The 144179-nt window shown below is 34.7% G+C and overlaps 10 protein-coding genes, 1 long non-coding RNA gene and 2 pseudogenes across 16 annotated transcripts; 4 read left to right on the top strand and 9 right to left on the bottom strand.

The window, feature by feature from the left end:
• Positions 1 to 6414: 6414 nt before the first annotated feature.
• On the top strand, positions 6415 to 9494 carry LOC131616612 (probable polygalacturonase). Its single transcript, XM_058887976.1, has 6 exons — positions 6415 to 6515; positions 6693 to 7028; positions 7867 to 7987; positions 8109 to 8283; positions 8416 to 8486; positions 8652 to 9494. Exons 1-6 carry the CDS (start codon positions 6483 to 6485, stop codon positions 9350 to 9352), a joined length of 1437 nt encoding a protein of 478 aa, XP_058743959.1. The 5' UTR covers positions 6415 to 6482; the 3' UTR covers positions 9353 to 9494.
• LOC131616613 (mitogen-activated protein kinase homolog MMK2) lies at positions 9483 to 12878 on the bottom strand. Its single transcript, XM_058887977.1, has 6 exons — positions 12503 to 12878; positions 11192 to 11321; positions 10940 to 11077; positions 10294 to 10626; positions 10019 to 10202; positions 9483 to 9838 (listed from the first exon to the last, which is right to left on the bottom strand). The coding sequence occupies exons 1-6, from the start codon at positions 12658 to 12660 to the stop codon at positions 9663 to 9665; spliced, it is 1119 nt and encodes a 372-aa protein (XP_058743960.1). The 5' UTR covers positions 12661 to 12878; the 3' UTR covers positions 9483 to 9662.
• A 1908-nt stretch (positions 12879 to 14786) lies between these two features.
• On the bottom strand, positions 14787 to 15484 carry LOC131620012 (uncharacterized; annotated as a pseudogene).
• A 2149-nt stretch (positions 15485 to 17633) lies between these two features.
• LOC131620011 (uncharacterized) lies at positions 17634 to 18116 on the bottom strand. Its single transcript, XM_058891039.1, has one exon. The coding sequence runs from the start codon at positions 18114 to 18116 to the stop codon at positions 17634 to 17636; it is 483 nt and encodes a 160-aa protein (XP_058747022.1).
• Positions 18117 to 28237: 10121 nt separating this feature from the next.
• Positions 28238 to 30858, bottom strand: LOC131616611 (protein BPS1, chloroplastic-like). The gene is made up of 2 exons (XM_058887975.1): positions 30704 to 30858; positions 28238 to 29512 (listed from the first exon to the last, which is right to left on the bottom strand). The coding sequence occupies exon 2, from the start codon at positions 29507 to 29509 to the stop codon at positions 28445 to 28447; it is 1065 nt and encodes a 354-aa protein (XP_058743958.1). The 5' UTR covers positions 29510 to 29512; positions 30704 to 30858; the 3' UTR covers positions 28238 to 28444.
• A 2654-nt stretch (positions 30859 to 33512) lies between these two features.
• Positions 33513 to 40612, bottom strand: LOC131620010 (uncharacterized). Its single transcript, XM_058891037.1, has 2 exons — positions 38791 to 40612; positions 33513 to 33577 (listed from the first exon to the last, which is right to left on the bottom strand). The coding sequence occupies exons 1-2, from the start codon at positions 40610 to 40612 to the stop codon at positions 33513 to 33515; spliced, it is 1887 nt and encodes a 628-aa protein (XP_058747020.1).
• Positions 40613 to 48380: 7768 nt separating this feature from the next.
• On the bottom strand, positions 48381 to 51204 carry LOC131616609 (probable serine/threonine-protein kinase At1g01540). Its single transcript, XM_058887974.1, has 7 exons — positions 50476 to 51204; positions 49923 to 50027; positions 49716 to 49838; positions 49434 to 49604; positions 49223 to 49352; positions 48903 to 49112; positions 48381 to 48787 (listed from the first exon to the last, which is right to left on the bottom strand). The coding sequence occupies exons 1-7, from the start codon at positions 51036 to 51038 to the stop codon at positions 48623 to 48625; spliced, it is 1467 nt and encodes a 488-aa protein (XP_058743957.1). The 5' UTR covers positions 51039 to 51204; the 3' UTR covers positions 48381 to 48622.
• Positions 51205 to 66512: 15308 nt separating this feature from the next.
• Positions 66513 to 81788, top strand: LOC131620009 (protein FAR-RED IMPAIRED RESPONSE 1-like; annotated as a pseudogene).
• Positions 81789 to 82094: 306 nt separating this feature from the next.
• On the bottom strand, positions 82095 to 87035 carry LOC131616608 (protein REVEILLE 5-like). The gene is made up of 8 exons (XM_058887973.1): positions 86646 to 87035; positions 86489 to 86546; positions 86291 to 86414; positions 86033 to 86209; positions 85749 to 85892; positions 83705 to 83814; positions 83483 to 83542; positions 82095 to 82862 (listed from the first exon to the last, which is right to left on the bottom strand). The coding sequence occupies exons 1-8, from the start codon at positions 86876 to 86878 to the stop codon at positions 82749 to 82751; spliced, it is 1020 nt and encodes a 339-aa protein (XP_058743956.1). The 5' UTR covers positions 86879 to 87035; the 3' UTR covers positions 82095 to 82748.
• A 14042-nt stretch (positions 87036 to 101077) lies between these two features.
• On the bottom strand, positions 101078 to 102785 carry LOC131620008 (uncharacterized). The gene is made up of 4 exons (XM_058891036.1): positions 102630 to 102785; positions 102415 to 102543; positions 101780 to 102319; positions 101078 to 101626 (listed from the first exon to the last, which is right to left on the bottom strand). Exons 1-4 carry the CDS (start codon positions 102783 to 102785, stop codon positions 101078 to 101080), a joined length of 1374 nt encoding a protein of 457 aa, XP_058747019.1.
• A 2732-nt stretch (positions 102786 to 105517) lies between these two features.
• Positions 105518 to 109150, top strand: LOC131616607 (uncharacterized). Of its 2 annotated transcripts, none has more exons than XM_058887971.1 (2): positions 105518 to 107045; positions 108738 to 109150. In XM_058887971.1, exon 1 carries the CDS (start codon positions 105569 to 105571, stop codon positions 107030 to 107032), a length of 1464 nt encoding a protein of 487 aa, XP_058743954.1. In that variant the 5' UTR covers positions 105518 to 105568; the 3' UTR covers positions 107033 to 107045; positions 108738 to 109150. The 2 variants fall into 2 exon arrangements, with proteins under 2 accessions (XP_058743954.1, XP_058743955.1); XM_058887972.1 differs by lacking the exon at positions 108738 to 109150 and adding an exon at positions 108692 to 108706.
• A 9057-nt stretch (positions 109151 to 118207) lies between these two features.
• LOC131616606 (uncharacterized) lies at positions 118208 to 121480 on the top strand. 5 transcript variants are annotated; one of them, XR_009288171.1, is made up of 8 exons: positions 118209 to 118645; positions 118741 to 118844; positions 118940 to 119013; positions 119092 to 119226; positions 119675 to 120175; positions 120338 to 120394; positions 120521 to 120675; positions 120792 to 121480. It is a non-coding gene; the product is annotated as an uncharacterized LOC131616606 (long non-coding RNA). The 5 variants fall into 5 exon arrangements; XR_009288168.1 differs by having other exon boundaries at positions 118210 to 118844; positions 119675 to 119947; positions 120095 to 120175; XR_009288170.1 differs by having other exon boundaries at positions 118208 to 118844; positions 120767 to 121480.
• An 855-nt stretch (positions 121481 to 122335) lies between these two features.
• LOC131616605 (uncharacterized protein At1g01500-like) lies at positions 122336 to 125274 on the bottom strand. Its single transcript, XM_058887970.1, has 2 exons — positions 124174 to 125274; positions 122336 to 123007 (listed from the first exon to the last, which is right to left on the bottom strand). The coding sequence occupies exons 1-2, from the start codon at positions 124858 to 124860 to the stop codon at positions 122768 to 122770; spliced, it is 927 nt and encodes a 308-aa protein (XP_058743953.1). The 5' UTR covers positions 124861 to 125274; the 3' UTR covers positions 122336 to 122767.
• Between the last annotated feature and the right edge of the window lie 18905 nt (positions 125275 to 144179).

Here is a 144179-nt window from a genome sequence, read left to right as displayed (position 1 = left end):
TATATATATATATATATATATATATATATATATATATATATATATATATATATATATATATATATATATATATATATATATATATATATATATATATATATATATATATATATATATATATATGAGGAGGGATCAAATTACACCCGAAGAGTTACACCACGAGTTACACTCATTCAATAACTACATCTCAAAATAATATTTTTTAAATTCAACCGTTGGATTGAAACATAATATCATATAGATCATACCTATAAAGTTTGAGCTTAATCTATAATGATTTACTATATCATCAAGATATCCAAAGATTAACGTCAAAATGAGCTTTCATATAACGTTAATTTTGATGTTATTCAATGACATAGTAAATCATTATAGATTAAGCTCAAACTTTATAGGAATGATCTATATGATATTATGTTTCAATCCAACGGTTGAATTTAAAAAATATTATTTCGAGATGTAGTTATTGAACGAGTGTAACTCGTGGTGTAACTCTTCGGGTGTAATTTGATCCCTCCTCTATATATATATATATATATATATATATATATATATATATATATATATATATATATATATATATATATATATATATATATATATATATATATAGATATATATATATATAGATAGAGAGAGAGAGAGAGAGAGAAGGGATCATTTGACACCGGTGTCAAAGTATTAATTTTGACACCAAATCCTATCCGTTTATTATTATTAATCTAAAGGTTAAGATATATTCACTTATAACTAACTCATGAGTTTTTTAAGTAAATATATCTTAACCTTTGAATTGTTAAGAATAAAGGGGTAGGATTTGGTGTCAAAATTAATACTTTGACACTGGTGTCAAATGATCCCCTCCCATATATATATTATAACAAGATGTGGTTAGCGAATCGTGCATGATCTTGGGGCTATAATTTGAGCTATGATTCATATAACTCCGTTCCATTTGGGAGTATGGTGAATGACTCACCCTTGAATATATAACATGATGTGGTGAGCTCGTGTGAATGTCATACACGTGTTCAAGCCGCCTAACATCATTTTAGTCCTTTATGTGCATATCATGTGATCATAAGTGAGTGCATTGAGGTTGCTGATATTATGTGGGCTTAGACTAGAATATACATGACAGTTCACAGTCCTTAAACATTAGTCGTGTAAAGGCGAAGTGGTTAAGAAAAGATATAATGGTCCAAAACCCCAAGCAAGATTCGTGTAAGGGATAATTGGTTAAGAAAAGACATAACATTGTATAATCCCTCAAGCACGAAGCCTGTAAGAGCGAAGTAGTTAAGACATAGTAGTCTACAACCCCACCCCGCACAAGCATGAGACATGTAAATGCAAAGTGATTATAGGTGATATACTTAAAGATAATGATATTGTTTGATTAGCGTTGGTCACTCGTTGTCATTTGATTAGAGGATATGGTTTATTTTTCTAATCAAGAGGTGTTTGTGTAAACCTTTGGGTTTCTCATTTAAAATGGCTATGATTAAGTTTCTCAGGCATGTATGTTTGATTTAGACTCTTAATTTACTGCATCCTTAGAGGTAGGACAAATGATGGCACGACTCAATCAAGATGAACACTAGGCTCGAGAGGATATAAGTTCCTTATAATTTATAAGACAAGCACATCTCATTCACATCGCTTGTTTTATATACTTACCAAACTTATGATCACTTTTTTTATACTTATGTTTCCTTCTTCAATCAAGTTCATCAAGCCCCTCGTAAAGTCCTTTAGTATGAATTTCTTTTTTCCATTTCGATACTCATTTTATATTAGTATTTAGAATATGATTTCCTTAGGGAGTGTGACATGAATGGTAATTTAGAATCGAAGACTCCTTAAGATAGATACGAAGTTTGGAATTGTATTTCCCCTTTTTGAGGATGATGTTCTAAAGACAATTAACACCCCCCAACTTCATCCTAACAACTAGGTCTTTTTAATGGGGTTTGAAATCCTTTGTGGCGCTTTGGGAATCACGCATACGATGGGATGATTCTTCTCTGTCTATGGGACGAAATGGGTTGACAAGAGAAATTGGATTTACATAAGCGCCCTTCCAAATAGAGTATTGTTTTTCCATATATTCCTCAAATTACAAGAACTAGAAAAAAAAACATGATTTTTATGAGTATGGGGCATTGTCAACTACCCCAAGGTTATTTTTTATGATGAGAAGGCTCACAGATTCCCCCTCCATTGGACAAGTAACCATGTGTTGATAACAAATTTCGACTATAACAAGCTTCGCAAGTTCGAGAAAGATGGGGTTGATTTCTAGGAACATATGTATACCTGGATGTTAGGGAGTTAATGCACGTGGATGGGAACCAAGTAGGACTTGATGCTTTCTTCTGTAAATTGTTTTATGCAATTATTTTCGTTATTTTTCATCTATTGTATTTCTAGGCTTATTGTTTTAAACTTATTTTATGCATAAAGGATGTCCCTTCTTTAGTTACCACAAAGAAAGGTGTATCTAAACAAGGCCAAGGCGCATAGGAGCGATATTTTAGTTGAGGGTTTTAGGACCTACTAGCACCTTGGAGATAAAATATACGGGGTTCTGATTGATGCCCACCACCCTGAAGAGGATATAAATTATTGCTTCGATGGAGATGACTCAATGGATGAACATAGTTTCCCCTCTCATGGACCTCGATAGGACTGGGGGTTTGGAGAGGGATAAACTTCTCACATTTTAGTGTCTTTCAAATAACACCACATTAGATAGCCATTATATGTACTTGAGTTTTTAAATGAAGTTTTCTTGTAGAAATCCCTTGACTGTATTTCTGGTAGTTTCTTTTTGACATCATCTCCTCCAGTAGAAATACTTGACAGAAGGGTCAATGTTCAATTGGTGACAAGAACGATGGGATTGATGTCAAACATCTCTCTCTGGGGGAATAATAAATATATCATCATTGGATTTTTGACATTTGATGAGTTCCTCCTCAATGGAAGTAGGAAGGCTAGCCCCAATCTTCATTATTCTTGTTGGGTTTTCGTTGAGTTGGATGACTATGAAATCACCATTAGGTACAAGCCTTAAAATCTTCATCCTATCATCATTAGGGAGATGTCTCTCATAGTTTTACTCATCCTCAAGCATGATTTCTCTAGATGTGCGTTGAATTTTGCAACATTGATGTCTAGGGTATGTTATATGGAAGAGATGGCTTATTCTTCCTTTTCCTTGTTCTAGACATAAGTCGTGTCCAGGTTCCTCTATATGGGTTTGTGAATGCGACAGACTCTTGTTAAGTATGCACACATAGTTATCAATCCATCATGAATGTTGTGGTACTTCATCTTCACATGGACAATGGAGCAAACTACATCAAGTGTTGCTACGAAATCCTTCCCAAGATGCAGTTGTAAACACTTTTACAAGAAACCACTAGAAATTAAACATCCATCGTCCCAAATTATCTTCGTTCGTCGAAGTTTACCATGAGCTCTATAAAACCCTAAGGGTGGGTAACTGAATTGTTTAATGCTTGTCAATCAGTGCATGTGTAAGGTGATAATTTCTCCATCTTTAAGCCTAACATCTCAAAAAATTTGGTACGGATAATGTTGCTTGAGCTTCCTTCGTCAATGAGGATTCTTGATGAAAAATTGCCCGTGATGGTTGTAATCACCAATGTAAATATCCGTATTGGTCAATCACATCCTTCAAATGGACAGACTCATCACTGTTGTTCTCATGGCTTTTGGGGAATCCGCATAATTTAGAATTTTTAATATGTGTTTACTCTTTCATGAAATGGGGGTACTTAACTTCTGCCACCATGAACTTGATGTTTGTGCACTCTTGTAGAATTCTTTATCTTGAAGTGTTCACTGAAATGTATTCAGAAAATCTAGCACGATGTCCATTGTTCATATCTCTATCTCCATCCTCACGACGCCTGTCATCCCCTTGCTTCTGAGGTTGACCATTTCCCTAGGTTTTGTTCCTTTCAACGTCTTTGGCTAGTAGCCTCTCATCGTAGTTGATGTACGGTTGGGATTGAGTAAGGAGATCATTCATACTCCCCGCGCCTTTGAAGCCCAATTTCTCCTAAAATATGCAGTTTGGCCTCAACCCTTTCTCAAAGAACCAAAACTTCAATCCATCACCGGCTCCTCCTACGTCAAAAGTCACATTTGTGAATCTATCGATGTACTTCCCTAAGTGTCTCCTTTTTATTCTAATGGATTTCACTAAATCCCACCACTGTCTTCAATTGACGTCTATGTGTTGTGAAATCTAATGTGAATTCGTCACACACACATTTCTCTAAGAACTAATGGAACTGTCCTCTAAGATATTGAACCCTTTCAAAATAACTCCATTGAGAATCAATACTGACTGTTTACATTTCACCCCAATCCTGGCTTGGTGATATTCAAGCATAGTGTATACGATGAATGGTATACCGAGTTTCCTTGAATTCATAACCTGGGATTGAAGATGATTACAAGAAGCACATTTAAGGAGGTTAACGGTGGTAGGACTTGGTGGCATAAACAATTATGGTGCATGGAACATATAACATAAGGGGGTTGTGACAGGGCAACAAAAGAAATTAATAAAATGTGATTGTAATTCTTGAGAATCAGAAGACGATTTCCACATACTGCCGAAAGAGAAAATGAGTCGTAGGTTGATGATGACCACCGTGGAAAGGTTTCTGGCGGTGGTAATTGTCTTCGATAATCATATAAGTTTTACTTTTCAATGCAAAAGTCAGTAAAGTGACAAAGGTGGAACTTGCAAATGTGTGAATGAATCATCCCTCAATGTGACTCAGAGTCATGCTATATAGGGCTAACGGGTGACAATTTAAACTATCATCGGTTAATCCGACACGAGAGGCGAGAGGCTGTTGAATGAATATCAACGGTTGAGATAAATATGATTTCTTACTTTAATACAGTAGTTTTGCATGAGTGTTCACCTATTCATCAATTCAATGATCATTTATAATTAAATTGAGTCAGTCATTGCACTATTGGCCAACATATTATTCAATCTAATTTTAAATGATGAAAAATTCTAAATACATTAAATACTTTTGTTTTTATTTTTCTATTCAAATAGAACCCTATAAATAGATATTCCAACTCTTCCATATTATGGAAAAACCATAAACATTTTTCCTTATATTTAAAATTTGTGCCATAGCACTTTCTTTAATTACATTTTGGCATTAGGGTACATCTGTGTAGAATAAGGTTAAGAAAATGACATTTGAAACAATTCGGTGATCACATGCAGTTAATAATAATTATTCACAGTAATGTGAGTCATGTGACTTCAGCTTTTTCATGTGTCCTCTCCTAAAAAATTATAGTTTTAACCAAAAATTGACTGTTGAGTATGTTGACATGTGACTATAAAGTATCAATGTTTGTCAAATATTCTAGTAAGTTATTAGAACTAGCACAGTTTTAAGTTTATTTTCTATGATTTTGTTGAGTATAAATTATGCACAAGCAATAGAAAATAAATAGTAGAAGCCATAAACTCCAATTCAAAACAACCAATCATGAATTTGAAGACAAAGTATAAAATAACTTATACTCAAAGTTGCAACTAAGATTTAAGCCTTGTAACTTGTAAGCATCAAATATACTTTCATTCTATCTTAATATGATGGCTCCTAGAGATAACCAAAACAATCTTGAATTTATTTTATTTTTTATACAAACATTTATATAGTTTTATATGTCCAAGAAAAATAAAGATATTTTTTCATCAAGGAGATTAATGGTTGATTTTTTTAAAGAAGAATGAGTAAAATGTCGCATATTCAAATCTGCGTCTCTTTCCTTTAATAACTATCGATTGAATTGATATAAAAGCTTAGAATTTTTTTTTTTAATATTTATGATATATTTTTCCCTAGCATTAAGTATTTGTCAATTTATTAAATATAACTTTTTGGGTGGGTTGGATAACTCAACTGATATGAATTAGTTGAGTTAAATAGATGTAAACGACTGATTAAGTTCAAATCTTGACTATATATATATATATATATATATATATATATATATATATATATATATATATATATATATATATATATATATATATGAGGAGGGATCAAATTACACCCGAAGAGTTACACCACGAGTTACACATATATATATATATATATATATATATATATATATATATATATATATATATATATATATATATATATATATATATTAAATCTTGACGACAACATTCATTTATATTTGTGCATTAATATATAAATAAATTATTGTTATTTATAAATTAACAACTTTTTAAAAAATAAATAAATTTTTTAGATTGCATATTTTATTAAAAAACACATAAACATTTAATTTTGAATTCATTAACCTATTAAACATAACAAACCTTCCCCTATAAATACTAGGCTTCACTCTCCACATATATACCTCAAACAAATACCAAAATACTTTTTCTTAGAATGGAACTCTTGTGGAAATCTCACATGATGAAAGTAAGACCTTCTTTCCTTCTTTGTGATTCTAGCTTTTCCAAGAAGCATTCTTGTCTTTTACTTTCAAATCTTTCATGCATGTTTAGAATTTCATAATAAATTTAACAAAATGCATTGTAGTCACATGTAAATTAAATTTCTACCATTTTTTGTTTTGTTTTTTTATTTATTTTGCAGGTAATTAAATTGGTTTATGTTCTTCTTTTGGTGACACTGATGAATTCTAAGGTATCTTTAAGCAAAAAAGACAAAATCATAAGCACTTCTTTTGAGTACAATGCTATAAATTGTAGAGCAAATAGTGTCTCCTTGAAGGATTTTGGTGGTGTTGGAGATGGAAAAACATCAAACACAAAAGCTTTTCAAGCTGCAATAAGTCATTTGAGTAAGTATGATTCTGAAGAAGGGTCTCAACTATATGTCCCTGCTGGAAAATGGCTTACTGGAAGCTTTAGTCTTATAAGTCATTTCACACTTTATTTGCACAAAGATGCTGTTCTTCTTGCTTCTCAGGTATTTGTTTCATTTATGTTCTTGTTTTATGACTAAGTAACCACAAATTAAAACTGTTGTTAAAGGGTAATTAAGTGATTGTTGTGTTTGAACTAATGTTTGTTGTTGCAATTAATTGGACTATTTTACCCTTTGTGGGAAATTTCCTTTTGGAAATTCTTGGTTTGGTACTATGGTAAAATAAAAGGTGACATGTGATTTGTTACTTGGTTTAGTACTCTAGCTAGAATTCATGGAAATGGAAGTGTTTTAAGGGACTCACTTGAATTACAATTGAGGAAAGAGGTTCAATGAACAATATGCAAATTTGTTACAAGGTTCATTGTTTTTATACTATTACTAAAAAAACTAAGCTTTTAAAACATTTGAAATTGATCTACTATTAAACTTTTTACATCACTTTTGCTCTATCTTGATTTAGAACCATGAGGAATGACCTATCGGTGAAAGTTTGGATTTTGAGAGTGTGTTTCTCTCAAAGTTTTATGTTCGAATCTTGTTAGCTGCTAACAATCTCAGTATTAAGGAAGTTCATACAAATCTTTATTCTGACTTTAAACGATGGGATACACATCTATGGTGTGTGATCAAATATTAGAATGATAACCGCTGCTGAAATGTGTGACTGCACATAATCGTATTCAAAATAAACATTAATCACTTTTTTTCGAAACTCTATATTATTCAAAAACATGTTTGACAAAACTTCACCAAACCACACACCAACATTGTGAGTGGTAGCATAATGTGGTCCAATAAGCTAGCTTTATTGTTAAAAGCATGTGACACATTTTTGGCACTTTCATGTGTGACACTATTTTCTTGTATAATGGTTTAGGATGTCAAAGAATGGCCTGTAATCAAACCACTCCCATCCTATGGTAGAGGAAGAGATGCAGCAGCTGGAAGGTACACCAGTCTCATTTTTGGAGCAAACCTCACTGATGTTATTGTCACAGGTATGGAAAAATGGTCCATCAAACAATGGAGTTGGTGTAACATTTTCAACAAACATGTGCTAATAGTTGTGAATTTAGCTTTAGACAAATGAAATTATGACATTGTGGAAATTGGTTACAGGGGACAATGGCACTATAGATGGTCAAGGTTCATTTTGGTGGCAACAGTTTCATAACAAAAAGTTGAAGTACACTCGTCCTTACTTGATTGAGTTAATGTTCTCAGACAACATTCAAATCTCTAATTTAACACTGCTTAATTCTCCATCATGGAATATTCATCCTGTTTATAGCAGGTAATCATGCTCTTATCACATCCCATATTTGACATTTTTGCCACTAGATTGTAATTATTACATTGCACATTTGAAATTCTATTACAATTTTAAGGTTTATAACAAAACTTTGAACACTATGATATGATGCAGTAATATTATAATTAAAGGTGTAACCATCATTGCTCCTGTAAGGTCTCCAAACACCGATGGCATCAACCCAGGTCAGTATCTGAAGATTTATGTTCAGAGTCGTCTTAAGTATTTAAAGATCAAGTATTTTGACATAATGTACTATAACACATCTTGCACATTCTCAAAGACAACCATTATATATTGGTACTGAGAGGATCACAATTTGATCTCTTTTTTTTGTGTTTTGGCATTAGATTCATGTACAAATACAAAAATTGAAGACTGCTATATAGTTTCTGGAGACGACTGTGTGGCGGTGAAGAGTGGATGGGATGAGTATGGCATAAAATTCGGGTGGCCAACAAAGCAACTGGTGATCAGAAGGTTAACATGCATTTCACCATACAGCGCCACCATTGCGTTGGGAAGTGAAATGTCGGGTGGGATACAAGATGTCAGAGCGGAAGACATCACAGCCGTCCACACCGAATCAGGAATCAGAATCAAGACGGCAGTAGGGAGAGGAGGGTATGTGAAAGACATATATGTCAAGGGAATGACCATGCATACAATGAAATGGGCATTTTGGATAACAGGTAACTATGGTTCACATGCTGATAAAAACTATGACCACAATGCTTTACCTGAGATCAAAAACATCAACTACAGAGACATGGTAGCTGAAGAAGTTGCCATGGCTGCTAATTTGGAAGGAATTTCTAATGACCCTTTTACTGGAATATGCATTTCCAATGTGACAATTAGTATGGCTGCTAAGGCTAAGAAACAGCCATGGACCTGTAATGATATTGAAGGAATCACGAGTCGTGTTACTCCTAAGCCTTGTGGTTTGTTACCTGATCAAGGGACAGAGAAAATTACAGATTGTGATTTTCCCTCAGATTATCTACCTATCGATACGTTGGTGCTTAAGAAATGCAGCTACAGCATTTAAACAACATGCTGTGTTTATTTACCTAAATTAAGAACATGTATCATTTATCTATTTATTTACTTTTTAAGTATTTTATCATGTTGTGTACAAATCATTGCTCAAGTTGAAGATTATAAATTATGATTAATGCTTATTATAAGAATCAGAGATGAGATTAAAATGAAAAAACACATTACAACAATCTCAGTATTTCCAATATGTTACAATATCTTGTGGAAAGCTGCAATTTTTGAATACTAACAGAACTCATCAATTAGCCATCAAATACTTTGCTAATCATATGCAAAGAGTAAATACAAATACAAAAATCTCAGTGATTTGGTGGATCAGGATTGAACCTCACAGACTCTTTATAGATGAGTTCCTTGATATCTTCTTCGGTGAACATCGGTTCCTCGAAGTCAAAACTGAATGGTCTGACACACACAGGTTCCTCGTTGATATCGTGCAGAGGTGCCATGTATGGATGGCACAACGCCTCGTCAACTGCAAAGCATCATAATGTCAAAATAAGATAATGAATCCTATTTAACCGATTGAACCATAACCCGGATGAATCACGGGTTCGATCTCCAGTCTAGTTTTTAAAACATGGCTTTATAACATACGGTAACGTTATTATACAATGGTCTAAATGGTGAAGGGTAAAAGTTTAAGCTATTTTACCTCGAATGCGCTTGCTCGGATCAAAGACAAGCATCTTCTCGAGCAAATCAACAGCACCGGGAGACATGTTGGGAAACCTAGTAGCAAAATCTTGTTTTGGATATTGTGGAAGTTGTCTTACGTATCTACGAGCATTTTCGCTGCGTAGGAATCCAAGGCTGGCATCATCAGGTGAACCTATCAGCTTTTAGACAGAAAGAACAATTTGTCACAGCCGAGTCAAATTTGGATTGTAAAAGGGAAAGCAAGAAAAGGATCAAAGAATGAGAAAATACCTCTGTGACCAACCTCAGCTGATGAACATAATCTCGTCCAGGGAAGAGGGGCTGTCTTGTTACGATTTCACCAAGGATGCAACCGACAGACCATATATCAATGGCCGCTGTATATTCTGAACAATTAAGAAGCAGTTCGGGAGCTCGGTACCACCGAGTAACCACGTACTCAGTCATGAAATCGGTTTCTGATGTAGTCCTAGCGAGACCAAAATCTCCAATCTTAAGGTCACAATTGGCATTCAGTAGCAAATTGCTAGGCTTAAGGTCCCGGTGCAACACATTAGCTGAGTGTACGTATTTGAGCCCTCGTAGCAGCTGATACACAAAATACTGGAAAAATAGATCCTATTAATTGCTGTAAGACATAAATTATAAGAATTAAGCTACAGTGTTTTTCAACACACTCTTGATAACATTGTTTATGATTGATTCATATTTTGAAAAGTCAATTTTGTTGCTCCATAAATTGATCATATTTGAAAAAACGTGTTGAGCTTTGATGCCTAATGCCATAGCTTTTGCTTCTATCTCAAGTTTGTGTAACAATAAAACCAAAGGAAAATACATTAATCATGGCATTAACCATAAGGCTCAACAAGGTATACTAAAGTCCATAGCCTAAATAAATAGTTAAAGTTCTAACCCGACAATGGTCATCTGTCATTGGTTGATTGGAACGTATTATTTGATGCAAATCGGTGTCCATTAACTCAGAAACAATGTACACATCATTGAAGTTCTCCTTCTGTGGAGGTCGTATAATATCCTTAATAGACATCACCTGCATCAGAGAAATATTTGATACGTAAACACTAAAAGCCAACATTTTTGCAAATTGTACACCAACAAAGAAATTGGAATCAAAATCCAAGCCCGGAATTTTATCAAAAATTACATTTTCATGATCCATATGGCGAAGAAGTTTTATTTCCCGTAAGGTCCTTTTAGCATCTATTCTGTTGTCAAATGCATTGCCAATCTTCTTAATGGCGACTTCCTCACGTGTCTCAGCATTTACAGCAGCACTGAAGAAAATAAAAAAAATAATACCGCCCGTCAAATTGTTGACATAAGAAATCTATGTCACGCATCAAATGGACGATGTGAAAATTGAACTTCTTTTCAAACTCTAAATAATTAGAAAACATCGAAAACACACGCATAGTATTCAGTTTAATGAGTCTAAAAATACAAAGAGATATCTAAAGTATCAAAGTATCAATATCACTAATCACACAAATATACCAGAAGATTGACTCATTGTTGACTCGAGAAGAATCATAGCATCGCCACTTCCAATTGGATAATAACAACAAAAATTGAACTAGATACAAAAAAGTATGTGTACTGGGATAATTTTATCAAGCCATAAAAGGTAAAACGCGAACTAAGTGTAGCAAGGCTGGGCTTGGTCGCCCGATTCGATAGACATGATCTATTTTACTTATAAAACGTCGACTACGAGATGTCCTGGAGCATTAGTCAAAGGAAGACCTTCTCCCCCACAATTATAGGGAGAATGAGTCTTCCACTACTCCCATTTTTCTGATCATTGAATGAGGGAGGAAACCACCCTTTGGCTTTCTAGCTCAGGCCTAAAGGGTCTTCTATAAATACCTCAATCCCATAATTGAGAAAGGATCTCCAATTTTCCCCAAAAAGATACATACAGAACTTCTCACCACTCTACGTGAGCTAGCCCTATGTATTGTCCAAATATCCTAAACACCTAAAGCAATCCAACAAACACAGGGCTATCGGTATTGCTATCGTGTGTAAGCCACTTAGCTAATAACTTGTGGCTATTTAAAAGACAAAATTAGTGAAAAATTAGCCAAAAATAACCTAGTTTGTTAAAGCTCTCCAAATTATAGCTTCTGTCACTCAAAATCACATAGTGATTTTACCAAACTCAGTGTCATTCCAAACACATGCTCAGACAATCCAAAACCACCCAAAGCTGAAAAAATTTGGGCTTATACTAGATAAATCCAAACAAGCCCTAAATGAAACAGAAACCCCACTTCACAATTAAATCCAAATTAACAAAAAGACCAAATCTGTAACAAAAACTACTAGTATACTACAACTTGCTTACTTTGAAATTCAGATAATCCAAAAGTACAAGAAATTGAAAAGAAGTACAAAAATCACAAACCCTCAAAAACAAAAAGGAAAAAGGGAATTTTTTTTTTTTTTTGCTTACCAAACAATACCATAGGCACCTCTACCGACAGGACGAATAGGAGGAACATACTTTCTTGAAACCTCAAAGAGGTTACCATAGATATTGTACTGCAAATAGCGTCCACCATGAGTTGGTATGCCTCTGATGTTATTCTCAGCTGATTCAGCAACAGACATGGCGATACGAGGGTTGGTTGTTGAATGAGAGAAAGGAGGGTGACCCAATATAGAAATGGTGATTTAGAGATGGAAATGAGGTAACTTTACGGTTAGAGAGAGAGATTGAAGAAGTGGGGTATATCTATATGGGTTATATTATTGACTTGACTGTGAAAGAGGGTTTGTGTGTTTGGTATGGTGTTGAAGAAATGGACATGCTCTTGTCAACTCGTGAACAAATTTACTTTTCTCTTCAATGGTCTTCTTAAAAATCAACCTTGGTGTGCTGTCTTTCAATTTCTTCTTCCTATGCCTTTTACTACTATTTTCTTTCAAATTCATTTTGATCTCTCTATGATCTTTAGTTCCTTTCAATTAGGTAATTAAAATTTTAAACAATTTAAATGATTCAATTTGAATTCAATTCTTCAAAAAATTGTTTCGATAGAGTATTATGATACAAACAACAACTAATAAGTGTTATCTCATTAAGTGGAGTCGCCTATCTGAATTAACTTTTGTCATAATGTTCTATCAAAGATCATACTTCTATCTAAATCATTAATATCGAGATCTTTCTTAATAATTTTTCTTATAGTCTTTCTAGGTCTTCATCTTCCTCTAGTTGGTTGTCTTCTCATTATTTGGTTTACACTCTTTACCACATAATCTGCATGTCTTCTCTTTATATGCTTAAACCACTTAAGTCTATTTTCCACCATCTTCTCTAATATAGGTGTTACCCTTACATTCTCTCTAATATTTTCATTTCTAATTTTATAATGTCGAGTCTTACCACACATCCATTGTAATATCTTTATCTCTACTACACTTTATTCTCGTATTGATTCTTAAATGTCCAATATTTCATCCCGTACAAAATCGCAAGTCTTACTGACGTTCGATAAAAATTTCCCTTCAGCCTGAGTGGTACTTTTGTGTCACATAAAACAGTTGATACCCTTCTCCATTTCAACCACTCAACTTGAATTTGATGGTTTACATCACCTTCTATTTCTCCATCGTTATGAATTACGAATGCAAGATATTTAAACCGTGTGACTTAAGGGATAATATGGTCTTCAACTTTCACCTCTAGGTTAGAAACACTTCTACTTTTGTTGAACTTACATTCTATATACTTCGTATTGCTTCTGCTTAGACAAAAATCATGTGTTTTTAAAGCTCGTCTCAAAGTTCTCAACCTCTCATTCAAATCCTCCTTCGACTATTCAAGAAGTATTATATCATCTGCAAAAAAAAAATATGTATCTCGGTGCTAGATCTTGGATGTATTTCGTAAGTACATCGAGAATGAAGGTAAAACGATAAGGACTTAGGGTTAAACTTTGATGCAAACCAATTGTAATGGAAAAATCATTTGTCTCTCCGCCCTGTGCCTGCACGCTAGTCAATATCCCTTCATACATATCTTGGATAGCCTGAATATATACAATCCTTACCTTTTTCTTATCTAAGGTTTTTCATAAAATATCTTTAGGCACTCTATCATACGCATTCTCCAAGTCAATAGAATGTAAGTGCAGGTCTTGTTGGTCCATCTGATATTGCTCCATCACACGCCTTAATAGATAAATCACTTACATGGTCGACCTTCCAAGCATAAACCAAATTGATTCTCATTTACTTGAGTATCTTTTCTTAACCTTTGTTCAATCACTCTTTCCCATAACTTCATGGTATGACACATAAGTTTAATCCTAATATAATTTGCACAATTTTGTTTATCACCCTTGTTCTTATAGATTGGAACTAAAGTGTTTCTTCTCCATTCATCCGGCATGCGCTTTGACCTCATAACATCCTTAAAGAGTTTTATGAGCCACTTAATACCTCTATCTCCAAGAATTTTACACACTTCAATAGATATGCAGCCTCCTTATAGTTATTGTTTCTTTTCAACGCTTCATTTACCTTCTCTTTATGAATCTGACGGTAGTAATTATAGTTTTGGTCGTCTTCTCTAATGCTGAGTATGCTAAAGTCCAGTAAGATATCATATCCTTCATTAAATAAATTGTATAAATGTATCTTTCAACAATCCTTTATATCTTTTTCCTGAACCAAGATTTTCCTTCTACATCTTTAACACATTTCACATGATATAAATCTCTAGTCTTTCTTTATCTTCCCTTAGCAAGCCTATATATAGATTTTTCTCCCTCCTTGGTTCCTAGAGATTTTTCTCTCTCCATGCTACCTACATGTCCATTAAGATCCCCTCCTAGGAAAAGCTTCTCTCCTTGAGGTATATCATGAAGTAAACCTTCTAAATACTCCTACAATTTTACCTTAAGGTGTTCTACTAACCCAACCTGAGATGTGTAAGCACTAATAACAATAAAGGTGTCTTGTTCCACTAAAAATTTCAAGGTTATGATTCGTTCTCCTACTCTTTTCACATCCACAATATCCTTCTTCCACTCCTTGTCCACAATAATCTCCACCCCATTTTTCGATCTAACATTTCTGATGTACCAAAGCTTAAATCTCGAGTTGTCTAAATCTTTTGATTTTTCACTTGTTCCCTTAATTTCTTGTAGGCACATAAAATTATTCTTCCTCCTAACTATAATGTCCATTATTCCCATAGATTTTCTAGTAAGTGTGCCTATATTCCATGATCCAAAATGAATCCTCCTCTTATGATCTAAATTCTTTATCCACACTCAATCATAAAAATGTGGGAGCCCTTGCTTGTTTTCACTACATCCAGGCGGTGATGAAACGACCCTTGCTCTTTTGACCTTGTACTCGAGGCATATGACGTGTTGCTTATATGCAATGACCTAACATTGACATTATTCCATAGTTGGTCCATGATATAGAGATTCAACAAAGTTTTATGTTGGTTGTCAGCATGATTAATTTCCATCAAAGTGAACCCTTCAATATTCGTCGAAGTGAACCTGTCTTTTTGGAATTTCCACATTTATCTCCCAACTATTTTTTCTTCTAGAGAGCGTCGAATTTGTAGCTAACACCATGTTGACAGGCCTCCTCCTCCTATGTTTCTATGCCTCCGATCCTGAATGTCCCTCGAACTGATCAATTGACTTTTCTTTTATTTCACCAATAAAACCACCCGCATATCTTACTTGACCCACATTTTCCCTATCATCAACTTTTTCTCCTGCCAACTCTGAAAACACCACTAAAGTCGTTTAATCATTATTTCTCATACCTGCTCTACTAACCTTAGTGCCATCTAGGTCATCATCATCTTCATCCTCTATGTCATTTACCTCGTTTTCCTCCCTCATCCATTCGCCAGAGCTTGTATCTGACTTTGATGAACCTAGGTTGTTTGATATTCCCGAGGGAAAACATATCCTAAATGTTCCATGAACGTCTTTCACCACTTTGAAGCTAAAAAAGTTTCCATTTATTTTTACATTGAAAACCTCATTTAGAACCATGGAACATTTGGTTCTAACTAGTATCCTTGCAACATTCATATTTGATTATTCTCTTGTTGCATCATCAGAGCACATGTAAACACTCACTGGTTTTGTTATAAACTCAAAGAATTTAAGATTCCATGCCTGACATGGAACATCATAAATCCTCAGCCAGGTAACTCTTTCCCTGTCCACATACCTATGATCCCATCTTATAATCTTCTTAAACAACTGTTTTAGCCCATTTCTCCCGAACTCTGCGAAGTCTAACAATTATCCCTCCTCCATTTCTTCAAGCGGAAAAATATTTGGCCCAATGGAATTGCTTTAATGGAAAAATATATCTTTGTATTGAAGATTTCATGAATGTTTTATATCATACTTGGGCATCCAGTTACACTCATGTATGCTCTATTAAACTTATTCCAATCTTCTTCGTCAATTACATTGAACTTCAAATACGCGTATATTAACTTGTTTGTCCGGCGATTACCTTTCCTTTCATCAAAGTTGTAAGTAGGTCTTGCTTGGAAAGTGTTGTTCTTTGACTTATTGGAAATGTTTTTGAGAACATTTGCACACGATCTTGTGTTTCTAGTTCCACCAAGCTCCCCATCTTATGAAAAATTGCTTCACTGATTACCCCTATTACGAGAGGTTCCTCCTAGATCTTCCTTCTCACCCCTTCTTGACCCCTGATTCCTCCAATTATCCAAATCTGGTCTTCTTTAAAACCTTGGGAGATTCACAAAGATCTTCTGTTTGCCAGCGAATATGTTGTCTAATTTGACCGCGAGCATTATTGCTTCCTTGACCCCTAAAAATATCACAAAGTCGTACATTCTTTTTTAAATACCCGTTTTATATGGAATGATTGTCACATCTTCATAGCTCTTTAAACTTTCATTACTTTTTTTATTTGCCATTATCATGTATCTAAGTAAAAAAAAGAAGGTTTTAGTAATAGTTGGATTACTCCTAAAATTCCTCGAACCCTTGTTGTCTCAATGGTTGTTTCTTCTCCACTCTCTTCTTTTAATGTGAAAAGAACCTCTACTACTCTTGAATCTCTACTACTACTCTTTCTAATATATTTTATATAAGAGGAGAAAAACAATGCATAATTTAATATATGAAGAGAGGTTAATGTAATATGAACATCATTCTAAAAGGAGAATGTAATTTACTCTAAATTCTATTAGTGTTAAAATAGGGTTGCAATTCAGAGGTTTCAAATTTTAACCACTTTCATTGAAGATAAATAAGTACAAATATTTTTGTTAGTGCTTTTTAAATACTAAAATTTTCTTTGATATCATTCTCCAACCATAAATTTTATCATAAAAAAGAAAATGGTAATGCTAACTTGTGTCCTTGGGGCACAAGTTAAGAGTTAGATATAAAAAAAAATTACTTGAAAATTGTGTATTTTTTTTGTTGAAGCAAATAGAATATATTACTATCAAAAAAACTGTTTGTACACAAGGTGATCCGAAGATCCAACCCTCAAACATCCAAAAAAACCTATAACATTAAAAGTGATATATGGTTCCTAAATTTCCTTTGTGGTCATCCTCTATAAACTATACAATCTAGGATGTTATTCACTATATCAGTATGAGTATTATGTCCGAAAACCACATCATTTCTTCTGAGCCAAATTCCATACAGAGTCTCAGTGAAGGCCAATTTAAGAAGGCTAGCTTTCCAACCTTTTTTTGCAACATACTCCTTTATCCGGTTTATCTCTTCAATCCACGGCAGAGGCATATGGATCACATTAATCCAATCAAGGATTTGCTTCCATATCTCATTTGTGTACCTGCAAGCAAAGAATAGGTGTGTTATACTTTCCTCCTCAGCCAGACAAAAACTGCATTTGCTGTCTCTAATCATGTTGAACTTCTTCAATCTATCTTTTGTAGCTAGCCTACCGTGACACACTAGCCAAGTTGTGAAGGAAGCTCTGGGTCTTACAACATTCCTACGAAAGATAGCTCTCCAATCCACAGGATGATCCCTACCAGTCAGAACATCATACACAACACTCATCTTAAATTTCTTTTGAGCAAGCATACTATCCCACAGTACTTGGAAATCATGCACCTGATCCCGCAGCTCAAGAATTCTCTACAGTCCAATAGCTATTTTGGGTGATTTGTGCTGACATTACATCTTGGCCTTTCAAATATATCATGTGAATCCATTTGACCCACATATTGTCAGATTTGCTGCAGAGGTTCCAAAGACATTTAAACATGGTGATCTTGTTCCAAAGGGCCAGGTTAACAATACCTTGTCCTCCTTGACTTCTTGGACTGCATACAGTGTTCCATGCCACTGGGCTTTTCCTACTGTCAATAATGTTGCCAGTCCACACAAATGTCCTACACATCTTATCAATCTTATCAATAACAAACTGGGGGAGAGACAAACATTGCATCCAATATTGAGTGATAGGCAGTATTATGCTCTTGACCAAGAGGATCCTGCCAGCATAACTTAAAAGCTTGGAAGTCCAATGTTTCAACCTCTGTGTGATCTTGTCAATCAAGGGCAGATAGTGGTGAATATTGAGTCTCCTACTTGTGATAGGTACTCCTAAATATTTCATAGGCAGTTGGCCTTCTTCAAACTCTGTGATCCTGTTCATCATATTCTGGGTGTCCCTATCAAGTCCTCCACAAAATACTTTGCACTTCCTTGGATTAATCACAAGCCCAGTGGAATCCGAGAATTTCTTCACAGTGCTCAACATCATCTGTACAGACTTTACATCCCCTCGACAGAAAAGAAGAATGTCATAAGCAAAAGTTAGGTTTGTTAGGCCAACTTTCTTGCATTTGGCATGAAATTTAAAATTAGAGTTGCTATGCATTTTCACCAGAATCCTGTTAAAATACTCCATCATGATAACAAACATCAAGGGGGATATGGGATCCCCTTGCCTCAGCCCTCTCCTAGCCTGCATATTCTTTGTAATTCTCCCATTGATATTAAACTCATATGTAACATTAGAAACAACCACCTTAATCCACTTAGTAAAGAGATTAGGCATATCAATTTCATGAAGCACATGTTCCATTGCATACCAGTCCATCATATCATACGCCTTTTGAAGATCCAGTTGAAGCATGCATCTAGGGGTACCTCCCTTCCTATTGTAGCCTCTTAATAATTCAAAAGCTAACATAATATGATTATGTATAACTTGTCCAGGAATGATTGAAGACTGGTTAACATTGATGATACTAGGCAAGACTTTATCCAACCTTTTAGTCATAACTTTAGATATCAGCTTGTAAACTGTTGTGCACCCTGCTATAGGTCTATAGTCTCTAGCTTGTTTAGCATCAGCATGTTTAGGAATCAAGGTCACAATAGTTCTGTTGAAGTCCATAAGGATTTCTCCATGGGTAAAGAATTCTCTTACAGCAGCACCTACATCATTTTTAACAATTGGCCAGCAAGATTTGAAGAACTTGGCTCCATAACCATCTACACCAGGAGATTTCTGGTCCCCTATGCCCTTGAGTGCCTCTTCAATTTCTGCAGTAGCACTCTGCTCATTGTTTATTTGTTTCCCATTTCTCATAGCCTCAATATCAATATGGGTTATACTACTATTGGCCTTTCCCATGAGGTTTCTATACAGCATTAAGAATTCATCCTCAATTTGATCCTGATCAGTCAGAACTGTCCCATCAGCTTTATGCAGAAATTGTATGTGTTTGGCACTCCCTCTAGCTTTGAGGTATGCATGAAAAAAAACATTGTTTTCATTGTGTATTTTTTCATTAAAATCTCATAATTAATATTTTTGATTATTTTTTTCAATACAAACTTTTTATTTATGAGTTTTTAAGTTATGCCCTTAAGGAGGGCACAAGTTAGTACAATATTACCCAAAAGAAAATAGTTAGTAATAATTAGAACTATTCAATATTTATTAATACAATTATTTGATTAAGAACAAAAACTTTAAATTAGGCCTCTATAATTGAAGTGTCTTCATCCTAGGAAGACATTTGAGGTGTTTGTCTATTGTAAATAATATCATGGGTCCAAAACTTTCATGTAAAAATCAGATAACTTTTTTTTATTAAGTAGAAATCTTAAATGACCAGAAATATGTGACAATATAAAATAAGAATTACTCCATATAGTAAGAGATGACACAAATTGTGATTCTTAGTCAATGGGTTTTGCAGTCAATATTCATTTTTCATCTCGAAGTTTGTTTTACTTATGTTTCTTAGTCAATCTTTATTTCTTTCTCCATCTTATATTTCTATTCATTCTTTTCATCCAAGACCATAAAATTGGTGAATTTTTTTAAATAAAAAAGATAAGTCAACAAACTTAATTAGAATTTCAATTATGGTCCACAAGAAACAAAGTTGAATCAACTTTTAACGAAATTTCCAAGATAATTCTATAATTTAATGTACGACCGTGTGCAATGTGTTAATTCTAATTTCTAATACTCCTCCATATGCCTGTAATTATAAAACAATTAATTTTAATGTATGTTGACTCTGACTATAAGAATTTCTACAAACTTTCATCATATATTAGTAATTTTTGTAATAATACCTATATTTAATTTATATTTAAAATAAACAAATTTGTTTTCTCTCTTTAAATACATCACTGAAATGTAAGAATAATTAACCAAAAAATATTTGGGTGAAGTAATGAAGAAAATCTCTTCCGACTTAATTAAACAGGGTAGTGTGCGGAACAAATCTAATTTTAAAAAAGAAATAAATATTTTAAAGTTTTAGTTTTGTTTATCTTTAAGATTTTGAGGTTTAAAATTGAAAAATATTTCAATTGTTTTTTGAAGAAAACTGTTTTCATTAAACTATAGAAAAAAAAATTCTTAAAATTTTCTTTGACAGCCTAAAAAAATTATATTAATATAAAAAAAACTGAACATATTTTAAATTTTCTTAAATATTTTAAAGAAGAATTTAATTGGAATACACTGACAGTCTAGTAAATGACAACGGTTAATTCGTTGAAAGTGTTTAACTTTTATTTTATTTTTAAAAAAAATAATATAATTGAGTGATTGTGATGTATTAATCGTGTAAAATATTTTGCATTGACAATACATAACAATTAAACTCGTTAAAAAATATCTAAATAATATATATTTTTTAAACCTATTTATATCATTATTAAATATGTTAATTTTTTAAAACTATTTATATCATTATTAATATGTTAACATACTAATTTTTTAAAATTGATATAAGAATTTTTTTTAAACTCTTAATTGAGACCTTTTCATCTACTTCTTCAAGGATTTTGGTTTTAAAGATAATTTTTTTTAATTTGATAAATTCTATTCTTAACTAATCTCAGAACAAATTGAAGAGACACTTTCATTGTGTCTAAATATAACTCGAAAATATATTTTTGTATGCATAAAAAGTGCATATTGAAAATGCATTTTAGGCATAAAAAGTATTTTCGAATTAAATTTGGACACAATGAAGATGTCTCTTCAATTTGTTCTGAGAAATGGCATAAAAAGGTATGTCTAGAGATATATCTCTGAACATTTAGAACATTATTGACTTTTTTTATGATGGTGGGGGAGAACGGTAGAAAGAACAAATCCTCTTTTATATTGCATTAAAGAGAAATTGCTTAGTATAGATTTATTTAAAGCCGTTTGTTTTAACTTTTTTTAGAAATAATTTTTAATAGTGCTACATACTTTTGCTTAAAATAATTTTTTTTAATTAAAATTTAAAAAAAATTAATTTAAATAGTTATTCTTAAAATTTTATTTTAAATATTTCTTTATTTTGTTATAATTTTTTTCTAATATCAAATTTTCAAAAATATTTTAAATAGTTTTTTATAAAAATTATTTTTGAACTACATTTTAAAAAAAAATTGAGATTTTAACTATATTATAATCTTTAATATTATATGTTTTCACATTTACAGGGAAGGTAACACTTGTATTGATTTATTGGCGAATTTCACGTTCGACACATGTACTACTGTTATTTTTTATTTCAATAAAGATTCGGAATGATTTTGTAAAGAACTAATGGGATACCCGTGCATTCACATGGGTACTGGTATGGTCTATGCATTTCTTCCCAAAATATAATAATAATAAAAAGAAAGAAAAATTAAATTGTTTAACCAAAAAATATTTTAATTGATAAATATAATTTTTTTCGCATAAAAAAAGATTTTGATCAACCATAATTTTTTTTCCCGTATATCAAAAATATTTTTACTTTGATAAATTCAATTTTGTTCTACCTATGTCAATACAGAGACCATGGTTAGAGCATATTTTATATCTTGTTATAAAATTAATTAAATAAAAACTAATTAAAAGATATATGACATATTAGTATAGTTCAAAGTTAAATACATGATGTTCTTTGAAATATTAGATTTTTCAAAAATACTAGATGCTAAAGTTTCTAACAAAATACTTTTTTATCAATCAGTCATATCTAAAAGCTTGTAACAAAAACCCTAAAAACAAATTGGAAAAACTTGAAGTTTTGGAAAAGAAAACGATTTAAAACCATAAGCTTCCCAACAACGCATCATATTTAAGTGTAGATCCAGAAAACGATTTCTATCCAAGCCCAGGTAGGATTTGCTTTTGAGACAGAATAGATGAAGTGGGAGAAGGCAAGTGAGAAGTGATAGGAGAAAAAGATTGGTTCTGCTTGGAGCAGAAAGTAGAAGTGATATGAACAAAAGAAACACTATTGGGACAGAGGAATAGTCTGCAGCATTGATACTGATGAAAAAGAGAACCGCTTGGTTACATAACAATGCAGTCAAATTGGATGCAATATAGTTAGCCAATAGTAACACAAAGAGACCAAACTATTAGTTTCAATGTAGCCAATTTCTAAATTTAGTCACGAAAAATACTTTTTAGACACATTTTAACCCCAAAACAATGAGGTGTAATTATTTTAGCAAAGGGCAAATTTACCCGATAAATTTGCTTTCTTATTTTAACCAACATCCTTGATTTTTTTTTTTTGGGGGAAGACCAACATCCTTGGTTTTACTACTAGCAGGCTCACTTTTAATTATTTTTGTTTCTCTTGTTTTAAAGTAAACCAAAATGCATTTATATGCAATCTATATCGGATAAAATCAAAGCTAAGTTATCTTTTTGGAAGGGTCGCCTCCTCTCCATAATGAATAGAAGTTAGCTTGTGCAATCAATAATTCAAGGCATGCTTACAATTTTAAAATATATCTTTGGCCTAGGAAGTTTATCAAGCAAGTTTACTCATGTATAAGGAAGTTATCAAGACATGCTTATTTACTAATTTTACTGATGAAAATCTCATAAAAATGAGGTTCTTCATGGTGTCATGGTGTAGCTATTTCATTAATTTTTTGGAAGAGACTCGCCATCTTTTTTCAAATGCTCTTTTACTTTGCCCATTTAAAATCAGTTTTCACTTATTATAGAGTTCACTACGATGCATAATCTTCTTTTTATAACTAATAGAAAATGGAACTCGCAACTTAAGGATTTAATATTGTCAATAATTACTAATATTATTTGGATTTTCAATAATAAGCCTTGATTTGACGATGGTCAAATTGAACTTGCTATTGTGTTGAACAAAATTAAACAAGATGTTTTCTTATCTACAAACTTGTCTAGATGATATATGCATTATTGTATTCAAGAATTTGATATTATATATGAATAAAAAGTGCTACTTGTCATGCTCTAGAGGATCCTAAAATTACTTGTGTTAATTCGATTTATCAGCAACAATAATAAAATAAAATTAACATCAAAATAAATATAACATAAATAATAGTTGACATTAACATTTCATTTCATTAAAAAAGGTGTTTCAAGACGTTACAACATTATTAAAATATCTTCCATTGATCTTTCAATCATTTTATTCATTGTGGTCGAACCTTTTGTCGAGTAACGCTAAAATGTACTCCACATAATCTTTAAATTCTCGTCCATCTTCAGCTCAAGAAGAGTAAATTCTATTTTCTCTTCGTTCTAAATCGAGGATGGGCAATACTCGAACATGACAACTCTTTGATTTTTTGGATATCACGGAAAGAGTATTCAATTTGGATTTCAGATTGACGAGAAATATATCCTCGCAGACCCTAAACTGAAGTGGGGAATTTGCACCATTGAAATACACAAATGTAAGATAAGAATATGTATTATTTCTGGTTTTCATTAAAAAAAATGGAATGAGAGACTCTACTTATAGAAGCTATAGATCAATATAGACCTTACAAACTCTATCATATATCAAGACTCATTCTGGAGTTGCATATCCGAATACGCCTTTTTTTTCTTAAAAAAATAAGGTGTTTATGGAGATGCAGATTTGTATGGCCCCCTATTTTATTTTTTATAGTTAAAAGGTGTAACCATACAGTTTAAACGAACACTGGCATTTTCTCGATCTAGTATAATTTCTTTTCAAATTTATAATCCATGGTTGGTATGTGTCACTTCTTTTGCATCTTATTTTTACAAATGCTTGTCTTCTAACTGAACTATTATCGAACCTTCCGATTATAATGTCAAATCTCAATTTCCCTGCGTCCATGGAAACTCATTGTAACATATGTTTACGAGCAATAAACTCTTATTTATTTGTAAAGAGTAATGCTAACATGTGCGCTAAGGGCACATGTTAAGAGCTAAATGTAGAAATGTTTTATTGGAAATTGTGTAATATTTTTATTAATAAATTTATAATTAATATTTTCATTGTATTTTTCAAGACAAACTTTCTATTAATGTATTTCTTAACATATAAGGGCACATGTTAGCATTACCCATTTGTAAATTATACACAAACATCTACCTCGACAACAACCGATCAGTGCCTAATTTAACATCATCATTCACTTTTTTCAGTTTTACACCATGCTTCACTTTGATCAGATTAACATCCACACTCACAATCACTTTAGGAAACATATACGAGTGCACCATATCTAATACCACCAATAACAAAAAAAATAGTGTTAAAACTCAACTATCAGAATAATCCGGAGATGCATATTCGGACCACACCAAACTTCGTCCAGAGATGCATATCCATAGTCAATGTTCATTTTTCATCCAAAGATACATCTCCGAAGTAATTTTATGGGTGTGTTCGGAGATACATCTCTGAACTATATTTGCTTCTAGAACTCAACCAAATCAGCATGAATGAAAACATGACAGCAAAATCAAAAACATACTAACACCAACATTTTATTAAATAAAAACATCCATTACATAGATAGTCAAGAAATAAAATTCAACATTAAATAACCATTTCATCGGGATGTTGCAACATAATGATTATATCCTTAACGGATCTTTGAATCTTCGCATCCACTTCAATCAAACCATTTGATTCATAACAGAGAAAAATACCCCACATAAACTTTAGATCTTCACCCGTCTTCAGTTCAAGGTTGATGAAATGGACATTCCCTTCGTTGTCAAATGAGGGTGAGTGATACTATAGCTTGACAACTCTGTGATTTTCTGGAAAGCGCGACAAAGTCTTCAATTTGGATATCAGATATGCGAGGGATGTTTCTTCGGTGACCCTAAATGAAAGCGGTGGTTTCTGACCATTGAAATACACAAATACAAGGTGGGGATATGAAATCATTCTCTCTGGTTTTAGTGTTTTTGTGCAGCAAATAAAGGTTGAGACACACCTTATTTATACAAGTATTGGGTAACATTGGACCACAAAATTCTTATCATGTACTAGGTAAAAATTCAAAAATGCATATCCGAATAAATAAGACATTTTATTACATAAAGGGTGAGTTTGGAGTTACATGTCCAAATAAACGACACATTTCATTATAAAATGGGTCTTCAGAGTCACATTTCCGAAAACTTCACTAAACTAGAAAAAAAAAACAGAATCTTTGTAAGCATGCACATGCGTTGTAAACTAAAAGCAAACCATAAAATTAATATGTATTAAATCATATCAAAATTAAAACATACAAAAAAATGTATTGATTACAATCTAAAATGCATCAAAAGATCTAGTACCACATAAATCTATAGTTGGTTCCGCCTTCGATGCTTCATTATTTTATTCTCTTTCAAGCTTCATCAACTTGGTGAACTCTATCATCCTCTCTGTAAATTGATCCGACCAAGTTTTCGCCTCAATGATTGAATGTGTTGTCCACTCAATCGATGTAGCTGAAATTGGACACCCAGGTTTCAAATAAACCTGAATAAAACGTAGACCCTTTGAAAGAAACCCTATGCACATGATGCGTTTGGCACCATTTTTAGGTGGACCACTGCGTAATAGAAAAAATGTCTCTGATAACCCATGTCTTGTAAGATCGATACACACTTGCTATCAGGTGGCTAATTTTCGGAAGCGCATCCATTTTGAAAATGGTGTCTTACCACTACGACAAGGAACAAGTGCATTTTGAGACGCATACAACTGGGTGATCCTCCTTCAAAAATGAGACGCATACAAGTGAATGATCCTCCTTTAATTTACCAAGCAATCCGGATACAGCCTGGTAACCACAATTACCATCATCCACAACATTCACAATCCGCTCAATGTGTTTATACATTAAAAGCGGCATTTCATCAACGAATTCAATCCCGGGCATTAGTGGTGGAGGTAGAGGAGGTGGTTTGCTAATGCGAGCACCGTTTTGAACACTTTTTTGAGAATTTGGAGTTAGAGAATCCGTGAAATATAAATCAACATGTTCAAAGTACGATGGAGACCGCTTTGTTGAATTGTCATCTTGGGTCGTTTTTACCTTTTTTAGAGCATCTTTGATTTTAAGCGGTTGTGAAGGAGATTTCAAATTTGTGATTTTCGGATATGCAATCTTCCTCAACTGCTCTTTGATGCAGCTTTATGGTATCATGTGCCTTCGCAAATCTATCTTAGATTATTTCCCACTCAACCTGGATGCTTATACCAACTTTAGTATCCTTCATCACACCCTCATCATCAAACCAGAGTTTTTCTAGTGACTATACACTTCATCCATACGTATCAGAGAATTAATCTTTAATTTTCTTGCAATGATACAAGCACATGGAAGACCATAAGTCTTCCTAACTGTGCATCCACACTTCGTTGAATCTGTACCTGTCTGTTCAGCTCGCTTCGCTTCGTGAAAGATGAAATTCAATGCCAGATACGCATCCAACCAATTGTGAATAGAGAATGTTGTCTTTGAATCTATGTTCTTGCACCGTTATGCTTCGACCAAATATGATTTGTATTTTTTTTGAATCTATACCTGCTGGACATTTTCGGAAACACATCTCTGAAATGTTTACTAAGTGATAAAAAAATTAAATTTAACAAATGTGACTACGGACAAGCATCTCCAAATTTACTCTTAAGTTTATTCAAAGATGTATCTCAGAACTAAATTTTATTAAAAAATAGTGTTTGGTGCGTTCGGAGATGCATCTCCAAATTCACCCAGAAATATATTTTTAATTTTCAGAGGTGTGCCCTATTTAACAAGGGTGGGATGAAAAATTACCTATGTCAATTGTGTGTGAATTATGAAAATAAAAGAGTTATGGCCATTGTGTGTGGATTATAAAAATAAGAGTTATATCAATTGTGTGTGGAGTATGAAAAGCACTCATCTTCCTTCCTTCACGCTAACACTTATATTAGTAAGAAATAGGTAGCACTTCGTTTTTAGTCCTTTTATGTGATGACACAATTAATAGTTGATTAGGAGAACATTCTTAGTAAATTTATCTTTTGTAATCCAATTCAATCAACTATTTAAGTAGCTTAATCATTAATAAGTTCATGTTTAAAAACACTCAACTTGCTCCATTTTCATTTCTAAATTCAAACTTAATCTTATCAAATCACATTTATTTTAACAAATCCAGCTATCCAATTTGGACTAAGCTATAGAAAGCATGATAGTGGTCTACTCCATTTTTGCAATGCATTTGATAGTTTAAGCAAACCAATTGAACAAGTCAATAAAACATGTGTTAAGATGTTTACGTTTATTTTCTAGAATTTGCTCAACTGTATGTTTATTTTGTTAAGAATTTCTCAATTCACTCATAAAAATCGTATGCTGATGAAAATCGTATGATCATAATTAATTAACAAGGCTCCTTAGGCATAATAAAACTTTCATATATTTTATATTGTTCGATATCACATAGAACACACTCACACATATACATTTACGCTCAACCATGCTAAAACCAGAAAATCTACCACCCAACCTACCCTTAAAACATAACAAACCAAATACTATGAATACAAACAGAAAACCCCACAACACATCAACATCTACCATATAGTTAGACTATTGTATAATCAGTAGACTACTTGCTGACCTATGTTACGGCCACCAACGACCCGATCATTTACAGTTTTGTCAAACCTCAGAGATGATAGCAAAGTATCACGGCTAGTCAAAACTGCTTGGAAGAAACCATCAACTCCCTTTGCAAGAAGATCCATTCCTTGGGAAAGCTTCTCTGCAGCCGCGCCTAGTTCCTCAACAGTCTTCAGATGTGATTCTTGCTCAACTTTGCCTTCAGTATTTACACCGCCTTGGATGGATGGATATAACTCCTGCACAACAGCATCAACCGCTTCCATCTCGTTCAACACAGAAAATTTCCCACTGGAAAACCTAACTCTAATTTCCTCATTTACAAGATTCTGCAAACTTTTGAAAGCCGGAGCCCATGAATGCATGTCGGGCACATCCAAGTCTAACAACTTCTTTGAAGAGCCAGAGAATGCAGCCGAAAATACGCTGCAAACAAATACAGTCTCCACCTTGACTCCATACATAGCTTGCATCAAGACCTTACCTTTGGCAGAGTTTTTAACCTTAGGAAGATCAAGTGATCCCACAAGACCATCTAAAATGGTGCTACATTTCTGAATTCTAGGGTTCTTAGCATTAATGTGATTCCTCCAATCATCGAGCAAAGAACATGCCCGAGGAAACGACTTTGCTGAGGCTGGTTCTAAAATGTGCAGGGCACACTTAAGCGGGAGATTGCCTTGATTCAGACGTGAAAGCTCGGAACTAAATGCGTTGCAAATGTCTAGTAACTTTGTACTTATGTCAAAGTAGACATCAACCCATTTGTCATCCCAAACACTCACAGGCAGGTCAAGTTCTATTATAAGGGTACGTATGTCATTATGGGATTCACAAAGTGAATTCATAGCCGAAGTCATCCAAGACAAGCTGAGGATTTCATCCTTGCTTTTGGGCATAAGTTTCCTTAGCCTCTCGGCTAATGTTGCCTCAAAACCTTGTAGTACTTCATGTAACTTAGGAGATGTGAGAGAACCTTTATGCGACTTCATCCGGAAAGGATTTCCAAACAGGGAGAAAGGTCGGGAACGTGGATAACTCATTTACTGCATCAGCAAAATTGGAAGGTAAGATATCTTTAAATTGCAACATTCATAAAACCCACATATTATAGTAAATCATCACAAAATGCAGTTTCCAATGAAATCTAAGTGCAACAAACTCAAATTATAACTACAAATCAACATATCAAAACCAAACTTATAGAACATAGTTATTTAACCCGGTTTCATTAAAATCCAAATAAAAAAGAAAATCTACCCAAACCAAATTGATAGTTGTTGAAAATCAATTCTAATATCATGTTTGGTTTGTCATTGATAACCCAATAACCAGTGCACTGGAGCATAGAGACACATGATTGGTTTGTACATGCTAATTTCCATTTCTAAACTAAAAATCCAATCTAAGATTGGTTATTTATGAAACACGGACACGACACTGCCATGTTGACACCAGTAACAATTTTAATAAATAAATAAATAAATTAATAACTCTATTCCTCTCCTTTGTTTGGTTTTACATTAAATATATGTGTAATAGATTATTCATACAATTAGTATAAAAAATAGTCAAATAGGGGTTATCCCGCTATCCCATTTTCGGGGTCGGCCGCTCTGCTCTGCTATCTGGGATTGATAACTCTGATTGTCATAAGATTAAAACAAGTTAGGTGCGGTTTTCGATACCATATTCTCTGCAGTTTATTTCAATTCAGTTCGGTTATTCTTAAAATATGAAACTCAAAACCCTAATGAAAATCCACAAGTCAAAATCATAAATCAGCCACTTCAGGAACCATAGACAAGCGTCTAACAACAAAAACAAAATACAGATCTATAAAAAAATAACCGTTGACCTTCAATTTCATCATAAGCATATTCAGATCTAAAACAAAAACTTCAAAACTTCAAACAACACCACTCAAATTCAAGCATAGAATCATAAAATCAAAATAAACAAATAAAAAAACAACAAAAAAAAACCTCAACCAAACAAAACAAAAAATTAAAAAAAAAAAAAAAAAAAAAAGCCAAATCATCTTCAATCTCATAAAATACAATTAGATCGTCGAATAATAAACCGATTAAACCGGACAAATTCAACAATCATCAAATTAACTCACAAAATTTCAAAACAAAAAAATAAATAAATAATTTCAGATATTTTCCATCAACAAAAAGAACAAGTTAATTTATTTGCAGAAAACATAAAATCAAAGAGTAGAAGATTTTCACCTGAGATGAGAAAATCGAAAGAGAAAACGGAAAAGTTTGGAGAGATTCGGTAGCAAAGAACTTTTCGTCTCTATGAAGCGTTTAGATTATTATGTGGTGGGTGAAGTTCTTGGTTTGTTGTAGATAGAATGGGAAAGGGGGTTTTGATATATCTACCGTGGTTGTTGGATTTTTAGGGTACGGGAGGACACGTGGAGATATGTGATTTGGCTGTTGTGAAATTATGTGCCTTTATTGTATTTCTATTTTTTTTCTACTCGTTTTTTATATGACGCCGGTATCCGAGAAGGTTCATTTTTTTAATTATCTTTTTCTTTTTCAAACGACTTGTTATTTTACGCGGGCCGTTGATTAATTATTAATGATTAGAATAGAATAAAAATTTATTTTTTCTTTTGGAAAATAAAGTAGGCCTAAGCCAAACAAAAACAAATATGGCACTAACTAGGATGGCGTACATGGGTTATGGGTTGGGTGAAACCAACAACCCAAGAAAATGGGTTGGATTATTGGAAGCATATGGTTTTCAAATAAAAAATTATCAAGGTTTAAAAACACTTGTAGTCTTCTATTTAGGTGATTTTAATATTTTGGTCATTTGTTTGGGTGATTTTAACATTGTGATCTTCCATTTTAAAATTTAATTTTTTTTTAGTTCTTATACTTTTTTTTTAGATTTTTTTTTATCCCTCTCGACTTTTGCATATGTGGTCTTCTCATTTATAAGGTGGCAGTTCAATCAAGACCGGCCCTGGGCCAAGGCAAGCAGGCCCATAGCCCAGGGCCTCAAATAAGTAGGGGCCTCAATTAAGGGAGGTGTATCCAAGAAATTATAGACTGAAATAATAATAAATATATTTATTAGGGAAATACTTTATACTCCCTCCGTCCCAAATTATAAGAGATATTCAATGAATCAAAAAAGAGAATTTCTCTTATAATTTGGGATAGAGGGAGTATTAATTAGTGGTTATAGCCCAGCGGTTTGGGCCTTTCTTGGATAGCTTGTGCTCCCGGTTCGAATCCTTTGTGCTACAGAATTTTCAATTTTTTTTACACCACTTTAGCAGAGTAATATCAATTTATTCTGTTTTTGTCTTAGCAAATCTTTTTTTTTCTCAAATTTCTATGATAATTAGTATCTTTTAAATTTTATTTATAAAATAATTTTAAAATTTGTATATAATTATTGTAATCTTTATAATTTTATTTTAAATTGTTTTTGTATAAATTGTAGAGACTATTTATATGTTCTAATTAAATATTTAAAAGTTTGTCATACAATTAACTCATTTATTATCAAATTTTTATGATGAAATCAAATTTATTATAATTAGTGCTTTGATTTATTATTTTTCTTATATAAAAATAAATTTTTTACGAATAAGGTAAACCTGCGTATTAGGGTCAGAATATGATTTACGCCTGCTCCTACATTTTCTAGCCAAATGATTTGATTTCCCGCAATTAAAACAAGATAAAACGTCACTTTCATTTTTTTTAGATGGTGTATGTTGTCTCGAAATTGGAGCAATGAAGACACCTAAAAGATTTTGATTCTTAATTCAGTCATTCATATTTCGATTTTGAATTTTTTAATGATTTGTAGATGACTACTTATCAGTTTTTTATTGTTAGAAACAATCAAGACTTTATCTTTTTTATCTTGTCTCTGAGATTTTTCTTTATTTTGGAGAAAATAGTAAAACGTCTATATTTTGTAAGGGGCCCATTTATTTATTTGCCCTGGGCCTCTAAAAAGTCGGGACCGGCCCTGAGTTCAATAGTGGCGTTATGTTAGCATTTATGACTTGTTCATTTCTATCCCATTGAGAATTGCAATAAAGTTTTACTTGACTTGTTCATTGTTATTCCATTGAGAACTTCTTTTCGTCATCTTCACAACAAATGAACGAATTGAAACTTAAAAAGGAGTGTGTGGTTTCAGCTTGAATGAGAGAACAACTTGATAATGTATGGTTTCGATTGAGCGAACAATTAAGAATTATGCTTCGATTGGTTTGATTGAAGGAGAATTGAGAAGTTAGGACTATGGTTCAGTTACGGAAACTGAGGGAAAAAGAAGATTGTCCGTGTTCTGCACATGAATTGAAAATAAGAGTCTTCATTTATTTCATATATCAATTGAAAATTCACTTTTTAACATTTATTTATTAACTTTGTAGTAAATAAATAGGTTGTAATTAGAAAATAAATTATTTCCTTTAAAAAAATTTGACTTGTGAATTACCACGTCATAAATGAGAAGGCCACAAATGCAAAAGTCAAAGAGGACCAAAAAAATCACATAAAAAGTGAACTATAGAAACCAAAAAGTTGGGTTTTGAAACAGGGGACCAAAATGTTAAAATCACCAAAATATATGGATCAAAAGTGCATTTAATTCAATTATCAATTAGATTTTGGATAAATTCATACTCAATTTATTAAACTCATGATTTATTAGGTGACTATAATTTTTGTTTTTTGTTGTGTAATTTGATTAGTGATAACTTTGACGTATTTTGGCCAAACACAATCCAAATGACTGACATACATACATCCCTAAGTAATAATACAAGAGAAATAAATCTCCTAACACTCAACAAAAACAAAAAAATTTAAAAAACTAGCTTCAATTAAGTAGGAAAATGCTATTAAATTCATAAGTAGATTTAATAAAGTTTGATTCATTTTTACACATAGGGTTGACAAACCAGCATGTCCGCCTCATTTATTCCTGCTCAGTGCTCTGCAAAAACCCATAAAAATTATATCAGAGTGGAACAGACGTAGTAGAAGGTGCTGACTAAAACCATGGTTTGTCTTGAAAAAAAGGGTGGGGCGGGTCTAAAGGCCCTGCACCCCTAAAACCTACAATTTGTAAAATTCATGTTAATGTTTGCATTGCAAAAGTCAGCAAAAATAAGAATGGTGAATATAATAGTGGGTGTTAACCTAAAACTTGGATCCGCCCTTGAATCTGCCCTGTGGAAAAAATACAGTCAAAACGAGCTTGCTTAGCTGGCCTGGACCATTTTGTCACCCCAAGTCACGTTTATTATGGGTTAAAGCACACACATTTTCTTCAAGATAAACATTAGAAATTTTATTTCTCACTTGAACCCTATCAATTTTCTAATTTGATGAACAAGTATGAAATCAACAAAACTGACTGGCTGCTCAAGGATTAAACTAGTAACCATGACCTTTGAATTTATGTGGACTTTCTTGTATCCTTTAGGTTGCGCCAAATGTGATCCTTCAAGCACCTCGTAATTTTGCAACATGTGCATTACAACTATACAATAACTTTGAGTATCCACAAAGCAACTAAACCCACTAATCAGACCATATGTATTTTAAAAAAACAATGTTTTCATTGATGGATTTTAAAAAAACAATGTTTTCATTGATGGATATTTTCTTTTTAACATGAAAAGATTCATGTTTTCTTCAATATATAAAATTCATTTTAAATAAATATTTAATTATCATATATTATTTGGATAAATAATTTATACAACAATAGTTTCGGGTCGACCAAAGGATCAATACAATCGAAATAATACAGAGATCCAATCCAACCCAAGTGTTAATTAGGCGGCGAGAAAATGTACATTCACTTTGGGATGTCAGATAAGAGTACGCCTCTCTTTCTCATATTCGTTGTCGATCTACATCTAACGGTTGCTTGCAATTAATATTCAATCAATTATGAGTGGTTATAATTGTATCTATTTCATAAGAGTGATCCCGAGTCACTCAAGTGTTACTCTCATTCACACTTTCTTAGTTCCATCTCTCTCAAATATTGACTTGGCAGTAGAGCGTTAACCTTGCAGGTACCTCATCTCTAGGGGTGGCGAAATGGGCTCATCCCATAGGGTATGCTTGTTTTGTCCGCCCTATAGTGCAAGACGGATCAGGGTTTTAGGCCATCATCCTTTAATGTGCCTTCCTCACCCGCCCTTTTTTTACGTGTTTTTGCGTGTGCAGGCATTAATATAATTTTTTGTATTTTTAGGCTTTAAATTTTTAGTGTATGTGGTCCTGCCTATCTCGCCCACCTTTTTACAGCGGTACGGAACAAGGTTTTAAGTTCGCACCTCTACCATGTTCGCCCTCCCCGCCGTATTTTTTGCATACTTTTGAGGGGCGGACCTAAACGGCACGGACATGCCCGTTTGTCACCCCTACTTATCTCTAATCATCATAGATTTCTACCAACGTATTATAAGTCCTTCTACGATGGTTATCTTAAACCTACCATTAATTACCTATTGTAGTACAAAATAATGGCACTGTCTATGATAATCTTTTACTGACTCTCACGAATTTCTCAATATATTTTTCTAATCTTCTTTGTTGCACCATCGCAAGTGCTTTTATTAACTGCTTTGGTCATTAGTTCTGATTTTTAACCTTCTTGCAAACATTTTATGATATCGTATGCAATGGCCGAGTCCAAGGCAATTCGATTTATGACTCACTGCAACATAGTTCTTGTGTTTGATGTTCGATCAATGTTCCACATGTTTCATGATACCACATTATTAATTCTCATTCTCACAACTAAAGAACCTCCTCTACACCAAGACGTACATGCTCTGATATTGATTACTTTGTCGATTACGATGTCACGTTAGGTTCCAAATTCTCAACCAATTGCTCAAAAATATATTTAAATTTCTCCATTCCATCAATAATTTCCACTCCAACCTTTATAATATCAACATTAGTCTTTTCCTTCATAATTGTTTGAATCCTTCAAACCAGAGTTATCACATAACCTTCACTAACTCCAAACCATGTTAGGACTTTTCAATGATAATAAACTCATGATGAACATCTACAACCTAGTGTGATAGCATAACACAGGCTTCCTCACTAAGAGACTCATATGCATCAAAGAGAATTAGTAGAAATTTCATTCTCACATTGCAACTCACCTAGAGGTTATGCAACATTGTCACTCTGGAATTCGTTCTGAGGGGCACTTATGTCAACATTGAATCACAACCAAAAAGAGTGAAAGAGTTTCTAGAGAGACGTTAGCATAATCCCCATAGGTATAATTCTCTTCCTCATGACCCTAGAGACAAGGATAACATCCATACACCATTCGAGGATTGTCATCTCAAGAGATATTCTTAACACCATTTTCATAGAGATGGTGGGTATAATACAACCTTTAATTCCTTCATCCAACATAGAAAAAAGTTAATTAATTCCTTCGCAAAGAGCAGAAGGATTTTCATTTATAATTTAATAATAATACATTATATTATTATTATTATTAAATTAAAGAAAAATGAAATAAATTAATTAATTTCTAAAACTAATTTATAATTTATTAACAGACCAACTAATTATTATTAAATCATAAAATAATAAGATTTTATTAGGATGGTGGTCAACAATAGTCATTTTTAATTTAAATTAACTTTTCAAATAAGTTATTTATATTTTATTTAATGAATTTATTTATTTTTAAAATATTTACCATACAAAATATATTGATTAAAATATACTCTTTAAAAAATATTTAATATTTAATATACAAAAGGATTAGATGAATATCAGTCCACTAAAAATATATTAATAAATTGATCGAATGGTTATTATGCTTAATGACTACATTTGATTGATTTTACTTCTTTTTTTTTTTAAAATTAATAGATTTTTTATTTATCTAATCCATTTATTTTGTCATTCATATATTTAGTACATTTATCTTATATAAAATCATAAACCATATTAAAAAGAGGAATATTTTGTAAAGGTTTATGCAAATATTTAGCATTTTTATAATATCGAATTTAGAGTGAATGAAGCAATGCATGTACAAGGTGAGAGAGAACAACTAATCTTTTCAATTATTTTAAAATGGGAAAAGATATTTGTACACCACTTTGTACAACTACACCGTATAAGTATGGCAAAAATATACTACTTTTATATTTTTATTAATTTATATTATCTTGAAATTTGTGCAACCAACCCATTGCCTTGTTATTTCTAATGGTGTATATACGGTGTAATAAAAGACCGGTGTAAAAATAGCAGAACTCTTTTAAAATAGAGTTTATATAATATAGTAATTGTGATATTTCATTTGAAACAAAAGTCATATTTGGTGTGATGGGATATATATTCGGAAAATAAATCTAAATAACCATGTTTAATAATTTATTTACACCAAAAACCATCTTTTCGGAGAAATTACCTGTATGACCAGGTTTCAGAGGTGGTCTCCACATAGGAGCCACCTCAGGTGGCGCCAAAGAGTAATCTCTCCTAACCTATGCGCCACCCAGGGTGACATCAATGTACATTTTTTCCTTTTTAGCCACCTAGGGTGGCGCCTATGCACATTTCTTTTCTTTTTTTGTTTTTTTTTTTTGTTTTTTTTTAATGTTTATATACTATTTTTTTTTATAATTTTTTTTATTTATTAATAAAATTGTTTTAAACATAAATAAATAAATTATATTTTGTTTTTTTTATTTATTAATAAAATTGTTTTTATTTTAAAGTATTAAAAAATATATATATTAAATTGCAACAGATAAGATCAGTGAATCAGCTAACTCGAGCGTCCACGGAAAAGAGTAGTTCATTCATTAATTAAAAGGTACATAGAAAATAACCAACAAAAAAAGATAAAGTAAAACATCTAAGAAATTACCACGGTTAAAACAATGTCATTAGGTCCATGCATCATTTGAATGGCATCAATGTCGTATTCCACGTTATCCCAGAAAGTTATCGTTGCTCCAGTCACATCATCAGCCCTTGTTTTAAGCCTCTTGATGCTTCTTATCTGTTCGCCGGCCTCGTACTCCCCCTCTAAAAATCTCAGGAGAGTCCTCTTGAGTTGCTCGACGGAAGAGATATTCCAAAACATAACCGGCATGGGAGGTTTGACGGCGGAGAATATGACATGTCTGTTCCTTCTGCGATACTCCGGTTCAGGTTCGGCACGCCATGTTGATCTCCGGGGCGGCAACTCTGTTGTCCGGTGACATCCATCTGGCCTAATGGTTGTCCGGCGAGGCATGGTTGTGTTTGTGTGATTGTTTGGTATTTGGAGTTTGTGTATCTGTGTGTAAACTCAACCATAGGAGCCCCTAATTTATAATAGTAGTGGGTAGAAAAAATTAATGATGTTGCGTACTGTTTACAAGCACGCCTAACATGTATGATAAATGTAGACACACTGATCAATGACTGACTTGATGGAGCTGGACGAAAGCATGCGTATTTGACTGTCCAAAATAAAGAGTGGCAGTATGGGCCATGAAGACAAATTCACAACGAGACAAAGACATAACTAGTTGATTTAATAAAGGATAATACAAATACATAACCAATAGAAATAGAAATACAAATACAAATACAAATACAAATACAAATACAAATACAAATACAAATACAAATACAAATACTAATACTAATACAAATACAAAAACATTATCAATAAAAATACAGATACAAAATACAAATGACATACAACTAATTGTTGGTGGAATTTGATCCACGGTTAGGACATGTATTTTTATTGTGCCCGACTTCACGACATATGCTACACTTTCGTACCATTTTCTCATGATCCATCTCGGTTGTGATCCGGGTGCTGTTCGGACGACCTCTTTTCTTTCTCTGCATGTTATCATTATGCCAAACCACGTCCCCTTCATACGCAGGCCAATAATCCTCCTTTGCCATCACTTGAAATGAGTTGTTGTACACCCCGAGCAAGGTATCCGCCTTGTAAATGGGAGATAAAAGTGCTAACGGATCTTGATGCGCATACGAACATGCTGCAATTACATGAGAGCATGGCATCCGAAAGGCTTGAAACTTTCCACAATCGCACCACCCTTCATCTATAAGAACCCTGTATTGTTGTCTCGGAAGGCCCTCGTTATGGTCAATCGTTTCTTTAACACTGAAGGTCCGGTTGAATCAATCGAAAGATGTCACAATGTGGCTGTTGGCTTTGGCAGATTGCTCTTTCATGAATTTGACGCATGTTTCGCTCCATAATTGTCCGGATTCTATAACTGCATTCCAACGCTCACCTCTTCTTGCGAAAAGAGAAGCCATCCTATAGTATGTTGCTTCCACCAAGGCAGTAATCGGAAGGTGTTTGATGCCCTTAAACACCCCGTTCATAGACTCCACAAGATTCGTAGTCATGTGCCCCCATTGCTTCCCATTGTCGTATGATCTGGTCCATTTCTCTCTAGCAAGATTGTCTACCCATCTGCCTGCATCTGGATTTGCCGCTACAATTTCATGTCGATAATATTGGAACGTCGGTTGAGTCAACGCATATCCGGCATTGACAAGAGTCTTCCGAAGAGCCCTGTCCTTTATCTCCCGCATGAAAATTTGTGCGATGTGTCGAATACAGTAAACATGCGTTGATGTAGGGTTTTGCCACCCGTTTGCTAGATTGTTGTACGCACTCTCGATGGCAGCATGTCTGTCTGAAATCAAGCAAAGTCCAGGTTGGGGGGCAACGTGTGTCCGAAGATTTATGAGAAAGAAACCCCAACCTCCAGCAGTTTCTCCTTCCACAAGAGCGAAAGCAACAGGAAAGATGTTACTATTTCCGTCTTGAGCCACAACCATCAACATGGTGCCTTTATATTTTCCGTACAACCAAGTTCCATCTATTTGAAGAATTGGTTTGCAATATGAAAATCCTTGTACACATGGGCGGAAAGCCCAGAAGAGCCTGTGGAATATCACATTTCCTTGAAGTGATGTTCCGTCTGGAGATTGCGCCGGAAGGGTCTCTAAAATAGTAACAGTTCCAGGAGCATAAATTTGAAGCGCATATAAGAAATGTGGGAGTCGTTTATACGAATCCTCCCAATTTCCATACACAACTTCGATCGCCTTGGTCTTCGCCAGCCACGCCTTTCTATAAGACGGAGTGTAGTTGTACGTTGCAACGATATGAGAGATTATCGTTTTCACCTTTAACGATGGATCTTTTTCAACTAAAGGCAAGATTTCTTGACAAATGATGTCATAACTTAGCTTACGGTGATCTTGTGAAACATTTGTGTTAACACATGTGTGATCTTGGGAAATATATCCTATAACCCATGAGTCACTTCTTTTCCTGTATGATGCATGCAACCTGAATCCACAATCAGTGTTTCTACAGTAAATTTTGTACCTTTCGACATTGGCGCGATCAACTCTAAAATCAACATTGTTTGCCATATGAAATCTTTTTATGGCCATGATACATGACTCCTTAGAACGAAATTTGTCTCCTACTTTTAACCGTTGATTTGTTTGGGTGTATGGATCATAGAAAATATCAGTCGATGGTTCGTCATCCCCATCAAAATTCAGGTTCCTCATGTGCACTGGAGGCATATGCACTTGATCTCGTGGTACAACAACTTCCGGTTCATCTTCACTTTCCTCGTTTACCAGGTTATCAACTTCTATTTCCGGTGCTTCTTCTTCTTCATCTACAACGTCGACCTCTGCTTGCTCGTCTCCAAGTGCATCAATGACTTGTGACTGAACCATTTGCGGGGGTTGAACTTCTGGTAGAGTAACATACAGTTCTATGCATTTGTAACCAGAATACTCATGATTGGCAAACATATTCTGCATGTCTTCATCGTCTTTGATCTCAACTTGGATAAACTTGACCGGGTTGTCTCCACGAAGAAATCGATATTGGTAAAAAATCTGGGATACACCACCCATTGCAAGCTTCGTCTCTAATCCCCCTTTGAAGTAACTGAAATTTGCTTTTCTGCTTAAACAAAATCGTTTGACCTCAGTGTTTCTAAACAGAAAACCAACTTCTTCGTTGTCATAGGTCTCGCCAAAAACATGAGCGTTGATAATGTATTGTGGAGGGGCCATTGTTGAGTGGGTAGAGAGTTTTATTTCAGATGTGTAATCAGATGTGTAATGTGTTGTGTTATTTTACACGTTATAGGCTTCCTTTATGTAGACGAACATTGAGTGGTGACAATTATGAAGGCGAATACTATACAATCACATGCGTACTGAGTTGATTTGATGAATGCATGACACTGCTGCACACCAGACTGTTTCACAATTGATTTGAGGTATGCATGACACTGCTGAACTGCTGCACAGTCGACTTGACCAGACACAACCATACTGTACAATCACATGGGAATAAAGTTAATGGAAAATGAATGCCTGAATCGTCACAAATGTACTGAGTTGATTTGAGGTGTGCTTGACACTGGTGAACTGCAGCACAGTCGACTTGATCAGACTCCATCACACTGTACAATCACATGCGAAGACTGTATGCTAATTATTTTCGGTGAAACAACGGCTAGAAAACCCTAAACCCTAAAAATACTAAAATTAACCAAGAAAACCCTAACCCTAATTTTTTTTTTAAAAAAAATATGGTTGCATGTAGGCGCCACCTGGGGTGGCGCATTAGTTCATTTTTTCCCAGCATGGCGCCACCTGGGGTGGCGCATTAGTTCAATTTTTTTTTGCCCTAATTTTGTCTAGTGGTCCCCACTGCCAAAACCCTAATCTGATCCGCCAGCATGTGATCTACCTGCATCGAAATACTGTATGCATGCATGCCTAGACAATTCAGCACCGAACACGGGATGCAGGCCTAGTCTATTCTGCCAGAAACAATTAATGCATGCATGCTTAGACAAAGTCAGCACAAAACACGGGAATGCATGGTCATTTCAACACAGAATGCATGTGAACCCATCTTTATCACTTTGATATCTGTATCACATGCATGCTCACCACTTGGCCCTCATGCACTTAACATCAGCAACCACCAACCCTCTATAAATACTCTCATAGACTTGCTTTCTTTTCACCAACATATATTCTTCTTCTTCAAAAAACCACTTTGCATTTTCAAATCCGCATAAAACTTAAAGAGTTCTTGAAAATGGCTCAACAACTTCTTACCATGGGTGAAACACACAGAGGAACTAGAGCGAATTTGGCGACCTATGTAAGTTTATACTTATTTATTTCTAAACACCTATGCGTATATGATATCCAGTTTAATCGATTTATTTGTGGTTCTTAGGCTGTTGACCGATTCCGTACATGTTCTCACGCTTATGTTGAACCCGACGAGAGGATTATTCCGAATCTCCAAGCATGTGGCTTCGGACATATCATAAAAGTCAACAACAACACCATAGACAGAAAATTCATCCTTGCCTTACAAGAGCGATGGAGGCCTGAAACCCACATGTTTCATCTTCCAATAGGTGAGTGTACTGTTACTCTAGAGGATGTTTATATGTTACTTGGTCTGCCCATTGATGGCAAGGCTGTTAATGGATCTGTTCAACATGCTAATTCAATGTGTGAGAGAGTGTTGGGAAGAGATCTAGTTGTGCCTACTCAAGGTTCAAGAGGCCAGGGTATCAGTCTGGTCTCCCTTAGAGCTTACTATGATGAACTCGTCTTTATGGACAACTCTACCGAGGAGCATGTTTGGTTAATGACTAAGGTCTATATAATGCTGATGTTTGGTAAACTTTTATTCCCGGAGTCGACAGGTAACACTGTCAACTTTTTCTATTTAAGTAAATTTGATAGTATTAGCAAGATTAGGAAATATAGTTGGGGGTCCGCCGTTTTGGCGATGTTATACCAGTCTCTTTGTAAGAATGCGGTTGCCGAGAAGTGCACCTTCTATGGATGTGCGTTCCTCCTACAAGTATGGGGTTGGTGGAGAATGCCGACGCTATCCCCTGTAGGCAGGAACAACTACACGTTCCCTTATGCAACAAGGTACACCTTTTTCTCTTTTTCAACGCTATTCCTTGAACGCTAACTCTCTTTTACATAAAAATCTGAAATAACATTTTTGCTCTTTTTTCTTAGGTTCTGTGGTCCTAAATTGGATTACAGTAAGAATCCAAGGGGGAGTGTTGTTTTGTATCGGGACCTAATTGATCACCTCCGAGCTGAAGATGTATTACCCCTAAACTTTTATATGATCATATAGATGTATTACAATTCATTATGTTTTTTAATAATATGTTATTTTTTCTCCTACGCAGTTTAATTGGAGACCATACTTGTTGTTGGACCATGAGCCAAACGAGAGTGACCGGGAAGTTTGGACTGCAGTAGTACCGATAATAAGGTTCAACATCGTGGAGATGCACCAATCTGACCGTGTGAGACTGCAGTTTGGCATGCATCAACCGATCCCGGATCCCCCCACTGATTTGGGTCGCTGGCATATTAAAAGAGTTAACAATCAATGGGACCACGCAGATTATCGTACATTCGCACCTGAATTTTGTGAGATGTGGAAGCAGCGTCGCAGCCGTCTGCTACAATTCCCTGTTGCCCAACTCCCCATGTTTCCAACCGCAGGATACCTTGCTTGGTATAGAACAGTCACAACCCCCGATATGTATGTGTCCGACCCCTACTACCTACACGACCCCTGCCAACAACAATACGCACAACAACCACCCCAACAACCACCCCAACAACGCCAACAACGCCAACAACGCCGACAACGCCAAACATCCGAACAACCTGACCATGAGGAATATCAAACAACACCAACAACGCCCTACCAAAGTCAACCCATCCAACAACAATCACGGGGCTTCACCCAACAACTCCGTGACGCCGACCCCTCCACTAGGCTACCCGTCCAACAACAATCGTGGGGAAGTACCCAACAACACTACGACGCTGGCCCCTCCTCCTCCACTAGGCAACCCATCCAGCAACAATCATGGGCCTTCACCCAACAACACGGCGACGCCGGCCCCTCCAGCTACAATAGGCAACCCAGCCCTGACATGGGTCTAGATGACGATTACGACCCAAACGAGCAAATGACCACTCAATCGTCACAGTACCAACAACATGGATACCCCACACCCCAATTTCCACAACACCAACAATATGGGTACACCACACCCCAACAAACAATGCCATTTTTTCAAGGTCAATCAAGCGCTGGGTTTTACCGACCATGTGACGCAACTCCACCGCCAAGACAAATCTTTGAGGGCATGGGGACCCGACTATTTGACAGCAACATACAAGAATACATGTCCAACGAGCGCATGGAGGGGCTAACACGAGGCCCACCTACCCAGACACAACAAGAACAACCAAGGAATAGGGGGGTCGTGGAGAAGTGGGTCTTCGAGATCCTTCAAATCGGATTCGAACAGTTCCAGAATGCGGAACTGGCGGTCGGAGGGGTCATGGTCCGGGTCGGAGGGGTCGTGGTCCGAGGGGTCATGAATAGCATAATATCCATGTTTTAAAAATATTCACTTTTTTTTTCGTATTTGTGATGTTTGTCCCGTACTTTCCGTATTTGTAATGTTGTTTTTGCATTTCTCGTATTTGTACTGTTTCTTCCCTAAATATATTATTAAACACTACGTGTCTAATTATTTATTTAATTGTTTTTTTTCATTATGTTAAAATAATTTTAAATAAATCAAAAACAAAATATAATTAATATATTTAATATATAATTATAATATATAGAAAAAAAAAACAAAAAAAAAATTTAAAAAAAAAAATTAAAAAAAAAACAAAAAAAAAACAAAAAAAAAGGGAAAGCACCTAGGCGCCACCCTAGGTGGCTAAAAAGGAAAAAAAATGTACATTGATGCCACCCTGAGTGGCGCATATGTTATGGACAAATGGGCATTGACGCCACCTGAGGTGGCTCCTATGTGGAGACCACCTCTGAAACTTGGTCATATGCGTAATTTTGTCAAAAACATGGTTTTTGGTGTAATTTATTTATTAAACATGGTTATTTGGATTTTTTTTCATATATTCAATCAACTACAATATTGGTTCAATATTTTAATATTTTATTAACTTATGCCCATAGTTTGTGCATCTTAAAGTGTATAAACAACAATTTCTTCAAGGTAGCAATTCTATGGACTAAACAATTACAATAATTAAAAGATGCTTATCACTTAATTCAATTAATGGGAGATTTTGGGGGATGGAACTTGAAAGGTTATTAAAATGACAATGTTATAAAAATGGGAACATTAAAAACAAATATAGAATAGTTTATTCAAAGAGGGACCACCGTTGATAAAAAGTTAAAGGGTCTTCCTAACGAGTGCCTTCAAGGGCAATGGTCAAGCATTCTAAAAAAAAAAAGTTTATAAAAAATTTAATATTTTAATTTTTGAGGTATTAAATATGCATGTTACTAAGATAAATTTACTATTTTTAAAGTCTTAACTATTATCCTGAGCTTGAGAACACTGATTAGCATTTCTCAAAGTTAAAAATAAAAACTTACACTTGTTTTGAAAAAGTTTTCTTGCTTTAAATTGGACAAGGATTCTTTACTTTTATGGAGGGAAAGGTAGAGTAACTTTAGGCAAAAAAATGAATAAGACAAATGAGATATGATATTAATTTTGGAGGGAAAAAGATGTGAGAGAAAGTAAATCAGGAGAGATAGAGAGAAAGTTAGAGAAAGGTAGAGAGTTGAAAGTTAGAGAATCCAATCCCCTTTAAATTATAACTGACCAAGAAAGTTTTGTGGTCCATACATAGTACAGAGAATTATTTTTACATATGAATGAAGAGAAATGCTAAGTGTACACCAAAAAGCTATACCTACACCTTATTTATATACCATTATACATACTCTTGTTTTTTTTAATAATTTTTTTTTGTATTTTGATTTTGTGTAACACTAAAATGATTTGAAATATCTACGGTGTAAGCATGGTGTAAGTATTTTGAGTGTAAGCATAGCAATGCTCATGAATGAATGGCAGTGAAGAGAAGCATAATCAAGTCTCAACAAACTAATCAACCATTACCACTGATGAATGAAGCAAGAGACAGAAAAAGGGGTCCCCAAGCTACATACATTACACATTTAGCTGTACAAGGATAAGTATGTACTGGCAACTCTGATATTAGAATAAAAAATGGAGGAAAGTACACTCATCTTCTAAAACATAGTTTAAAATAACAATGATAGAGACTATACTTTAAAAATAAACACTAACATTCTTTAAAATTGTATCAAATAGATAAATATTTATGTTCCTCATTAACATACTAAAAACAAATCACAATATCATTTATATCTACTATATTTTGGAAACTTAATGAAGATTAATATATATATATATATATATATATATATATATATATATATATATATATATATATATATATATATATATATATATATATATATATTTTAAAATTAAATAGAATTTCTTTATCAGTTTAAGAAATGTTAGGTGAGTGAGTGTAATTTCCCCAAAATAATTTTAAAGTATTTCACCTCTTAAGTTCACCATAATATAGTAAAAGAGGATACTTGAAAAAATATATATTGTGTAACTATACTAATTGTGAAATTATTAAAGTTTAACTATTTCTAATTTATGAAATTATTAAAGTTTAACTATTTCTAATTTATGAAGGGAATTGCTTATCCGACCTTAAGTGCTGAAAAATCACTCTATGAAAATCAGAAAAGATTTCTCTGATTTTGAAAATGCATTTTCAAGCGTACTATGAGTATCACCAAATTACGCCTAACTTGAGACTTATTTCATATATTTTTTTAAAATGTATTTCGAACATGTATTTCTGGAACTATTGTACATCCTCATGCTTTTTTTTATTGAAACACCTTTTTTTTTACATAAATTTACTTGGAGATGTATCTTCATATTCACAATACTACAGTAGACAAAATTTAGAGATACATTTTCGTATTCACATAGACAAGAGATGCATTGATGAAATTAATGATGTATTGTAACTATGCTATCATATTCTATTTTATATAAATTAAATCATATACTTTCGAAATAATATGAAGTACACAATGAAGTCAAAATAAAATACAACTGATATTAGTGTTCCTAATACAAATAATATATACTACTGCATATGACGGATTAAAGCTCCTTGTTACCACGCTCCCTCCTATATTGCAGTGTCTCTTATGCCTCTTTCGTGATGGCAACTAGAACGTCCCTCACCTTAGAACCATTCAGAAAGATTCCTCTATATACCCGTCCGCCCACGCTCTATGATAAGGTGACATATAGGCAATACATCAACAAAATTACCTGTTCATCCTCTAGTATTTCCTGATGAGTTGTCCTAGGTGGATCTCTTGAAGCATTCAGTGTCGTATAGGGATGTGACACTCTGAAATACCACTAAATGTAGCGGGAGGAGCAAACTCGGAAGGGTCTCTGAGGATACATCAGACATAAACTGCAACCCAACCATCTAAAGTAGAAGGCAATGTCGTCTAAGGGATGCGTCACACGGTGATCAACATACGCATAAAAATGTATATCTTTTGCTACCATGCAGTCAAGATACACTTTGTAAGGCTCCGCAGCCTAATTCCCTCTGAGCGAGATGAATGCAGAAACACATGGTATATCCTCAATGTAGGTCGGAGAACATGACCAACCAGATATGCATGGGGAGGTGGGAGGATCCAAGCCTGAAAAGGGCACATATGAATCATTAGTAATATCATTGCAAAAGTGTTATGAAAATGACACACAAGCACTAAAAGATGTAGAAATATTATCATCAACAACGTGATACTTCCTGTCATATGTTTGGTCTTTCACATACAACCTTCAAATAACTTGGAGTACAGGTAGTGACCCTTAGTTATACTCATGGGTCTGCTCCAAGTCAGCGAGATAGACCACATGCACATAAGTGGCACTCTTGTCCACAAAAATGGGTGTGTCAACCAAGTATAACAGGTATGCTCTCAATGTGTATGCTAATCATCACTGGAAGTCTGCTTTGCATCATGCAGCTGGTACGTATACAACCTATATAGGAATTGAAACCTAGCATGAGCCCCTTGAGTGACTTCTAACTTCTGTAGGGAATCCCATGGGACAACTCAGATAGTCTATCATCATCTCTATTAATCATGTCGTGGTCTAACAGTCTCCCCTGATCGAAAGATGCAGCAGGAATGAGACATTGTACAGTGTAATAGACATCTCACCATGTAAAAGATGAAAAGATGAAGACTTTGAGTGACATCTCTCTACTAACGCAGACAACATACCATGGTTAACTGTAATATAAATGATCATACATAAGTCTCTCATCCCAAATAGTTGTATCACATCCTGAATCGCCCATCGCAATTCATTTTTTCGATGCAATTTTATTCCTTTTTTTTAAAAGATGAAAGTGAATACAAAAATACTTACAAATTACTCATAAACAAAACCTTTACATAAGAGTATATCAGCCTCACACATAAATTTTTATTTATATCAAACGCATTTTGTGATAGTGACATGAGGGAGCATCATTAAAGAATGGCTCACATTCTTACCCTTCCCAGTTCCCACCCTTACCCACTAGAACAGCATTCATTGGTGCACTACTTGCTTTTTCATTTGTGAAATCCAAGCATACTCACGGGAGATTGTTGATAAAGTTGATCTTGATTAGCCGGCAAGCTGGTCCATTTCAAACAAGCAATCCAAACAACAAAGTTGGCAATAATGATAATTCAATGAAATTGTTCCAATCAACATAGCTGGAGTACCATATAAAAGGGCCACCAACCAATTACCCTCCTTAACTGTCAAGTACTTCAATCCAAATTCTTATGGGACCAAAATGCAATGCCAATATAGGATAGAAAATTGAATTCATCATTATAATGCTTATACTATTTTTTTACTTATAAACTTTGAGATCAATAATTATGTTTTTTTTTTATTATAATGAACCATAGAGTATAGTACAAGATTACAAATGAGGGAGGAAAAAATGATTGAATGTTTCCTCAATAAGGTATAATAAATATTGGGAAACTATTTCAAGAATAAAAAAGAATACACTTGGCTATCATCTTCTCCACCTAGTAGGCTCATGGTGACTTCTACTACTACTATCATCTTCACTTTGATCAGTGATCTCTCCACCTATCTGATTTTTATCTATACTCAAACCATTGTGGTCTCGTTGATAGTTACGTTGAGAACGAGAAGATTCTCCGGCGTTCCTTCGATCCTGCAGTCAGGAACGAGAAAGAATTGAGTGAGAAGTTTATTTCGGGTTTGAAAATGATGCAATACCGATGCTAGTTAAAGTACGTTTTAAAGTTTGAAAAGGAAAAGAGACATACCTCGCGAAATAGGACGTCGTCAGCTTCAAGCATGTGGATCACATGTCCCATTTTAGGCCTTTTTGAGGAATCAGGATCAACACATCGAAGAGCAATCAACAAAGCTCGTTTGAGAGCCTTTAAAGACGGCTTCTCGGAAAGCTTAGGATCAACTACTTCCTCGGATCTTCGACTGCCAACCATATCTTTTAACCATTCAATTAAGTTAACCTGTAATAATTCAAACTAACACGGTAAGGGGCAAAGGGAGAGAATTTCATTGGCGAGTGTAGAATGAACAATCTCAAAACTGTTTGGTGTTGTTGGTAATGGTCTCTAACCTCTTCTTTTGGTCTGCTATAATCAACGGGATTTCTCCCGCTGATTATTTCCATGATGAGTATCCCAAAGCTATACACGTCACTCCTCTCATTCAGCATTCCGGTGCAAGCGTACTCGGGTGCAACATAACTGCAGAAAGAGAATCATCGTCAATAGACCTCAAATATTATAGAGCAAAGATAGGACAACGCTTTGTTAAATCATACTAACCCAAACGTCCCCATGACTCGAGTCGTGACAAAACTGTGGTCAGAATCCAGAAGCTTAGCAAGACCGAAATCAGAAACCTTGGCGTTCCATTGGCGGTCGATGAGTATGTTGCTTGATTTCACATCTCGGTGAACAACTTTTGGTTCAAGACCCTCGTGAAGATAAGCCAGTCTAAAAAGATACACAAAATTTTTTATGATCAAAGCATTTCAAGCATCAATTTTTCTCAATAAAGATATTGAAAGTTACAAAATTATGCAGATTAGATCATGAAAACGTTACCCTTTTGCTGTGCCTAGTAAAATTTTCATCCGGATATCCCAAGTCATAGGACTCACAGGTCCAACATCCCCGTGCAGCCATTGGTCTAGATTGCCGTTGTCAACATATTCATACACAAGCATCCTATAACAAGAATCCACAATTCAAATCATAAATCTCTTCAATCTATCAAACAATTTTATTTCTAATGAGAAAAAAAAAAACTACCTGTGTGCCCCCTCAACACAGTATCCAAGCAACCTAACAAGATTCTTGTGCCGCACACGACCGATTATTTCTACCTCAACTCTAAATTCTCTCTCAGCTTGGCCTCTGAAAACAAGTTAAACACAAAATGCTTACTTCTTAGAGAAACACAAATACATCAAAACATAACCTTCATTATGCAGTACTAAAGCAACAGTAACTAATAAAATAATGAAAAATCAAAACAATGTATGAATATGACATCTCAAAACTCCTAAAAAGTGACAGCATTGTTAATTCAGTTGCAAGAAAACAAAAGAAAAATGATTCCTTTCTTCACACAAGTGAGATAACAAGTTGTTACCAAATATTTCTACACAAATTGACATAGACATAGACCCAACATCAGAATGTAACAATAGATCACAGAAAAACTCAATTTTTATATATATTTCTTCAAAGAACTGAACCTCCAATAAACAAAATTAAGCTGGAAAAAAAACGTGTCTTGTGATGACGTATCTGACGTGTCAGTGTCGTGTGTGTATGTGATTCATAGGTTAGAGTAACATACTTGTTATTCAAGAGATTCTTAACAGCAATTCTGGTACCATCAGTTAGAACACCTTTGTAAACAATCCCATAACCACCTTCCCCAATAACACTCTCTTCACACAAACCATTAGTAGCAGCTTCAAGTTCTCTAAGCGTATACCATCTCCCCCACCCAAGATGCGAAACTTCCGGTCCCATACTTCCACGCGAAGACGACACTGTTTCACACACACTACCAGAAGTTCCTCTACTCTCTCCACTGGTCGACACATGTCGGTGAATTTCCAGTTTCACCATGTCAATGGCCTGGATCTCAGGCTTCGGAGGGGTTTGTCTGATCTCTTGAATTTCCTTGGAGACGATAGGAGTGAGGGTGTTGAGGTTGAGGTTGAGGTTGGTTTTGTGGTGGTGGTGGTGGTGGTTTTTGCGGCGGCGGGAGGTGAGACAGAGGGAGATGAGGAAGAGGGTTATGACGATGAAGGAACCGACGAGGATTCCGATGATGACCCAGAGGTGGAGACCGAAGATTGAGGTTTGTTTGGAGAGTTGAGTGTTGAAGAAAGATGGGTCGTAGAATGACATGGTGGTGTTGTTTTTCTGGGTTTTGGGTTTTAGGAAATGGGTGGCATTGGATTTGGTGTGGAAGTTGAGGAAGAAAGAGAGAGTGAGAGAAAAATGGAGGAGTGAGAGAGTAAAGTGAGTGAAGAAGAGGTTAGAGAGAGAGAAAAGATAGAGTTTAAGGAAGGAAGGTTGATGTGTTATTTTTATGTTGTTGTTGGTGAAAAGTTTGTTTTTTTAGGGGACAACTTCTCTACCCATCAAAAAAAGATGGGTAGTGTACATTCCACCAATCAGATGACACCATTTAATTTTTATGTATTTAATTATTTATCATATAGAACAATTGTTTAATGTTTTCAATGTATTTTACACTAAAGGTAACCTTACCCACCTTTTTAAGATGGGTAAATAAGAATTCACCTTTTTTTTATTGATATGAAAAAAATAAATACTTAAAAAAATGAAAAAATAAATTTAAAAATGGAAAATTGTGTGGTGGGTGAATAAATTATTATGGGAGTGAAGTAATGTGTGACAGTGAGTTAGTACATTGGATTGGGATCTATTTAAGATTATGTCTTAAATAAGGTGAACATTAAGGTTATGTATAATCTAGATACACTCCTAAATTTAGGAGCATTGAGTTAGAAACTTAGTATCATCCTTGAAATAGTCATTTTTCTTGAAATGCTAAAATTATTTCAAAACAGAATTTATATGTAGACGTAGAAATAAATTAATAGATGGGTAAACGACTGACTAATTGCTCCTAGTACCTCTTTTTTGAATTTTTTTTAATAAGTCTTAATTAAAATAATAAATTCAAATGACCTACTTTTAGCCATCTCTTACATTCATTGGATAAGGATTGTTTTTTTTCGTAGACTCGTTGTTCAACACATGATTCATCCTTCTTTTTTTTTTGTTTCAAGTATTATTTAATGTTTAATTAAATATTTTAATTAAAATAATACTTAATAAAATAAATGTTTTAATATTAAAAAAATTTATGTTATTGACTATTTTTGTAAACTATACTTTAAAAAATAAAATGATTTAGGTCCCTTATTTACATTTTATTTTATTGAGAAAATAGAGATTAAAAATTTTTAATACCTCTATTTCACTATATTCACAAAAATAATTCTTTTATTTTAAATTTAAATAGTTTTGATTTTTTTCATATTTTTGTAATAAATTTTTTTATGTGTTCGTAATACCTTTTGATCCATTTTTCACATTTTGTATTTAAAATTAATGATTTGTAATTTAACTTTTTACCTTTAATGCCTTACAAAAAAAAAATTATAAGATGATTTATCATGTCTTACAAATGACATGTTATTTAAAAACTGACAAACAATCAATTTTAAAAATAAAAAATGTAAAATAGAAAAAAATGATGACTAATTTTTTAAATGGAGTAAAATAGAAAAAACTAAAAAATGTGTAATAATTAAGCCAACAAAAAAACATTAACTAAAATATAAAATGATTATTTAAAAATCTAGTTCTAAAAAAATATAGAGAAAAACATATATTTATAAAATGATCTAAATGTGATAAGAAGAACTAAAATGGATATAAAAAAAGTAACAAAATAAAAATAGATTTAGCAACAACAAAAGAATATTTTCTTTTAGTAATTTATAGCTATTATTTTAGTATATTTAAATATTATATATGAATAAAAAACAAATGTTATTTATTTTATATAATTTAATATTCATAGTTTCTGGATAGGTAAAAGAAATTTTCTTTTATTTTTATTCCTAAATTAATTTTTATAATATACTAAATTGAAAACTTTCTTCTTCTTCATTGGACAATAATTTAAAATTCAATCAAATTATATTATACCTACAGAGTCAAAATGCATTCAAAATATACTATAACTATTTATGAGAAAAGGAAAAACAATAATAATTCATATTAATAAAGTTTAATATAGTCAAATATATATATATATATATATATATATATATATATATATATATATATATATATGTAAAATTCGTATTAAACTTTAATTATTATGAAAAATATAAAGCTAAGGAATGTCACATAATATAATTTACAATGAATAATTCAATTGTGTTAAGTAATTTTTGGTCTTTATAAATATCTCAAATTTTATTTTTAAGTTGATTGAAAAATATATATTTTAATTTTTATAAAAAATTTATGCATGCAGTTTTAGACCCTGTTATTTTTTAAAATTTTAAAAATTGTTTAATTATCCTTAAATTTTAGTTTTAGAATAATTTTTTTCATACTTGTTTAAAATACTGATCTTACCGAGCAGATCAGGTGGCCAGCAACAATGAAGGCTTGAAGTTCGGGATGACGAATATGGAGAAAAATGTGGTGTACCTGCAAGGCACTCTGATACCAAAGTAAGTATGTATTCCACAAGGTACAACAAAGTAATGGGGTTTAAGTGGTAAGAAAAAGATTACCTTGCCCTCTGTGTATAGAGGACTATTTATAAGATGTTTTAGAACGGATTGGGCGCCTCCTTTTAGGGCGAATATTTAGGAGACGCGTGGATTAGTTGTTTACCGAGCACGAGGGGTCCTCGTGGTCGGTTACTTGTCATGTATGCCCAATCTGGTCGGCTGGAAACCATCACGTGCGTCCTGAAGCGTGTTGGGCCGAAGGCGGGAATGGCCCAATTGATTGGATTGGGCCGGTCCAGAACAGGAGCCCCCCAAGTCGTTACTTCCGGGCACAGGAGTGACGACTTACAAGAAGTTGACCCGAAGGCCCGTGCCCTGTCTTTTCGAGGGAGGTAGGCCGTTTATCTTTGAGGAGAGGAAGAGTCAGGTCGGTAGTGAGGAAGCGTGTAGTTTATGAAAAGTTGGTGATTGGGAATGTTGCATTAAATGCGAAATGATAGGAAATTAATTACCTAGGCAGTAGGGTTAATGATGACCATCCCTCTGCATAGTCTGGCACGTGCGGCACGTGAGGGGATTTAGGCGCCTATAAATAGAGAACAACCCTCATTTTTCCAAACTTTTCAAATTTCAGTTGCTTCGTTCTCCCTTCGCCAGCCTTTCTTCTTGCAGTGGTGTTCGTTACACATTCTCCAGTCTTTCCTCAAAATCGTACCTGTAAGTTACCTTTTAACCCTTTCGTTTTATATTTGTATGCTTTGATCACTGTATAGAATCTGATTGCATGCGGTTAGGGTAGGTTTTTAGGGAGATTTTGATGAGGATAGAAGATGAGTGTGGTGGAGTATGGCGGAGATATGGGGTTTCTCCGTCATCCATGGCAACGTTTTGAGTTTATCTTTAGATTCCAGCTTTTTGTGCCGTCGAAAGATGTTTGATTATGCTTTTGGTGTTTTCTGCGTCATAGTTAGATGTTCTGCGTTTTTGCCCTTTTCCCGGGCGCGAACTTTGTCTGGCTCGAACTTTTGTGTTTACAAGGACGTGGTTCATCTCGTCTATGGGCCGTTGACGTGCCCTTTCACTCTGGTCGATGGTGGAAGGGTGGATTTGATTTGATTGTCGAATTCACTGTTCTCTCATGTGTTTCAGGTGAAAATGGCCGATGAAACTCGTCCGATGGCGTCGAACTCGTCGTCTTCTACCCATCCTGCCCGGTAAGAGGCGCCTCAGCGGGTCTGGGTGCATCAGGAGGCACAGGAGATAGAGAGTTGCTTTTTGGAGGATGATATTGATATTTTTACTGAGGTAGGGAAGGGTGGTCGGTTCTTATTCCGGCCGAAGACGACTGAATCTGTGATGTGTACACCCCCGATTTAATTCCTATGTACGAGGTGGTATTCCGGAAGATGGGTTTTTGTGTCCCTTTTACTGAATTCCAAGTGGCGGTGTTCAACCATTTGGAGGTGGCCCCTAGACAGCTTCACCCTAATTCAATTGCTTTTATTCGAGCTTTTGAATTGGTTTGTGCCCATTTGAAGATAGCGGTGACGCTTTCTTTGTTTTTCTATATATTTTGCGTTCAGCGCATGGTGAAGGACGACCGCTATGGGTGGGTGTCCCTGAAGCAGTCCAGAAAAGTTTTCAAGTCCTATTCTGACTCTTTGAAGGGCTATAAGTCTCGCTTCTTCCTCATCCGCCCCCACTCTCGGGAAGCTCGGGAAAGTGTCTTTGATCGCGTGCCGACTTTGGATGTTAACAGTCGCCCGGTACTTAATGATATTGGGGAGCCCGTCACCTTTCGTCGGTACAAGTTCAGGTTTTTCTGGTCTCGGGATCACTTTAGGTATGGGACCGACCAGTACATCACCCGTCTTTCGGACTTAGATGATGATGCTCGAAGGGATTATGCTGCTCTTCAGCAGTTTGTGCAGGGTCTTCCTGTTGTTGCTAAGGTGGACCGCTTGGGGGTACCAGTCCTTGGCGATGACGGGGAGCCGATCAGAGAGCCAGGGGTGATTAGTATTAAGGAGCTTCTAGCCAGGGGTACCGACGAGGGAGTGTTTGCTTATTTGGGTACCAATTTTAAGTTGTTTTGTTTTTTTTAGCTCTTCGTTGTTTTAGTAGCTTCTCTCCTTACTGGTTTTATGAGGGGCAAAATTCTCATGTTTTCTCTTTTCTTTTCGCAAAGTCAATGGATCAAGCCCGTCATGACCGGATGCTGACGCAGGCTAGCAAATTGAAGGGAATAGTTAAGAAAAGTGTCGGTCCTCAGTTGGCATCTGTTCAACGGTCCTCGGTTGTTGGGTCGGGTGCTTCTTCCTCCTCTGCGGGCGTTCCTTGTTCCCCTTCCAGGACTCCAGATCAGGGTGAATCTTTGAGGCCAGTCACGGTCCTTCCTTCTCCTCTGCGCCCAGATCCTGATCCGGATGCCTTGGTCTACCGCAAGCGCCAGAGAACTGAAGCCGTGGATCTTACTCAGGATGAGGCTGCTGACATTTTCACCCTTCCTTCTTGCTTTCTTCAGCCCAGGTTTTTCGAAGGTGGTCCTTCGTTGACTATCCCGTGCGCTGAATCTTTGCATATTGAGGGTTTGGATCCTTCTGTTCGTCAAAGGTTCCTTGTGCAAGATGCTTCGGCCGTGGTTCGTCTTCTGGAAATGGCCACTCTCTATGCTCGCTCGGCGCCTTTGTCAGCGGAAGCGGCGAAGTTGCTTCAGGAGCAGGTCAAAATGGGTGCGTCTACCTTGGAGGAGAAGGACCGATTGCTGAGGGAACAAGGCGAGGAATTGGACGTGGTGAAGGCTCGGCTGGCCCAAAAGGAGGCTGCTCTGATGGATGTGCAAGGTCAGTACACCTTGCTCTCCAAGACCTTGTATGGAACAATGTTGTCTTCTTCGGTTAAGGAGGCATATCTTGGCCGTTTTCAGACACCTGCTGAGGATGAGTCGGAAGAGGAGAGGGCTCTTTTAACCCTGGCAGAATTGATTCAATATATCAGAGTCTTGGAGAGCGATTGTGTGGCGGCTGCCGAAGATACCTACAACTCTACTGTGGCCCAACTTAAATTGAAGAATCCGGGGGTAGAGTTGGTGGTCGAAGGTACCGGGCCTTACCACCGTGTGGAGGACGACCAGATTGTCCTCCAGCCTTTGGGGAGGGGCCCATGATCTAGGGAGCCGAGAATGCCCAAGTTGAGGAAGGTGTTTGAAGTTATTTTGTCTAAGTGTGGGGCCTACGTGCCCGTTATTTTGTAATGTTATTTCTCTGGGGGGTATGCCCCCCGTTTTAATCCTGTATGTACAATATACCAGCTCGGTCTATATGGCCGTAGTTGGGCATATTTTCGGGTTGTTTGCCCGCTTTTATTTTAAATGTACTTAGTTTTTAACGCTTTTGTGATTTTCTTTGGGACTTGTGCGCGTGCGTTATGAGTTTTTGGGAGATGCGTTATCGTTTTCCAATGTCTTCATTCCTTAACGGCACATTTGTTTCCCAAGATTATTGTTCCCCTTCTCCCCTTATAAAAGGAGGTCTTATGGACCTCTTCTTTCTTCATTTCTTCGCAGGGATGGGTGGAGCTAACAAGAAAAAGGTATCCTCAACCTCATGTTCCCGTGGGGTGAAGAAGGTGAACGAGAAGAAGCAGGCTTCGATTGGCTCTACTTCTCGCTCTCGTGTCTCTTTGAGTTCAGATGCTCGTGCTCGGGAGACTGGTGTGAGAGTCGTCGTTAACGCGGATGGTTCCGAGACTGAGTGGGATGAAGATTGGTATCAGTAAATTCACTCGGAGGAGTTTGCCAATCGGGAGGAATAAAGTGCTTTCTTCTTAATTGTTTGTTTTGTAATTTCTCGTTAATGATGAATAAAATACTGTTGTTATTCCTTTATATATTTATGTTGCATTTTATGAAGATTTGCTTGACGTATAACGTGTTTGATCGCCCAGTGTGTGGAACTGTGGTCGATTACCGAGGACATGTGCCTGGCATATGGTGAGTCTCAGATTTCGTTGTATAGAGCTCTGGGGCTCATGGCGTGAACGGTCCCCTTGCGAGTGGGGCGTTCTGCCATCATGGTACTTGTTTACGACGGGGATGCTCGGTGTTCGGGCCCCCCCGAAGGACAAGAAGTCTGTCCAATTAATAGAGCAGGCTTCTGTCGTATTGTAATATTGATAGGTGCTCGGCACGTACCATGCCGCACATGTGTTTCTAACTGTAATATTGTTTAAGCTTTTCAGCGTTCCAAGGTCGAGCGAGTTCTTCTCCTTGCAAATTCTCCAAGTAATATGCCCCATTTTCTATCTTTGCCCGGACACGGTAGGGGCCTTCCCAATTCGCGGCCAATTTGCCTTCTCGGGAATCCTTGTGGTTTCTTTTTAGCACTAGGCTGTCTATTTTGAATTCCCGTTTAATGACCTTAGCATCATGTCTTAGGGCAATTTTTTGTTTAAGTGAAGTTTCCCGTAGAGTGGCCCCGGTGCGAATTTCCTCGACCAGGTCGAGCTCTTCCCTGATTGCCTCGGTGTTGCCCTCTGACTCGAGTGGCTCTTCGACGCGTCTTGAGGGCACATGTATTTCGACGGGGATGACGGCCTCTGTTCCATACGTCAGTCGGAAGGAGGTCTCCCCGGTAGTGGAATGTGGGGTGCTGCGATAGGCCCATAGGACGCTGTGCAGCTCTTCCACCCATCCCCTTTTTATTTCGTCTAGTCTTCTTTTGAGGCCCCTCAAATTACTCTGTTGGCGGCCTCTGCTTGCCCGTTCGTTTGTGGGTGCTCGACTGACGCGAAATGCTGCTTCGTACCTAATTTCGTGACGAATTCTTGGAAGCGCCCGTCTGTGAACTGGGTGCCATTATCGGTGATGATAGCTAATGGTACCCCGAACCGGGCGAGGATGTTTCTTTTGTAGAAGCGGAGTACAGATAAGGATGTGATTTTGGCTAGTGGCTCGGCCTCGATCCATTTGGTAAAATAGTCGACCGCAACTATGAGAGACTTGTTCTGATTGCTTCCGGTCACAAACGGACCGAGGAGATCCATCCCCCACCACGCGAACGGCCAGGGAGATGATAATGATTTGAGTTCGTTGGGGGGCGCGATGTGCATGTCCCCGAAACGTTGGCATTTGTCGCATTTCTTAACATACTCTTTGGCGTCGTCCTGCATTGTTGGCCAATAGTAGCCTGCTCAGAGGGCCTTCCGAGCGAGTGATCTTCCTCCTAGATGTTAGGAATTGATTCCTTCGTGTATTTTTCGGAGTATGTGGGGGACTGTGCCCTCGTCTACACATTTGAGGAGAGGTATGAAAAATCGTCGTCGGTAGAGGCGATTTTCGACTAAGACGTATGAGCAAGCTCGTCGTCGGATAGTGGAAGCCTCTTTAGAATCGGTGGGCAAGAGGTCACTTGTTAAGTAATTGTATACGGGGGTCATCCAGCAGGACGCGTCCCCAATTGCGCTTACGAGAGAGAGGGAAGACGAGTTCTCGGTACTGGGTTTTGGTAATATCTCTTGGATTACGGATTTGTTACCTCCCTTCTTTCTTGTGCTCGCTAGTTTTGATAGGACGTCTGCTCGAGTGTTGTGTTCCCTTGGAATGTGTTTTACTTTGGCGCTCCTGAATCGGGCCAGTCTTTCTTTCACGAGGGCTAGGTGTTCGGCGAGGGCTTCGCTTTTAACTTGATATTCGCCCGAGATGTGGGACGCGACCAGTTGGGAATCAGTGAATACCTCAATGTCTTCGGCTTCTAATTCGTTTGCGAGGCACAACCCGGCTAGCAGGGCCTTGTATTCTGCTTGGTTGCTCGAACACCTTTTTGAGGTGAGCGGCGTGATCGGTTTCTCGTTGGGATTTAACGATCATATCGTCCATATATACTTCGAGCATATAGCCTATCTCTGCTTGAAAGACTTTGTTCATCATGCGCTGGTATGTCGCACCGGCGTTTTTCAGTCTGATAGGCATTACGTTGTAGTAATAGTTGCCTGATTCGGTCATGAAGGCTGTATATTTCTTATCAGTTTTAGCCATAGGTATTTGGTTATACCCGGAATATGCGTCCATGAATGAAATTAATTTAAAACCCACGGAATTATCGACTAATTTATCTATGTTAGGGAGAGGATAAGCATCTTTTAGGCAAGCCCTATTAAGATCAGTGTAGTCAGTGCACATGTGCCATTTTCCATTTGATTTTTTAACAAGTACAACATTGGAGAGCCAAGTAGTGTACTTGGCCTCAGAATAAACTTGGCCTCTAGGAGGTCTTTTACAGCTAGTTCGGCCGCAACCGTTTTTTCTGGTGACTGTTTTCTTCTTCTCTAGGCGACAGCCTTGCAGGTCGGATCAATGGTCAAGTGATGGCAAGCCCCTTATGGGTTAAGTCCGGGCATTTCTGCGGCGCTTCAGGCGAATAGGTCGGCATTCTCACGGAGGCAAGCTTTGAGTTGCCTTTTGGCCAGATCTGGCAGGTCTTATCCGATCTTGACTCCTTTGGTCGGATCCTCTTCAAGGGCAACGAGCTCAAAGTCTTCGTCCGAAATTGGGCGGAGTATTCCTCCTGATGCGTCCGCGTTGATGCTCTGCTCGGGTTCTCCCAAAAAACGATTATCGAGGTCGACAGTGTCGATGCGGGGCATAGACTTGTTGGTTTCTAAAGTAGCGCAGGTTGCTGTCTTCTCTTGGGCTGGTGTTTTTATCGCGCCCAGGCCCTTGGCGGAGGCTTCGAAACACCTCTTGGCTGCCTCGATGTCACCGTTGAGTGTTGCTACTTGTCCTTTGGCTGTATAATATTTGAGCTTGAGGTGTGTGGTTGAAGGAACCGAGATTAATTCGGCCAGAGTGGGGCGTCCGAGGATGCACTGGTATATTGATGGATAGTCGATGACCAAAAATTGAACTTTCACTACCCTGGTGGTTTCTGCCGATCCGATAGAAACTATGAGTTCCACGAATCCCCACGACTTGGTTATTGTGCCATTGAATCCTTGTAAGTCAGATCCTACGTATGGTGTAAGGTGACTGTCGTTCAGCTGCAACATTTTGAACAATTGGGAGTACATGATGTCCACTGAACTTCCCTGGTCGACCAATATGTGTCGCACGTCAAAATTAGCCATCCGAGCTCGGATGAGGAGAGGGATGGTTGCTGTGGACCTCCGTTTTTTAATCCGGGCCATACCTCTGTTCGGGAGAGATACGTGAACTGACTCTTTTTTATCGCTTAATGCTTTCGCATTTTGAAAATTCACAGAGTCGCCACCGACCTTTTATTTTATCCAATTAAGGAAAGGTTTATAAAAGAAACAGAAAAAAGACCTTTAAGAAATTCTGGGTAAGGGGGTAGGTTATACAAAGGGAAGGTGTTAGCACCCTTTGTATCCATGGTTATCCATGGGCTCTTAAGTTTGCTTAGCTCACTTGTTTTTCGATCACTTTTCAATTGCTTTAGAATGCTCATATGTGGTTTCAAATACTTTTGTAAATTGAATTTTGTAATGATCCGTGTGTGGATGTATACAAAATGCTTGTTTATCTTTCGAAAGATGTTTTGAAAAGAACGTTAACTTTGTAATAATCCGTGTTTGGATGTATACAAAGTATTGTCTTTTTTGGAAGTTTTGTTTTGAAAAACAACAGTGTATGAGAATTTTGTTTGTTTTGATTTGAGCAAGCAAACTAGGAGGTCTACCCTGAGTTGTAAGGTCTTTATCCTATTTCCTTTAAAAATCTATCCTTTCACCGGATATAAACGCAAGGTTCGATTTTGTACTCGTAACAGTGGAATTTTGACTTTGATTTTGAAAAGAATGAGAAAGGGATTACCTTAAAAGGTGCAAGTGTGATTGTGTTTGGATTCAGATATTTTATCTTTGAAGTTAGTGATCTAACGGTTCAATTTTATCTTTGACATACACGCAGTTTATATTTGCTGGAAATTAAAATGCGGAAATGTAAAGTGCGGAAAGTAAATCTACGCTATTACATCGATTGTGCAGGAAATGTAAACTAGCCTATTTACATGAATTTGACATCCTATACATTTATCTAGGAATTTAAATTGCAAGAAAAATAAAAGGCATGTTTTTGGATTTTTTATGATTGATTTTAATTATAATTAATGCATGATTAATTAAATTAAAATGAAGAAAAAAGATGAAAATAGATTTAAACCTAGAAATTAAGTTTAAAATATGTACAAAATATTTGTCAATTAATTTTAAAACAAAACTAATTTTTTTGGAATTTTTGAAATTGATTTGAAATTGATTAAGTTAATTAAAACATAATTATGCAAATAATTATACAAATAATTAAAACTTAAAGAGAAAATTATTCAAAATATGTACAAAAATAGTTTATAATATATAAACAATATTTAACATAAAGAACAATTTTTTTTATGATTTTTTGATTGGTTAAGATAATTAAAAAAGCAAATATATAAATATATACTAATTAATTATGCAAAATAATAAAATTTTGAAGAAAAATAAAATATTTTTATTTCAGAAAATAATATATTATTTTAGAAGTCTAAAAATATTTTTTGTATATTTTTTTGATTTTTTAAACTATTTTTAATTAATTTTGCAAAGAAATTAAAATAGAAATAAAAAATAAAAGGATACTGATCAGATGTGGAAATTGAATGGAGGAACATGATGCAGCTGCATGATCTGGCGCGTTGGATTGGATGAATAGTGGATCAGATGGTTCAGATTTTGAGGCGCATGACACTCAGTGTACCTGCAAAACACTTGATTAGTGGGAAATTTAAAAAAACTGCGCGCGCGTGCCAGCCAATAGGAGGAGGACACGCATCATCTTCAACCTCCAGACGCCACTTTCCACAGCGATTTTATGCAAAAGCGCTATAATTGATGAACCCTAATTCTGCAAAATAACGAATAGGGGTAAACAGGCATAGAAATTTGGCGCGATGGTACCATTCAACTCGTCTTGTTCCACTGAATGTAACCATGTCCTTAATTTGCTTTAATTTTGGCCCTAATGAAGAACCCTAATTTTGAGCTAAGAAAACCCTAAAATGGTATATGCTACAAACAGCCATTAAAATCCAATTGAAGCTCCAGAAACGACCAGAGCTTCAAACCAAACACAATTATGCATCTACATCTTGTTAAATATGTGTGTGTTATGAGATATAAGTTGGTTTTAGTTTGAACAAACCGTGGCCTGTATAGCTCGATTCAATGAGGTTTAAGACTTGGAAATGATTGGAATTGTTTCAGTGAAGCTCAGAGATGATGTTTGAATGTTTATTTTGTATTGAAATTGACTGAAACTTAAAATTCGAATTTCAAGTTTCTTTGAAAATTACAAGTTGTTACAAGAGTGCTATGTGCTTATGAATGCTACTGAATTCGTCCTCTCTATGTTACTGAAGCATGCTAGCCTATTTATAAGCATTGAAGTGCTTAGAATTGAAGCTAAGAAGCATCTAGTTGCCTTTGTGGAATTCTTGAATTTTTTATATTAAAAAGCTTTGAATTATTGACCAAGTCTTCTTGTCTTCAATGCATTTGCCTTGCTCTTCAATTCTCTGCAGAAAGATGAAGATTCCTTGGGTGAGTCATGCTTGGAAATTAAGCTACCCATTATCCATCCATTTTCCTTTTAATTTAATCTTAAAATAAGATAAAAATATGCCAAAAAATGGATAAAAATGATATGGGCCTTGTCTTGGTCGTGGGAGGCCCATTATATTATGGAAATGATGTTTGAACCATGAAAACTTGGCCCCATTTGGAAAAAATGCATTTTTGAGCAATGTTGGTTTCATGCATTTTCCCAAAATTTAGCCAACTTCAACAAGGTGTAAATCCCTCAATTTTTGTCATATGAAGGAGATCTTGCACTTTTTGGAAACCTCAAAGAGTCCTCTGACCAATGTCTTTGGTCTCATGTCAAAATGATTTTTGATGCTCCTTGTGTGTCCTTTTGAAAAAAGTGTCTTTTTGTTGACTTTGAAAATGACCTGTAATGTCTTTGATCATATTTTTCAAATGGTGAATGCAATGACCATGGGATCAATTGCATTTAAAGGATAATTGAATTTCCTTCAAAATGAGCTTTGGTTTGAATTTTTTGGATGAAGGATGAGAGAGTTATGACCAGTCAAAGTTGAGTTGACTTTTCAGGCAAAAACCCTAATTTTGAATCTTAGGGTTTTGTGGATTTTTTATCTTTCCTTGATGAATTATGATCATCCAATGATCAAATGATGAATCCTTTGACAAAATATGGACTTTGACAAAAAATTTCATTTTTGACTGTCTGTTGACTTTTTTGGTCAAACGGGTCGTCTGTTGACTGTTTGAGCTGCTGACGGTGCGTCTGAGTGATTTGAAGTTTGAAAATTTGTATGATGGTACTTTGAGATATATGGATGTGTATGAAATCCATTTGAGCTCTCAAAAACTTGTTTCTCCTGTAAAAACAAGAAAACCCTAGTCAGGGACTGTTTATGTAGGAGACAGTTAAACGTACCTGATTTTTGTGCAGTGTTGAGTCTCTGCTAATCGCGTGATATTCAGAAGACTTCTAGAACAAAAATCTTGGAATTTTGGATTGTGAAAGATTGATTTGATTGATGGTACAAAACACTGAGAATTGTACTGCCAACAGTTTGGCTGTCAACTGACTGTCCAGGTATTGATGTAGCAGTTAGAGTGAAAAATCAACAGTCAAAGTTAATTTTCTTTTTTGTTGTTTTTTTTGTTTTATATGAAAGATGAAAGTTAGGATTTGATTTTTTGAAAAAGAGATTTGAAAAGATTTTTGAAAATAATGGAATATAGTACAAAAATTAGTGGGAAACAAAAGATAATAATAATCTACTTGTTACCAGTACAGTCTGAGTTTCCTGATTCTGCGCCTGCAAAAAAGATTTAACTCTGTACCAATTGTGTCAGTACTATTTATCTGTAAATAAATAAATAGCATGTGTGAAGTAATAAACAGTATTTGGCGTTTGCGTAAGAATAAATTCAACTGCAAGCCAAATTACTGTATAAGAAAAATTCTAAAAACTAAGTATTTCATATGTCAGGATATCTGCTGAAATAAAAATTCATGATTATATGAGACTCTTAATTTTCAGATTGGAGTTTTTCTTGAAAAAAGATGTGGGCAAATTTTGGGGTATAACAATCGCTTTAGGTGCTCCTCCGGGCAACTCTTCTTTATAGAAAGAGATTGAGGAGGGACTGCCTTTGGCGTGGTCGAAGGTCGAGGTTACGTTTGCGCTGGCCGAGATTAGCTCGTTGAACTTGCATTTCACGGATCCGACGGTCAATTTGCTGAAAACCCCGCCCGATATAACCATTGTGGTCGGGAACCTTTCCCATGTTCTATGGGAGGAATAGGTGGTTACTGTGTTGGCCCAGTCAGGGAGGTAAAATCTTCCGGCCTGGTAATGCTCATGGCTACTTGCATGGCGGGCGTATCTTCCGCCGGTTTTTCCTCTGAGACTGGTTTAGCTTCTCTAGTAGCCTCCTGCTTCTTCGCATACTGTTTCAGATGTCCCTCCCTTATTAATATCTCTATGGCATTCTTAAGATGGATGCAATCCTCAGTGTTGTGCCTGTGGCCTTTGTGGAATCTGCAGAATTTTGATTTATCAACGTTTGGCCGGGTGGGCATGCTCTTAGGGAATTGAACCTTGCCCGTCTGAAACTCAGCGTTCGCGCATTCGTTCAAGATGCACTCCCTTGAGGCGTTCAGCGGGGTGTACTCTCGGAATTTCCCCGCAGGGGCTTTTAAGTCCTTAAGGTCTCGAGTTTTATCATCTTTCTTTTTATCGGTTCCCCGGCGAGACTCATCTTGGCGCGCGTTTTTACCGCTCTCTTCGTGCCTGGAATTGCGGACGGCGTGGGCAACTTCTCTCTCCTTATATTGAATGTAGGCTTGGGCTTTGAGGAAGAATCCGTCAAGAGTGGTTGGAGTTTCAATGCTGACGGCTTTAGCGAAGTCTGAACGTGGTCGGAGGCCGCGCTCGAGTAAGAATTTCTTCATATGGGCAGTGGTGGATACTTGTACGGCTTCTTTATTGAATCTTTCTATGTACGCCCGTAAAGACTCGTCCTTTCCTTGGATAATGCCTTCCAAGGAGGCTTCTGACTTTGGGTGTCTTCGGGAAGCCGTGAAATGTCTGGAAAAAAGTTTTTCGAGCACCTTCCATGATGTGATGGATTCGTCTTGCAAACTTTTATACCAAGTCATGGTTCCTTTTCGTAGGGTGGTCGGGAACAAACGACATTTAATGGCGTCGGGCACTCCTCTGTAGTCGAGAAGGGCGTCGATGTTCTCAATGTGTTCGTTTGGATCTGTAGTCCCGTCGTACGTCCCTAACGGAGGGGGTTTTTCGAGACCGGTCGGTAGGGTAGCCTCTAGAATTGCCAGGGAAAGAGGACTGCGGCGTTCTTCCTCGTCGTCGCTGGCGGAGGGAGAGATAGATCGACTTTGGCTGCGCCTGCGTCGCCTCCGGGTGTCGTCGTGTTTACCCGGGGGTGACCTAGATCTCCTTCTTGGTCGGGGGGACTGCGAGGGATGACGGGAATGTTGACTGCTCTGTCGTTTCTTGGAAGATGAGTCCTCATTCTTCTTGGGGGAAGGGGACCGTGGACGCTTCTTGGTGACCCCTTCGCGTCGATAACGGGTTTTGTGATCAGGGGGAGTCCTTGAACGGCGCTTCTGTACGAGGGCCCCGATTCGACTACTTTGTTGTTGCAAGAGTGCATTGGTCTGGGCAAGAGCGGCTAGGACAACGTTTAGGGTCTGGTCCGGGGGAGTCTCCCCCTTTGAGAGGAAAGGGTTGCCCAGAATTTCTTCGTGGTTGTCCCTCCCGCTTGTATCTTCGAAGCAATGAGAATGATCATCTTGGTTATCTTTAGGGGAGGGAGATGCTGTGACACCGTCTCGGGGAACGGTGTTTCTGGATGGAGGAACGGTGGAGATGTCGTTTTTCTTGAGAATTGCAGCGTCTAATGACGAGGGATCTTCGTTATTGCCGGCCATGAGTATGATTTGGTTAAAGCTTTGGTTCCTGGGTTCTTGCACGTTGCAAAAATGGATCAAGAAGGTGCAAGAAAGAGGAACGGGGGAGCAAGATTTCCCACAGACGGCGCCACTGATCTTATCGAGCAGATCAGGTGGCCAGCAACAATGAAGGCTTGAAGTTCGAGATGACGAATATGGAGAAAAATGTGTTGTACCTGCAAGGCACTCCGATGCCAAAGTAAGTATGTATTCCACAAGGTACAACAAAGTAATGGGGTTTAAGTGGTAAGAAAAAGATTACCTTGCCCTCTGTGTATAGAGGACTATTTATAGGATGTTTTAGAACGGATTGGACGCCTCCTTTTAGGGCGAATATTTAGGAGACGCGTAGAATAGTTGTTTACTGAGCACGAGGGGTCCTCGTGGTCGGTTACTTGTCATGTATGCCTAATCAAGTCGGCTAGAAACCATCACGTGCGTCCTGAAGCGTGTTGGGCCGAAGGCGGGAATGACCCAATTGATTGAATTGGGCCGGTCCAGAACAAATACTATAAAATATTTTTTTACCACATTATAGACTTTTTTAAAATGAGAAGAATTAAATAGATATTGATAAAAGTAAGACAAATCTTGACTTAGAAATCAACTTTTGAGTTTTTTTCTAAGGAAATTTTTATAATGTTCTAGACATGTATCTAAAATAATCATTCAAAAATATATATCGATTTAACACCAGAAACTAAAACTACGTGCATAATTATTTTATGGGGACCAAAATATGTCATTTTTAATAAGGGCCAAAAACAAAATTTGGTAATTTTATAAGGACCAAAAACTTAGTAAAATCCTTAAATTAATTGTCATAATAAATTGAATTACAACAAATCAAAAATGTTACAAAAACATCAAAGCACAAATAAAAAGTGTGAGAATTACATTATTATCGACGTCGCAACATTTATATCAACTTTTAAAATGCAAACCATCAGATATAGAAGATTAAACCATTGAAAAATATGACCCTCTAAGAACTGGATCATCCTTCAGAAATGAAGCCTCCTTAGAAAGACTATTTTTATGATTCAACCAACATTTATGGTGGAAGCCCTATAGAATATAATGGGTGGATTGGGGCCATTCAAGAAGAACTCAACCAATTTTAAAGAAATGAACTTTAGGACTTTATACCACAATCACAAGAAAACCATTTAATTGGAACTAAAAGAGTTTTTAGAAATATGTTGAACGGATAAAGTCACGTGGTAACAAACAAAGCTACACTAATAGTTCAGGGCTATAGTCAACATGAAATTATAGTTTACACTGAAATTTTTGCACTTGTTGTCAGGTTATTGTTATCATCTTTTTTAGTTAATCATGATAACATGTTATATCAAATAGATGTCAAAGTTCATTTTAAATGGATATATGAGTAAGGAAGTGTGTTTAAATTAACCTCCTCGATTTGCATATATCAAATACTCAAAAACACATATTTAAGTTGAAAAGATCAAATATATGATCTTAAACAAGTTCATAGAGCTTGGTATGATAGACTAAGTAAATTTCTTTTTAAAAATAATTTTTCAATAAGATGTGTTGAAACAATATTATTCAGTAAGATAACCAAAAATAAAATTTTAATTATACAAATATATGTCAATGATATCATTTTTTGTTCAACTAATGTCACTTATGTTGAGAATTTGTTGAGAATATGGATGTTGAATTGAAATGAACTTTGATAGGAGAACTGAAGCTCTTATGAATTTAAATCAACCAAACATAGATGGAATAAACATTTATCAACCAAATATATAAATGAGAATCTAAAGAAATTCCATATAATGGAATGTAAAACTATGGCGACTCCAATGCATCCTACTTGTACCTGAACAAATATGAAAACAACACTAAGATTGATAAAAAGGTATACACATGTATGATAAGATATCTTCTATATATTATAGGCTTTAGACATAATATTCTATTTCGTGTTTGATTAAGTGCTTGCTTCCATCGTGATCCTAGAAAATCTCATCTAACTGCAATTGATATTGTTGGACTTGAAATTTCACACATAAGAGGTGGGTGAATTGTGTGGTTTAAAAAAAATATATAGTTTTGAAAACTTTTCAAGATTAAAATCAGAGTTAGAAAAATATTTTTCTATATCTAAGTAGCGAAAAAATACTGAAATAAAATGCATAATTTAAAGAGTTTAAGGAAAGAAGAAAATTACCGAAAATTATAGAGGTTCATTCAAATCTAAAGGACTTACTTCTCTCCCAAGGATTGATCTTGAGAGTTTTCATTAGTTATTTGAGAGCTTTTAGTAGGTGAAGCTCACGAACCCCCTTATGCAAGGAAATGGTGGTTGTCCTACAACCATGATAATACAAGACAAAAGATATGATCGTTTGCATCTTCTACATTGAAATATTGAGACTGAAGTGGTCAAGCTTCCTTCCCAACGGTAGATTGAAGCGATAACTCTTCTCTCCATAAAATATCTGAGCTCAATTTTGTTTAACAGGATAACTAATAATCTCTTGAGATTTTAACAAGTTGATCTTCTAACCTATGGTTTTAAACGGGCTAACCATGAACCTAATGGTAAATTCATCAATATTGAAAAACTTCATCCTTAAAATGAACAATGCTTTATATAACCTTAAGGGAAGTTCAACAATATAAACGATCTTTAACCCTAACTAAATATTAGGAACTGATCACGCACCTCACTCACAAAAGATCTTCCCTCACAAAAGCATTTTACTATAAGAACTAGTTAGCGAAAGTGAAAATAAAAATTTAGAGAGAGAGAGAGAGAGAGAGAGAGAGAGAGAGAGAGAGAGAAGAGAGAGAGAGAGAGAGAGAGAGAGAGAGAGAGAGAGAGAGAGAGAGAGAGAGAGAGAGAGAGAGAGAGAGAGAGAGAGAGAGAGAGATTGTGTATGTTAATACACAAATCTAGTTCTAGATGAAATGAAATGAGAAATGAGAAATGAGACATCATTTATAGGCTTTAAATTCTCCAAAAGAGAAAACCTCATTAAATAAAAAATGACGGTTACTAATCGATTAAGCCAATTGATTAGATCATTTAAATTTAACGATTATGAGTTTCAAAATAGGTAAGAAGTGATATGTATCAATTGATAATCAATTGAATACATTCAAATTTCCTTTTTCCTCAAAAACGGGCCAATCTAGTCGATTAGATCTGGTCAAAAAAATATTTTCTGACTTTTTGAATGCTCTTATCTATTTATATGCCACTTCTATATATACTTCTCAAGGCATTATTATTTTAAAAACACTTTATAAAAAGGTTTTAAGTGTGTGTATGTGTGTTTATAGCCAACTACTTCTATAAAGAAACACTTTTGCGCTTACAAAAGTTTCACTCACTTACTAATTTGGAAAATTGATTCCATTAAGCCTTGTCTGATTTAGTTTTTTGTGTTGACACTTGCTTTGAGATTTCTTTTTAGACTTTAGATGTAATCTGTTTGTTTATCTTTTTATGGAACTTTGTTGATGTCTGAAGCTTTATCTAAAATTTTGACAATCCTTTATCAAACTCATGACTTGCATCTTTAACCGCTTAACTTCATTTGTTGACTTTCACAATTGTTGCATCTTTATCATGTTGAATACCATATATTTTAATCTTCCACCGTTGTTATCATATTTATCCTTTTTTTTCTGATGTTATATCTTTGTCATGCTAAATATGTTTTTCTGCATGTTCTTCATAGTTCTCATCATCAAAACAAAGACCTATTACCTGCAAAATATGATAAGATTATGTCTATTTAAGATTATGTCTTAAATAAGCTGAACATTAAGGTTATGTATAATCTAGAAACACTCCTAAATTTAGGAGCATTGAGTTATAAACTTAGTATCATCCTTGAAATGGCCATTTTTCTTGAAATGCTAAAATTATTTCAAAACAGAATTTTTATGTAGACGTATACATAAATTAATAGATGGATAAACGAATGATTAATTGCTTCTACCCCTTTTCGGAATTTTTTTTAATAAGTCTTAATTTAAAATAAATAAATTTAAATGACCTACTTTTAGCCATCTCTTATATTCATTGGATAAGAATTGTTTTTGTCAGTAGACCTGTCGCTCAACACATGATTCATCCTTTTAAGAATTGTTTTTGTTTCAAGTATTATTTAATGTTTAAAATTAATTATTTTTATTGAAATAATAATAAAATAAATATTTTAATATTAAAAAAAATTATGTTATTGAATATTTTTGTAAAATGTATTTTAAAAAATAAAATGATTTAGGTCACTTATTTACATTTTATTTAATTGAGAAAATAAAGATTAAAAATATTTAATTAAAATTTTAATACCTCTATTTTACTATATTCACAAAAATAATTCTTTTATTTCAAATTTAAATAGTTTTGATTTTTTCTCATATTTTTGTAAAGAAAATTTTTTATGTGTTCGTAATACCTTTTGATCCATTTTTCACATTTTGTATTTAAAACTATTGACTTGTTACCTTTTACTTTTAATGTCATACAAAAAAAATTATAAGATGATTTATCAGGTCTTACAAATGACATGTTTTTTAAAAACTGACAAACAATCAATTTTAAAAATAAAAAATGTAAAATAGAAAAAATGATGACTAATTTTTTAAATAGAGTAAAATAGAAAAACTAAAAATGTAGTAATTAAGCCAAAAAAAATTAACTAAAATATAAAATGATTATTTAAAAATCTAGTTCTAAAAAAATATAGAGAAAAACATGTATTTATAAAATGATCTAAATGTGATAAGAACAACTAAAATGAATATATAAAAAGTAACAAAATAAAAATAGATTTAGCAACAACAAAAGAATATATTCTTTTTAGTAATTTATAGCTATTATTTTAATCTATTTAAATATTATATATGAATAAAAAACGAATGTTATTTATTTTATATAATTTAATATTCATAGTTTCTGGATAGGTAAAATAAATTTTCTTCTTCTTTATTGGACAATAATTTAAAATTTAATCAAATTATATTATACCTACAGAGTCAAATGCAATCAAAATATACTATAACTATTTATGAGAAAAGGAAAAACAATAATAATTCATATTATATATATATATATATATATATATATATATATATATATATATAAAATTCGTATTAAACTTTGATTATTATGAAAAATATAATGCTAAGGAATGTCACATGATATAATTTACAATGAATAATTCAATTGAATTAAATATTTTTTGGTCCCTATAAATATCTCAAATTTTATTTTTAATTTTATTGAAAAAAATATATTTTAGTCCTTACAAAATTTTTATGCATGCAGTTTTAGACCCTGTTATTTTTTAAAATTTTAAAAATTATTTAATTATTCTTAAATTTTTAAATTTTAGAATAATTTATTTCATACTTGTTTAAAATACTATAAAACATTTTTTTACCAAATTATAGATTTTTTTAAAATGAGAAGAATTAAATATGAATTTCTTAAATTTCAATAGATATTGATAAAAGTAAGACAAATCTTGACTTAGAAATCAACTTTTGAGTTTTTTTTTTTAAGGAAATTTTTATAATGTTCTATCTGTAAAATAATCATACATTGATTTAACAGCAGAGACTAAAAGTCTAAAACTACGTGCATAATTATTTTATGACGACCAAAATATGTCATTTTTAATAGGGGACAAAAACAAAATTTGATAATTTTGTAGGGAACAAAAACTTATTAAATCCTTAATTTATTGTCACAATAAATTAAATTACAACAAATCAAAAATGTTACAAAAACATCAAAGCACAAATAAAAAAGTGTGAGAATAACATTATTATCGAAGTCGCAATTTCAATTGTCTCATATGATGAGGAAGCAACACTTATATCAATTTTAAAAATGCAAACCATCAGATATAGAAGATCAAACCATTGAAAAATATGACCCTCTAAGAACCGAATCATCCTTCATAAATGAAGCCTCCCTAGAAGGACTCATTTTTATGATTCAACCAACATTTATGGTGGAAGCCCTAGAATATAATTGATGGATTGTGGCCATGCAAGAAGAACAACCAATTTTAAAGTAATGAACTTTGGGACTTTATAGCACAACCACAAGAAAAGCACGCTATTGGAACTAAAAGAGTTTTTATAAATAAGTTGGACGGATAAAGTCACGTGGTAACAAACAAAGCTAGACTAATAGTTCAGGACTATAGTCAGCATGAAATTATAGCTTACACTGAAATTTTTGCACTTGTTGTCAGCTTAGAAACTATTACATTGTTATCATCTTTTTTAAGTTAATCATGTTAACATGTTATATCAAATAGATGTTCAAAGTTCATTTTAAATGGATATATTAGTAAGGAAGTGTGTTTAAATTAACCTCCTCGATTTGCATATATCAAATACTCAAAAACAAATATTTAAGTTGAAAAGATCAAATATATGATCTTAAACAAGCTCATAGAGCTTGTTATGATAGACTAAGTAAATTTCTCTTTAAAAATAATTTTTCAATAGGGTGTGTTGAAAAAATATTACTCAGTAAGATAACTAAAAATAAAATTTTAATTATACAAATATATGTCAATGATATATTTTTTGTTCAACTAATGTCACTTATGTTGAGAATTTGTTGAGAATATGCATGTTGAATTGAAATGAGCTTTGATAGGAGAACTAAAGTTCTTATGAATTTGAATCACCCAAGCATATATGGAATAAACATTCATCAACCAAATATATAAATGAGCATCTAAAGAAATTCCATATAATGGAATGTAAAACTATGGCGACTCTAATGCATCCTACTAATACCCTGAACAAATATGAAAACAACACTAAGATTGATAAAAAGGTATACAGATGTATGATAGGATATCTTGTATATATTATAGGCTTTAGACATGATATTCTATTTTGTGTTTGATTATGTGCTTGCTTCCATCCTGATCCTAGAAAATCTCATCTAACTGCAATTGATATTGTTGGACTTGAAATTTCACACATAAGAGGTGGGTGAATTGTGTGGTTTGGAAAAATATAGTTTTGAAAACTTTTCGAGATTAAAATCAGAGTTTGAAAAATATTTTTTTATATCTAAGCAGCGGAAAAAACTGAAATAAAATGCAGAATTTAAAGAGTTTAAGGAAAGAAGAAAATTACCGAAAATTATAGAGGTTCATTCAAATCTAAAGGACTTACTTCTCTCCCCAAGGATTGATCTTGAGAGTTTTCATTAATTATTTGAGACCTTTTAGTAGGTGAAGCTCACGAACCCCCTTATGCAAGGAAATGATGGTTGTCCTACAACCATGATAATACAAGACAGAAGATATGATCGTTTGCATCTTTTACATTGAAATATTGAGACTGAAGTGACCAAGCTTCCTTCCAAACGGTAGATTGAAGCGATAAATCTTCTCTCCACAAAATATCTGAGCTCAATTTTGTTTAATAGGATAACCAATAATCTCTTGATATTTTAACAAGCTGGTCTTCTAAACTATGGTTTTAAACGGGCTAACCATGAACCTAATGGTAAAGTCATCTATATTGGAAAAATTCATCCTTAAAATGAACAAGGTTTTACAACAACCTTAAGGAAAGTTCAACAATATTAACGATCTGTAACCTAACTAAATATTAGGAACTGATCACACAATCCCCAACCAAAGCTTTTTAACAGGTTTAGCTTCCAACCATATATTTTTATTCCTAAATGGGTTGTGTTCATCCAAGATGCATAAACAACATTCTTGAAGAACTTATACAATGTTACCCATTCAAAGTTACAAATAAACCTCACTCACAAAAGATCTTCCCTCACAAAAGCATTTTGCTATAAGAATTAGTGAGAGAAAGTGAAAATAAAACCTCAGAGAGAAAGAGAGAGAGAGTGTGTGTGTGTACGTGTGTGGGTGTGTGTGTGTGTACGTGTGTGGGTGTGTGTCAATACACGTATCTAATTCTGGATGAAATGAAATGAGAAATGATACCTCTATTTATAGGCTTGAAATCCTCCAAAAGAGGAAACCTCGTTAAATAAAAAATGTCAGTTCCTAATCGATTAAGCCAAATTATTGGATCATTTAAATGTAATGGGTATGAGTTCTAAAATAGGTAAGAAGTGATATGAATCAATTGCTAATCGATTGAGTACATTCAAATTTCCTTTTTTCTCAAAAACGCGTCAATCTAATCAATTGACACAATCGATTAGATCCAGTCAAAAAATATTTTTTAGATTTTTGAATGCTCTCATCTCTTTATATGCAACTTCTATATATACTTATAAAGGCTTTATTATTTTCAAAACATTTTATAAAATTTTTTTGTGTGTGTTTATAGCCACCTACTTCTATAAAGAAAAACTTGTGCGCTTACAAAAGTTTCACTCACTAATTTGGGAAATTGACTCCATTAAGTCTTGTATGATTGATTCTTTTATGTTGACACTTGCTTTGAGATTTTTTTTAGGCTTTAGATTTAATTTGTTTGTTTGTATTTGTCTGGAACTTTGTTGATGTCTGAAGCTTTATCTGAAACTTTGTCAAGCCTTTATCAAACTCATGACTTGCATCTTTAACCGTTTAATTGCATTAATTGACTTTCACAATTGTTATATCCTTATCATGTTAAATATCATATGTTATGATCTTTTACCGTTGTTATCATATTTATCTTTCCTTTTTTATGTTGTATCTTTGTCATGCTAAATATTTGTTTTTTTCTTCATGTTCTTCATAGTTGTCATAATCAAAACAAAGATCTATTACTAGCAAAATAAGGTTCCACATTCTCCCTCTTTTTGATGATGACAACACATCTCTTAGGGGAGATGGTAAAAGAAACAAAGAAATATATTTTGGAATGATAATACTCCCTCTGAGTTAGATATAGTGTATACCCTTTTCCTAAAAATTTACTTATCCCCCTTTGTCGGAATCAAAAAGGCAGGTAAAAGATGCAAATATGCATTTCTGTTCTATCAATCCATAGCGCAAAATATCATGCCAAATCAATGTAGTAATATATGTTATACAACATTTTATCAAACATCACAATAAGGATAAATCATATGACATGCTTACAAACAATAATATCATAAGTGTTGAAATATGTAAGAGCAAGTAGTGATGAGATACATTTATGTATGGCAAAGATCATTTCACATAACAAAGCATGTATAGAAAAAATAAAAGATGTTTAATATAGAACTTCCTAAAGGGTGTTTAAACATGGCATAATAATTTTCAAATGCAATAATCGAAGAGAAATAGCAATACAAGACGCAGCGGAAATCAATTTTTTTTCCCTTTACTGGTCCTTACAAATGAGCATGATCAATGATAGAAACAGTTACCTCTTGTGGAGATTAAAACCTTTAACGATGAATTGAAGTAGTGATCACGAGTGTTGAATGAAGAACAACGCCTCTACTGAGTCCACACGAACATATGCCTTCAGTCTCAGTGCTAACTGATACAAATGAAGGCTTTGAGTCAGAGAGAAGGAAAATACGACTAAAATTTCACATACCAAATTTTCATCAAGTAAGAATGCTTCTGCACAAGGATTCTATTTATAGAACCACTTGTGTGGACTTCAAGCTAAAAAGTCGACTTAAGTACAAGGGCACCATACCTTATGATGTACTGTATATCACTTAAGCGCATGGTATCTTACCATATTTCATATTCTACTTAAGTGCATCATACCTTACAGTGTTCTACAATTCACTTAAGTGCACCGTACCTTATGGTGTTCCTTATTTACTTTATCTTTCATCAATCTGTCGTTGTGTGTGACCATATAAGTTCTCGCGACGTTGGCAATTATATTAAAGGGTTAATAGTCATTCACCCCCTGCCATATAGGCGAGTTTTGATTTTCCCCCCTTTAAAAAAAAAATTGGATTACCCCCCTATAATTTTAAAATTTTTAAAACTCTAAGTCTTTTTCCCGTAAGAGGTAAAATTACCCCCCTGTAGAATATATATTTTTGATTTACCCCCCTGGTTTTTACACGCTTAGGGGGTGCCCGAAAATTACAGGGGGGTAATCCAAAAATTTTTTTTAAAAGGGGGGAAAATCAAAACTCGCCTATATGACAGGGGGTGAATGACTATTAACCCTATATTAAATCAAGCATTTAACATAATTAACAGTGAGTGATATCTAGGAACATATCACTGTTATCCAAGTCACGAAAATGTCATGTAATCTGACAAAATCTTTTTCGTGACAATACTTGTGTATGCAATTACCCTTTTATCCTTTTTTCTATATTGAACACAAGACATAGACCATGTCATTCTTGTTTAATTCAATATTGGACCCGTAGACATTTATCTTGTTTCACAGGATGAAAAATTCCATCTAGGTCACTCATGTCCCTCAGCATGCTTTGTGGAGTAACCATTAACTGTCTTTATGATCATCCAGTTACGGACAATGTTTGATTAGCAATAAAATACTCGACTCTACATTTAGGGTCCATAGCAGTTTTTGATCGAAGGATAGTATACACCACTATCTCCATGAAAATAACTTATGACACTTTGCATAACATTCTATGTAGTGCTCTCATAGCGAGTTAATCCAGTATAAATATTACTCATAATATTCATACATATGTTAAGACTTGATAACTCCTTATCCATGATCCATGAGATGTGATCATCAGTCTATCTACATAATAGTACCAATACTTTAATGTCATCCCACTTCATAATAAAGTTCGACTATGAATAGTCAAATACTTTAAGAATAGTGTTCTTATGTTTAATGGATCTCATTATTAAGTTACACTTAACATTTCACTAAACGAAGTAGCTATTCAAGAGACTTTATTATTTTAGAAAAATAAACATAATAAAGAAATGTCCTTTATTATTAATAAATAATTCAATATAAGTACCAAAAATATTGATCTCTAGGGCTTACACAAACAATTATGAGCATACATAAAATGTAATCATTTTTCAAAACTACTGTAGTAATAGCATGTCATAATGCATAGAAAATATTTAGCAAACATATCATAAAAAATATCATGGTATATTATCACGAAGCATGTATATGTCACAAAGAGTGTCTCAACATGATTCCTATATGTGAAGCAAGTTTTCCTAAAGTATTATTTTTAGACATGACATGCATGTAGGCAAGAAAACATATGAAGCTTTTTAGCACAAACATCATGGTATAAAATAGAATATGTCATACTTGAGAGAGACGTCATATTTTATTTAAAGTGTTCACAAACAAAGTTCCTTAAGATATATATTTAGACATGTCATGATATGGGACAATTCTACTGGTATCATGGCATAGTAAAGAGTAATATTACATAGAAAATATAACACTCTTATCCTAAAAAGAGTTTCCTAATCTTTGCATGTCATTATTGCATAAGATAATTTTTATGGCAAGATAAAGTATGTATATGGAGTAGGAAATATTATTCTAGATGATGCACATAAAGTACTTTGAAATATGTATATCTTAAGGTATGCCTAACAAAAATATTCAAATCATGGCCTAGAAAGTGTGACACTTTTTGGGAGATAATATTTTTGCTTTTGAATGTGAGAAAAAAATTTCAAAATATCTAATGAGATTCAAGGCAAAACAAAGTTGTAGGCATACTCTTTAGACAATCAAGATTATTTATTTAAACAAAAAAGACATTTATGAAGAAAAAACATAATCATACTACTTGAAATGTAGAAGGGGAAAACATGCTTTTATTATGGAAATATAATTACAGTAGTGCTATTCATCACGAATAAAAAGTTCGTGAGTTTCACGAGCGTACTTCTTAAATGTTATTTATTTAATAAATTAATAAAATAACATTTTTGTTCTCTTTTTATCTTGTATTAAAAAAATATTGCTATGTACCGTCATAATTACAGTCTGTAACCGTTTGCCGCTATATTTATCCCCACTAAACCTAAAAATGTGTTTTCCCACGTTAAAACTCATACTCACCTTAAAAATCTGTGCCGCCACTAAACTAACTAAATACTCCTATTTCATTCTCAAAACTTTGGTATTTGCTTTTACAGGAAAAATTCAACTTGTTATTCAATTTCACAACATATATAACAAGTTTTCATTGTGCCACTCATTGAATTTTTTACTAATATTTGGTTGGATCTACATCAACATTCTAATCATCTCAAGTAAGTATTAAGTATTTATTTTATCTCTTCCATAAAATTTTAGTTAGTTATTTTTTTATTTGATTAATTTATATATTATGAAATTATTGTTATAGTGGAAGAAATACACGTGTCTTCTGACAAGGAAGAAGATAATGAAAGAAGTGATCAATGTGACTATGGTTTAGAAGAAAATATTTCTAATGATAATGTAAAACTTCATGTTGGAATGAGATTTAACTCTAAAGATGAAGTTATTGAGTACTACAAGAATTATGCTCGATGTATGGGTTTTGGAATTACTAAAATTAGTACAAAAAATGCAGATGATGGAAAAATATATTTTACGCTAGCATGTAGTAGGGGAAAAAATATGTGAGCAATTCAAAGAATCTTTTGAAACCAAATCCCATCACAAAAACTCAATGTAAGGCTAGATTGAATGCATGTATTTGTTTAGATGGCGCAGTTACAATTTCAAGAGTTGTTCTTGACCATAACCATGAACTTAGCCCAACCAAGACACGGTATTTTAGATGCAATAAAAATTTGGAACCACATATAAAAAAGAGGTTGGAACTCAATGATAGAGCTGGAATTAATGTAAGCAGAAATTTTCAATCTATGGTTGTTGAAGCAAATGGGTATGAGAATCTTACATTTGGCGAAAAAGATTGTAGAAATTATATTGACAAAGTAAGGAGGTTGCGACTTGGCGTAGGAGATGCTGAAGCAATTCAAAACTATTTTGTTAAAAAGCAAAAGCAAAATAGTGAATTTTATTATGATGGATGTGGATGATCAAAGTCGTTTACAAAATGTATTTTGGGCAGATGCAAGATGTAGGGCAGCTTATGAATATTTTGGTGAAGTCATTACTTTTGACACAACATACTTAACAAATAAATATGACATGCCTTTTGCTCCATTTGTTGGAGTGAATCATCATGGTCAATCTATATTGTTGGGTTGTGCTTTATTGTCAAATGAGGACACTAAAACTTTTACTTGGTTGTTCACAACATGGTTGGAATGTATGCATGGCCGTGCTCCAAATGCCATAATTACTGATCAAGACAAAGCAATGAAAAAAGCTATTGAGGATGTTTTTCCAAAAGCTCGTCATCGATGGTGCTTATGGCATATAATGAAAAAAATTCCGGAAAAATTGGGAAGACGTTTTGAGTACGAATCTATCAAAACAATTTTGCATGGAGTTGTATATGATTCTTTAAGTAAAAATAATTTTATGGAGGTGTGGGAAAAAATGATTGATGACTATGCACTTCAAGATAATGATTGGTTGAAAGGAATTTTCGATGAGCGACATCGTTGGGTTCCTATATATGTGAAAGACACTTTTTGGGCTGAAATGTCAACAATACAACGGAGTGAAAGTATGAACTCTTTTTTTGATGGATATGTAAACTCAAAAACGACGCTGAAACAATTTGTTGAACAATATGACAATGCATTGAGAGATAAAATTGAAAAGGAAAACAAGGCAAACTTTAGTTCATTTAATACAACAATAGCTGGTATAAGTCATTTTGGCTTTGAAACTCAATTTCAGAAAGCATTCACCAACGGAAAATTTAAGGAGTTTCAAGTGGAGGTTGCTTCGATGATGTATTGTAACACTCTCTTTGAGAGATTGAATGACTTCAGTTCAATATTTTCAATTACTGAAAGTAAGAAAGTATTTGGAAAACTTAATGACACAATTCAAGGTGTCCTTCAATGAAAAAGATGAAAAAGACTTAGAATTACGATGTACATGTTGCTTATTTGAGTTTAAAGGAATTTTATGTAGACACATTCTTTGTGTACTTAAGCTCATAGGTAAAACTGAGTCAGTGCAACCTTGTTATATTTTCGACCAGTGGAGGAAGGATATAAAGCGAAGATATACACTTATTAAATGTGGATTTGATCACTTGGAAGGAAATGTTAATTGCAAAGAGTTGATAAAGCTTGTGGTGCCTTTTATGAAGTGGCTTCTAATATTATAAGTACCGAAAATGATTTATTGAAAGTGATGAATTGGATCAAGGATTTAAAATTTGAGTTTACCTCTAAAGAAACATCTTCTAGCATGTTGGAAGAAGATAGTTTTGATCAAGGTCAAGTGAATAAAGTTCTTGACCCTATAGTAACTCGAAGTAAAGGGCGTCCTCCTTTTAAAAGAAAGTCTTATAAAGTGGATAAAATTGTGAAGAAGAAAATTGCAGCAAAAAGAAAGCAAAAAGATAATAATTATCAAAGTCAAAACAAGGTAATCTTAATTATTTTCAAATTCACATTTTCAAGTACAATATGTATGTACGAGTCTAAATTTTAATATGTGATTGCAGGACATGTATGAAAGAAGAGTACAAGAAAATGAAAATCAATTAGTTTTGGGATCACAGAGTTTTAAGAGAGTTGACACTCAAGAGAGTGTTCATGTTAGTGAAGTTCTTTGTTTTTTCTTAATTATAATCAGTTGTTTATTTTTGTTCAATGATCAATATAACATTAAATTCTAATGCCACGTGTCTTGTAAACATATGATTTTAGTGGGATGAAAGTTGCTTTTGGAGGAATGAACCAGTTAGCTTCATTCATTCAAAATCAAAAAAATCAAGCTAATCTAAATCAGGTATAAATAGAATATCTAGTTAGTGTTCTATATTTTTATTTTTTTAAAAGTTATATTATAGAAATAAAAGTGTATGTTTATCTTTTAGATTTTTATTTCAACCTTCATATGATTGGAATAATAAGTTTATGTTTTATTTTTATAGCTTCCATATGATTCTCAAGCCATAAATCAAAAGGCCACCTATTTGAATTTGGTAATAAAAATATTAATTAATGTGGTAATAAAAAAGAGAGAAAATTTTCTCACCAGAAAATTTATAGAGAAAGAGAAATTGATATCCAAAGCTTATCCATGTCATTCGCGTTCAATTTCACGAATTTGTTTCGTTCCATTTAGCATTTCTCATATAATTAATATGCAAAAAGAAAACTACAAAAGGTTTAGTTTTTAACAAAATCCTAAAAGAGATATTTCTTTATCAAACTCTTCAAAGTTTGATGCATTGATTTGCAAACTCATTGACATCTCTGATTGTAGCTTGAAGAGAGAAAGTGAAAATAAAAAATGTGTGTCAATACACAAATCAAATTTTTGATGAAATAAATTAAAGAGCTCTATTTATAGACATCTCATTAAAATTAGGCTTATTAAGTTGTTAGCATATATAAAAATTCTAGAGTTAGATAATTTACTATAAATTAGAATTAAACTACAATATCATATAAAACCATATTCTCTAAAATATCATACTAAGAATTAAATATCAAAATAAATTTTAATCTTATTGACCTAATAACTAATTATTCGTTTTTCTATTTAATCATATCATTTTACATTCATATATTCATAAAGAAATAAGTCTTTAGTAAACTTCAAGCTCCTATCAGAGTTTTATAAATGTCAAAATCAAACATAAAAATAAATCTACTAACATATTACATACCAAACCAAGTAAATCTACTAACATATTACAGACAAAACCAAATAAATCTACTAACTAATTACAGACCAAACCTTGAATTCATTGATAGATCAGACTTAGTGCATGTAAACAAACTTAGAACTATCTTCAGTGATGTTTTATTAGTTTATATACATCACCTCCTAAATCCTAAAACCGCTCTTTCGTGTTAATATTTGAAAGAAGCTTGAAAGCATAAACCTTGAAAGTACTCAACAAACTGTACAGCATAGCCTCCACAAGTAACCTAAACAGGACACTCAGTCTCCTGCATTCTAAGCACAGCCATCTTCGTGCTTTATACACATATAGTACATACAAATTACTAGGATACTATCAAGTATTAACTATCGAACCAATGCCTAGGACAGACAGACAAGAAATGTATCAAAAAGGCACACATATGTGTTCTATGTACATGCATGATGCAACCATTTACACTCTTCAATTTTTTTTAGCAAAACGTTTTGTCCTCAGCTCCTCTTTCTCCTACTTTATGTACTCACAAAATAAATTGGAAAGTCCAATCTTCAAGACAAACCACTGATAACACCCTAAGCAGAAAAAACGGCATTTTCAGATTTTACAACAGGCATGGTTTTGCTGCTGCTTGAATTAGCAAACTTTCCCTTTTCACTGTCAGCATCATATGACGACAGTAGCCTCTTCTGCATTTGATTAAACGTTCAGCGAACAAATCGGTCAGTAGAATACCATGCAGTTTATATTTTGAAAGTAAAATGAAATCTGTAGTGCTGGAATTTTGTCAGAGAATAATAGACAATACTAACTGACATAACAGAGCATACATACATTAAATTTGAGAATAGATCTTATACCAGAATAAGAAAACAATCACAACACACAATATAACTCATCCTTGGCTTAACTCCCAACCCATCAAACTTCACTTTTCTCTTGAATGTAGGCAAGAAAATAGGAGCAACAAGAATGTTGAAACAACAAAATTGAAAAACTTATTGCAGAGTAATAAAATGAGAAATCCCACATGAAGAAAATTACATGTCACAAATCAAAATAAAGGACATTTATCATCATATGAGGCTTCTGGTAGGAAAATAACAAGATAGAAAAATCAATGTGTTTGGTTGCTTTAAAAGAACCCAGCCAGTTGAAAGCAATTTATATATGTAATTTTCATATACAACAAAAAAATAACAGAATGAAATTTGACAGAGGCATCTAAATGAAGGTATGTTGTGTTACTATGCTGTCTGCAGGTAAAATGATAAGAGAAAAAAGAAAATCTAGTGGAAATTAAACTTACATGATCCTCGAATTCTGGGCTCATTAGATTAATGGAGAGGTTTCTCATCAATAGCAGTGTCTGCAAAATAGAATTATTTAAATTACTCAAGTATACGGGAAATGATATTAGAGAATAAACATTAGACTCCATTTTCAAACCATCGACCAGCATCCTGTGCACGCTGAAAAGAAAAAAATGATATGGAGACAAATAAAGGACTTCATATCAATTATCAATTACCGTTTCAACATTTATTGGGTCCATCTGCTTTAATCTCTGTAGGTGATTAGTTGAATTTGGATCAAATACACTGCCAATGAAGTTGTATACTTGTGCAAAATCTGGCATGACTGCACAGAGAAGTTGAAATAAGAGTAAGGCAAGAATCAATAAACCATGAACATGTATTAGCAAAACATATGCTTAACAATCGTAACATCCGACATCCAGTATGCCAAAATATATGAACAAATATTAATAGTATTCATGAATATTACTAATAATTCACATAAGATTTATATAATCAAACAATAATGCAAATGACTAAAATGTCAGACAGTGAATGATTAATGCAAATGATTAATGCTAGGAAAACTGACAAGAGCTTATTTATATGCACTGCTCACTCCAGACAGTAAATTCAAATTTTTTAATGGAAAACAAATCATACTCCCTATTATATAATGTTTGGGTGTGTTGTATAAAACACTTCTCACCCAACCTTTCTCATTTCTTGAACCCCAACAAGATAAGAATTTTGGATTTGGGGTCTTGACCCACTTATTGGGTAATTAAAAGTTTTGTCAACTAACTCACGCCCAAAAAACTAGCCCATGCATCATTCATGTATCAAAACACAAACCTCAAAGAAAAAACACTCAAAACCCGCAAGTCTTAATCAAAACACTCAATAAGAGCAAAAAAAAAACAATAGATGATGATGCCATGAGACAAAAAAACAGACAACAACAACCAAGTCGTATCCCACTGTGCGGGGTCATATACATGGATCAACAAATAACAAGAGACAAGACAGAGTAAAAAAAAGGAGGAACCAGATGGAGGCCGAAAGGAAGGACGGTGGCGATGCTGGGGGAGGGAGGAACGCGATGACTGAGGAAGGAAAGAGAAGAACACTATTTTTTCCCTTGTCTTTTGAACGGCTGTGCAGAAAAAGAGGGAGGAACTGTTGAAGAAAAGTTGGGGCTCATATTTGAGAAAAAAACAAAATTCCCCTTAAAACGGTTTAAATTTTAAGGGTAATTTTGATTTTTCGGAGGGAAATTGAAAACCACTCCGGACAGGGAAGCCGCTGCGAGCCTGCGATAACATCTGCGATGCAGAACTGCACCGCTAGGGCATTTCTGATCGCGGCCGGCTTCCTTGCAGCTCACCCGGGATAGCACCACTATCCACGGCTATCAACTACTCTGCCCAAAACTAGACATCCGGAGCATGAAGTTTACGGGAAAAGAAATCTGTGAGTGGCCAAAATCACAGATCTAGTAAGCTATAATACCATCTTAGAATTTACTCAACCCCACTCATTACCCCCACAAAACAAGTTTGTAAAGCGAGAACTTCCTGAACTTTATAAGCACTGCCTAGGTCATATGTGTAGTTGATGTGAAACTATCAAATAGTAACTTCAAAACAACTCTCAACAATTTCACTTTAAGTGAGTAGGTAGGGGCACTGTCTTGCGCAAGTTTATAATTTTACTTTTTCTCCCCCCTTCCCCACCAAAACGGTAGCAGCTTTAGAAAATGAAAATAAAAAAGCATTTTTACAGAAGTAAACCGGGCCTAACATTCATGAAAGTACTTTAGCATCCCACTCGCTCACTCCGTGCCACATCCCCCTTCTGTAGCTTTATGAAACTGCTAAATTTATTGTGCAAGATTGAGACTTTTCAAAGACGGGGTTCAGTATGGGCATACTAAACTTAAATGAAATAACCCAAGTCTATATGATAAAAACCTTACCCACAAATTCCTTCTTCCATTTGTTAAAATCCTAATAAATGGAAGCATTTAATTTTCACTAGTTGATTCTTGTAGAAAACTTCCACAATTGCATATATAAGACAGATAATTGGGTAATTTCAAAACAAAAACATCTCAGTAACATGGTCTTCAAACAATGGAACTGCGGTTTTCAAGATTTGATTATAAATTAACACAATTACAAACAACCATAGGATCCAATTCAAGATTTTTATTATGTTTTTAAGTTAATTTCAAGTAGAATCGAGTTTAAATTAGAAATAAAGAAGCATTCTAACCATGAACTGGCTTGCCCACATTGCCTTGATTGCCTTGATTAATCCCTTTACTACTTGGCAAAGCCAGGTGAGTGCTGTCATTACTGCTGCTATTGCAACCATTAAGCGGAGCAGCTTGTCCAGATCCAGTCCATCCCGTGTCATCTAACCAAAAAAAAAACTTTCCTAGTTAGCCTAACTTCCCTCAAGCATAAATTCATCCTAGAATGAAGTGGAAAAAAAGTACAGATTTAACGATAAAAGATATGGGAAAAAATATTGATGGCATTCAGAACAAACAAAACCTGTAGTCAATTGTGGCACACTAGCAGGTGGTTTCGCATTATAGTTCCAAGATGACAAAGGCAGACTAGTAACTGGTGTTCCAAGCACAGATGATGAATCTGTGCTATAAATGTATGCTGGGTCAACAAAGGCAGGTGAAGATTGCAATGGCCCAGTGACTAGGGACGCAGTAGGGACTGATAAACCCAACAATAAAAACCGGTGTCATTCCACAATTCATGGCCACTGGTAAATTAGAAGTGGTCGCATATACCTACCGTTTTTTGGAGCTTTTTGAGGGTATGGGTGAGCAGCTTTTCTCTTTGGCCGAGGAGGAGGTACGTGCTCACTTGTTCCATTCTTCTGAACTTTGAGAAAATACTTCTGTGCATGACTCCGTATCTACGAAAATATAATAATACATATAAGGGTGAAGAAAGAAAAGTTTGAGTAACTTCGAATTTTATGATAATTACCTGGATAACTGTTTTTGAACCAACAAAGGCTTCAATCTTCTTCCAGTCACGTTCAAATCTGAAATCAATCATTAGAAACCGCGAAATCACCAATCTAATCCTTTCCCTAAAACATCAATCCGAAATCGATCCAAACAAAGCATAACTAGAAACTTACAATTGGAGAGCTTCTAGAAACTTGTCATGCTCCTGATCAGTCCAACTCTCTCTAGATTTAGTAATCGTATACGGTTTTCGGATCTTCTTATTCGGATCCTCGGAGGTGGTAGATGCGGCGGCGGTAGTAGGTGGTTGTGGCGGTGGTGGGAGTTGGTTGACGCCGGGAAGACCCATGTTTGAAGGATCGAAGAAGTAGAAGGCTTGTGTTTGATTAGGGTTTACGGATACCATCAATACGAAAAGCGTGAGTTTTATTTCTCGTGTGTGGGGGTAAGTTTGTTGTTAAGTGTTGTTATTGTTTTCTGTTTGGTTTGTTATCTGGATTTGGTAATATTGAGTAACGAAGTGTTGTGTAGATTCGGGAAGTTTGTTGAATGACCGTGGTGTCCTTCTGATCTCGTGTGGACTGTAGTGTAGTCCATGTGTTATGTGTAGACTAAACACTAGTACTTTTAATTGTTATTTTTTGGGGTACAAACTAGTTTTAGTCTTTAAATGTGATACCCAATATCAATAACTCACTATAATATCTACATTAATAAATTCATATTCCAACATAATAAATTTATATTTGAATATATTATTTAGAATAAATTTATATTTCAACATACCAATTTTTTAACAACATAATCGTTGATTTTGTAACACTTAGGGTGAAGGTCAATGACGAAAACAAGATGATCAGTGGTTTTCACACATATATTTACCGTTGTTTTTAAGTATGTTTAAGTTATGTTATTGAGTGTTTTATTTCTTTATTCTACATTTTATGCTTTGGTTGTGTATTTTACTGTTTGCAGGCTTAAAGGAATAAATCGAGACAAATCAATGCCAAAAAGTACAAAAAGGGGAGTTTCGAAGGAAGTGAAAAGTCAAGCTACATGAGGTCTGACACGACCACCTGTGTCACCTGAAACTGGCCGTGTTAGGATGAAGCGTGGCCAAGAAAATGCAAAAGAGATGAAAGTCACGGGGCTGACACGACTCGTGTTAGCAAGTGTGAGATCTGGAAATTTTCAGCATGTTTCTCATCGTGACAGGTGTGTAGTATTTTGATCATAACTAGAGCTTCGTAACTCCGATTGACGCGGTTCCGGTGGCAAAATTTCGCTAACAAAAAGGGCTACAACTTTGATGAAGAACACAAAGCCAAATTATGAAGTTAAGGTCTCACACGGACCGTGTTAATCAACACGGCCACCCGTGTTGAAATGTGGCTGGAAATGCGAGTTTGAACCAAAGTCAGAGGATCAACACGGGCGCCCGTATGCAGGAACACGGCCCGTGTTGATGAGCGTGGGCTGAATATGTGTTTATAAGCTTCCTTGCTCAAATGGGATCATTAAGGGTATTCTTGGCATTTGGTTTCAACCGGAATGGAAGATTGATTATAAAAACAACTTTAGGGCAAGAGAGAGGGGACTTTTTGGCTAGGAGAAGACACGATTGAAGATTGGAGAAAACAAGGGTTTGGGAGAGAAGAAGGTCTTCATGAACGGAAGCGATTGAAGATCAACTTTCATCTCAATTCTTGTAATGTATCTATTTTATAATTTGTTTTCTTTGAACAATATGAGTAACTAAACCCTAATGCTAGGGGGTGTCCCTGATTTGACTCTGTAATGATTTTGAATTCCTGAGTTCATCAATAGATTTGTTTTCTTATTTAATTTAATTGTACAAGGCTTTTATGCTTTCTTTGTCGGACCAACAAGATTGATTTACGGTTAACAACCAGCTGGACAGCGGTTGTTAAGGTTTTTGTACGATTAGACTATAGTAGATATCACCTAGGACTGGGGATACCCTATAGTTACCGGTTAACTCTTGATAACATAAAGGCTTGATTTCATCATAATTCTCTAAGGACTTAGGAGTTAGGATGAATGTTCAAAGGTTTTCCCACTAAGGACTTAGGGGAAAATAATCTAAAAGGGCGGTAATTAAAGGTTATGAACTTGTTGAAGAGATCTAAATCCAAGGTTATTACAGGAACAATCACACACTATACCCCTAGCATAATACTCATATTTGTCAAAAAACCAATTTACTTTTCTGCTTATTTTAATTATTGTTTAGTGACAATTTGCAAACAAAACCCCAATATTAGTTTTTGTTTAATTGATTTATAATTTGAACTCGATATTACTACGCAGTCCTTGAGATCGACATTCGGGGAATTTCCCTATTATTACTACAGAGGCAAAATAGTACACTTGCTATTTTACCGATCAAGTTTTTGGCGCCGTTGCCGGGGACTGCCATAATATTGAGTTTAAGTTGAGTTCAATTAGAATTTTGTTGCTCTGCGACTAGAATTTTATTTTCTGCACTTTTTTTTTTCTAATTCTAATATTTGTCTAAGTTGTGCATGCGAGGTAAGGCCTCAGCTGAATTTCTTTTTGACGCAGAAATTGAAAGAACCTTGCACGCAAGGCGTAGACAAGCTCGTCAAGAGAAACTGGAATCTGAAGAAGAAGTTGTGACAGTTCATTCAGATTCTGAAAGTGAAGAGGAAGTTATGGGCGAGAATCCACCTCCACCTGAGAGACTTCTCGGAGACTATGGTGTTGCGCACACACCGGGTGGGAGACTAACAATTGTCAACCAACCGGTGAATGTTCCTAATTTTCAATTGCATCCAAGCACCATCACTCAGCTCGAAAGAAAGCCTTTCACCGGAAAGGTTAATGAAGATGCAAACAAGCACTTGCAAAGATTTTTGACCATGAGCACCACTCTGAAAATTGATGGTCATACTGAAGAAGCCAAGAAGCTAAGGATGTTTCCTTTCACTTTAGCCGAAGAGGCAGAAGAGTGGTTCTATTCCCTCCCAGAGGGCAGTATCACATCGTGGGAAGAAATGGAAAAGGCCTTCCTGAATGAGTATTTTCCAGCGTCAGTCTTTCTAAGAAAAAGGTATGAAGTTCTGAACTTTAAGCAGAAAGAGGGTGAACCGTTGGGAGATGCCTACAAAAGATTCAAGAGGATCCTCGTAGTATGCCCAACTCATAACATGGATCATACTGAACAGATGCAAGTATTTTTTAATGGGCTTAAAATAAAGACAAAGCAGTTGATCGATACGGCATCCGGTGGCTCAACTAATTTCTCAACAGCCACTGGTATCAAGAAAATCATTGAAGCTATTGTTGCGAATGAGCATTTGGAATTATATGACCGTAGTGTAAGTCATCCTGAAGGGATAATTGATTTGAAGTTGGCTAATCAAGTTATAAAAATGGAAGACCAAATTGCAGCTGAAGTTGAGAGAAGACTAAAGAAGATGATTGTTGAGACTCAAACTGTCGCTCAAGTTCAACCGGCTCAGACTGTCAGCTGTGAGATTTGTAGCGGCCCTCACCAAACTGTGTATTGTTTTGCAACTCCTCAACAAATTGAAGAGATCAAGTTCTTGAAGTAGAACAATCCTTATTCTAACACCTATAATCTGGGGTGGAAGAATCATCCAAACTTCTCTTGGAAAGATCAGCAACAACAAGTACCTCAAAAGGCAGAATGGGAAGTAGCTATTGAGAGACTGGTCGAACAATGTTCTCTGTTTCAAGAAGAGACGAGAAACAACCATAGGAACACCACAGCTTCAATCAAAAATCTGGAAGTTCAAGTGGGTCAGATAGCACAACATCTCACTCTACAGGCACAAGGTACCCTTCCGAGCTCAACTGTGAAAAATCCAAAAAACCAAGAGAATATCAATGATGTCACAACAAGAAGTCATAAAATACCAGAGTCTGAAGAAAAAAAGGAAATAGATGACAACTTGGTAATAGAGGTAGATCTTGAAATAAGAGAGAATGTGAAAGAACCTGAAGTAGTGGTACTACCGGTTAAGCCACTTGAAGAGAAAAATAAAAAGGAGGCTAAACCGGTGATTAAATTACCATTCCCCTCTAGAGTAGCCAAGAAGGATTCGAAAGAGAAGGATTTTGAGAAGTTTGCTGCAATGTTCAAAAAGTTAGAGATTAACTTACCCTTCTTTGAAGCACTGGAGAATATGCCTTTGTACAAGAAATTCATGAAAGAAGTGATTTCTAAAAAGAGACCTGTAGGAGGGGAACCTGAAGTGGTAACTGAAAAGTGTGGTAGAGTCTCACCAGAAAGGAGGATCCCAATCAAGAAGAAAGACCCTGGAGCAGTGGCAATTCCTTGCACTATCAATGACAGATCGTTCAAGGTGTTAATTGATTCTGGTTCTAGTGTAAGTTTAATGCCATTGTCTATTTTCAAAAAGCTTGACATTGGAAAGATAAGCGAGAGTGAGACAAAGTTGAAATTCGCTGATCATACCATTAAGCAGTCATATGGGATAGCTGAAGATGTATTGGTAGAGATTGATAAGTTTGTCTTCCGAGTTGATTTCCACATCCTGGACATTCCTGAGGATGAAGAGACTCCAATCCTTCTTGGGCGACCATTTCTGCTTACTAGTCGCTGCAATTTGGATATTGAAAAAGGGGAACTCGTAGTTAAATCATTTGACGAGGAGGTAACACTGAAGGTGTTAGAAGTCAAAAAACAAACTGCTGGTGGGAATAATCAATCTAAAGTTGTTATGATCAGAAGTGAGGGAGCCAACAAAAGTCCACATCATCCTGAAAAAATTTCAAGTATCATCTCTAAGGTGGCCTCAGCTCATACACCTATAAAAATTCCTGCGGTAATTCAAGAAATCAAGAAGAAGAAGAAAACAGTGGAAAGTAAATGTGAGAAGATGAAAGTGGGTAGTAACTTGAAGAGAAAAGTGATCCCTACTTCTCGGCTTCATAAGTTTGTGGTTGTGGAAGTGACAAGCAACCAAGTTTGGAGGAGGAAGTACCCTCCTTAATAAAGGGTATTGGACCGTCGAGCCATGCGACGTTAAACGAAGCACTTTGTGTGAGGCAACCCACACTTTTAATAATTAATTTCTCTGTTTGTTTATTTTATTTTCAGGAAATAAAAGAGGACGTCTCTGGTGAAAGCTTGGAAGTGATCATTAGAGTGCATTACCCTCTGTGAGTCACCTCTCTCAGGCTCGTTCTAAAACATTGAGGCCAATGTTTAGTTCAAGTTTGGGGGAGGTTCTTCTCTTTGCATTTTATTTTTATGTTATTGGTATGATGTGAAACCATAAAGTGAATTCTGCCCAAATTTTGACCGAAATTTTAATTTTTGTTGAAGAAGTTTTGATCCTAAAGAGCGATCGGGAATAGTATATAGAGATGAAGCGAGGTTTGTTTGAGGACAGGAAGTGCGGAATAATGTGACAAGAAGAGGTTTGTTTAAACACCCTTGGTTCCCTAAAAGAAATACGAGTCTAACGTGTAGATTTGCACCATAGTACTTGTCTCCTGAGAAGTACTTCTCGAGTAGTTTATTGATACAGTCTGGCATAATTCAGATTCACTTGCATGGTGACTGGTTGAGAAAAAAAAAAGAGATATAAAGTTGGCACCAAATGATGAAAAGGCGGTAAAAGGCAATCGGCTCGCTAAGTTGGGTAACCCTCACCCGGTTATTCAGCCCAAAGGAGATTGATCCCCAAACGTCGTCCAAAAGGACAATATATAACTGCAAAGTTTGAAAATTTCATCGGTAATAAAAAGTAGCGAATGCTGCTAGTTTGGTGCCACGAAAAGAAAATAAGAAGCCTTGATTCGTCTCATGCAGGTGATGAGTATTATAAGAGATGCAGTGCCTTAATATGATTGTCCGAATGAAAGAGGAGGAAAATCGGAAAGAGACTTAAGTGCAAAGCATAGTTGGAGAGGTATCCGAAACGGGAGCTTGAGGTTTAATGTGGTAGCAAAACTCGTCGCGTCATGTGAATGCCGAACCAACTGCTTCATGATCAATACAGACGGATATCTCACGTATGAACACCGTGTGCTTTGAGGGTCATTAACTTTTGTAATTGTCGCTTGAGGTCAAGCAACGGTTTAAGTTTGGGGGAGTTTGATCAGTGGTTTTCACACATATATTTACCGTTGTTTTTAAGTATGTTTAAGTTATGTTATTGAGTGTTTTATTTCTTTATTCTACATTTTATGCTTTGGTTGTGTATTTTACTGTTTGCAGACTTAAAGGAATAAATCAAGACAAATCAATGCCAAAAAGTACAAAAAGGGGAGTTTCGAAGGAAGTGAAAAGTCAAGCTACATGAGGTCTGACACGACCACCTGTGTCACCTGAAACTGACCGTGTTAGGATGAAGCGTGGCCAAGAAAATGCAAAAGAGATGAAATTCACGGGGCTGACACGACTCGTGTTAGCAAGTGTGAGATCTGGAAATTTTCAGCATGTTTCTCATCGTGACAGGTGTGTAGTATTTTGATCATAACTAGAGCTTCGTAACTCCGATTGACGCGGTTCCAGTGGCAAAATTTCGCTAACGAAAAGGGCTACAACTTTGATGAAGAACACAAAGCCAAATTATGAAGTTAAGGTCTCACACGGACCGTGTTAATCAACACGGCCACCCGTGTTGAAATGTGGCTGGAAATGCGAGTTTGAACCAAAGTCAGAGGATCAACACGGGCACCCGTATGCAGGAACACGGCCCGTGTTGATGAGCGCGGGCTGAATATGTGTATATAAGCTTCCTTACTCAAATGGGATCATTAAGGGTATTCTTGGCATTTGGTTTCAACCGGAATGGAAGATTGATTATAAAAACAACTTTAGGGCAAGAGAGAGGGGACTTTTTGGCTAGGAGAAGACACGATTGAAGATTGGAGAAAACAAGGGTTTGGGAGAGAAGAAGGTCTTCATGAACAGAAGCGATTGAAGATCAACTTTCATCTCAATTCTTGTAATGTATCTATTTTATAATTTGTTTTCTTTGAACAATATGAGTAACTAAACCCTAATGCTAGGGGGTGTCCCTGATTTGACTCTGTAATGATTTTGAATTCCTGAGTTCATCAATAGATTTGTTTTCTTATTTAATTTAATTGTACAAGGTTTTTATGCTTTCTTTGTCGGACCAACAAGATTGATTTACGGTTAACAACCAGCTGGACAGCGGTTGTTAAGGTTTTTGTACGATTAGACTATAGTAGATATCACCTAGGACTAGGGATACCCTATAGTTACCGGTTAAATCTTGATAACATAAAGGCTTGATTTCATCATAATTCTCTAAGGACTTAGGAGTTAGGATGAATGTTCAAAGTTTTTCCCACTAAGGACTTAGGGGAAAACAATCTAAAGGCGGTAATTAAAGGTTATGAACTTGTTGAAGAGATCTAAATCCAAGGTTATTACAGGAACAATCACACACTATACCCCTAGCATAATAGTCATATTTGTCAAAAAGCCAATTTACTTTTCTGCTTATTTTAATTATTGTTTAGTGACAATTTGCAAACAAAACCCCAATATTAGTTTTTGTTTAATTGATCTATAATTTGAACTCGATATTACTACGCAGTCCTTGAGATCGACATTCGGGGAATTTCCCTATTATTACTACAGAGGCAAAATAGTACACTTGCTATTTTACCGATCACAAGACTATCATAATATCATAATATTGTATTTAAAGGTGTTCGCGGTACGGTTTTGACTCTAAAAATTATCCGAACCGTCGGAAAAAAATGTGTGGTTCGGTTTAGTTTAGTTGGCTTTTAAAAATAAAATCGAACCAAATCAAACCAAACTAATGCGATTTGGGTTGGTTCGATTAGTCGGGTTTAAAAAAAAATTATCGAGTCATACATATATTTATAGAGAAAAATATAATTTAGTGTTTAATCGTTCATACGTTACCATAAAAAAAAAGTTTTATAATTTTCAAGATAAATTTATAATTTGATATAATATTTTGTCAAAATATTATTAATACGATAAAATATATTTTGTCAAAATAGTATTTATAATGAATAATATTTTATTTTTGGATGATACATAAGTTAAAATAAATATCATACAAAAAATATGATAAAATGTACCTAGTTGATTTCTCTACAAAATTAAAGAAATATATATTAGTTAGTAAGATTTTGTAACATAATGCGGTTTGGTTTGGTTTTGTTCGGTTTGTATAATACAAACCGCAAACCGAACTGAACCGCACAGTTATGTTAGAAAATGACTCAAACACGTCCAAACCAAATGGGGTTTTTTGCGGTTTTACGGTTTCTTATTGGGGCAGTTTGGTTTTGAACACCCCTAATTGTGCTTGTTATTAAGTTGTTACAAACTTATAATCACTTGACAATAATTCTTATCTATGAGGAGCCATTATCACCTTTGATGTAATTACTATTACATTTTTGTCTCATTTTTAAATAAGGGAAAATGTAGAGGAAAGAACTCAAGGTGAAGATGTGTATGCGAAGTGGGTCAAGATCGTGAGTGAAAAAAGGATAAATTAGGTTTTAGAAATAATATGTCTAACTTCAAAAACAACAAAAAAGAAATAGTGAGTGTTATAGTTGCAAATAGACCAAGTATTAGAGGGGTGACCATACAACTTTTACAAATATGGTATAAAGTAATGTCTCTATGGAGGAGACATAATTTGTGTTTGAATTAAGAAATGCATATGAGAATGGGTTTTTTACTTTGGATGTGTTTACCACATGATGTCGTACTAAGAGTGGTTCACCATATTAAGACCATAAAATTTTGGATTAATTTATTTGGGTGATGATAAAGTATGTGTTACCATTAGAATGAGACAAATTAAAACTGTTATGGACGATGGTGGCATGTAACCATCAACTAATGTCAGCTATTTTCTAGAAGTGAGAAAGATTTTGATTTTCATAGGTACTCTAGTGGCAAATAGATTCTCTTACCGATCTTGTAAAATATTTATTTTTAACAACGAGAATGTATTTTTTTCTTATCAAAATAACTAAAATTTTGAGATAAAATATTCACGATAGTTTTTTAATTTAAAATTATAGTATAGTTTCTTTTAAAATATTATCCAAAACAACCATTAGAATCATCATCACATTTCTAAAATAACTTCAAAATAGATACTCGCAACATAAATCATTTGTCATTAAAACACTTAATTTACAATTAATTTAATTAAAGAATATATCAAATAAAGATACAAATAAATCTCCACAAAGAAAAAAGCAATAAAACTCCAAACAAAATTCTAAGTTGGCCTTTGGTCTTTAACTGATATTGTCTTGGTAATAAAATCTTCATGCGATATCAAGTCTTATTATATCTGGTCACCAATACAATCATTGTTCTACTGATTATTTCAAGATAACTCAAACTTATAAGGACATGGGACGTAAGCCCGATTCATATTAATAGTAAAGGTTCACGTAGACTTGTCATGACAACACATACATCAATTTAACACTTTCACATCAATCACACAACTTTTAATAATGCATAAAACATTGATGAAAAATTATATGTGAACGTGATGCTCATCTCATGTAAATTACTCTGATGTCCGTCTCAAACAGTTACAAGCAAATGATTTCGGAATTTACCACTTCAGAGAGTGTTGTAGGGTCTCACCACTAAAAGGTAAAGTCTCACTCACTACTTGACTCAAAAGTTATGCAGAATTAAGGTCAGTATATTCCCTTTAATCGCACTTTTATGCAATCAAACTAACTCTCACATATCATGAAATGCATTAGCATATATTTGACTCTTTAACATGTACACCAACGCAACCACTTGCATATCAATCCAACATATGTTAAATTCAACATTTACATTTCATACAATATATGCAAATTCAATAGTCAATACATATCATTCCAAACATATGTAAGACAATTATTTCAAGTTATCTAATCATTTAATCAACACGTCATTCAACATACATGCACAATCGAATATTGAAACAATAAACATCTATATTAGAAAGTGCTCTTATAGGTGCAAGCTTCCTAATAAACATAGCTCATGTAAATCAAATAAGTGACTTACTCAAATAAGTCTAATAAATTTAATTCCTTTCAATTCAAAATTCGGGAAAATTTTTGCCAGATAGTTAGGAAAATAAAATATTTTTCAAAACTTCCAAGTATCATTTTTTGACAAAATTTTGACAGAGTCTCCTTTGTGTTTATGTTGTTTACCAAAACCTCTAACTCAGTTAGTAATCACAAAGTCTCTAGAAAATTCATTTATAACATTTGATATCTTAAGTACTTTTTTTTAAACAACACACGACAACTCAACTATTTAATAAAGCACTTAAAATTTTAAAACAAAGATTTCACTCTAACTTATTAATTGTTTCAAAATTCGGGATTCATTGTCTAGGTTTTATGATCAATTTTCAATTCGCTATCACCAGTAACAACTCCACCCTTATTTTTTATATTTCTCTAATAAAATATTGTGAGTGAGTTTGATGTTAGAGAGAGAGTTCAAGGATACAACCACTCTTGTTAAATCTAAATCTTAATTGCTATGCAAAAATTTAAGACATAAATATTTCTATTTATGCAAAATCTTAGAAACGTTTAACATTACTTCTTAATCACTTTTTTAAATTCAAGTGTGGGATTGTTGGAAATTGAATGAGAAAACTTGATAAGAAATAAGCATTTGTTTGAAGCAGTGTACGAAGTGTGAGTTTGAAAATGTTAATTATGTCCTACGTTTGAGAGATAAGAAATAGTAGTAGTGCTTATATATTGGAAGGTGCTGCCTGGGTGTGCCCTCAGGTGTACACAATTTTGTAAAAGGGAGAGAACACACAACTCATGGACATCACTCACGCCGCCGTCAGTTCGGTCGAGCTGGCCTTGAGGTTTGGTGATGATTTTTTTGGTACCTGAAATTGGGAAAAAATAATTTTTGTCAAATATATTGTTCTCATATATTGCATTAATTTTGTCCACATTTTCTCCTCTGACCAAATCTTCAATGGCCATTAATTGCATCCACATATTCTTGCGCTAACCAAGCCTTCAATGATTACTTCCCACAAATTCAAAATTTTAAAACTGATTCATTTGATAGTGGAAGAGCTGATCAGATCCACTTTTATTTTTCTATCATTTATGATTCAAAATTCAACTATAAATAGAGATCTTCACACCTAATTATCTTTATCTCTGATATTCAAATAATCTGAAATCTCTCCCCGTTATCAATTCTACGTCTTAAATATTTTCCTTTTCATTTAATTTTTGAGTGGACGTTGTGTACCATAAACGATTGGTTTTCATACTATAAAAGGTATATTTTTCAAGCGGTTATCAGTCTTGTACAGTTTGGACAATATCGCAAAACATCTTAAAAAGAGTAATATAATTCACAACCATTATTTTTTTATAACACATTTTCAAAATCAATTTTTAAATTGAAAAATAACTTTCTTTTATATAGCGCGATTTGGCATGCATATATGAACATGTTTTTATTGTACAATGAAATAATTCAATTAATATGTATTGATTGAGTTAAATAAGTGTAAGATGTTGATAAGTTTCAATCCCGAACTTCATTTTTATAAAAAAATTTAATAAATGAATAAAATCATATCTTTATCTATAACTTCTCACCCTTTTTTAAATGTAAGAATCAATTTATCTTTAAAAAAACTAGGGTTAAATGACTTTTACCACTTCCATATAGGCGTGTTTTGTATTACCCCCCTTAAAAAAAAATTGGCGCAGACCTTAACAAAAAAAGATTCCATCATTAAAGCCCCTGTTCTATTTTTTTTTGCCAAGATTCTTAGAATCTTGCCTACGAGTACGTATACCATCAGCTAATTGTGTATTTCATTGCCACATAGGATTATATATTTTCTTAGTTGACCCCTTGAAAAAGCTAGAGTTTTATTTATATCCATCATTTTCTATCAACCAGTACTCCCTCATCTACAACCTTCTTCTCCCCCATTCAATTGGCGACTCCCTCATCCCCTTCTTCTCCATCATTCAATCTGCGACTCTCTCATCCCTTAACATCCTTGTTACTTATTTTAGTGCGTCTGTGAATCATGGTTCCAAGTAACAATGGTGGAAGTAGCAATTCATACGAGATTTCAAGCGTTCCAAGGTGTGGCTGTCATCGTCCAATGAAGATGTGGGTCGCGAATACCTTACAAAATAGGAATAGGAAGTTTTGGAAATATCGTAATGTTGGGGTAAGAATTTTCGTGTTTTGTTTATTTGGGATGATGAAGTTAATTTGTTATGACATTAATTTGATTGTATTTGCAGATGGGGAATTACCGTAATTTGTTTATTTGGGATGATGAAGTTGCTCACACATCTTCGCAATGCTCAAAGAAGGAAATTGTTGAATGCAAAAAATGTGAGGTTGCAATGGTGGAGATTGAAATGACAACAAAGAAACTTGAAAAAGCCAAGATGAAGGTTGCAATTATGCAGAAGAAAAATTGTCATTTGAAATTAGCCTTATGGTTCTATTTTATTTTTTTGGCAGTTGTATACAAGTATATGTAACATTGGTGTAAGAACTGATGCATTTAGTTTTGGTGTACAAGGATATGTAACATTGGTGTACTAGTAGTTGGGATACATTGTAATGTCTGTTGAAAGAGTTGTGTAGAAGGATTTATGTGTATTGTTAAGATGTTGATTTAATATATGCCATTTAACTTGAACTTTAATTTGTTTCCTTTTTAAAACACAATGCTCAAAGATACTATGTTCTGATACACAATGCTCAAACATAATGCAGAAATTGAACCCATAATAAAGATTAATTCAAAAAAAAACAAGGGCATAAGCCTTACACATAAAGTACAATAGGCCATAGGCCATTCCAAAAAACAAAAACACGGGTTCATCAATACACAAGGCCATAGGTCATTCCAAAAAACAGAAAGAACACAAAATAAGGTCTAGCCATTACATAAGTTAAACATAGAGTTTTCAATATTTCAGTCTACTTCTTCTTAGGTTTCTTCTTGGCACGTTGAGATCCACTTCCCTCTTGTGTCAAAGTGCCACCTTCTTCTTCATCAGTGAGATACATGGGTTGGTCTGAGTTGGAACCAGGGCCTTTGAATGGTTTTGGTTTTTTAAACCAGTTGATCTTTATTCTCTCACTTGACCTCCTTCTCACTGGTTTCACTTCTTTCCCCTTCTTATTTAATGTTTTGGTTGTGCAATCTATTGCAGTAGTGGTGATGTCAGGAAGTGTTGAAATAATGTCATCAGTAATGCCATCAAAATAATCAGTCTCCTAAGTAGCATCATTGGATTGTGTTTCCTCAGTAGCATCATTAGGTTGTGTTGTGTCCATTTGAGATGTACCATCTGCATCAATTGGAGTTGGATTTTCTGCATTAATTGGTGTTGTCTGAGTTGCTTCATTTGGAGTTGGGTCTTCTTCGGAAGTTGGGTGTATCTTGACCTTTTTCTAATAAAAAATAATACAATATAGAAAGTCAGATTATACCTTTACATATAAGTAATGCTAACCAGTACACAACAATAGTTATACCTTTTCTTTTGAGCCCATTTGGATTCTGAGGTGTGCTTTTGCATGACTGGACATTATGACCAAACTTGTCACATTTAGTACATCTATATGAAACTCCTGGCAACCTTCTTCTTGCACCTTCTTCACTAGTCTCTCTAATCCTTAACTTTCTAGGTCTCTCTGGGCCTTTTTTGAACATTGGTGGCAATATCTCTTCTGATTCTACTTCAGGCTACATATCTTGGCCATTAATTGGGCTAACATGAAAACCATAACAAAGCTTATATTTGTCCTTAGAATAACAGTCATCTACAAAGTCCTTAGGGTTTTGTTGTCTAAAGCCTAATGCTGCAACAACATGCCTACAAGGTATGTCAATCAGCTCCCAGAAGTTGCATGTACATGACATTTTTCCAATGTCAACTATACATTCCCGAGTGTTGAAAGAGTGTGTTACTTGGAATTGTTCATTCATTGCCCAAGTAGGCAGCCATTGGCCACTCATCACAACCTTATTATCTAGCCTTTTCCTAGGAATTGGCATCACCTTGTGTGGCCATTTTTTCAAGTTTCAAGGTAGAAGTGGAGCACCTATTCATTAAGTATTTTCTAATCCACTATGACATTGTCAAAATTGGTTTATCTCTAGCAGCTAATATTTTTGCATTAAAAGATTCAGCAATGTTATTCATGAGAACATCACAATTTGGATAAAAAGTAAAACCATGCTTACACCAACTTTTAGGATGAACACCTATAAGCCAAACCCATGCCTTTGAGTCAACTTGCTTCAGCTGATTCATCTTGGTCAACCAACCCTGATAATATGTTGCCTTTGCAGCCCCCATCATGAGATTTGTAATCAAAGAACCACCACCAACTTTTTTTTTTGAAATTCGCATAGGGATGTCTTAGACACAGCGTATGCCTTATCCTTTCACTCATTTCTTCAAACACAAATACTAAACCCTGAAATAAAAAACAATATAAGTATATAATTGACATGGTAAAATACAAACATATTCAAGTAATAAGAATGACCTTTTGTTGATCCGAGATAAACACATATCTCCTGTCTTCCCCGATGTCTCCCATAAGCAAGTCAATAAACCACTTCCAACTGTCCCTAGTTTCCGTCTCAACCACCCCAAATTCTAGAGGAAAGTACTGGTCATTGGGGTCCCTACCCACAACAATAAGTAATTGACCCCCATATTTAGTTTTTAGATGACAACCATCTACTCCAACAAAGAGTCTGCAACCATTAATGAAACCCTTTTTGCAACCATCAAAGCAAAAGTAGAAAGACCCAAATTTGGGTTGTATGGAAGGATTAGGCCTGCTAACAGTGATACTTAAAGTGTTTCCTGGATTAATCATATGTAACTCAGCTGCATACCTTCTCAAGTTAGCATATTGTTTATCTGCATCTCCCTCTATAATCCTCTTTGCTATGAGTTTTGCCTTCCATGCCTTACCTACAGTAATTCTCACAGAATTTTTTTGCCTCATGTCTTGAATTATATCACAGATCCTTACACTCTCAGATGTTTGCATCTTCTTTACCACAGCCTTAGCCACCCAACTAGAGCTTGCAGATCTGTCTTATAAAACCCTAGCACATGTATGCTTGTCCACTATGGTTTTTATAGCATAAGTGTGCTTGTGGCCCACTTTTGAGTAGAGTATTAAAAAACCACATTCGGCCCTACATTCTACCCTTACCCTGTAGCTCTCGTTTTTCACAAAGGTAATTTCCCTACCATTCAAAACTGACCACTCACGTATTGCTTCTCTAAAGTCATCAAGATAATTGAATTCCATACCCCACTGAAATTTAAAATTCTTGTTGAAATGCTTTTTCCTAAACTTTTCAAACTTTGGCAACTTGTCATCATCTGACATATCAGGATTTGAGCTATCCAAGTCATCACTAACATACACATCTTCATCTTCATCTTCTAATTTTTTCTTTTTTGAACCTCTCATAAATCCAGATAGTGATGGTGCTTCATTAACAGGTATAGTGACATCAATACCTTCAAACCCATCAAGCAAAGCAGTGGCACGTTCATCTTCACTGTCCCCCAAACCTTCTACTCCATCTTCATCACATTTATCCATCTGGACTACCTCGTTCACACACCTAAGACTTCTCACTGTCAGAGACACATCTATTACTTCATGCTCTACAAACATTTCCCCATCAACCTTGTTGGCATTAGCATATGCTTCAAAATCGTAACAATCATCATCCCTCTTAATCTGGAAAAAATTCGGATCAATTTCAACAATCTTGGTCCATGCCCTATATGACCCTTCCTTGTAGCCCCACCAGTCAACATCTTATGAACGCTAACCATTGTAAACGTAGAGATGTTGATGTTAGTAACTACAGTCGTGACACCGCCCCTATAAATCATAACCCCGTCATTGAGGCTCACAAATTCCCCTCCATAGTGGAACACAACATTGAAGAGTTGCTTATTCTGAAGTAAAAAAATGAAAACACTTAATACCTAACCTTCATCAACAGATACTTAGTTTCACACATTAAAGTTAGCTAAAAATATACCTTCCCAGCTTCTGATGCTTCGACTTCTTCTTCATGAATGTTAGGTTGAACTAAAGGTTTCGATTGACTAGCTTTAGGAACTCCATTCACTTGCTTAGAATGCTTCGCTTTCTTCGATGTCTTCTTCTTCAACCGGCCGAAAGCTCTCTTCGTCATCTCTATTTCTTAAGGGGGGTAAATCAAAACACGCCTATATGGCAGGGGGTAAAAGTCATTTAACTCAAAAAACTAACATTTGTAGCAATTATTTTTCTAATTCAAATTTTAGAATTTATTTATTATTATTTTGATAAAAATTAATAAAATTCAAATTTTTTAAATATATAAAATATTTTAAAACATTAAAAATATATATTTTAAATCCTTAAGAAAGTTTAAATTTTAAACAATTTTTTTGGAATAAGTGTGCCAAAATCAATACATTTTGCCTCCATAATATATATATATATATATATATATATATATATATATATATATATATATATATATATATATATATTTATTATAAATTCTATTATAAATTCTAGGTATTTAGTTCAAACTCAAACATTAGTTCATTGAATTTATTTTTTGGCAAGACAAATAAAGTTTAACTTTTTTTAGAAAATATATACATTATACTATTTGTTGATAAATAAATAAAAAATAAATAACATTTTTTTTTTTGGAAAAAATAAAATTATCATAAGTTTATAGGTAGTGTTGTGTGACTGTAAAATATATTACACACATCCAATTAAAATCTTTAAATATGCAAAATCATATTAATATTTAAAAAAAAATCAATTTTCTCTAAAATTATGCCACTTTCATAAAAAAAATACCATCTCCGGAACGAGTAAATATAATTTTGATATCTTTAAATATAAATTATTCCACTTCCATAAAAAATATACAATCCCTTCATAATATTATTTCCAGGGTGAGTAAATATAATTTTAATAATAATGCTATATGGTACGAAACTAATTTTATGAATTGCAAGAATGTATTATGTATACGTGTCTTGATATGAATGGTGGGTCAACATGTGAAAACTTATTTATTGAGAATCATGGAGGGTTTAGTGTTAAAGTTGGTTATAGATTATTTTTTTAAAAAAAATAATTAAGTTTTTCGAAAAATATTATGCAAATGACTAAAGTTTCAAATTAATTACATAAATGATTAATTTTTCACTCTTTTTTAGGCATGCCAATAAAACCCAGACCCGCGGGTACCCACCCAAACCCGTCCCGAAGTTGACGGGGAAAATCCGCTTTAACTGAGTTTGGATTTTTCCCGATTATAAAATATGGGAACGGGTCGGGTAATGGGGACATTAGTACCCACTCCGAACCCGTCCCTGAACGTGCTCCGTTTATTTCAACATATACATTATTAATAAATATGTGACTGATGTTTTGATAATTTGATTTGTATTTATTATTTTAAATATTTAAAATATATGTATGAAATTATTTGAGATTGTTTTATTTTATTATTTATAATTGTAATTTGATTTTTGAAAAAGTAAATATTTTTATTAAAAAAATTAATTTTACGAAATAGATGGTGGCAAGACGGTGATACCCAAACCCAACCTGAACCTGTTTAGGACGGGTTTGAGTTTTAATTCTCCATTCCCGTTTGGGTTTGGGGCGGAGAATAGGGATTGATTGAAAATTCGAGTTTGGGTTTGGAAAACATAAAAACCGTCTCTGACCCGCCCCGTTGCCATACCTACTCTTTTTACACATTTTCGTCACCCTAAATGGCTACTACCCTTAAATTTAAGACAAATCGTCAATGCAGATAGTGACAACATTGTTTTTTTACGACTTGCCCTAAATTTAAATTGATATTTATCGTTGGTTACACATACAACCTTAATACATACAACCTTAATGTGTTTCATTTTTTCCATCCCCTCCTAGTAAATAGCATTTTTCTAATTTTAATGTTTTTAAATATAAATTAGAATTTAATCGAAATAGCATTTTTCCATCCCCTCCTAGTAAATAGCATTTTTCTAATTTTTCTATATTTAATGTTTTTCCATCCCCTCCTAGTAAATAGCATTTTTCTTATTTTAAAGATTATGCTGCACTGATCACGTAAAAAATATCGTGTAAAAAATTTTACAGTGACCGTTCAATACTATTTTTGAGGCGAGAAAATATAATTTTGATGGCTTTAAATATAAGAATAATGCTATACTTACACCCCCAAATTTACACCAATACTTACACCAAACACTGTTCACCGTATTTATACGGTGAACAGTGTTTTTTTTAAATAAAATAATAATATTTATAAAAAATATTTTTTATTTTTAAAATTATGGACGACACTGTTCATGTAAGGACGTGCATTAACCAACTTCATTACTGCATTAACCAAGTTTTTACACTGCATTAACCAAGTTTGGTGACTGCTAAAAATCAATTTTAATACCTGGATGTTGCATTAACCAACTCCATTACTGCATTAACCAAGTTTTTACACTGCATTAACCAAATTTGAGTAATGCTATTCTTACACCCATGAACAGTACTTTCCAGTAGTCATTAAATTTGGTTAATGCAGTGTAAAAACTTGGTTAATGCAGTAATGAAGTTGGTTAATGCAACATCCAAGTATTAAAAATAATTTTTAGCAGTCATCAAACTTGGTTAATGCAGTGTAAAAACTTGGTTAATGCAGTAATGAAGTTGGTTAATGCACGTCCTTATATGAACAGTGTCGTCCGTAATTTTAAAAATAAAAAATATTTTTTATAAATATTATTATTTTATTTTAAAAAACACTGTTCACTGTATAAATACGGTGAACAGTGTTTGGTGTAAGTATTGGTGTAAGATTGAGGTGTAAGTATAGCATTGCTCTAAATATAAATATACGATAACCTAATAATAATCCCACTTTTCTACCTTTCTCTCCTTCTCCACTTTTACCCAATGGGAAGGCTATCCTCCACCATCGAAATCGCTCACCACCGTCGCAGACACGAAGATCGCCGCACTCCTGACTCCGATGTCTCCGAAGAACGCCGCCGCCGATACCGCCGTAGCCCTAGCTACGATTCATACGATCGTCACACAAATCGCCGCCGTAGCATATCACCCGAAAACCGAAACCCTAGACACGATAACAGAAATCCAAACGGCAACGATCTTCCAAAGAATTTCGGCCACCGTAACGGTTCCTATCTCAACCGCGACCGCAGCGATTTCAAGCGCTCTGAGTCGGAATCTGATGAAGAATTGAAGGGATTGAGTTTTGAGGAATACAGAAGGTTGAAGAGGCAGAAGATGAGGAAGTCGATGAAGTATTGTATCTGGAACGTTACGCCGAGTCCTCCCAGACGCGAGAATGATGATCTTGAGGATGTTTACAAAGCTGAGGAGATTTCTGAGAAATTTGACGGGAAGAGTGATAAGGAGGTTATACCAAAAGCAAAATCTGAATCCGATGAATCTGATGGTAGTGAATCGGATAATCCACGTTTGAGGAAGAAGAGAAGTAGAAGTTCTTCTAAGAAATCGCGAAACCATAGGGAATCTGAATCGGAGTCTGAAGAAGAGGAAGATCAGAAGAGGGGAAAGAATAGGAATGGTAGCGATAGCGATAGTGAATCAGAGGAAGATCGTAAGAGGAGAAGGAGAAGTAAGAGGAAGATCAGTAGAAGGAAAAGGCGAAGTAATAGGAAGAAGAGAAGGCATAGTGATTCAGAAGAGAGTGAAAGTGATGACTCTGACTCTGATGGTAGTGAAAAAAAGAGGAAGCATACTACGAGGTCTCAATCAAAACAGAGCAGGAAAGGAACAAAGAAAAGTGCGGAACCGAAGAGCGAGAGTTCGGAGGATAATGAGTTGGTTCCTGATTCAGCTGTTGTGAAGAACAAGGAAGCAATTGTTGTTGATGAGGTGGATGTGTCTGAGATTAATGATGAGGCTCTACAATTGAAGGAGCTGTTAGAGTTTCAGAAGAAACCGGCTTTGGATAGCGAGCCAACGGTTGGGCCAATGCCTTTGCCAAGAGCTGAGGGGCATATAAGCTATGGTGGTGCACTTAGGCCTGGTGAAGGAGATGCTATTGCACAATATGTTCAGCAAGGGAAACGTATCCCTCGTAGAGGAGAAGTGGGTCTTTCTGCAGAAGAGATTTCAAAGTTTGAGGATCTTGGTTATGTGATGAGTGGCAGTAGGCATCAGAGGATGAATGCAATTCGTATCAGGAAAGAAAATCAAGTTTATAGTGCGGAAGATAAGCGTGCTTTGGCTATGTTTAACTATGAAGAAAAGGCGAAAAGAGAACATAAGGTTATGGCTGATTTGCAGCGGCTAGTGCAGCGTCACATTGGTCAGGATGTTGGTCCAACTCATGATCCTTTTGGTGCAAAAGACGGTGCTGATGCCTGATATTATTATTCATGTATGTCAGCTTGTTTTCTTTTGATTTATTTGTAATTGTTTTTGTTCGGCTGGCTATGTTATTTAGACAACCTGTTATGAATGAGTAAATAGAGAGATGAGAACTTATTTCCTTCGTTAATTCAGCATCTGGATATTCAGAGGTGTATGTCTTTTAATTAGTGACTAACTAGTATATAAACAGTTTGGTTTAGTTAAAACGTATGTGAAATTGCTTTAGGATCGTAGATTTATCATTTATCGCAACATGCTAAGCATGTGGATTGATTTTGCAGCTGCTAGTGCAATGCCATATTGGTTAGTTTGGTCCAACTAATGCTCCTTTTTTTGCACAAGATGGTGCTGATGCTTGATATTCATGTATGCTAGTTAGCTTGTTATTTTACTTGTAGTTTTTTGTTTTCGTTGGCTTTGTTATGTACATGTTAAGACAGGAAATAGAAATAAAAGAACTTATTGTCTTAACTAACTTAGCATTTGGATGTTTAGAAGACATATAATTTATTGAAACATGTGGATCATTTGAAACTAGTTTATCTGCTACCGTTGTGTTTGTGGATGAGAAATGACAGTTTCCCTTGTTACTTTTTGGCTGTGGAGTACTCACGTGTGCTGGTGGTATGGTGTTATTATGACAAACTTATTGGGGCCTCACTTTGAAACTCTATGCCATCGAACTTGTTTAATTCGCCAAACACTATTCTTTTGATTGCTGTTGTTGATGTTATATGTCCAGGATTGGAGGTGCAATATTTCTGAATTCTGATACAAATTTGATTCTTTTCACATTTCCTTCATCTTACAGTCATTTTTACACCTCTTTCTTATTCATCACATCATTCATCTGTCTCCCCTCTCTTTCATATTCCATTTCTCTGGTCCCTATAAGAAGTATTAGTCATTCTGATTTTGTTGGCTGTGTCTCAAGACTCGAGTGAATACACTTACCCATCTAACCATTTAAATGATGAAAAAACTGACTAGGTATTATTTTTTCTGAAAGCCATGTTTTTTTCATGCATTAATTCTTATATTCATTTCATAGTAATCTATGCTTGTTCGTCTTATTTCACATTTCTCACTTTCTTTCTATAATACACTGATCTATATACTTTTTTCTTGTCACCTTTGTATGACACCAACAGTAGTGTTTTTCCATTTTGTCAAATGATCTTTGATTCAGCTTTCATTGTATTAGTTAGGCTGGATTAATCAATTTAATTTGATGATAAACAACCAAAAGGAAAGAAAGTGGGTTACTGTACCTACTAGAACTATAATCTAGATATGAATGTAAGCAGACTGTACCAATATATATTGATTTTAGTTTTACTCTATCAGAATTTAGAGTGAATCTAGAACTTTTAATGCATCAACTGGCTTACTGCTTCACCAAAAGCTTTTTTATATTTGTTTGAACTCAATTCTGGGAACCTAAGATTTGAAAATTTTCAAAGCCTCAAACATTGACACCTTGTTTTGCGTAATTGTGAAAGCCAGGAAAAAGATTTAACTCAATATTTACTCTATAACTTGGACACCCTTTCATAAATCTAAACAATGAGAAAATTGCTTTGGTCCTGGACTTGTTTTCTTCCTTTGTTCCTCTAATGTTGTTGTTGATGTGTTCTCTGTTACAACTTCCAGCGTCTTTTCCAGGCTTCTCATCTTCTAACAACTCTCTGCTAAGCAGGTGATGAAGGGAAGTGAGATTGGAGGTGAAGTAACCATGGAAGAAAATGCCATTAGCTGGAGATAAATATAAATCAACTGCAATTCTGCAAAGGATATCTGAGCTTTGGATTTTGTCGTTGAATGTTGTGGAGCAAGAGTGGAGAAAGAATGTTAAGTAAAACTCACGAGTAGGTAAAGAGGAGGAGGATGGTGAAGTAGGATGCGTTGTCGATGCATGCACTGCATTGGATGATTAATCTTTTTTGAAGTAGGATGTTATTTTTTTTTTTGTTGTGAAGTAGGATGCTTAGATCATGACGAGGAGAAGAAAATAGTTTAAAATGTTAGTGTTATCTGCAAATCTGGCGCATAATCTATTTTTTTTTTTGAATAAACGCATAATCTATTTATTATGTTGTTTTTGTGAATTAGATTATTGGTGATCTCCATTCTCCAACATATTGATATAAGAATTTTTACTTTATTTTGTAATTTTCTTCTCTACTCTTCGTTTCTACTTTCTATCATATGGCATCCATTGGATTTTTTACACTAATGCCACAAAGCTGTAAAAAAAAAAATCAAATTGCCATACTTTGAAATGAAATTATAGCACGTGCTCGATCATCAATTAGTTGAGCGTGCAATAATTTTGTTTTGGTTGAGCAATAATTTTTTTTTGTCTTTTTCTGCTCGTTCAATCATTGGTCGAGCATAAGCATCATATTTGGAATTTACATGCTTATCAATGGATGATGGTCGAGCACGTGCATTAAATGTGACATATGAGTAATTTCATTTTAAAAGATGGCAATTTGATACTTTTTTTTAATAATTTTGTGGCTTTAGTGTAAAACATCTGCCACATCCACTCATCGGTTGCTATCACAACATAATAGGGTTGGTGTGGCAAGTCGATGATCTATCACAACATGATAGGGTTGATGTGGCAAGTAGATGATCTATCACAACATAATAGGGAAAGTTTCGTAGATGTATCTACTAAAGGCTCTAATTTTGAAAGTTATGGGTTTTTTCCGTAGGTACATCGACAGAAGCAAAATATCTAACATCCTTCTGTGGATATACCTATGGAACGTTCTGTTACGGAGAATGTGAGGTCCATATTCACCTAGGTCTTCTACAAATTTGAAGTTTCTAATGTTATATTTCACGCAAACACAAAAATCTTTCAATATGAGTACAACATCCGTTGGCATGTCGCAAGTGTCTCCTACTCCGACGGCAGAACACCCGAGCGGACCATCAAAATGCAAGAATACACATCGCTCAAAGAAATCCAATACCGCCTACCTTACGGTGACAAAAGGTTGTGAAGCTCGAGTATCGGTCACCTTCATTTGACGACGGAGGGAACATCGTTTACAACAACTTTGAGCTTAAGAACCGAGCAGATGTTTTGGCAATGTGGCGAACATATGAAGGTTTCGAAAAGAAAATTCCACTCGAGTTCGTAGCAACGGTCCAAAAAACGGTTGAGAAATACAATCAAAAGAAAATTTTATGCGCCCTCGAAGTGGAAGACGAGATGGAACTAACTTTTTGTTTGTTATGTGATGAACCTCTTACCCTAGATCATGAAAAGAAACATAAGGATCTTTGATTTTTAGTGATAGAGATGAATGACAAAGATGATATAAATATTTTCAGAAGCCATCAACCCTATAACTTGCAATTCGGTCTCTACTCAAAACTTCATACCTATATTAAAGTTCAATTTTGATTTTGTTTCAGTTTTAGGAGGTTGTGTAAATGGAATTGGAAATGATAGTGTCATCACAATTCATATCACTCAATCACTCATCACTAAGGTAATCTTTGCTAGTTCTAAGTCGGTTTGCTTTTGTAGTTGTTTTTCACGTGAAGATGATCAAAGAAAATGTTAAGAGTTGCTAAATTAGTTATCAATTTTCCCTATTTTCTTATTACTATGCAATGATTTTATCATCTTAGTAAAATTAGTTACTCTTTTCCCTCCTATTTCTATGCAATGATTGACAGAGTTTGCTATCAACATGTTTATGTATAACCATATAAGCGAACGAAATAAATATGTTGAATTCATAACAAATATTTTTTTCTTTCTAAAATTATCTTTCATTACTATATTCTATATTGTATTCGATTTCATTCATACTCTCAAGATTTGAATTTTATTAGATTCCTCCCTTTAAACCATTTTTCTTTTCACTAACCTAAAATTGTTGGTTGATACATAATTAGTGTAGGTATAGGCAATACTAAAAAAAAAGAAAGTGATTTCATTGTTTTTGGCCTATTTGAAGGGCTCCTAATGATGATATTTTTAACAATTGTGAAAGAGTGGAGGAGAGAAATATTTTTTTATCTGAAAACGGTTTATTGGTAAAACAGAGGTGAACTTGTATACTTTTTTTGATTGACTTCTGAACCCTATCATCTACCTTAACATATAGAAAAATAGTGTTTCTTTTGATTATGATGTTGATAATGGTCATAAACTGACTTTTGAACCCTATCCTCTATTTTAACCTATAGAAGAGTGTTTGTTTTGATTGTGAAGCTGATAATCGTCGTGGTTTTATATTCTCTGTTAGCGGTCTTTGATTTTGTTGTGAAAAACGATACCAATAACAAAGTATAATAGGGAATTAGGGAAGAGAATAAGAACACAAGAATTGGTTATAACTGCTATTCTTTTACTTTCTCTTAAAACAAGATTACAAGTTTACAAGAATAACAAATAACCTCTCTCACCCTAAATTAGGATTTGCAGCTTAGCAATGATGAGAGACTAGTATGCTATTTATAATAAAACCTAACATACTAACTAATGGGCTTTTTCAGCAAGGCCCATTACACAAGTCAACTTAATAAACAAGCTAACTTAACAAATTAGGGTTTAAACACTAAAACCTAATTTAACATGCTAACAACCCTAGCATCTTCGACATCTGCATGCTAGACCCATCTTCGACTACAGCATGCACACTTCGACACCAGCATGTGAACAATCCTTCGACTTCATGCTTAACTCTATCGAACTGTCGAACCAAGAAACTACCCTTCGACAATACTAGAGTTCGATCCAATATCTCACAAATCTCCACCTTGGACCTAACTCTACAACGTCAAGGAACAAACTAGCTTTCTTCATGCAGCTTTATCAGCTGCATACAGTGGAAAAACTTGCAACTCGGCAATGTCTTGGTGATCATATCAGCAGCATTGTCTTCAGTCGAAACCTTCAGCACTTGGACTTCTCCACGCTAGATTACTCCTCTGACGAAATGCAACCTCACATCAATGTGCTTAGTTCGCTCATGATAGGCTGAATTCTTCGACAGGTGTATTGCACTTTGACTATCACATTTAACAGTGATACCTCGACCTTGAAGTTTCAGCTCCTTCGCAAAACCTTCAAGCCACAATGCTTCTTTCACAGCTTCAGTTAGGGCAATATACTCCGCTTCAGTGGTTGATAGAGCAACAACCTTCTGAAGTGTTGCTTTCCAACTAATTGCAGTGCCAAACATAGTGAAAACATATCCAGAAATAGATTTTCTGGAATCCATACAACCTGCATAATCAGAGTCGACATATCCTTCTATTACTGCTTTACTATCTTCACCCAAGGCTCCACCATAAATTAGGACTCTATTCAGAGACCCATTTATGTACCTTAAAATCCACTTCAATGCTTGCCAGTGAGCCTTTCCAGGATTCGCCATGTACCTGCTTACAAGACTGACTGCGTAAGCTATGTCGGGTCTAGTACAAAGCATAGCATACATCAAAGAACCAACTATATTAGCATACGGAATGCTATTCATATAGGCTCTTTCGACATCAGTACTGGGACACTGATCAATACTCAGCTTGAATTGAGGGTTTCTTGGAGTCACAACTGGCTTCGAATTCGACATACCAAACTTTTCAAGAATCTTCCGTAGATATGCCTTTTGAGATAAGCATAACTTCGACTTCTTTCTATCTCTTCGAATGTCAATTCCAAGAATCCTGGAAGCGGCTCCCAGATCCTTCATATCGAACTCCTTATTGAGTTCAGCCTTCACCCTCGTCACATCTTCAACATTGTTGCTTGCTATGAGAATATCATCCACATAAAGCAACAAAATAACAAATGAATTACCAGATCGAAATCTGAAGTAAACGCAGTGGTCGAACTGACTTCTAATGAAACTTATGCGTGCCATGATCTTGTTGAATCTCCTATTCCACTGTCGAGGAGATTGTTTCAGCCCATACAAAGATCTCTTTAACTTGCACACATTATCTTCCTTCCCCTTTTCGACATACCCTTCAGGTTGCCTCATCAGGATCGTTTCATCTAAATCACCATACAAGAACGCAGTCTTCACATCCATCTGTTCTAGTTCAAGATCGAAATGTGCCACCATGGCAAGCAACATTCGAATGGACCTATGCTTCACAACAGGAGAAAACACATCATTGAAGTCGACACCTTCTTTCTGAGTGAAACCCCTTGCAACTAACCTTGCCTTGTATCTTTTCGACGTCACTCCTTCAATTCCTTCCTTAACTTTGAAAATCCATTTACAGCTGACTAACCTTGCCCCAGCAGGTTTCTTGATCAGTTCCCAGGTATGATTATCATGAAGAGATTTTATCTCATCATCCATGGCCTTCAGCCATTCAGTCTTATTTCGACTCCTCATAACTTCCTTATAGTCTCTAGGTTCTTCGTCTAGAACCTCACTTGCAGAGATTAAGGCATAAGCTATAAGATCTGCATATCCAAGTCTCTGAGGTGGCTTGATGACTCTCCTCGACCTATCTCTCGACAATAGGTAGTCATTCAGTTTCCTCAACTTCAGCATCTTCTGCTTCTTCTTCGACTTCATCTGGGATATGCAATTCAGCATCAACATGCTCCACCTCAACAGGAATCTCTACCTGTTCCAGCTCTTCGTCAGATGTTTCTGTACTTCGACCAACATCATCAGTTTTCTTAAAAGCCATTTCAGCTTCATTGAAAACTACATCTCGACTGGTGATACACCTCCTGTGACCTGGCTCTAGGCACCATAGCCTATAAGCTTTGACTCCTTCAGGGTATCCCATGAACATGCATTTCAGAGCTCTAGGTTCGATCTTGTCTTGCCTAATGTGAGCATAGGCTACGCAGCCAAATACTCTCAGTTTGTCGAGATCTGGTGGATGTCCCGACCAAACTTCTTCAGGTGTCTTCATATCTAACACTGTCGAAGGACATCTGTTTATCAGATATGTTGCTGTCGAAACAGCCTCAGCCCAGAACACCTTTGTTAACCCCCCCTAGTCAACATGCATCTGACTCTCTCCAAAATAGTTCGATTAAACCTTTCAGCCAAACCATTTTGCTGTGGAGTACCTGCAGTAGTTCTATGCCTTGCAATACCAGAGGTAGCACAAAAACTGTCAAATGCCTCATTGCAAAATTCAAGGCCATTGTCGGTTCTCAACCTCTTGACCTTTCTGCCAGTCTGATTTTCAACCAGAGTCTTCCAACTTTTGAAATTCTCAAAAGTTTCATCCTTAGTCTTCTGGATGAATACCCATAATTTTCTGGAATAATCATCTACTATGGATAGAAAATACCTTGCTCCTGAATGTGATGGACACCTTGCAGGCCCCCAAAGATCAGCATGAATGTAATCATGGGATCCATGTGTTCTTTGTTTGCCTTTGTTGAACTTCACTCTGCAAGATTTTCCAAGTACACAGGGTTCACAAAACTTCAGCTTTTCGACTTTGTCTCCACCAAGCAGATTTTGTTTCCCTAATTCGACCAGACCCCTTTCACTGACATGGCCCAATCTCATGTGCCAGATTTCTGTTTTCGACAAAGGTTTCGTGGATGCAACATTTGTCGAACCACTTACAACTTCAGCCTCAAGGGTATACAAGCCTTGTTTCTTCACGCCTCTCAAGACTTCCTTCGAACCCTTCATGACTCTTAGGATACTTTTCTCTCCTTGGAAAACATATCCTTTCTTGTCGAATTCACCAAGAGAAAGCAGATTTCTCTTCAAATCAGGAACATATCTGACTTCAGTCAACAACCTTATTGACTCATCATGGAGCTTGAATCTCACAGATCCAACACCTGCAATCTTGCAAGCCTTGTTGTTTCCCAGCAATACTGATCCACCATCTTGATCACATAATTCCTCGAACAAGTCTTTGTTTGGAGTCATGTGCCAAGTGCAACCTGAATCCATAATCCACTCCTTCTTAGAGTCACTGCTTGAAACCACAAGAACATCAGATGATTCGAAATCATCTTGAACAATGGCAGCGTTGCCATTATCCTTACCTCCATGATATTTCAAGCGTTCAGGGAACACCTTTCTTGTGTGACCCTCCTTTTTACAATGGTAGCATCGAATGCCAAATGCTTCGCCACTGTAAGTCTTCGACTGGCTTTTGCCTTTCTTCTTGTCGAACTTACCATCCTTTCGTAAGAGTTTTCCTTTAACGGCCAAACCTTCACCAACAGTCGAAGGTTTATGCTCCTTTCGTTCGTTCAGGTCCTTTGAATATAGGGCTGATTGAACTTCTTCAAAGGTTAGGGACTCCCTTCCATACAAGAGAGTTTCTTTGAAGTGAGCATGTGATCGAGGCAAAGCGCACAATAGTAACAGCGCTTGATCTTCATCATCAATCTTTACATCGATATTTTCAAGATCAAGAATCAGCTTGTTGAACATATCCAACTGCTCAGCCAATACTTTGTCTTCAATCATCTTGAATGAATACAAAGCTTGCTTCAGGTAGAGTCGATTTACCAGCGATTTGGTCATATACAAACTTTCAAGTTTCACCCATAACCCTGATGCCGTCGTCTCCTTTGATACCTGCCGGAGAACCTTATCACCAAGGCTCAACAAAATTGCGCTGTGTGCTTTCTCGATCATATTTGTCTTCTCCGCTGCCGTCAATTCTGCATTCATGGCTGCCTCTCCCTTCAACGCTTCCAAACAACCCTGCTGAACCAGTAGGGCTTTCATCTTCAAGCGCCACAGACCGAAATCATTCACTCCGGTGAACTTTTCAATCTCATACTTTGTTGAAGGCATCTTCTCCACGCTCACCGCACCAATTTGTTGTGAAAAACGATACCAATAACAAAGTATAATAGGGAATTAGGGAAGAGAATAAGAACACAAGAATTGGTTATAACTGCTATTCTTTTACTTTCTCTTAAAACAAGATTACAAGTTTACAAGAATAACAAATAACCTCTCTCACCCTAAATTAGGATTTGCAGCTTAGCAATGATGAGAGACTAGTATGCTATTTATAATAAAACCTAACATACTAACTAATGGGCTTTTTCAGCAAGGCCCATTACACAAGTCAACTTAATAAACAAGCTAACTTAACAAATTAGGGTTTAAACACTAAAACCTAATTTAACATGCTAACAACCCTAGCATCTTCGACATCTGCATGCTAGACCCATCTTCGACTACAGCATGCACACTTCGACACCAGCATGTGAACAATCCTTCGACTTCATGCTTAACTCTGTCGAACTGTCGAACCAAGAAACTACCCTTCTACAATACTAGAGTTCGATCCAATATCTCACAGATTTGTTAATGGTGGTTCTGACAATCTGAAATCTACTCGAAGACAATGGTTGTGATTCTAGCCGCATAGGTGTTTTTTCTATGAGATCTTTCTAGGTGTTTAGTTGTTTGGTGCTTATTTGTTTTTTTTCTTTGTGTACCTTTTTTTGTTTTGTTTTTATTTTATTGTTGTGGTCTATTTAACAGTTATTGTGCTAACTATTATCTTCCTCTTTTGTATTCGGATGGTTTTCAACTATTTATTAATATATTATAGGCTTAAATAGTCCCTTGGTCCCTGTAAGTTAGCGTGTTTTTGAATTTAGTCCCTGTATCTTTTTTTTTTTGGTCTGAATCCCTATATCTCACTTTCTTGTTGACTTTGGTCCCTGACGTCAAAGTTCTGTTACAAAAATGCTTATGTGGCAAACGTTGCTGACGTGGCAGTCAATTTTTTTCATTTTCCATTTATTTTAATATCCACTCATTCCCAGTCACCTTATTTTGTTTGATTTTTTCATTTTGATCCCTGAAATATTAAAATGCAAAGATTTAAAAGGTTTGTCTCCATCAAGGTTTGAACCTTGTACCTCCTACTTACCACAACCTTGTATATCCACCAGGCCACTTGTATTCCTTGTTTTATAATTGCAATGCATAAGTATATATTACATACTTGTGTTAATTTTGTTTAAATGAATTTTTTTAAATGAAATGTGTTAAATTTTGTTTAAATTGTTGAATAGTTTAAATAGTCTAAATATTTAAAAAATAGTCTATATATTAAATAAATAGTACAAATATTTATTCAAACATTATTTTTACTTTATAAATAAACTTCAATATGTATGATATATTTTAAGTACTTTATAAATTCATTCAATGTACAACACATTTTTCAACTCAATAATAAATTGGAGACCATATATTTAATTTATACGTTAATTCAAAATATACTTTTTTTGAAATAAATTTTGTTTTGTTTTGAATTTTGGTAATAATTGCTGTTTTGTTTTGAATTTTGATAATAATTATTGTTTTGTTCTAATAAATAATAATATACAGTAATAGAAATAAATAAATAATAAATAATAATATATTGTAACATAAAAAATGCATTTAAAAATAGCATACATTACTGTACCAAAAAAAGAGAGGAAACATTGCATTTAAAAAACAAACAACATTTAATGCATTTAAAAATCAAATATCATTTATAATCAAATAGCATGCATTGCAAATAAATATCAACCAGCACAAGTGGCTTAGTGGAAATGAATGAAAGAAATGATTTAAAGGGAGTGGGTTCGAAACCTATTACCCACATTTTTGAAAATGTTATAATTTGACCCTACGTGAAACCTATTACCCACATTTTTGAAAATGTTATAATTTGACCCTACAAGGACCAAAATCAAAAAAACAGAAGAAGTTGGCCTACGTGGAATTATTAAATCATTAAATATAAAAAAACATAAAAAATCGCCGCCACGTCATCAACGTTTGCCACATAAGCATTTTTGTAACGGAACTTTGACGTCAGGGACCAAAGTCAACAAGAAAGTGAGATATAGGGATTCAGACAAAAAAAAAAAAGATACAGGGACTAAATTCAAAAACACGCTAACTTACAGGGACGAAGGGACTATTTAAGCCTATATTATATTTGCCATCTACTATCTACCTATTACTAATCAATTGGCCAAACTGTCAATTATACCCTTCCCACTAAAAAATATTACACTATAAATTGGACATTTTAGTAACTAACAAATTAACCATTCACTTTTAATTTGAACTAATGAGAGCATGACAAGTGGTTCATTATGTCATAGAAGCCACCAAGTGTCACTTTATCATTGGCCACATTCTTATTTCAAAATCATCCCTTTCTCTTCTTTCTTCTTACTTTCGTTCTCTTTCTCAGTCTTCTCTTCTCTCTTTTCCATGAAACCCTAAAACTGCCGCTGAATCACCTTTCTTTTCGCTCTCTCTTCCATCTCTTTCCATTTTCTGTTCTACCTCTTCTCCGAGAATTTTTTCGGTCTACCACTGTTTCTCTTTCTCCGGCCTCCGCAACTTAAAACCCTAAAACCAATATAGATTCGAACTACCCACCAAGTTTCCATTTTACTATTTCATTTGAAGGATCTGAAAACAAAACTTGCTCTTCTCTGTGTCGCTAAGATTGCTCATGACAGAAATTCATATTAGAAACAGTAAGCACAAGAAGATCTTGCCGAGATTGATGAAGGTAAACTAGGCTCTTAGTTAGAAACAACAAACAAAGGCAGATCTTTATTATAGTTTAGTCGATGTGGCTAATCAGGTTTTTTTCCTATTATCGTTCTCATTTGTTGTTGTGTTTCTGTTAGAAACTACAAAATGATTTAATCACTTTCTTTCCATTTAATCACCATCAAGGAGATTATAGTATTCCAGGGACATCAACAAGTAAAATATTTACAACAGTTAATGTTGTTACTAACTTTGATTTTCCCAAGAACTCATACACTTATTTGCACAGGGTATGTTTGATTTCTGCTCACTTTAAATCCAATTTGCTTATTTTGTGTGTATCAATTATATGTACATGTTCTGATGGATACTCTGTTTTTGATAGGTTGGTCGTTCAGGAAGATTTGGCCACTTTGGTTTAGTGGTTAACTTGATCACTTACGAGGACTGCTTTAATTTGTATGTAATATAGTTGGTGTTGAATAAATTTTATAGATTCTGGCTGTAGGTTGCTGATATGTTCCATCTTTTGTTCAGATTTAGGATTGAACAAGAAATTGGCACTAAAATAAATGAAATTCCGCCACACATTGATCAAGAATTTTATGATCGGAACATGTAACCCGTATTTACAAGAGTTGTTTTTACAAGTTAGATGAGTAGCTAGCTATGGTGAGTAACCCGTCTTTTTTCATTCCTATTTACAGTTGACAATTTGGTCTTTAGAGAGATAAGTTTGTATGTTTAAGTGTTGACTCTTCATTGGTTGGAGTCGCTGAATCAACCTCTTACAACTACATGCTAAGACTGCATATAGTAGATTTGCCTATGGATTCGATCATTTTCCCAGATACCACAGTTTCAGGAATTTTGTAGCACAAGAAACCATTCAATGTTAAATATTAGACATGTTTAAACAGTTTTTTTTGAATGTGTAGGCCTTGTGACTAACCACTGTTTTTAATCTTGCAAGTTTTAATAAGTTGTGTGTATACTAATCTTAGTTTATCCTATTTCACAAGATTTGAAAATTCAATATTCAGCTTGCTTTTATCAAATTGGTTTGAGATTTAATCTGACAAGGAAACTCAAATAAACTCACAAATTTGTGTTTTGGCAGGGGAAATGCTATGAGAGATGCAATTTCTAAAGTTTACACACAAATATTAAACTATATTCCAACAAAGCAACAACTATATTGGAAACTCAGTGAAGATGGTAACAATATTTTTGTTATTGCTACATAGTCTGCAACAAAGCTCCTGGTGGAAATTTATATATCGACATCCCCGCCTCTACTCCGATATAAAGGATATGATGTCGTTCATGGAGACAATACCATCATTTATTCTTCCGTAGACATTTGAGTTTAATTATTATTCTATGATTTTAGGTTTAATTTTTTAATTCACCAACTTCTACATTTTTATGTTATTTTTCCCCGTCACATGGAATTTTGATGGTTAATCCAACCGTTCTTAAATCCAAGAGTGATGGTTATGCTTATGATTTGTTTCTTCTGTTGCATTAACATTGGCAGGGTGAGAGCTGGAGTCTAAAAAGAATTTCAGAGTTTGGTTATTTAAGAGCACATGCTACTAAAGTTGATTTAAACTTGGAGGTTTTTTTGGTTTATTTTCTCTACACCATTTAGTATTTACTTGCTTATATATTTTTTAACTATTAGTGGATTTTAGTTTATGGGTATTATTATATGTGAATGTTATAGAAAATGAAGCCATTCACTTTCCCAACTCATATTTCTTGTGTTTCTGGCTTCTAGGAAATGATTGAATGTTATAGGAAAGAAAAAGAAGCCAGAAGTGCAGCTGAGCAGAAGGTAATGCAATGTTATTGCTGTTACTGCTTAAATATTTAAGTCCACAAGTCCTAGAGGATATTGATTTTACCAGCTGGTTGCCTCAATAATTTCCCCCACTCCTTTTGTTATTGTTGATTTTTGCAGGCCATTGCAACTGAGGACCTGTACAAGCCATCAGGCCTATCATTTATGGTGTCTATTGTCTGTCGATAACCCGAAGTGTTTTAAATTTAAGTGAAGTGAAGTTCCTGTTGTGAACAAATAGATATGTTGCAGCAACTGAAAAAGAGAAGTTAAAGGTACAAAGTTATACTGAAGTTTGCATGTGTGTGCTTTGGTTTTCCCTTTATTAGTTTAATTCGAAAATTTACTTCACATTATTGAAATTAGGGTGGAGTTTGATCTCTATCTGTAGCTAATTGTAGGCCATAACAAAATGACTGTAAATATGCTGCACGAGCTACACTAAGCAATAAAATCTGGAGGTACACACACTGTTTGGAGTCTCTCAAGCATCAATGAAGAATAATCTTTGTTGTTGGTGATTTCAATATTGCACCATTTGCGAATTTATCGGTGTGGTGCAGAACCTCATTTTGAGAATAATGAGTTTAGAAGATGATTCAAATCAATGTTAATTGGAAATGGAGACAATTTTTCTTATGTATTCCGAGCAAAACATGCGGATCATACCTCATAAACATGTGTGAATTTGTTTTAAGAGCTGTGGCCATTAAGGACTAAGAAGCATCTAAGAACATATCTCATAAACATTTGTGAATTTTAATAGTAATTATAATTCTGTCTTAATCTAATATTGTTTCTGTTTTTTTTTTTCCAACTCAAATGTCTGTGCGTGCTGGAGGTACAAAGTTTCAAGGAGACATGAGGTTATTTAAGAGATATAAGTAACCACTTGAGTTCCATTTGTTTTTTAATTCCAAATTATCATTAGAACAAATGATGATTTAGAAGAAGATAAAAATAGAATAAGCTAGAATGTAACCTCGGTTCTATAATTCTATTGTATTATTAGCTATATGACTATTTTTTCATATAGAAAATTAGCTATGAAACTCTTTTCTTACACGTGGGCACACTTTCTATAACTTTTTTTCATTTTCAAGTTTCAAACTTTATATATATATATATATATATATATATATATATATATATATATATATATATATATATATATATATATATATATATATATATATTTATATATTTATAAATAAATAAAAGACAATAAGTTGGATATTTGTGTAACATAGCAAACATTAAATGAACTTTTCTTATTTACCTCACATAGAACATCTTTTTTTATAGACACTAAGAATCAGTTTTGGTTTTGCGAGAAATTGACAACTTTTTCATATGCCTCTTCATTTGTCAACTTTGTTTTACATGCTGGTTACAATACTATTTTAAAAGCTGTATTGTACACAGGCTGTAGACAAGCAAAATCTCACATGTATGGTCTGTATAGGACTTTAATTAGTTTTATATATTATATATGTAATCACATGAATAATCTTTTATAATCAATATTAATTTTAAAATGTAATAATTTAATATTTTTTATCATATTTGTTTGTTTTATTATAATTAAAATATATTTTATCAAATTGAATAATACTAAATAGTCATTCAAACAACTAATTTTTTTTATCATACGGGTCACTATCAAATTATTACATTTATTTGAAGATAAAATTCTTATTTTCAAATGTCAATTTTTTTCTTTCTCTTTGTCACAAATTTTTAATTAAATGATTAATTTTCATTTTATATATGTAATTTGGTCAAATTTATTTACTTTACATTTTTCGTATCGTTCATAAAATACTACACCATAAATAATACACCCGGGCGACAGCACGGGTCTATGACTAGTTAAAATTGAAAATGAAAAGGGTATTTTTTTTTTATTTAAAAAAGCCACTTACCATGGAAACAGAAAAAAATATATACATATCAAAATTTGCATAAAAATGATAAAAAATCTACAGGCAAAGGAACAGTAAAACATCAGTACAATTTCACATTTAAAACCTCTCTCAAACTTGAAGCTGGCCATTGAACACTTGTTCCTGCTGGCACAAACCACATTATCCATCCTCAAACCTTTTCATTCACACCTATTGTTGTTGTTGGAGGATCAGATAAATCTTCTATAAAATGCAAACTTCAAGCCTACTTGATACATAGGATGCATAACAGCACTTCGATACATGAAAGCATGAGCGAATGCACCAAACCTACGAAAACTAAACGATGCATGCATAGCCTTTCACTCACGATTCATGCATTCAAGTTGTTGTTGATCCAACTCCAGTATATCTTTTTTGGTTTCTTGTTGATAGAGAGCAGCAAATTCGTTATAATCGATTAGAAAAATCTCCTCCTAAAATTTTTGGTTGTTGTTTGGTATGAGCGCATGAGTAGTCCAACTCCGATCCCAATCCCTACGCACATCCCAAGGCCAATACCAACACCAACTCTAACACCTGCATTGAACCATGTGAGTTGTCCGTCTTCGCCAAGATACATTTCTTGAGAGTAGAAACCATTCGCCATCTTTCCTTCAAGATCATAATCATCAACTTCTGACCCTGCAGACCCCGTTATCTGCAAGATATCATCAATATAAAAACTTTCAGCATTTAAGAAATCCTAAGACTCAGATATGATAGTGAAGTTAGACCAGTAACTACCGATATATAGACTGACTATGAAAGGTGAATCATTTTATGGAGAGAAACGAAATAAGTATAAGAGCGATGACATAATTTCATACAGAAGACAGTGCTATGATATCAACCTCAAATAGCAGAGAAGAGCGAATAACCCAAAAATGCTATAGAGAGATAGAAGCTGGTGGTGTGGGATGGACGCTATGTTGAATTTTTCGTACAGTTTATAGAATTTTTGAAACATACATAATATCTGAACTAAAATGATTGACAATTTACAGTTTCGTGACTTTTTTGTTTTTGTTTGAATCTCTCTTATTTAAGAGACTAACCTAACAATGACCTATAATTGCAGGAACCAAATTGGAGATTCATAATTATTAGGTAGTGAAAGTACTAAACTGGATTGCAGTATAAGTGCATGTTTGGAAATTCAACACACATTCCTTTCTCGCATTACGAGGCACTTCCAACATGAAAAACTAGAAGCTACAAAATGCAGCTTCATTGTATACACACGTCTAAGGCATTCTAAACGTAGAAACAAACAGATGCCAAGAATGTTTTGAACTCATAGTGGAAGAAAATCGAATCCATATTACTATCGCTCCATACAAGACTCATTAATTATGAACTTGACATATTAACACTACTATTGCTATGCCATCAGAATACTTTCTTGTTATAAAGCTTGTCAAGAAATGAAAAACCAAAATCTTTAACCTTTATAGTGTAGCCAAATAGCTGCAATTAAAGGTGTGAGTATGTGTGATAACGATGCAATGTTAAAATTCAGCGTATCATTTCTAAGCAATGACTTTGACATGCCGAGGATCCTAATCTACCAAAGTGATCAATCGCAGATCACAGAATAGAGTTGTTTGATCAAATTCTGCTGCAATATAATGACGCCGCTATTTGATAGACAACACTATATACTAAAAAGTGATTATTTCAATCAAAAGTAATTTTTGATCTTAAAAAACATTGGATAAAAAGTGACAATATCACAATCACAATCACAATAATCTACAATTGGATAAGCTTCAGCATTTTTACAATGCCAATAAAAAGCTTCTTAGGAAAAATAAACAAAAGTACCTGCAATTTAGGGTGTGGAATCAATCCATTCATACTATTACCATTACCATGATCCTTCTCTATAACATTCATCTCCTCATCTTCAGGAATAGCATCCAAAATAGCATGCCTAGGAACCCTCCTCCTCGGACTCATCGAAATCGTCTTACTCAAAATCACAGGCACACCCGAACAACACCCCGCCACATAAACCTCAACCGACGGAGCCGAAACCCCGAGCTTCGGCCGAAAAAACGCCGAGGAACCCAACCCAATCGACCCCGCCGCCACATGACAATCCATCTCCCAACCCGACCCATTCCCCCAATCAGTATCCAACCGTTCCAACGACCCACAAAGAAACAACCCATCCTTCTCATACACCTCAAACTCCGCACCACCGGTGATCCTCACATTATCCGTGCTGACGTATGTAACCTCCGCAGACTCCTTGTCGACACGGTCACGGCGGAGAGGAAGCGGCGGAGCGGAATCAATTGCAGGAATCGACGAACCGTTGATCACAAGAGAGAAACCAACTTCGCGTTTCGGGTAACATAGGGTTAAGCATTCGGGAGCGCTGTCGATTACGCAAGGCGAAATTCGAACGTAGAAGAGACGAACTTCAAGCCACGATCGGTGACTCTTTATCGGTGAAAAGCTTAACGAGTTTTCGCTCTTCGCAATCGCTTCTTCGTTTTGATCCATATAACAAAAGCTTCAAATTTCGAATTTTGATTACACCCTTTTAGGTTTTGATGGAATTGGGAACGACCCAGATGGAAAAAAAGTGAAATTTGAAGGGAAAACGAAATTGGGTGAAGATGGTTTTTTTTTTTGTTGACAGAGAAGAAAAAGAAGGTTTTTTTAACCGTTTAACTGAAAAGGGGAAAAAGGACAGAGAATGAAATAGGGTTTTGGGATGGGAAAGATAAAAATAGGAAATGGAGAATGGAGAATTCTATTATTGGAAGAGGTCAACTCAAAAAGGTGAGATGGAGAAGAAAGGAGGAAGGACAGAAGGGTGGTCTGTCTTTCTTCCGGAGTTGATGCACTCTATTTGGAATGGGAATAAACAACACTAGATACTGTCTTTTTTTGGTACAAACACTAGTTGGTCTCTAACTAGATATGCTCAATTTTAAAAATAGTACATTTGACTTTGAGGTTGTGTATATAGACTAATTTTTGTGTGTACAAGTAGGACACTTACATGGTTTGGTTTAGGAAGGTAGTTGAATTGAGTCTCTTCTGGTTTGGAGTTAGAATTGTTTTTTTTTTTTTTTTTTTTTTTTTTGCATATTATCAATACGGTGATGGGAGCTGTTCTAATGCGGTTGCATGAGATGAACTTGTAATATTAACACTTAGTTTGTTAATAAAGAAAATATAGTGAATTATGGATTTAAGTTAGTTTATGCAACGGGAAAATATTGAACCTATAACATATAGGGCCAATAGTCGGCCCATAACAGTTGCCTCCAAGATTTGTTGTGGTGTGATGCACCGGAAACCTTTTAAGAAACTAGGCCGAGTACTTCTAACTGAGGTCCTGTGTTGATAAGTAGAAAAAGTTTTTGAGACAACTTCATCAAATGTCAATCTCATCATCGAGATGTTTCACGTGTTTTCTTTACATGTTGACCTAGGTTCATAGGTTAGGGCGTGATACTTTCCCCTAGAATACTCGAGTGCACTCAAGTGTCGTTACATTTTCGAGGTGTCATATGAACCATTAATTTTTCTCCTTGTGCTTTCTTTTATTCTATAGCGTTGAGTCACTCAATCCTTTTCATTATATAAAGGTTGATCTGACCTTTCAAACAATTTATGTTACCTATCATATTTGAACTTTATATTCTTTGTGAACCCTTTCTTCTTCTTCTTCTTCTTCTTCTTCTCTTAAGCTCTAATGATTCGTCCTCTTGCCATATTTTCCTTATTATTGGGTCTATTATTCCTAATTCACCCCCATTATCAAGTTCTTCTTGTCTTTAGCAATCTTTTTGCTTCACTTCTTACACTGGTACCATTTCTAGCCCTTTCCCTTACATTAACTATTTATCTTTCTAACATTCACTATGATCAACTTAGAAAATGACCATGAGAATATAAATGGAGTTGATGGGGGAGATTCTCTAGTATCAACGAATTATGAGAACTTTAATGTCCAAACTGCTTAACCTTTAGAAGTTAACGACCCCATCCTAACTCTATTGTGTTGAGTGATAGTTCTGGATCTGGAGGGGGTTTTGGAGAGAGTGGTGACGATCCTCTGAGTACTTCCGAAGAATATGGAGAGTGGAACTCCAATAATCTATATTTTAGGGAAGTGGTTTCTCGTCTTGCCTCTTCCATCAGTTCTTATACGGGTTCAGATGTAGCTATTACGATTCGAGATAAGTGGCATGCACTCTTTTTCACCAATACTTTCAGGATGATTGATGGCTTGGACCCTAGTGATATAAATCATATGGATCATCTTATTTTTAGGAGTACAAATGTAGCTTTTGGTAAGCATCACCTTTTGCATGACAATCAGGAATAAATAGTCAAACATGGATGTACATACTTGGTGGAGGTGACAGATGCTCAAATGTACCATTCGGTGTATCTTGAACTCGTGGGAACAATTTCTTTCTTTGATAGTACTTTATGGAGGAAACTCGGGTATAAGTGGGTCCTTCTTCAGACTAGTTAGTCTTACATGTCAATGCTGGCAAGAGGGTTTACAATTATTTTGACAGGTGCTTTGTTCCTTTATGTGAGTGTCTCTTTACTCGAATGAAGTCCAGGTTACCAATTAGTGGGTTTGAGGAGGAGTGGTCGAGGCGTATGAAAATTGATATGTCCTAATTGCACATGTCTTCCTAGGCCTTTGCTAAGTTATTTCAACACTGGTGTGAGTACCAGGGTAAGAAGCCTTTCATTGAGTCTCTTTTTTATCGGTTTTTTGTATCTCGTACTTCGAAAGACCCGCTTCTTGGATAGGTGATGCTTTAATTTTGCAAGGAATATAAAATCTTAGGCATTTACATGGATATATGGAAGAATCTAAAATACAATTCTCTCCTGGTGAATCCTCAAAATCCAGAGGTCCATTTCATAAGGTTCTAGAAGGAGAACCTATTCTAACCGGTGTCAGTGCCTCTTTGTCCACCAAGTGCAAAGGGAAAATCAGAAGTATTGGGTTTGTAATCACTTTATATGGGAGTCCCATGACTATGTTATGCCCTTTGATAATCTGAATCAAGAAGAGGTGTTAGTGAAGGAAGATTTGGTAACCTTGGAACAATTGAAACTTTTTCTTTCTATAATGTTGAGGCTTTTCTCTATGTTCAAGAAGCACAACTTGATAAGTTTCAACAGTAATGGTTGTGGTAACTCTAATAGCAAATGTGGCTCACACAAATCATCAAATGGGTGGTGTGTGATCCAACTTCAAGCTCCCATGCCAGAGGACACATATTTCATGGCAGGGCACGGTAGAGGACACTCCTCACCTGGTACTTGACCTATTTTCCAAGTGTGTAGAAAATATGGGCATGTTTTGATAGATTGTTAGCACATGTTTGATGAGAATTGTACACTTGCATCAATTCAGTTAAAATCCCTAAAATTTCCAAACAGCTCCACTAATAAGTGTGTTGCTTCTAATACTGACCCTTAAGCCATAGCTTTGATGTATAATGCTCATGAATACTCATTGCATAAGGACCTTAAAAGCCATACTTGGTTCATTGACTCAGGTGCTTCAGACCATCTTACCTCTAATCCTTGTTTTTTGCACTCTAAGAAATCATATAAAGGCCTGGGTCGTGTCAATGTAGAAAATAGTCAATCTTTAACCATTAATTGTGAAGGCTCTTCTAGTGTTTATACTAAAGCTATTCCTTCCATTTGTATGTCTCTGAATGATATCTTGCTAGTACCTTACATTACTCGCAATCTTAGTGTCATACCCCAAAATTTGCCCATAATATTTTCAGATATTTTGACTCACATGACTTTCAACTGCTCAAGACTATACAAGATTTGGGCACACTTACCTGTCTCCTAAGCAACAAGCCACAACTAGGGTTTTGCTTGCCTCCAAGTAAAATCAACTTCTGATACTTCAAGTAGACTTCATGTCCTATCATATGCCTCATCCTATCCTCACATCAAGTTTCAAGCTCTGATTCATAGGATTGCTCAGTCAACAGTTCAAATGGTCAACAGTCTACCAGTTTGACCTAAAAGTCAACTATGGTCAAATCACAGTCAAAACTCCTGATTTTTGGTCAACGTCAACATTTTGAAGTAAAATTCATCATTTGATCAAGGGTTGATCATGATTCATCAAGAAAATCTTCAAAATCAACAAATGTCCCAAGTTTCTAAATTAGGGTTTTGAACTAAAAGTCAACCCAACTTTGACCAGCCAAAACTTTCACATGGAACATCATAAATTTCCCAACCAAAGCCTATTTTGAAGGAAATTGAATTCTCTACAACTTTGCCTCTATTAAGACAACGCCAAAGATGCACCATTTGAGAGATATGAGCCAAAACATTACAGGTCCTTCTAGAAGCTCGCAAAAAGCTATTTTTTGTCAGGAGCTATATTATTAAGATAAAATCTTCAAATGCAAAAAAGGTTCCAAAGTTGCTTGTAGAGGACATCTTGGGGTTTCCAAAATGTCCTAGAACACCTTCATAGGGTTAAAATTGAGAAAGATATGAATTGCTAAAGTTGGGCAGTTTTGTGAGAATGCATGAAATGCAATGTGGTGAATTTTGTTGTTTTGGACTCTTGGGCCTAAAATTTGGTTTTGAATCATGACCTTAAGCATATTCACGACTTCTAGGACCATTAAAACATTGGCATGATTTTTATTTGTTTTTATCTTGTTTTTTATTCATTTTAAATCAAAATAAATCAAGATAAATAAAATAAAATATCAATTAAGGAATAGGCAATGCATGAATTTTCTTTTTTTAATCAATATCAGTCAGAGATTGCCTTGGAGCTCAAATATATTATTGGAAGCATGATTGGGATATGATTGGCCCAAAAAAGAAAGTTTCCATCTCATTTGAAAACCAAATTTCAATCTTCAAATATGGGAGATTTGATACAAGTTTTCTAACCTAATTCTTCCCATATAAGTAGACAAACACATCTAAAGGCAAGAGGACAAAAAAAATAGAGGAGCGACTAGGGTTTCCATATAACAAAATTGTAAGAAAACTAGGGCACGACCACAAGCTCTTCACAACAAGTTTCAGTCAGTTCCAAGCATGCCATCCCTTTCCTAAAGATCCCTGGGACACGTTTATATCGCTCTTATGGCCGACCACATCCCAGAACTCGTTCATACGGCTCCATCGGTTTGTTAACTTTTTGAAAATTCAAAACTCACGATTCATGCACTCCTTATTGATTTTACATGCATATATGTCTTCATGATAATGTTTATGATGGCTTTAAGTCATTTTTTGCAAGTTCTAACGCAGGATGGAGGATATGCCATTGATAGGGCATAAGCTTCATGGTGTTTCGTATCCTAAGTGCAGGCTGTTTCAAGTTAAAATGACCTCACCATTGGATTCGTGAGGTCCCAATTAATGGATATGGGTATGCCTAGGGTTCGTTTAACGTATTTTATTTGAGTTTTGATTTTTTTCAGAAAACCGCAGCAAAATCCACAGCAGTTTGCGAAGTAAAATCCGCAGCAAAATTCGCGGCCTGGTTTGTTGAAGAAGATGAACTGGAATGTGGAATAGTGGAGCACACACGTCCCTCTCTCTTTCGCTGGTCAATAATTCTGGCCCTCTCTCCATGCGTGCGAGTCTTTGAGTGCCCAGTCAAGATTTCAAAGACTCTTTCTCTCCATGTGATTGGTCCGTCAGGGTGCTAAGGGGGTCCACCTTGACTTTTGTTTGAATTCCATTATGTTTTTATATTTATTATTTTGCTTTGGGTTCATTAACAATTTACAAATACAGCATAATTGGCCAGATAGTATGGAATATGACTTCAAAGACCTGGGTTCGAACCCAGGCATCTTATAATTTTTTCTTTAATTTCCCTAGTTTGTAGATTTTGTGCGTTTCACACGCAAGCATACACCATACGCCTCCACGCGTCTGCCATAGGATCTCCACCTGATCAAATCTGAAGGCCTGGGACGCGCTCCCCTATGGTGTACCTCCAGAGGTGCGATGCACAGGATCAAAGCCCCATTCAAGTTGTTTTTCTTTTCTTTTTTTGGTCAGTTTGTTTTTATCTAGAAAATTTGAAAAACTAGAATTAGGTTAATCGTAAAATTAGTTTAGTCAATTTATTAGTTTTTTTTTACATTTTAAGTTTTTTAGGGTTTATCACTTTCTTTTTTACTTTATATCCCATTGACCCTTAACCCTATTTTTGGGCGAACTTAACATCAATTAATTTTAGGTTTAGGTTTTATTTTTTAGGTTGTCAACTAACCTTCTTTTATAAAATTATTTGTTTTAATAATTAGGGTTTACCTTTAGGGTTTCGATTTTAATTTTTTTTATTTAATTAATCCGCCCTTTTTATTTTCTTTCAATTATATGAGTTTATCCTGTCTTAATATGCATTTGCCTTTGGTTTGTAATAGTTTAGGTTTTTTATTTTCGCGCTCATTTCTTCCTTTTTTATTGTAATTGCCCTAAAGCCTTATAATAGCTTAGGTTTATTTTCCGTATTTAAAAAGTTTTATGCCTTTCTTTCTGGGTTTTGGCTATGTAATCCACCACCCGAAGCCTTGCAATAGCGTAGGAACATTTATATTTTCGCCTTTATTTTAATTGTGTGGTTAGTAATTTAGGGAGTGATAAGCCTGTTAATTAATTTAGATCACTAACTTTATAAGATAAAACATCTGAATTGAAGCACATGATTGTTGCACCCACACACCTTTAATGGTAACCCTTCTTATGCTGCATTCGATATAAAATAGTCAAGTCCCTCGAGCGTGGGGATACCTTAGAAAATGTTGCCCTCAGTTCATAATCATCATAAAAAAGGATCACAAGTCCCTTCGAAGTTTCCTAAACAAAGATGATCTCGTCCCTCGATGTTGCCTCGGTTAAATGATGATTGTCCCTTTGAATGCTAAGGTATCCTCACCGGTTGCCTAAGATGACTATTATATCCTTCCCTAAAGACTACCTGCCCTCTTTATGGTAGGGATAGTCTTATGGCGAACGATAATCCTCGATGACCCTTTTCAAATCCAATGAAAGGACTACCTACCCTTTTTATGGTATGGATAACCCTTTCAAACAAAAGTCTTAAAAAACAGAAAAATTAAGCTTAGGGTAGTTGCTTTTAATTTCAAAATTACTTTTCACACCTCTTTACAAAAACTTTCAAAAAGGCTACGCTTATTTACAAGCTAAAAGTCCTTAACAAATCTTTTTCCTAACCATACACTACACCTCCTTTTCAAACAAAACAGATATTTCAAAGTGAGCTAAGCAATTAAGAGCCCATGGATAACCATGGATACAAAGGGTGCTTACACGTTCTCTTTGTATAACCTACCCTCCGAACTCAAGTCTTTTTAATAAGGTATTTCCTGTTCTTTTTGCCTTTCAAAATTTGATAAAATAAAAGTCGGTGGCGACTCTTGCTATCCGCACATTTAAAAAGGCCAGTACTCCCACCGTATTACACTTAGTTTCAAAGTTCTCTGTCATACCCCAAAATTTTCCCATCTCATTTTTACTTTCAAACTCAAACCAAGGTTCAGGACTCAAAGGTTTGACTTAGGGCACACCCCCTTAAGCAGAGACTTCCTGAATTAGGGTTTTGCATTCTCTGAAGGAAATTGATGAATCAAGGCCTTCAAAGGGTTTCATATGACTTATGATGTTTCAATCTATCTCTATGTCAAAATTCAAGCTTCAATTCCAAAGATTGCTCAGTCAATTGCTCAGAAAGTCAACAGTCGACTAGTTTGACCTAAAAGTCAACTATGGTCAAAGTACAGTCAATATTCTTGATTTTTGGTCAACATCCTTATTTTGAAGTATCATTCATCATTTGATCAAAGGTTGATCATGATTCATCAAGGAAAGCTCAGAAATCAACAAAACTCAAAGTTTATAAATTAGGGGTTTTGACCTAAAAGTCAACTAAACTTTGACCAACCATAACTTTCACATGGAACATCAGAAATTCTCCATTCAAAGCCTATTTTGAAGGAAATTGATTTCTATACAACTTTGTCTCTCACATGCCAAGGATAAAAATGCTTCATTTGAGAGATATGGATCAAAAGATTATAGGTCCTTTTTGAAAGTCAACCAAAAGCAGTTTTTTGTCAAAGCCCATACCATCAAGATAAAACCTCCAAATAAAAAAAAGGTTTCAAAGTGTCTTGTAGAGGATATATTGAGATTTCCAAAGAGTCCTAGAACTCCTCCATATCCTAAAAATTGAGAGAGATATGCCTTGTCAAAGTTGGACAATTTTGAGAGAGAAATGTAAAACAAAAGGCTTCAAATTGAATTTTCTTGCAAAGGAACCCAATATTTTTTGGCCCAAGCTTGATCCTCAAGTTATCCAAGATTCAAAATTCAATTCCCAAGAAATTACATGATTTATTATGAATTTTTATTCATTTTAAAAGATGATTAAGGTTAAATAAATAAAAGGAAAATCAAAGATATGGTTAAAGAAGTGATTTGAATCAAATCCAATCATCATTTATACCATAATATCAATAAAATTTCGTGCATGTTTGAATTAGGGTGATTGAATCAAATTTTAGACAAAATTAGAAATATTTATGAATAAAATTTTTTCAAATTGTCAATCAATGATTCAAGAAGATTTCTTCCAATTTTATTGCCCTAAATTGATCTATTATATAAACACAACAAGGCCAGACTCTTAGGGCACGAAATTCTGCCTCCAAGAACCCTAATAAAGTTCATAAAGTTCAAGAAATTTTCAAAATCGTTTTTGTGATAGCAGCTTGATTCAAAGAATTCTAAAGATCAAAACACGTTACTGAGGATCTTCTGAAGCTGTACCAATCATTACCAAGTCCTTAATCACCCAGAACACGCGTTCAAGAGGCCGAGGTTTGTTCAATTTTTGTTATTCTCGATTACGCTACTGCATGCATCATGGATGAATTTTGAACCCATAGTTGTGTTTAGTGTAAGGTGGTGAACATTTCTTGACGTTTAATTGTTTTTATATGCCTGTATGAGTATTGCGCCATTGTTAGGGTTAGAGAGCTCCAATTGGGGTTTCTCTTGTTAGGTTAAATTGCAGGGAAATTCAGGTACCAGGGGTTTCACAAAGAGGAGACGAATCAATTCACGGTCTTGGAATAAATTTTTGATGCACATACAAAGTTTTGCGAGTGCATGAGCTATGGCGACGGTTGCGTCCATAGGTAAAGGGTGTTGCAGAGGCTAAGACGACGGAAGGGGAAGAAGATGAATACGTGTCCCCTCCACTGGCCAATTCACGCGCACAAAGCATTCAAAAACAAATGGATCTTGCGTATGTTGGTTCACGCATGTATGACGCACCCTCAGTATTTGGCCGTTAGATCAACTTCCAGATTCATCCAACGAGCCCAGGGACGCAGGTACACCATGGACGTCAAGGCCCTGCCACACTGGATCACCATGTTAGTTTTTTTGTTTTTTTTCTCTTTTCATTTCATTTTAATTGTTTTTGTTTATTATTTATTTTCTTTTTAAAACAAAACCTTTTTTAAAAATCCTTTTTTATTTAACCTTTATTTTTCTATTAAACTAATAATTTTTTAAAATTAATTTAATTTAGATTTCAATTAACTTAATTTAGATATTTAATTTAATTAAAAACTTAATTTAATTTTAATAATTAGATAATTAGTTTAGTTTGGTTTAAATAGTTAGAAAATTATTAATTAATTTAGGTTAAATAATTAGATAATTAATTTAGGTTTAATTAATTTAGGTTAGGGTAGATAATTAGGTTAAATAATTTAGGATTAATTTAATCAGGATTAGTCAGTTAAAATTAATTAGGTTTGTAACCAATAATTAGTTTTAGGATCGCCTAGCCTCGATTTTAAACAAAACCCTAGGTAACCCTGTAAGTCTTAGGTAGGTGTCGTCCGTTAACTTGATTATTTTTACTAACCCTTTTTTATCTATTATTACAATAAGATTTGATTTAAAATCAGGGTTCGCCCCTTTTCAAAAACCTTTTCCTTTTTTAATTTTAATTTTGTTTTATTTGCCATTTATTTTTCCTTATCTCCATTTGCCTTTTGCCTTGCCTTACTGGTATTCTATTAACTGTGGTTAACTTGTTCCCCCATTTGGGGTTTGCTTTTATTATATTTTTATTTGCCTAATTTTGTATCTGCCCCAAAGCCTTGTAATAGCTTAGTTTTTTTTTCTTCTATTTTTGCCTCTATATTTGCCTGCAGGTGTTTATTGTAATAGTTTAGGGTTTTATTTTCTGCCTTTTCATTCCTGCCTTTATTTTTGTGCCCTACAGCTGTTTATTGTAATAGCGTAGGAACTTTTAATTCTGCCTTTAATTTCTGTATGATATTAACTGCGTGGTTAGTAATCATAGGGAGTGCAAGCCTGTTAATTGAATTAGCATCACTAATTATAAGATAAAATATCTGAATTGAACCACATGATTGTGCCACATGTCATACCCCAAATTTGTCCTACCCTTTAATTTCTAACTGGCTTAAGCATTGCATCCATCTGCATACCTCCATCAGGTCATCTAACACATCATGCATCATTAAATTGGGCAAGGGATCAAGGATTTCAAAGACTAGGGTTTTAATGGTTCATCGTTTGAGCATATTGAGTTTAATCGATTAAAGGTGAGATTAAAGTCTCATATCTTCAAGTTTCATCACCAAGAGCATTTTCTTAAGGGGAAATTTCTGTTATCAAGATATTGGCTGAGATCGGTGAATTGAGTTGATTCAAGGGTTTTAATGAAGATATCATTTGATTGGAATCTGTTTGTTGAAACTAGAAGTCGATTCAAATTCAAAAGTAATTAACGGGAATTGGAGTTCTCGAGCATTTATGTTGGGTTTCCGTATAAGAAAGAAAAAGGAGAGTTGCTTGGAACTTAAGGATAACGTCAGGAACATTCAAATATTTTTGTCAAGCTACAATCAAATCCATCATTATTCAAATGCATCATCAAGAGGGCTACAAGAAAATTAAGTTTCGACCGAAGTCATGCCATCATTCGAGAAGTTACTTGAAAAATTTTAATAAAGATGCTTCATTACTTGAAAAACTCAACTACGAGTCAACACTATCCATCACAAAAAAAAAACCATACACTTACAAAATTCAAAAGTCCAATTCACGTACAATATACCATTACAAGAAGTTACATATTTTTGGCCTATAGTTGACTTTAGTCAACTCCTACCCTGGACCCATTCCACTTCTAAACTTTAGAGTCTTTGCATTCCAGCCCCTTGAAGTCATCACCATATGCATCACAAACCTCCAGACCGCCAGCATCTGATCTCATGTTTCATTCACAACAAAAACCATGAGCATCCCTCTTCAATTCATGTAAATATTCTGCAGCAGTAGAAGCATATTCAAGAAAAGAAAACATTAAAACCAGCCCCTGCATCAAGTACATAAAGAAACAAAAACCAAGTTTAAACTACAAGCTTTTGAGTCCACATTCCATTCACAATAAAGACTTGATAATTCACATTAGCATACATACACATTGCAATACAAACACCACAAAATTCAAATAACACAACCCCTGTACAAATTCAAAACCATTTCATCATACAGCTCACATTAACACCCTGCATTCATTTCAAACCAAAACAATACAAACAAAAACCAGCAACAAACCACATTCAAACCGAACCCTCAAGCGCCTTCTGCACTTTAATCAACTCATAACAATCTTAACCTCTCTAACTACTAAAACAGTTCTAACTACCAATAACAGCATATTAACTAGCAACAATTTCCTAACCATCGAAAAGAAAAATAACTAGCAGCTTTATGGCCGTGACAAGTTAGCATTTCCAGTTGACAATCCCACTAAACAGTAGCAGCTGTACATACACTTCCTACCCCATTCTAATCAGCCCTTAAGCTCACGCCAACAAAATCCACCCGTACCTGCATAATACAATTGAATCAACATAAAATTCAACAAAAGTGCTGCAGCAAGGAGGAGCAAAGTCTATACATAACTTCAAATTACAACCATCCAAACAAGGCCTCATACAGTAAAGAAGAGAGAAAGCAACTTTTCACAGTTTTACAAAGTTCACGGGGATCTTCAGCATCTGTTATAAAAGAAAAAACTCTCAGCCTTGGGAGCACCTAAGGTATTAGCAGGACATCAGCTTCAAGCTCAACTACAAGAGCATCACCTAAAGGACTATTCAGTTTGTGAGCCATTTCATTTGGAGCTAAGTTTCTTTTAACAAAGCAAACTGAGTTCTTCATTATTCATTCAGGGCGTTTTATAGTAACAATAACTGAATCCCAAGCTCACATAACCAACCCCTATAACAAAAAACAATTTAACCAATCATTTGCTAACTAACATAACTAACCCTTCCCAGCCCCAAAAACTCACCTCACTAACTGATTCCCTAAGCCGATCTCTAACTAACTCCTAATATCAATAACAGAATCAGTTACACTCTCCCTTCATTCATTTCCCTTCATCTCAAACAACCAAAAACAGAACTATAACTAACTTCCAATTCTAACAACCTCTATAACAGATTCATAACCAACTTCCAACCAGAATAACAGAATGATAACTAACTTCCTCTCCCTCAAATCACTCTTAATCCTCACCACTCAATTCCCCAACAGAATCTCAATCCAAGGGCTCTCATCCACTCACCTCTAACCGATTCTCTCCCCCCAATCTATATAAGCTGAACCATTCATTCCCACCATAACACACGCCATTTCCTCCACCACTTCTTCAACCTCCACCTTCCACCAATTCACACTCTCTGAATCATCTTCTACATCGACCATTCATCCCTCATCTACACCTTCACTTCACTCATCATCTTCTTCAATCCATAACCACCTCCTTCGTCTCTCTCTCACTCTGAATCCTCTCTTCTCCCTCAATTCTCTCTTTATCCATCTCCCTCACTCCGCAACCTCACGTTCTCTCAGCCTCTCTATCTCACTGAACAGCGACAACAATACTCATAATACAGAGTTTCAGAAAAAAAAATGAAGTAGAAGAAGAAGAATCGAACAAAAGAAAGGTTGCAACAAGAAAACTCACCGCGGAATCTTCACCGGAGTTCACCGTCAATCGCCAGAATCGGTCTTCGTTCACCACCACGATTCATCGTCGCACCACAACCGCTTCGTACAAATCTTCAACAACAACGTTTCATCATCGTCATCGTGAATCTTCATCCGATGAGAGTTCGACTCAGAATGATTCGATGTGGAGACTGAAAGCAAGCGAAGCGAAAGATTGAATCGAGAGACGAATGAGGGCGGAGGGGAAGAGATTGTTTCACGGTGGCGGAGGAGCTATCATCGTCGTGGGAAGAGTATCGCCGCCGCTGAGTTCATCGTGAAAGTGAAGGAGACTCGTTCAAAGAAGGTGAATCGCCACATTTTGGTGCCCTAAATCCCTTTCTTTTTTTTAATTTTTCAGTTTTATTCTATTTTACTGAATGAGAGTTAAGCTAGGTGTTAATACGAACTAAACTTGACTAATAGATTTAAGATGTGGATTAGTTGCTGTTAATGGTGTTTAATTAGGTTAATGTGAATAAATCTGATACTTAGAATTAATGGAATAAAACTTAAATCCTGATCCATGTTACCTTGGGCCTGCAATAAATTCGTACCCACACCCCCTATAGGCCCATGGCACCACTCTCTTTTTGGTGCTAATAAAAAATCTGGAAACAAACTCTGGGCTTTTGCTGACTGCACCCCATGGCCCAACATAATTTCTTTTTCCACAACAATCAGCTTGGGCCTGACTTTGCTAATCATCCCCCCTGGCCCGTGTTCTCTTTTAAGAAGAATAATAACAAAAATGACCTCTGTTTGGGCCAATTGCTGCCGGGCCCTGCGCTCTTGCTTATCACACCATAGATTCGATCACACACCCCCCTGTTTCTATTTTGTTTGATATAAACTTAGAATTTTTCCACTGTTTTTTTTAGGCAATAAAAACTCTATTTTTCCTACTAATTTTTAGACCTTTAATACTAATTGTTGACATATAAAAATAATCACAAATATTAGTTTTAGGCTAATTGTTTAGTCTTTTTACTTGATTTAGAATTCTTTTCTCTTTCATGAAAAAAATCAATATAAAAAATAGTAGTATTTTTAGTCCACTTTTACTATATTTTCTACTTGTTCTTTTTCATGCTCTTATGCTATTTTCATATACTCCACTTTTTGCTTTATTTTTCATGTGTCTTTTATTCCTAACCTTAGGTAGAAACCATGATAATAATAAGTAGAATTCCCCATCCATATTAGGCTAGTTTTCTTAGGCTAGTTCTTTTTCTTTTCAACTTTAATCCATTTAAAAATACTTGAATAAACTCCCATAAAATGACATAAAAACCTCATAAAAAAATACTAGTTTAGGCTTAGTTAGAATTTAGGTTAGTATATTTAGGTTTGAATTAGAACTCCCTTAACACAATCAAACTCATAAAAATAGTAGTTTTTTTTTTAGTTTAATTTTGCACTAATACTTGAATCATCTTCTCTATATCTCTGTACCATTTCCATGTTATTCTTTGTATAATCGTTGTGTGATTTCGTTACTTGTCTTTGGCCTTATCTTAGGCCTACTTTGACACCATTTTAATTCCCATGTATAGACAACTTAGACTAGATTTTAGGAATAGTTCCCTTATCATTTTCTTTTTCTTTTCAACTTTCAAAATACTTAATAAAAACCGATGAAGATCATACCGTTACTATATTTCATGGTAGGAAAGAAATGATTGAGGCGTAGGCCTCGATGTACGTTCTTTCCTACTTAGCGGAGAGGAAATGATTGAGGTGTGAAGCCTCGGTGTATTTCTTAACCGTTATTTAGAGAAACGATTGTGGCGTAGGCCTCGATGTGCATTCTCTAAATATTCATAAAAAACTCTTTTTGTATCTCTTTTACTTAGCGGAGAAGAAATGGTTGAGGTGTGAAGCCTCGATGTATTTCTTAACCGTTATTTAGAGAAACGATTGTGGCGTAGGCCTCGATGTGCGTTCTCTAAATATTCAAAGAACAAACAAAAAACTCTTTTTGGTATGATCTAAGTCACAAATTAAAATCCCCATAAAAGACACCAACCAAAAACACTTCAAAAAACCTAATAAATGTTCAGACTTAAAACAAAAGTGAGGAAGTGATGCGAGACCTTGTAGTGGGTTCTCGTCATCATGGAATTACCCTTAAAAGATACAAACCAATCTCTCTTTTCCTCCTTTCTAAGGGCATGTTATCTCCGCTCCATTGCATCCTAGGCTGTCCCCTTGTGCAAGAGCGTGAGCGTTAACGCCGCCCAACTAAAAAACACAAAAACAAACAGAAAATCTTTAGCCGAGCTACGGTAACTCTGATTCCTGAAAAGGATACGTAGGCAGCGGGGTAGGGCCCGTGCGAGTACAACTTTTATTTTCCCTACATTCTGCATTCCTTCGCATTTAGACATAGACATAGTTAGACACCCTTTAGATAGAAACAAACATAGGTGGATACCATCGAGTACGATGGGCGCGAGGGGTGCTAATACCTTCCCCTTGCGTAACCGACTCTCGTACCTTGATTCTCTGGTCGCAAGACCCTGTTCCTTTCTTTGTTAGGTTTTCTGATATTCCTTTCCCTTATGGGATGAATATATTGGTGGCGACTCTGTTCATTTTTCGCGAGCGTGCGACACCACACATACACCTTTAGGATAACGGTTCTTATGCTGCCTGTTGCCTTTTAATTACGATTCTAAAATAGTCAAGTCCCTCGATTCCGAGGATACCTAAAGCAAATGTTGCCTTAATTCATTGAAATCATCATAAGATTTTGTCCTTCGATGTTGCCTCGGAAATAAGATGATTGTCCCATTGCTAAGGTATCCTCGACTGTTGCCTTAAAATGACTATTATATCCTTCCTTAAAGACTACCTGCCCTCTTTATGGTAGGGACAATCTTATAGCGAACGATACTTCCTCGATGACCATTTACATCCAATGAAAGGACTTCCTACCCTCCTATGGTATGGATAGCCCTCTCAAACTGAAAAGCTAAAAGAATAATTTTTCTAACTTAGGGTAGGTGCTCCTGATTGCTTGCTCTATTCAAATTCGAATTCCAATCAAATTACTTTTCACACCTCCTTTTCAAATCAATTCAAAAAGGCTACACTTATTTACAAGCTAAAGTCCTTATTCAAACTCTTTCTAAACACACACGACACTTTTCAAACAATTCAAATATTTCAAAGTGAGCTAAGCAATTAAAAGCCCATGGATAACCATGGATACAAAGGGTGCTTACACCTTCCCTTTTGTATAATCTACCCCCCGAACTCAAAGTCTTTTAAAAGGTCTTTTATGTTCTTTTAGCCTTTCTTATTAGATAAAATAAAAGTCGGTGGCGACTCATGCTATCCGCACATTTTCAAAAAGTCAGTTCTCCCACCGTATTACATTCTCCAAAGACAACAAAGTTGTATTCAGGTTTTGTGCTAACAAGTGGTTTATCAAATCTCAGGTCTTTAAAGTTACCCTGCTTGAAGGATTTCTTGATTCATGTGGATTTTACTGCTTTCCACAGTTGGTTATAGAGCCTTCAAGGAGTCATTCACATCATCTTCAAAGCTCATATTCCATGTTCTATTGGTAATTCAATTTCCTACTCAATAGTTTATGATGTAAATAAACATATCTCTAGTCTTTTGTAGCATTATAGACTAGGTCATGTAAATTTTGAAGCTACTCTAATGGATCTTAAACATTGTAATGTTTCTATAATCAATAAACCTAGTTCCTTGTTATGAAAGTCATATTGTATAGGCAAGTCCCATAAACTTCATGCTCATTTATCTTCAATTGTTTATCAAGCCCGCTTTGATGTTGTTCACTCTGATCTTTGGGGACATATCCCATTTCATTTTAACTCTACTTATATATATTAAATAGCTTTTTTGGATACATACACTAAATTTAATTGGATATATTTTCAAAAGCACAAGTATGAGGCAATGTATTCTTTCAAGCTACATTTGAGTTTTGTCCAAACTTAGTTTTGGACCATAATCTAACTCATACCCACATAAGTTAGTACATCTTCATCCAGTCAAGTTAGTCCCAACAGTTTGACAAATCCCATATCCAAATCAACAAATTCTTTATCTCCAACTATCCATAATTCCTCCCTATCCCTAACCTTCAGTTCAATGAGCACCCTCTGCTCACTAGGGCCAAAACAGGTCATTATAAACCTAAAAATCTTCTTGCACATATAGAGATAACTTCATTCAAACATGCTCTGTCACAATCAGCTTGGTTTCAGGAAATGCAAAATAACACATTCTTAGCTAACCAAACCTAGTCCTTAACTTCTCTTTCATCTCATAGAAAACATGTGGGGTTCTGTAACTCGGTTTTTTGAGGCGAACTGACTCCTTGCTCTTTCTTTTTTTTGATTTTTTATATTTTTGCAAGAGTCGCCACCGACTTTTATTTTATCCAACATTTAGGAAAGACATAAAAGAACAGGAAAGACCTTTTGACAGATTTTGGGTTCGGGGGGTTGGTTATACAAAGGGAAGGTTTTAAGCACCCTTTGTATCCATGGTTATCCATGGGATCTTAATTGCTTAGCTCACTTTTTAAATGCTTTATTGGTTTGAAAATAGAAGAAGTGAAGATGGACAATAGGTAACATGGGTCTCTGAAGAGTTTCACCGGGAATAATGCCCTTCAAATACCAGATGAAAGTTTTGAAAATAGATGAGAAGTTTTGAAAATACGTTGTTTGAAAATGAAAATATTTGAGCAAGCAATTAGGAGTTATCTACTCTCAATTTATAAGATCTTTCCTATGCATTTAATACTTTTCTTAAATGATGGTATGATTAAAAAAAAGTAATAAGAGGGAAAACCATAGAGGTGCAAGTGTGCAAAGTGTTTTTTTTTAAAGTTTTATCTTATTAATGTTTTAGCTCAAAGGAAAAAATATGGTCCAAGTGGACAAAAAGAAGATGACAGAAACATAAACAATGCGTCCAAATGGACAAAGAAAAAATAGCGGAAGTATAAATAATATGTCCAAATGGACAAAGAAAAAATAACGGAAACATAAATAATATGTCTAAACGGACAAAGAAAAAATAGCGGAAACATAAATAATATGTCCAAATGGACAAAGAAAAAAAATAGCGGAAACATAAATAATATGTCCAAATGGACAAAGAGAAAATAGCGGAAACATAAATAATATGTCCAAATGGACAAAGAAAAAATAGCAGAAATATAAATAATATGTTCAAATGGACAAAGAAAAAAAAATAGCAGAAATATAAATAATATGTCCAAATGGACAAAGAAAAAATAACAGAAATATAAATAATATGTCCAAATGGACAAAGAAAAAATGACAGAAACATAAATAATATGTCCAAATGGACAAAGAAAAAATGACAGAAACATAAATAATATGTCCAAATGGACAAAGAGAAAATAACATAAACATAAATATGATGAATGATAAAATAAAGTATAAAGCAAGAAATATAAAGAACAATATAATAAAATGCGGAATTTAAAGTTAATTGTTAGTATGTTAGCACGCGAATCATCTTGAAGCTAGTCAAGTATATCCACGATGTTAGTGAAGATCGATGGTGAGTGAATGATGATCTCAGATTTAAAGTTAATAAAAATTTATCAGAAGCTTGATAGAATCATAGCGACTACACGATAAATTTCCAAAAGTCTTAAATCAATTGCATACAATCTCTGCCATATTTGATCTTTTATTCCAATTCGGGACAAAGAAAAAGATAAAAAATAATATCAAATAATATACAAAAATAAATATATAACAAATTAAACTTAATTCATTTTTTTGTGATTTTTTGGAATTGATTTTAAGTTAATTAACAAGCTAATTAAACAAGTAATTATACAAATAATTAAACTTAATGAGAAAAATAAATCTAATTATGTATAAAATTACTATATAATATATAAACCTAATTTAACAAAAGAAATTATTTTTTTGGAATTTTTTGATAGGTTAGAAAAAGTTAAAAAGCAAATATATACATAATTACTAATTAATTAAGCAAAATAAATAAATTATAAATAAAAATAGAATATTTTTATGTCAAATATTAGATTATAAAAATATAAACCTAAATTTAAAAGGAAAATATATTTTGGAGTTTTTTTTTATTGGTTGAATTAGTTAAAAAGCAATATTTACATAATTACTAATTAATTAGGCAAAATAAATTAATTATGAGATAAAATAAAATATTTTTATGTTAAAAATTAAATAAACATTTTATCAACTTAGAACTAAAATTAAAACATTTTTTTTTTGAGAAATTGAAAATATGCATAAATATGGAGTTTTTAATTCATGAACTCCTAACACTACTACATATTAAAAATTACATTGTACTTACTCTATGATGTCCCAAGAGTGGAATAGAGTGATTGAAATTAATTGAAAGTGGCTATTTGAATGAGCCTTGATTTTTACAAGTTTCTTGAAACTTTTGAAAAATATAAACTTAAACTATGACTTTGTGGTGATTGTTGTTGTTCTTTGTGTTCCTCCCCTTTTTTTCCTCCTCTTGAATGAAGAAAATGAAGTTCTATTTATAGGCAAATGATTTGATATGGAAGCCTTGCAAGTTGGAATTGTCATGATTAATTTTGTGGAAAAAGAATGAAATATTCTTTCAATGAGTGCATTTCTTTAACCATGGTTAAAACACTCAAGTGT

The sequence above is a fragment of the Vicia villosa genome, linkage group LG7, assembly GCF_029867415.1.
Source record: "Vicia villosa cultivar HV-30 ecotype Madison, WI linkage group LG7, Vvil1.0, whole genome shotgun sequence".
Taxonomy (NCBI): Eukaryota; Viridiplantae; Streptophyta; class Magnoliopsida; order Fabales; family Fabaceae; genus Vicia; species Vicia villosa.
This window is presented reverse-complemented; position numbering and strand designations above follow the sequence as displayed.

Coding starts and splice junctions, on each gene's coding strand:
- LOC131616613 (XM_058887977.1), bottom strand. CDS start 12,660: ATGTCTGTTGCTGAATCAGCTGAGAATAACATCAGAGGCATACCAACT. Junction 11,322..12,502: donor GGTGCCTATGGTATTGTTTG/GTAAGCAAAAAA, acceptor TATTTTCTTCAG/TGCTGCTGTAAATGCTGAGA. Junction 10,627..10,939: donor TGACAGATGACCATTGTCGG/GTTAGAACTTTA, acceptor CTATTTTTCCAG/TATTTTGTGTATCAGCTGCT.
- LOC131616611 (XM_058887975.1), bottom strand. CDS start 29,509: ATGAGTTATCCACGTTCCCGACCTTTCTCCCTGTTTGGAAATCCTTTC.
- LOC131620011 (XM_058891039.1), bottom strand. CDS start 18,116: ATGAGTGTTGTGTATGATGTTCTGACTGGTAGGGATCATCCTGTGGAT.
- LOC131616608 (XM_058887973.1), bottom strand. CDS start 86,878: ATGGTATCCGTAAACCCTAATCAAACACAAGCCTTCTACTTCTTCGAT. Junction 85,893..86,032: donor TGTGCCACAATTGACTACAG/GTTTTGTTTGTT, acceptor TTTTTTGGTTAG/ATGACACGGGATGGACTGGA. Junction 82,863..83,482: donor GCCCAGAATTCGAGGATCAT/GTAAGTTTAATT, acceptor AATCAAATGCAG/AAGAGGCTACTGTCGTCATA.
- LOC131620010 (XM_058891037.1), bottom strand. CDS start 40,612: ATGGCCCCTCCACAATACATTATCAACGCTCATGTTTTTGGCGAGACC. Junction 33,578..38,790: donor TTCTCTTTTCGCAAGAAGAG/GTGAGCGTTGGA, acceptor TACAAATTGTAG/GTTTTAGGGGTGCAGGGCCT.
- LOC131616607 (XM_058887971.1), top strand. CDS start 105,569: ATGGGAAGGCTATCCTCCACCATCGAAATCGCTCACCACCGTCGCAGA.
- LOC131620008 (XM_058891036.1), bottom strand. CDS start 102,785: ATGACGAAGAGAGCTTTCGGCCGGTTGAAGAAGAAGACATCGAAGAAA. Junction 102,544..102,629: donor AAGCATCAGAAGCTGGGAAG/GTATATTTTTAG, acceptor TTTTTACTTCAG/AATAAGCAACTCTTCAATGT. Junction 101,627..101,779: donor TGAAAAACGAGAGCTACAGG/GTAAGGGTAGAA, acceptor TGGGTGGCTAAG/GCTGTGGTAAAGAAGATGCA.
- LOC131616612 (XM_058887976.1), top strand. CDS start 6,483: ATGGAACTCTTGTGGAAATCTCACATGATGAAA. Junction 7,029..7,866: donor CTGTTCTTCTTGCTTCTCAG/GTATTTGTTTCA, acceptor ATAATGGTTTAG/GATGTCAAAGAATGGCCTGT. Junction 8,284..8,415: donor ATTCATCCTGTTTATAGCAG/GTAATCATGCTC, acceptor GATATGATGCAG/TAATATTATAATTAAAGGTG.
- LOC131616609 (XM_058887974.1), bottom strand. CDS start 51,038: ATGTCATTCTACGACCCATCTTTCTTCAACACTCAACTCTCCAAACAA. Junction 49,605..49,715: donor TTACTAGGCACAGCAAAAGG/GTAACGTTTTCA, acceptor GTATCTTTTTAG/ACTGGCTTATCTTCACGAGG. Junction 49,353..49,433: donor CGAGTCATGGGGACGTTTGG/GTTAGTATGATT, acceptor CTCTTTCTGCAG/TTATGTTGCACCCGAGTACG.
- LOC131616605 (XM_058887970.1), bottom strand. CDS start 124,860: ATGGATCAAAACGAAGAAGCGATTGCGAAGAGCGAAAACTCGTTAAGC. Junction 123,008..124,173: donor TTCCACACCCTAAATTGCAG/GTACTTTTGTTT, acceptor GATATCTTGCAG/ATAACGGGGTCTGCAGGGTC.